The sequence below is a fragment of the Bos indicus genome, chromosome 11, assembly GCF_029378745.1.
Source record: "Bos indicus isolate NIAB-ARS_2022 breed Sahiwal x Tharparkar chromosome 11, NIAB-ARS_B.indTharparkar_mat_pri_1.0, whole genome shotgun sequence".
Lineage (NCBI taxonomy): Eukaryota > Metazoa > Chordata > Mammalia > Artiodactyla > Bovidae > Bos > Bos indicus.
The window spans coordinates 48,445,325-48,588,313 of NC_091770.1; the positions used below are offsets into that span (position 1 = coordinate 48,445,325).

Consider the following 142,989-nt stretch of genomic DNA (forward strand, 5'->3'; position numbering starts at 1 on the left):
GGGGAGTTACCGTAGGACTCGCAATCTTCGAGTTTTAATTATTATTTTTTTCTTCCTGTTATGTTGCCCTCTGTGCTTCCAAAGCTCGGCACAGATTTGGCAGTGAGAAGGTTTCCTGGTGTTTGGAAACTTCTCTTTTTTTAAGACTCCCTTCCCGGGACGGAACTCCGTCCCTCCCTCTTTTGTCTCTTTTTTTGTCTTTTATATTTTTTCCTACCTCCTTTCGAAGAGTTGGATTGCTTTTCTGGGTGCCTGATGTCCTCTGCCGGCATTCAGAAGTTGTTTTGTGGAATTTACTCAACGTTTAAATGCTCTTTTGATGAATTTGTGGGGGAGAAAGTGTTCTCCCCGTCCTACTCCTCCGCCATCTTGGCTCCTCCTCCCCAGAATTGATGCTTTTGAACTGTCATGTTGGGAGAAGACTCTTGAGAGTCCCTTGGACTGCAAGGAAACCCAACCAGTCCATCCTAAAGGAGATCAGTTGTGGGTGTTCATTGGAAGAACTGATGTTGAAGCTGAAACTCCAGTAGTTTGGCCACCTGATGCAAAGAGCTGACTCGTCTAAAAAGACTCTGATGCTGGGAAAGATTGAAGGCTGGAGAAGGGTACAGAGGATGAGATGGTTGGATGGCATCAATTTGGGTAAACTCTGGGAGTTGGTGATGGACAGGGAAACCTGGTGTGCTACAGTCTATGGCATGCTGCAGAGTTGAACACAAATGAGCAACTGAACTGATACCAGCTAATGACTGTTACATTCAAGTCTGCATGGCATCTAATGTCCTTTGATTTGGGAATCCAGTAGACTTGTTTTGGCCTGGGTTGGGGTGAATTTTGGGTGTGCTAGTTCTTCGTTGCTGCTGGAGGGTCTTCTCTAGTTGTGGATAGCAGCAGCTACTCTCTAGCTCCAGCTCCCAGGCCCAGTATGTGGTGCACAGGCTTAGTGGCTCAGCCGCATGTGGAATCTTCTGGACCAGGGATCAAACCCATGTCCTCTGAATTGGCAGGTGGATTTTTAATCACTCTACCACCAGGGAAGTCCCTCAAGTCTTTTTGAGCTCGATAAAACTGTTCTTGGGTTTGACCTTCTTTCTAAAATCTTTTGTAAAGCCCGTGGTTGGGCAGGTCAGCTAGACAGCATTCTTTAACAGGTAAGTCTCCTTCCTGGGCCAGGCTGGAGACTCCTTCAGCACCTCCCACCCTCCTTTGCGTACCTTTCATTTCAGCATCCCTTGCTCTAGCACACTGCCTTATCTCAAAGAAATAAGCCCATTTCTCTGGTATACTGCCACTCCACCACTAAGATCGAAATGACTCCATAAACCTTGCGTCACCCGTCCACACTAATGACTGCTGTCTCATAGCAGGTCCTGTTACCAGCAGTAAAACAGCTTTGCATCATGACCAGGTACACTTACATGATGATTTGATTACCAGCAACAGGCAATCATGTCAAGGAAACACTTCAGTCCTCTTTTCACAAGCCTTCATTCAGATCACTGGAAGCACAGCATACTTGAAGAAGGTGCCAGCACGCTCAGAGAAAGAGAGGACACACTTGTGTAAGCCCCAAGCCTACTGGGAGACGGGGGCGTGCAGAAAGAAGGCAAACGCACACGTGCATACCTTAGTTACAATATTTATTTACAGCTTTCATCTTCCCAGCTGTGCAGCCTAAAGCCCTGTGATTGTTCAGTTCTCAGATGCCTGAACTTGGGATACTACTGACCCAGTATCAATGTGATGAAACTGCACAAAATCTTCCTTTAGACTCTTTCTGTGAATTGGAGGAAGTGCCATCGTCATAGCATCAGCCAACAAAGGGTACAGTCCATGGCAGGGGAGGGCAAATGGCGCTGACGTCAGCTGACAAGACGCCTGCTGCAGGTGTGCTCAAACGAGCTGCACACCTCACAGTGTGTGCACAGAGGTGAGAACAGTGGCGCTGCTTCTGTTCACAGGGTAACCCTCACACAGGTGGCTCAGCCGAGGAAGTGAACCCAAATAAGCCAGTGTGTATCAACTATATTTCAAGGTTCGCCAAATCTGTACCCTGTTTTCTTCATATTACAGATATTAACATCTCAGGAATCCAGTGTCAGCACAGCTATGCTTGGTCACAGATGCTCCGGATTCACCCACTTTTTATTTTATTTGTCTTTGCTGGTATCGCTATCACTGTCACTCTCGCTGTCACTGGTCAGTGCAGTTAGGTCTCCCAGGGCTTCCCTGTAAGAAAAATAAATAGGAGGGTCACACTGAAACTCAGGCTTGGCTGGGGGTCTCTACAGCTGCACTACAGCAACACAGGACAAGATCCAGTAAGTCAACGGATAGGCCTCCCTGACTCGTATGACAAAAAGTATCATTAAATCAACACATCCTGACTTTGTGTAAAGAAAGGGAACTCAGGGGTAGAAAGCTACAGACACGTGAATGGGCAGATAGATGGGCTGCTCCATCTCTTAACTTTTCTTCATGGTGATGACACAGAGCCCAAGAGCCCACTTACTTCTGTTCTTGGCTGAGGGTGAAGTCAGCAGTTAACCTCTGGGTGAGGCCCTCACAAATAGGCAAGCTGAAGGAATTTGCCAGCTTAACAACCTCAACGGCCTGGGCAGGGCTGCTGGATGCTTTGGCACTATCCATAAACTCATTCAGCAACTCATTCCTGTAAAAGGCAAAATGTCAACATCTGCCAACTACACCCCTCACAGTACATACAGAATCTAGTATCTTACAAAGATCAGCAGCTTTGGAGACAGTTACATGAAGTTTAAAGGGCTAATGAGATAATGAACACTTAATTCAACACGCCTTCATCCTCAACATCTTCATCAAAGTTACCATCTTCAACATGATTCAGCATGCCTTCATGTGGACCTATCCACAGTGTATCAACAACATGTTGTGATCACTGAGCACAGAGTAAAAAACTGCACTTGCCGCAGGATGCCTTAGATGGTGGGAGTGGTTGTCTATTTGCTTGCCTAACAGAAAAGTGCCCAACTGCCACCACTGAGAGAAATTCCACACTGCCCCCCACCCCATAAGAGTGAAACCCACATGACTAATCTAGGATGTATGCAGGAAGGCCTGTTAACTTGAACTTACCTGGGGATCTTATTATGTTTCCTGAAAAGCCCCAGCATTTTCCTGTTCAAGATGAGATAGGAAAGAGATTAGGAACAGTAATAGAACAGATGGCAATCAAGTGACCAGAGCTATTCTCCCAGATGCAGACACTAAGTGTCCTCCTTCCACCTACAGTGGAAGCTCTTGGAGACGTACATCTGTAAGCTCTACCAGCTCCCAGCCTCGTCTCTACTTAAGAATCACTCCAGGTGCCTCAACCCTCTTCAACTTCATGTGTGGACATTACATACTGCACAGGCAAATGTGTTTTGTTATGAGCGTTGAGAATTGCTGGGGTTCACCCTCCTCTAGAGGATCACTTCAGCCCCCCCAGGGAGGGAATGTATCATGTGGGCAGAGGGAAGGGAGGGAGGCAGATACTGTACAATCTCTTCTCTCTTTTGTAATCCTGTGTGTGAGTCCAGTGTGTCTTAAGCTGATGTTATGAAGAGCAGGCTCAGATTAAGGCACGAGTCTCATGTAAGTGCTCACCAGCATCCTGCCACATGCAGGACGAAGGAGAAGCACATACACTCAGCTCCCATCATCAGCTGAGGTCCGTACCCCTGCGCCAATCATCACAGCCTGATTCACAACATGTGTCAACCTGCCCGAGTCTACGACTCCAAGCACCACGGGTCAGCAGCTGTGCAGCAGGTTGTGTGATTCACCACCAGTCAAGACCAGTTGAGGTAGCCAAGCCTCCACCAGCTTTTCCTAGAGAGAGCAAACACCCACACCCTGGACTGACAGTCTTATGTTCAACAAAAGGTCGTCTCTTGGAAACAACCATACACAACTACCCCCTCACTGGCCCTAAGAACTAACATTTACATCCAAAATAACATACAGTGGACCCACGCAACCATGACCACCCCAACCAAGTGCTCCTTTGTTGACTTCTCTGCTTTTGGAAAAATGAATATGCATAAGGTCTTCATTCACAATTAAACACTAGAAATGAGTATGAGAATGAACTGCCAACAGGAACACACAGAAATAGAATACAGTGGCACAAACCAATGATGGGTTCTAGTCAAGGCTACGTTTAGTCAATACTGGTAAATGTCACTTTTCTCAAGTTCCAGTATACAGCCCACATTTTAAGCCGGGGCTGTGGGTGTGGGGAAACCATCCATAAATGAGATATCAATGCCCAAAACACTTTCAAAATTAAGATTCTCTGGTCATTGTGTTCTATGTAGGTGACTGGAGATACAGAAAATGAAAATAAAGAGACTGAGCCCACTGAACCACACCCTTTCTTACACATGCACATTGATTCTTCTTCCCCAAGTTTGCTTTTTAGTTAGTATTTGGACGTTCTCATAGAAAACTCATTACAGGGCTTCCCTGGTGGCTCAGTGGTAAAGAATCTGCCTGCCAATGCAGGAGCCATGGGTTTGATCCCTGGTGTGCAAAGATTCCACATGCCATGGAACAACTAAGCCCGTGCATCACAACTACTGAACTTATGTGCGCGAGCCCAGAAGCCACAACTACTGAAGCCCTAGAGCCCACGCTCCACAACAAGAAGCCAGCACCATGAGAAGCCTGTGCACCACAACCAGAGAGGAGCCCCACTTTCTGCAACTAGAGAAAAGCGGGTGCAGCAGTGAAGACCCAGCAGAACCAAAAAATTAAAAAAAAACAAAACCAAACCAAAAAACACCTCATTGGGCAGAAACCCGTTTGTCTCCTGAGAAACCACACATCACACAGCCATATTAGAGATGCTTCGTTACATGTGTGGTGTTTCGTGTACTCACCAGGCTTCCTGGGTTCTCCCAGCCCTTAAGAAGAGGATGGCTATGTAGTTCAGAGAATTGGCTGGCCACTCTGAAGCAGTCTGTCTAGCATCTTGGCTTTCGTAAGTCGATTTGATGTCTGCAGCACAGTCAGCAAATGCCGCCTGCAGCTGAGAGGCCCCGAGAGTCAGCAGAACTGCCTCGCTAGTTTTATGACAATTTAAGAACAGGAGACTCCACAGGACCATTAAAATTTTTGAGCATTGCATCTTACCATTTGAACACATCGCATGTACAGCACATAGTAATACATATTAACAATGACAAAAAAAGGCAAAGCACCCGACATTGATGTGATAATTTGTTTAGCCATGTATTTCAAATCCAACCATGGGTTTTCTCTTTAGAGATAAAAAGGAAAGAAAAAGGAAGGAAGGGTATTCTAATTGGTTGGGTATGTTGAGATGTATCTTTTTTATCTTTTCAGCCACACCACACACATCCAGTATCTTAACTTGGCCCCCCCCTTATGGAAGTGCGGAGTCTTAACCACTGGACTGCCAGGGAAGTCAGATGTGTAGATTTAAATCTGGGTTTAGGTGGCAGAATTCTGCACAGTAGATGAAACCATGGGAATCACCCTCCCCAGGTGCTCAGTATTAGAGGATACGCTGGCTAGTGTATATCTAACAATGAAAGCAAAACAAGCCTACCTCTGGTGGGTGCTGATCCCTTGCCATGAGCATCAGAATCTCTTCTTTTAGGTCACTGCGAAAAGTATGACCATATTCTTTACTATCTTAAAACAAAAAGGAACAGAGTGAGACGTGATCACCACCATGTAAAACCAACATTCTCTGACCTTTGTCCACTGTCAGCAGTCATCCATATTGGGGCAGGGGGTGGGGGAAGGGAGAAGAAAATAAGAAAATTCATTGCCGACATGTATGCCAGGATTCTAGAAACTAGCATGATTCACCGTAGGAAAAGGACGAAAGAGTAGTGAAAGCCAGCGCCAGTAACTGGCTCCCGGGCAACTGTTAACAGCATGTGGGCCACACTCAAGCAGACTCCCGCTCCCCATGGTTTTATAGCACATGGGAATTGTCAATGGTCCTTGTACATTATCACCAGAGCAGTCTTGTAAGGCAGGACGGCAGGGCTATGGTCTCAGTGTCTCATGTCAACTTGAGGCAAACAGGAACGGATTTTACGATCACAGTCACCTAGTGGGTGAGCTACAGCATCTTCTGCAGTCAGTTTACACGCATAACACACACACACAGTCACGGCTGTTCCTTAGGAACCATACTGTCACCAATATCACTGTTAGCTACTGAAGCACAGAGATGCATCACAGTCCAGTGAATGAATGGCACAGGCTTTGCAGGTTGAGCTTTCGGGTGACCCATGTAACTAACACAAGTGCACAAAACTCAGCCTTTTCTGGTCACAAAGGAACCAACTGAAGTCCTTTCCACCCCACTGTTACTCATGCAATCCAACATGAAACACGAGCAGGTCACCCTGAAGGAGACCTCAACCACAGAGTTTAATTTAGTTAAAAAATGGAAGCTTTCTTCCCTAACCACATTAACACACTTGTGAATCAAAATATAAGACAAGAGTAAGGTGGGTCGGGACACACAAACTGAAACTGACCTTTCCAGATCTGAGGAATCATTTCTAGTCGATTGGCTACGTCCAATGCTTGGAGAAGATCTATTAATGTTTGGGAATGGGGAAAGAAGACCTGGTTAAGAAAAATACAAATACATTTTTAAGTATTACTCAGCAAAGACACCCACAAACATCTACAATGATAAATGTTAAGTCATGAATCACTTACTGAAGGTATCAGGTCCTTATACCACTTCAAGGTGACATCAATTTGTTCCATTAGACAAAGCAAACTAAAGAACTTGGAACTGTGATGGAGAAAGAAAACATGTTTAGTCTAAAATCCCTACCTAGTAGGGGAATGATTACATTACAGCACAGCCATATAATGACATATTACACAGAACTTAAAGACAATTTATAAGTTACAATTTCAAGTGACACAGGTCAGTGCATGCCCCAGGAGGTGCTGCTAACTGTGTTTTCTGGACTTTCCAGTTTGACACTTCCTTATCTTCAACTGGTCACTGATGCCACCTCCATACACTCTCAGCTGGTGGTGGAGAGGAGTGAGGACACTACTCAACAAGTGTTCAATGTGAGGAGAGGATTTGGACATGTGGAAGAGAACCACCACACACCTATGAACAGGCTGCCTTCTTACGTTCTTGTTTTTATCTGCCTAAAAGCAAACCCATGTAAGGAGTCTCTTTGGGCTCCAACATCTTTAAAAACAAAAGAGGCTAAGATGAAATCTTTAGGGATTCACTCTGCTATGAATTCAAAAATATAAAATAGGACGGTGTTGCTTCCTGGGTAGCTCAGCTGGTAAAGAATCTGCCTGTAATGCAGGAAACCCCATTTCGACTCCTGGATTGGCAAGATCCCCTTGAGAAGGGTTAGGCTACCTACTCTAGTATTCTTGGGATTCCCTGGTGGCTCAGAGGGTAAAGAATCTGCCTGCAATGCAGGAGACCTGGGTTCAATCCCTAGGTTGCACAGATCCCCTGGAGGAGGGCATGGCAACCCATTCCAGTATTTGGCCTGGAGAATCCTCATGGACAGAGGAGCCCTGTGGGCTACAGTCCGTGGGGTCGCAAAAAGTCTGAGAGGACTGAGAGAATAAGTACAGAACAGCAGAAGGAAAAGATACATGGATTTAAAGTTACAAATAGCTTAAAACATACACAGTGGACGCCTCAGTCTGACAAATCAGTTTTAACCACTGTTTGAAGCTACCAGGTATTGACAAATTAGTTTGACCACTGAATCTCACAAGTGTTCAAATAACTCGTATTGGTAAAGTCAGGATCATGCGACCTACAATAAGAGTGCCAAGTCTCCCACCTGCAGAACTGACTACTGGTTGCATACAGGTGTTCCGTTAATGCAAGGGATACATTTCCAATACACTTACTAATAAAAATTACGGCGAGGATCGGGGCCAATGAATTTCCGGTTGTCTCCAGTGTTTAAAAGGCCATGGACCTGGTAAGCAAGTTCTAGATCTCTGAGAGAAGAGCACTGAAAATGTAGAAGTAGTAAATAACCATCACTCAGTGATCCTTATCAGCCAAAGGTGGCTCACTATATGAAGCAGGAAAGTAGATACCTGGGGAAACACGTATACTGATTTAACGTTTTACTGACTGACAGCAAATGAATTATAAGAAATTGGGGGTGGGTTCAAATCACCAAGTTCAGTGAAATTTAAAACAAAATAATGTTCATCTAGTAATTAGTATTCACCCGTATTTAGTATTAGACAAAAACCCTCGGGATGCCATGCATAAGACAGATGGAGTGCTATCTCTAGCATCACTATACTGGCAAAAATCCCCATGAAATAACTCCAACACCCACCCAACAAGAAGTCATTCCCATCTATGAAATACTATACTGCCAACAACAAACAAGATACCATGGAAATGAGTGTGGACATGCATGTCTGAATACCCAGAGGAAAGAAGCTGGAAAGACACACACTAAGTTGTAAAGCAATTATCCTCAGGGAATAAGACTGCTAAATTCATTCTGAAACTGCTTGAACATTTTCCCTATGATTAGCATGATAAGCTGAAAAAACAAAATTAGACATAACCATCAATCTAATAAGTTACCAACAGGCAAATATGAAATACTCTGAAAGCTTATCTGAAGAAAGGTATGAAAAAAGACAACAAACACAATCAGCACAGGGTGGGAATGCTTTGATTTTGTAGAGATTTTAGAGGAATAAAAAATTAGGACTAATGACATGAAAACAAGTTAAGAGTAAGGAAGAGAAAGAATCACGGAGAGTCCTCCCAACCACCAATGATGGATTTAGGAAATGGATAAAAGAAAAAAAAAAGTTTTAAGCAAGAAATGGTACTTACAACCCTCATGGCTGACTGAAAAAACATATCTGAAAAATCAAAGTTCAGAAGAGCCTTGGTTACTATGCATAAAGTATGTTTTCAGGTCAGTAACATTAATTAAAAATCCTGCCAACAAAACTGGTAAGGTGTAGGACAAACCTAAATGAATGAAAACACAGGAGAAACAACACACAGCACAATCCACTGACACTCTGCTTTCTCAGAATAATCACCCAAAGATGACCGAACTAAATCAAACCCCATCCTCATCATAAGGCTCGATAACCTGGCAGTCAGGAAAAGAGGCTGTCTGTCTTACGGCAGCAATTTCTGCACGTACCGTCATCAGGGTCCTTTGGAGAAAACGTCTTTCCCGTTATTTCATCCATGATATCATAGATGATGAGGGAGGATCCTTTTGAAGGGCTTTCTGCAGAAAAAGAAGGCAACTGGGTTTTCTCAGGAGCCCACTTCCTGCACAACCATGGGGTAGGCAGAACTAGTCCTAGGGCCACCTTTCTCATTCCTCCACCCAAGCCGTGGAGCTGGCCAGGCATATCCCTGTGAGAGGAGTCAGCGCACCCTCTGCTGAGTGCCGCTCTCCCCAAGGCCTGGTCAGCTACAGCGCTCCCAACAGACTCAGCCCCTCCTTCCTAGTCTCCTCACAAGGCGGACGTGCACTGAAATGGAAGACAGACGGACACCCTCGCCAAGCCTGCCTACTTAGAAAACAAACACGTTTTTTGCTAATAAACATTTGTGCCCCTTTTAAATATAACCAGGATGAGAGCCAAGAAACAGAAAACTGGAGAATCAAAATGCATCTATGACGTTTCCAGTTAAACATTTCACATTATTTATTTCTATTCCCTTCCCCACCTATCCACCTGCAAGTGATAATATAGTTTCGGTGACAGCACAGATGTACTTTTGAAGTTCCTCAAGGATGTTTGCATTTGTTACAGTTCTAATTATTCTACTGTCCTAATAAACTATTTTATATGTATCATCTCTTCATTATTTTAGGCTTTTTCCTTTGGGTAAATTCCTAGCAATTATTATTACAGACAATCAATTTATATCCCTAAGACACACTGACACTCCTGCCCCTATGACCCTGGGTGTTACTTAGGAAGCATAAACACCAGTGACTTTAGTTAGCCAAGGTGATGTGTGATGTTGTAGTGGAATACGCTTTAAGGTGAGAATTACTTAGTTTTAGTACAATACCTACTCTTGCCTGGAAAATCCCATGGGCGGAGGCGCCTGGTGGGCTGCAGTCCATGGGCACTAAGAGTAGGACATGACTGAGCAACTTCACTTTCACTTTCATGCAATGGAGAAGGCAATGGCAACCCACTCCAGAGTTCTTGCCTGGAGAATCCCAGGGACGGGGGAGCCTGGTGGACTGCCGTCTATGGGGTCGCACAGAGTCAGACACGACTAAAGTGACTTAGCAGTAGCAGTACAATACCACCAAAGTTTAGTAAAATTTTAAATGACAAAATTACTGTGGAAACGGTTCACCTGTTTTCAAGATAAAGTCATTTAACTGCTCTTACTTCCCTATGTGTGAGAATGTGAATTTTGCAAAACTACCCTTCCAAAATAAAGATTTTCTGTTGTTTTCACACAAAAAGCCCATTACAGGAGAGAAAGACTGGAACTGTCATTTCTAAACCTAGGGTTGTTTCTCATGTTGGGGCAAATGGCTAAGAACCTACAGTGCTTACTACATGCCTCCCAAGCATGAACAGGACACTACACATAATTCATTTCATCATTACATCGTGATGGCTTCACTCAGGTAAGATAGCCAGTCCCTTCCCACACATCTGGTAAATGGTAGAGATGAAATTTCAACTCAGGTGTGCCTTGCTCCAAAATCCATTCAATAGAGCACAGCTGACCTAAAATTAGGTAACAAATGGAGCCTTGAAGTTCTCCTATGAGGCTTCAAAATGTCAAGGTTTACTGTGGAGCAGGACTATCCAACAGCTTCCTGCAAAGACGGAAATGTTCTATAATTGCATCACTGACGATGCAGTCAGCAGTCACAAGTGGCTACTGAGCACTAATGCTATGAAGGAATTTAATTAAATAGCCATGTGTGGCTAAGTAGCTACTGTATTGGACAGCACAGTTCTGGAGGGCAAAAGGAATTCCAAACTCAAGTACCTTCTGGCCAAAACCATACACTGCCCATTAGTACATTTAATGACCTTCCTCCACTCCGACTTAAGTTTTACATGACAAAAAGATGACACTACCCTCAACAGTAACTTTTTGCTCGGGCTGTAGACAATGCTATTCTGTGAACTATCCGATCTTAATTCATTAGCAGTGAAGTTAGCCTAATCTCTACATAAATAACATAATGATATACATACCATGTTGATAAAACAGCTGAATAATATGATGATATGTTGCAAGTGAGGGTTCTTACGTTACCAGGTACATAGAAAAAAGAAAAAAAAAAGAAATGTCAAACACAGCTATACAAAATATAGCTTACTGAGGTATAGTGAGTAAAAACATGAGCGGTGTTACATAAATAGAAGATGCATCCCGTTCCTCTGAACAAAGACATTTCCCAGCTGATATAATTAATGTAAAGGTGGAAAGGTGTCATAGAGATCAAATTCCTCTTAGAAAGTCCAGATACCTATCACTAAAACATTACAGTCAATACTCTTGTGAGTTTCATTTAAGAACACTAAAGGATACTGAAGTGAACTGATTCAATAACATAAATACTGAAAAATATACAACATACTAGCATACAATTGGGTTCAAATACTTAATTATGCCAGAAAATGTCACGAGATTTTAAAACCAGCCAACTGTAAGTGAACAATTCTCTCAGGAATCAAAAAATCCATTAAAAAGTATCTAAAATCCTAAGAGTATAATTTGCTATAAACAGAAAAAGATGATAAAGAAGAGCTCCCATTATATTAAATATACATAATTAAAAAGTGTGCTTAATGGTGGAAAGGAAATTCCTACCATATTATGTAAACAGCACAGAAAAGTTTAGTCTCTTTTTGGATCACCTGGACCTGAAGGCTCAGGTCAGCACTGCCTTCAGTCGGGGACATGAGGACACCCCTCACCTATCCCGATGGCTTTCATTTCCCGGAAGGTCTGTAAGGCTGGCAATTTTCCAAATGCATAAAATCTTCGGAGACATTTGAGAATAGTGTTAAAAGTCTGTAGATTGGGCTTCACGTTCTGTGCAACCATTTGTTTCAGCAGGTCCTAGTTGAATCAAAAGCAATATTATTTTTTTTAATGCCTGGTTAATTTGTCCAATAAACAGAACTAAAAGAATTGGGCTGTCTGCCAATGTTTAAAGCAGATTAATAAATAAGCCCCCCATTTAAGAATTATCTAGTGCCCCTAAGAGAAGGCCCTTTCAATGAGTCACCCTAACCCCCATGTGATGTCCGTGTCCAACTGTCTTTAGCGGCCTAATGGGTCTAAGACTGAAGCAAAAGAAGAGACTAGAACAGATTGGTTTTTTCCTTTCTACGTGAGCAGTATGGTATGGTATGCACTTCCCTGGTGGCTCAGTGGTAAGGAAACCAGCTGCCAATGAAGGACACGTGGATTTGATCCCTAGGTCGGGAAGATCCCCTGGAGAAGGAAACAGCAACCCACTCTAGTATTCTGCCCTGGAGAATCCCATGGGCAGAGGAGCATGGCGGGCCACAGTACATGAGGCCACAACGAGTTGGACACAACTGAGTGACTGGACAACAATGAATGGTATAGTGTGGTTTCTATTCCTGTTACTTCGTTCCTGTGATTTCAATTTTTAATAACTTTCCTAGTAATTTTTTCAATAAATGTTTTAATGAAAAAAAAACACACGATTATAAGGAAATAAATGAATATAATAAGCAAACTGGTCTTCCTGGACTCTAGCTGTATGCTTGGGTCACATGTCAGATACAGCTACTTAAACTAAGGGTTGCTAGAAGGGTGTGAACAGACCACTGCAAGTGGAGAGCCCAGTGCAGTGACCACCACAAACATGCTCAGTGAATGCTCTCTCCACCCCATGCACTCCGAGCAAAGGATGGTGGTTGGTGGTGGTGTAGTAGGTGAGTCATGTACAACTCTTGCAACCCCATGGACTGTAGCCCACCAGACTCCCCTGTTCATAGCATTTCCCAGGCAAGAATACTAGAGTGGGTTGCCATTTCCTTCTCCAGGAGATCTTCCCAACCCAGGGATTGAACTTGTGTCTCCTGCATTTCAGGAGTCCCAGCAAAGGATATTTTGGCTTATTAGTAGCCAAAGTGAGGGTTCCTCCTTACCAATATATTATTCCACTTTTCTTCAAATTTCGCATTCACCACCAATGCTGTTGCTTCAATCAATGAATTGAAGGTGTGCACATCAGCTATAAAAGAAGAAAACTACTTTAACAAAATTTGGGGTTGGTGATTAAAGGCCAAGTGGTCATGCACATGAGTCCCACAACTAGAAAACCACTCTTCTCTCTGGCTCTGGCCTCTCGCTTCAATCACCAACATCACAGGAGAAGATTAAGAATGAGCAAATCATTAAGGTAAAATCCTGTGATTTTATAGACTCCTGATATAATGATGCATAGGTAAGAATGCAGAGATGATGCAGAGGCAAAGAATCCACCAGCCAATGCAGGAGATGCAGGTTCAATCCCTGGGTTGGGAAGATCCCCTGGAGATGGAAATGGCAACCAATTTCAGTATTCTTGCCTGGGAAATCCCATGGACAGAGGAGCTTGGCAAGCTACGTCCACGGCAGAGCTGGGACACGACTGAGCACGCACACACGCCCAGCCAAGAGAAGGAAAGGAAGGACAGAGGTGAATTCTCCAAACACAACTCACCACGGAGTCTGTTGTTTAATAGTTCAGTGTACATGCTTAATGCCTGTGTATGAGCTCGGTGCTGGAAGAGGGAAAGGATGAAAATTAAACACCGTAAAAGTTGTCTTTTATAAATATTTGCATTATCTACTGTTCTCAGAAGTAAAAGGATAGACCAGAATGGATAGTGTTTTTCCTTTTTACATGAGCAGTATGGTATAATACAGTTTCTATTCCTGTTACTTCAACCCAGTGATTTCAATTTTTAAAAACTTTCCTAATACTTTTTTTTCAATAACTGTATCTTATTTTAATGAAAAAACAACTATGAGAATTACACTGTCACAATTGGGGGATGGGAGGATGAATCACTGGCATGAAGCGGGTAGAGGCAGTTCCCAAACATCCTTCAAGGCTCTGGAAACCCCCAATGACAACAAACTATGTGGCCCAGCTGTGAAGGGTTCTGAGGCTGAGAAACCCCGACTCAGTAGAAATTAAAGACCCAAACATAAAACTACCCAGAACAAATGTTACCTTCACCATTCCTCGAATCATTGTGCAGTAAGAATGTGCATTTTTCTCAGGCATCAGAGCAAAGATTCTCTCAGCGTGGTTTCTGGCTCTACATACAAGAGTAAACGTGAACCAGCAGGAACAGATAAAACCAGTAACAGCTACCACGTGGAGTACTTGCAATGTTCCAGGCATTTTCTGCATATAATTTCAAGTAATTCTTCCCACCCAGAGAAGGAGATCTGGTTACCATCATTTTAAAAATGGGAAAAACTGAGGCTCAAAGACCTTAAGTTGTCCAAAAATTTACTGGATAAGTGGCAGAACCAGGACTTGAAAGGTGTAATATGTACTCAGCATTGTAAACAGAAAGCAAACTACACAGCAGGGTACACAGTCAAGTTCCCCCACCCTCTTTCAACTGGATATAATTAACCAGAGGCAACCACAGACATGTGGTGCCCTGCAACCCACTGTCCTATTCGAGCTTATATCATCTGGCTCTTTCAGTCAGTCAATGTGCTATGTTATACAAATTATGCTGCACCTTCATTTTCTCTGTTACCACCACATCTTGGAAAATAGAGCCTGGATTTGGGCCCAGATGGTACTCTCAAGTCGCTGCTCTTAATCACTATAGGAAATTATTAGTATCTACTGAAGAAGTTTAATTTTTTATTCCATTCATTTTGATATTAATAGTAGCTTTCCTTTTCCAGACACCCTTACAAAATACCTTTCTTTTAGTTTTACTCAGTTAATTTGAATTCTGAATCATTACATAAATGGTATTTATCTTTTGTTCGGTAGTGAATATCTCTGTTAGCCAGCAGTCTTAATTTAGAACTACGCTCTGGCATATGTGTATTCTAACATACTTTTAAAAATTCTGAACCTTTTTAGAATTAGAGGTATACTGCAAGGTAGGACTACTAATGAAACTACCAGAAGAACCATACCAGGATGGTTACATGGAGTTAGGTGGGGGAAAAAAAAGAAATCAACACCAGTCCTGTACCTCTACCTGGTTGGAGGTAAAGATTTAATAAAAAATGGTCCAAACACATATGAAAACCAACGGTGACATTTACACTGCACACAGAGAACAAACTGCATTTTAGAATACTACAGGGTTGTATCTTCTTCAGGGGGTGATGAAGAACATTTCACAACCGTACGGATCCATAAAAGTTCTAATTATCCTGTAACATACCTCCAAGTAACTCCAAGCTGATGACCAGCCTTCTTCTTAGACTTCATGTTATCTCCCTCTTCAGCCTCTTCCTGAAATGAGCCGCCACCAACAGACATAAAACAGAATACAACGGAAAGCATTCTCAGAGTTATACTACTCAGAACCAGTTAAGGCAGAGGAAATTTCAGAAAAGCAAAGCAAATAAAGATTCGGTAGAAGGTAAGAAGGAGACCCACTGTTTATTAAGAAATATTAATTTCGAGAGTATGCTTATTCCTCTCTGCCTACGTATGCATGAATTTTCAAGAGGGCTGGGGCCAGGGGTTTTCCCCTCTGTCCCATACACAACATACTGTCACTCTGAGGAACAACAACAAAAGGGCCCATCCAAACACTTCTGGTCACTGGTTTCTGCATGTGGCAGGCAAGGTCAAAATACTTTTAAGGAGGGAACCAGGGTAAAACAATTGTTAAAACCCATCTCTTCCTCCACATCACCTTTTGTCCAGGCTACATACATACTGTGCTCTATCACACCTCAGCACAAATCTCTACCCTAACATAAGGCACAAGAACTCACTTTAAAATGAGAAAGAATTACTACCAAAAGAAACTTAAAAAAATCATTACCAACTCTTCTGTTTGTTCATGTTGTTGGAAATTATAATTAGTGGAGGGTTCTTGGTTTCCATAGTAACACAACAAATCCAAGAGACTGTTAGTTGTTTCCAGAGATACAGTGGTTCCTATGGGTGGGGGAAAAAAAGGGTGGGGGAGAGAAACTTTGAAACATCAAAGAACTAAAGTCTATTGGATTCCATTCTCCAAGGACGAGCTGCACCCCACATCAGCTTAAACATCTGGAGTGATGCAACCAGCACACAATCCCTGACAGTGCTGTCTGACAGAAGAGATAAAATACCAGAGTCAAGTTCGACCCTGGGCTCATTTATTCTCTGTACTCATATCCCCACAGAAACTCTCTCATAGTTCTACCTATCATCTCTGAAATGAATGCTCTGGAAATGACTGCCATGTAGTCCCCCAGGGCCCAGTTCCATCTTCACATACGCAACTGGAACTGTTCCGCTTGGATCCAGGCCCTCGCTGAAATACATGCCTAGAGATAGCAGCCTTTAAAAAATTACTGCTCCAAACATTATGTTCCCATCTTGACACTTATCAAGAGGGAGAAAAGGGAACAGGAAGAAGTATGAAATATAATTTAGTGCTTTAAAAAGAAAGTAGCTGCATTTTTTTTAAGAAAATAATACTGATAATACAAATGCCCATCAGGAAACTTAAAAGCCTTTAGAAAAGACAAAATGGCAGAGTGGAGGGGAAACAGGCAATGGAGTGTAACCCGATTGCCTCATAGCATCTCAAAGCTGTATGACCCTGAAAATTATTTGCAGTCAGTCAGTTTCCTCTATAAATGACTACAAGCACACCAACTCATAAGGTGTTATAGAATTAAATGCCTACAAAGTGCTTGGCACTTATTAGGAGTTGATATTAAAATGTTCTATACTTCCTCTCCTAGTATGTTGACTCATTCCGTTACTCTGAATGAGCTGAGTGTTACGGCTCTGACCCTGTCTTCAGTAAGGTTCACTGGACAGCTGCTTGCACCTATCCCAGTGTGTAAAACAGAGGAAGACAAGTTTTAACATAATGATGTTTATCAGATTCAACAAGCAGAGGGAAAAGCCTCCCTAAATGACAATCTGCATCAGCAATTCATTTGTACACCTGATGCTTTAACAGGCTACACACCAAAATTCTTAAAAGTTTTCTGAAAATGTTTCTTGCCATATTCAAGACTATACTGAGTGATTCAGTCCAGTTTCTATCTCTTGTATGTTCGGCTGATTTTTATCCTAAACCACTGACCAGCACACCAGATTCCGAAACTTAAGCAATGCTGCTACCTTCCATGCTGCTGCTGCTGCTGCGTCGCTTCAGTCGTGTCCAACTCTGTGCGACCCCATAGACGGCAGCCCATCAGGCTCCCCCGTCCCTGGGATTCTCCAGGCAAGAACACTGGAGTGGGTTGCCATTTCCTTCTCCAATGCATGAAAGTGAAAAGGGAAAGTGAAGTCGCTCAGTCATGTCCAACTCTTAGCAACCCCATGGACTGCGGCCTACCAGGCTCCTCTGTCCATGGGATTTTCCAGGCAAGAGTACTGGAGTGGGATGCCATTGCCTTCTCCACCTTCCATGCCACTATAGGTATATTCTCATCTCATGGTAGCTTACACGCCCTGCCACCTACATCCCTAGAGCTTCATCCACATCAAATTCAGAAAGGCACAGGATTTGAAAAGAGGATTAAAGGAATTGAGTTTTTCAAGGCTACAGTGCTAATTAGTGCCAGACCCTACCCAAGCTTCTGACCCTGCAGCTTAGTGTTCTTTCCTTTTTAAATATTTCTTTCTAGTCTGTTTTATGCCTCTCAAACATACTTAAAGAATATAAGAAATGTGACTACAGTATGAACAAACCTCATGTTAAAAACAGAAGCTAAGGAAGAATGGCTGTAAGACTTCTCTGCCTACACAAGAGGACAACACACCAGCAAGGACAACGCTATCCTACCCACGATTCCAAAATGACACTAAAGCAGAACTTGAAATATGACTTCTTACACTATAAAAAATATAAAAACAGCTACTAAGCAGAGGGAGTAGCACAGCACTTGTAACTCGTACTCACAACTATCTAGATCACGCGCACAACTGTGGCCTACTTCCACGCCCACATTCCTGGGGGAGCTTCACATGAACGTGGGGGCTTCCAATGAACTTAGTCACCTGCTTGCAAAAGCTGATCAAATATGTCCACAGAAGCTTTGACTTTTTTGAGCTTGATTCGTTCCTGCAGAGCAGCCTCACTTATTTCTTCAATCTGAGGTTCAAAGTACTCAGGCATTAAACACTAGAAAATAAGATGGTTAAAGTCAGTGCAAACAGGTCAATGGGAAAGCACAACAGAGTAAGACAGCACACCATAGTATTTGATTAACACACCATAATATTCATGCTTAATGCATTAGATACTACCTATCATTTTAACATGAATGTCTCTTTAAGGAATCTAACTTTACCTCTCTAGTCACCAAAACAAGATTACTTAGAGATCTCCTAAGTTGGGGCAGAGAATTTAAAAGCTCCTAATTATAAATATTTGGTCTGTATTTGAAGAATCCTATATTGAAGAACTAAAGCCTATTGGATTAAAAGTCTTCACTTTTCCCAGTGAATTTAGTTGAACTAAATTCCCTAATTTCAAGCTGAACTTACTATTCTTCCCTTGCTAAAACCATCCTTCATACTTTCCTCTCAATCTTGGTTGAAGGTTCCACAGTACACCTAGTTTGTAAAGATGGAAACCTTCCACCCCTGATAACTTCTTTTACTGTAAACATTAAGTATTACCAAGGTATGTTGATTTTACCTCACTCACCAAATTAGTCAAATACTTAGGGACCCAGGGAAGGCTTCAAGCAGAAGTGAACTAAACACAGAAGAGTAACTATTAGTCAGAAACATAGGGGGAGAGAGCAGGCCCAACAAATGGTCATTCCACTGCTGTCACTGTCTTAGTTCAGGATTTCAATCTTTATGGACACAATCACACTAACGTCCTAATTTGTCCCCAAGATCTGCCGCTTGAGAAGCATAGGGGTGTCTGGGTGGCTGGGTGTGTGCGCTTAGAAAGTAGGGAGATGTGAGAGGAAGCTTAGACACATTGAGTCTGAGTTACTATTTCCGCTACTTAGCTCAGAGGCAGAGCCCATGTTCAGCTGACCACTGTGGGACCCACTAAGTGCAATGCCTAACACCCAGCAGGCCCTCCACACTCGCCCCTCGCGACCACAGAACAGAGGGGGCTGGGAAAAAAGCGTCTGGAGTCCAAAGTAGAGACATTGAGGCCAACATACAAGAATGCCAAATGGAGTATAAGGGTTACTGAAGCAGGAAGATTATAGTCAGAAAAAAAAGAGTGACCAAGTATGGAATCCTGAGAAAAAGACACCAAGGTTTGAGGAGTGGATGGAAAACCAACTAAAGGAACCAGAAAGGGCAGTCAGAAGTGAAGATCTGAGAGCCCGGTGTTGCAGAAGCCAAATGAAGAAAACAAAACGAAGAGCAAATACATGTAGTTTTAAAAACGATAATAAAGGTTAGTACTGTGAGCAATGATAATCATAAATATTAAAAGACCCAAATATTATTTGGGTGAAATATATTATTTCACCCAAATACTGTAGGCATTCAAATGGCTACTTAAACGTTAGTTGTGACAGCTTAGTTTTTATTTACATAGTTATTATCTGAAAATTGCAATTACCTCTCCTTACCGGTATATGAGGTTCAGCTATGTCTTTCTGAAAATATTTGGGATATGAATTAATAATAAATTTTGCTGCATTCTCTCCGGACTTCTTTGCCAACAAAAATGAATGCTGTATAAAGAAAAAGAGTTAGACGTAAACTGATATTACATATACTTAAGATCAAAGTTACACCCTCAGCAAGAATTATTCTGCCCTCCCCCGCCCCACCCAAAGAACACTGTAATACACAGAATTCCAAGTTAAACTACCTAATTATTATTTATCCACCTCTGCTGAATGTGACAATTTCAGGTTGGATCCTACATACCGCTTGAGGTGTGTAAAAACAATACATTTAAACTGAATGAATTGCTCTATAGTGGGAAAGATCTCTAAGTACTAAAAATCCAAACCAAATACCTTCTCCATAGCCAATGTCTAAAAGTTTTTGATAAAAGTAGTAAAAGGATCAGAAAATCTACCCGTTTATCTATCAGCCTCTATGAATTTTTCAAAGGTGTCTACAAGTAAAATAAGTCCTATGTGTCATCCTGTTACCCCAACAAGGTAAAACATAATACTAGCCAAGTTACCTAAAAATACTCACAGATTCCACAGAGGATGTCGGTATGAGGTAAGGATCATCCTGAAATGCATAAGGTGCAGCTGTGGTATCCTGTGGAGAAGACACAGAAGTCTCTTTAGCCAGGCTTTTATTAAGAGGACCTTGTGGAAGTTTTAACTGCATGTATCACAGAAGCAGAAATATGTATGTTGGTAGACACTAACACCTACGCTGTACCCTAGGCTCTGTGAGACTTGGTTGTAGTTATGCACAATTTAAAGCAAACATTGGCTCAAATCCCCAGACTGGTTTTAACTAGGGGCTGCTATCAGCAGGGATATCACTGTTTTAAATGCAAAGTCAAGAGCCTCTGAATTAACCAGCCTGGGCACCAGTTTCCTGAACTAGGGTGTCCCTTCAATGCATGGCACTAACTACCCAAGAGGCTCCTTCAAATGGAGGATAATATTTACGGGGCCCTCTCAGGAAGTGGGAACAGCAGCAGCATCTCCAGTGTCCTGTTTCCCAAGGTTCCTTTAAGTTGTTTCAGGTAGAACTCTGAACAAGATTAACTCTCTGGCACCAGCAGTCTCTCTTAGAATGGCCCCCAAATTACTTCCTCTATTCCTCCCCTCTCCTTCACAGCCCCCTTCTCTGCACCTCTGGCAACTTCGTTTCACAGAAAAAACTCAAACCTACATCCCTAATCTCTTCTGACAGTCCCCTTGCCACCCTGAAGTATTCACCTGGACTCTCTGGGGGAGAGCTTCCCTGTGGTTCTTAATAGAAGAATGCTCTGACCTAGGGCCTGGAAGCAGTACGTTTTAGGGCTCTCACTTCCTGATACCACTTTCAAATCCTGCATTCCCTTTACATTCCTCTGAGGCTCACTTCATCTGGTTCACAGGTGATCTCTGGGTTTCACAGGTGGCGAAAGTGGTAAAGAACCTGCCTGCCAACGCAGGAGAAGTAAGAGACACGGGTTTGATCCTTGGGTTGAGAAGATCCCCTGGAGGAGGGTATGGCAATATTCTTGCCTGGGAAATTCTATGGACAGAGGAGTCTGGCGAGCTACAGTCCATAGGATCAGAGTTGGACACAACTGAAACCACTTAGCACGCATGCATCCACTCTCTACCAAGACGTGACGGGTATGAAGGACAACTCAGAGGAAGCAGTTCTAGGATGGCTTCCCTGAACCATTACTCCATGATTCCCAACCGCTGCCTGGCTCTGTCCTGTCCACCATTTTATCAAATACCTGTCTGGGCCTCTAGTTTTGGGTCACACACTGGACCTCTCTCAGTAGACTTTATTATTATTTGTTTCCCACATTATCCTCCCTCAGTGATTTCCAAGCCCTTAATGGTTTCTGAGAAACTCCTCCTTGACTCTGGCCATGTAGCTCAAATGCCTCACACCAAATCTACCCCCAACTGTACTTCTCTGACAGAGCTGCCTCCCCTCTTATTGTCTCCATTTCAGGGAAGGGTACCAAGCACGCTGCAATCCAAATCAAAGATCCTCTCCCGTTACTTCCATTCAACTAAGCTGTCATCATTTGTGGCTGACTCCAGTTTCTTAAATCCTCTACCTACTCCACGGTCCCTTTTCCCAGCCATCACTGCCTTAGTTCAGTGCCTGCCTTATTCACTCATTCAATATTTACTGAGCACCTCATATGTGCCAGGGAGCAACAAAACCCTATCCTCCACAGAACTCACAATCTAGTGGGGAATAAAATCTCCAGAAAACAAAGCAAATAAAACATATAGTAAATTTAAAGGTGATAACTGCTATGGAAAAGAAAGGGAGGGAGGACAAGCTGTCAGAGAAAATAAACGTACAATTTTATATGGTGTGGTCCAGGAAGACCTCAAGGAAAAGACTTAAAGAGATAAAGGCAGAAATTATGTGGCTATCTCAGAGAGATATAAACTAGGCAGAACAAATCAGATCAGATCAGATCAGATCAGTCACTCAGTCGTGTCCGACTCTTTGCGACCCCATGAATCGCAGCACGCCAGGCCTCCCTGTCGATCACCAACTCCCGGAGTTCACTCAGACTCATGTCCATCGAGTCAGTGATGCCATCCAGCCATCTCATCCTCTGTCATCCCCTTCTCCTCCTGCCCCCAATCCCTCCCAGCATCAGAGTCTTTTCCAATGAGTCAACTCTTCGCATGAGGTGGCCAAAGTACTGGAGTTTCAGCTTTAGCATCAAGCCTTCCAAAGAAATCCCAGGGCTGATCTCCTTCAGAATGGACTGGTTGGATCTCCTTGCAGTCCAAGGGACTCTTCTCCAACACCACAGTTCAAAATCATCAATTCTTTGGTGCTCAGCCTTCTTCACAGTCCAACTCTCACATCCATACACGACCACTGGAAAAACCATAGCCTTGACTAGACAGACCTCTGTTGGCAAAGTAATGTCTCTGCTTTTGAATATGCTATGTAGGTTGGTCATAACTTTCCTTCCAAGGAGTAAGCGTCTTTTAATTTCATGGCTGCAGTCACCATCTGCAGTGATTTTGGAGCCCAGAAAAATAAAGTCTGACACCATTTCCACTGTTTCCCCATCTATTTCCCATGAAGTGGTGGGACCAGATGCCATGATCTTCGTTTTCTGAATGTTGAGCTTTAAGCCAACTTTTTCACTCTCACTTTCATCAAGAGCCTTTTGAGTTCCTCTTCACTTTCTGCCATAAGGGTGGTGTCATCTGCATATCTGAGGTTATTGATATTTCTCCCGGCAATCTTGATTCCAGCTTGTGTTTCTTCCAGTCCAGCTTTTCTCATGATGTACTCTGCATATAAGTTAAATAAACAGGGTGACAACATACAGCCTTGACGAACTCCTTTTCCTATTTGGAACCAGTTTGTTGTTCCATGTCCAGTTCTAACTGTTGCTTCCTGACCTGCATACAAATTTCTCAAGAGGCAGATCAGGTGGTCTGGTATTCTCATCTCTTTTAGAATTTTCCACAGTTTATTGTGATCCACACAGTCAAAGGCTTTGGCATAGTCAATAAAGCAGAAATAGATGCTTTTCTGGAACTCTCTTGCTTTTTCCATGATCCACCGGATGTTGGCAATTTGATCTCTGGTTCCTTTGCCTTTTCTAAAACCAGCTTGAACATCAGGAAGTTCATGGTTCACATATTGCTGAAGCCTGGCTTGGAGAATTTTGAGCATTACTTTACTAGCGTGTGAAATGAGTGCAATTGTGCGGTAGTTTGAGCATTCTTTGGCATTGCCTTTCTTTGGGATTGGAATGAAAACTGACCTTTTCCAGTCCTGTGGCCACTGCTGAGTTTTCCAAATTTGCTGGCATATTGAATGCAGCACTTTCACAGCATCATCTTTCAGGATATGAAAGAGCTCAACTGGAATTCCATCACCTCCACTAGCTTTGTTCGTAGTGATGCTTTCTAAGGCCCACTTCACTTCACATTCCAGGATGTCTGGCTCTAGGTCAGTGATCACACCATCGTGATTATCTGGGTCGTGAAGATCTTTTTTGTACGGTTCTTCTGTGTATTCTTGCCATCTCTTCTTAATATCTTCTGCTTCTGTTAGGTCTATACCATTTCTGTCCTTTATCAAGCTCATCTTTGCGTGAAATGTTCTTTTGGTATCTCTGATTTTCTTGAAGAGATCCCTAGTCTTTCCCATTCTGTTGTTTTCCTCTATTTCTTTGCACTGATCACTGAAGGCTTTCTTATCTCTTCTTGCTATTCTTTGGAACTCTGCATTCAGATGTTTACATCTTTCCTTTTGTCCTTTGCTTTTCGCTTCTCTTCTTTTCACAGCTATTTGTAAGGCCTCCCCAGACAGCCATTTTGCTTTTTTGCATTTCTTTTCTATGGGAATGGTCTTGATCCCTGTCTCCTGTACAATGTCACGAACCTCATTCCATAGTTCCAAGGAGCCGTGGCTGCGTGGGCGCAGGAGGGCCTAGAGGAGCTATCCCACGTTGAAAGTCAGGAAGGGCGGTGGTGAGGAGATACCCCTTGTCCAAGGTAACGAGCAATGGCTGCGCTTTGCTGGAGCAGCCGTGAAGAGATACCCCACACCCAAGGTAAGAGAAACCCAAGTAAGATGGTAGGTGTTGCAAGAGGGCATCAGAGGGCAGACACACTGAAACCATACTCACAGAAAACTAGTCAGTCTAATCACACTAGGACCACAGCCTTGTCTAACTCAATGAAACTAAGCCATGCCCGTGGGGCCACCCAAGACGGGCGGGTCATGGTGGAGAGATTTGACAGAATGTGGTCCACTGGAGAAGGGAATGGCAAACCACTTCAGTATTCTTGCCTTGAGAACCCCATGAACAGTATGAAAAGGCAAAATGACAGGATACTGAAAGAGAAACTCCACAGGTCAGTAGGTACCCAATATGCTACTGGCGATCAGTGGAGAAATAACTCCAGAAAGAATGAAGGGATGGAGCCAAAGCAAAAAGAACACCCAGCTGTGGATGTGACTGGTGATAGAAGCAAGGTCTGATGCTGTAAAGAGCAATATTGCAGAGGAACCTGGAATGTCAGGTCCATGAATCAAGGCAAACTGGAAGTGGTCAAACAAGAGATGGCAAGAATGAATATCGACATTCTAGGAATCAGCGAACTGAAATGGACTGGAATGGGTGAATTTAACTCAGATGACCATTATATCTACTACTGTGGGCACGAATCCCTCAGAAGAAATGGAGTGGCCATCATGGTCAACAAAAGAGTCCGAAATGCAGTACTTGGATGCAATCTCAAAAACAACAGAATGATCTCTGTTCGTTTCCAAGGCAAACCATTCAATATCACAGTAATTCAAGTCTATGCCCCAACCAGTAACGCTGAAGAAGCTGAAGTTGAACGGTTCTATGAAGACCTACAAGACCTTTTAGAACTAACACCCCAAAAAGATGTCCTTTTCATTATAGGGGACTGGAATGCAAAAGTAGAAGTCAAGAAACACCTGGAGTAACAGGCAAATTTGGCCTTGGAATACGGAATGAAGCAGGGCAAAGACTGATAGAGTTTTGCCAAGAAAATGCACTGGTCATAACAAACACCCTCTTCCAACAACACAAGAGAAGACTCTATACATGGACATCGCCAGATGGTCAATACCGAAATCAGATTGATTATATTCTTTGCAACCAAAGATGGGGAAGCTCTATACAGTCAGCAAAAACAAGACCAGGAGCTGACTGTGGCTCAGACCATGAACTCCTTATTGCCAAATTCAGACTTAAATTGAAGAAAGTAGGGAAAACCACTAGACCATTCAGGTATGACCTAAATCAAATCCCTTATGATTATACAGAGGAAGTGAGGAAGCATTAAAGCCTCGAGGCAGACCTGTGCCTGATAAGAAACTGAGAATTAGCTAGGAGGCTGCCTGGTTAGAGGAAGGTACAAGAAAGATGGTAGGAAATGTGGTCAGAGCTGGGGTGGGGAGGGACTGCAGTTTTTGTTTCATTTGTAACAAATGAGAAGCCATTTGAGCTCTGAGTAGAAGAGTGATGTGAGTCAACCTTTTAGCAGGGTCCCTATGGCTGTTTAATGGGTTGAGGAAGTCAAGAGAACAGAGACTGCTGTAATTAATCCAACATAGTAAGAGATGATGGTGGCTTGGATGACCTGGTAAGCACCATTAAGGGTAGAATGTGTGGTTCCTGAATGAATGAATAATTGTCCCCTGGATTTTAAGAGCCCAAGCCCAAATCAGACAAGTGTGCATGTAATTCTACAACTTCTTTGACTTAAATGCACCTTGGGTCAATCTCACTGAAAAACTGACAACAATCTCTAAGGTCTATTTCCCCGAGTTTACATTTCAAGTGCCTATTTATGGATACGTGAACTGAAAATCTAAGTATCTTGCTACTATGGAGATGCAGTATTTTAAAACCAACGTCAGAAACTTCCAGGATGTATTTGGCCCGTAAGTTTAACACCCACAATTGAAGAACCGTTCTGGAAATCTGTGACAACCGCCTCAAGGAGGGTGAGAACCCACAGATATTGTGGTTTAAAAAAAAGAGAACTTGAAAGTTCTATTTCTGAGGCATTTACTATGGTTTCAGTTTATCTATCAAGACTACAGACCCTATTCTTGAATTGTGAAGGGAGGAATTTACTCACAAAATAATCAGATAGCTGGAGCAATAATAAAATAGCCAGCATTTACTGAGCATGTCCTTTGTGCCAGGTGATGTCCTAAGCCCTTTCACGTGTACTAACTTATTTCTTATCCAAAACCTCAATGTTTGGTGCTGTAAGTAAACACCCATTTTACAGATAAGGAAACAGATTATAAACCAGATGTATTTTTCTAAAGTAAGTTTGATATAACGTTCATTAATATAAGCCATTAAAAAAAAGAAAACATGTAGGAAATTTTACATGTCAAAACTAATTCCCTGACGTATCAAGAGAAAAGGTAACTTTGTGATAAAGATGAAACAGAACATTTGGCCCCAAGACCCAGATTCTTAATCACTGAATTTCTTTCAGTATGGTGGGTACACTGTTCTCAAAGTGGTTCTGTCACTTGCATTAGAGTATCACACCCAACCATTCCCTAGGAACATGTATTTCAACAAGCTCTTCAGGAGGTTAAAAATCACTGGCATAGTATAAAAACAATGAATCTGGAGGAAAAAAACCATGGCACCAAGTCAAGGTTTTAATATCCTAAGCAGCCCTGAGCTAATCACTTTAAAAGCTTTAGATTTCTCATTTGTCACATGAAGAGTCTGGACTAGATAGTGCTATGAAACTCTCTAGATCCACAACAGTTAAACTGTGAATAAAGAAGAAGTGTGAACATTAAGTTTATTATTAGCTGAATTAGATACAAAACCCTGAAATTCCTACTTACCCTGTGCACCGTGGATGCAAGTGCTTGAAGAACAGCCACTTTATCCCTAAGAATGAGAATCACAAGTTAACCCTCATCAGGGCTTCTCACACTTACAACGTTAACAAGTGACTCTACTCTCAGAATGGACTGGCCATTAACAAAGATCACGTCTTAAGTAAAGCCAGTTCTGATCTCTAGAATAATATCACTAGAATAGTAAGTTAGAAAATGAGAAAACTGTTCAGTTCTTTTTACCAAAGGTGCTTAGTACATGTTCCTACTATGCTTTGCTACCCTCCCTGGCCTGGTCTCTATAAACATCACCCCGGGCTAGCAATTTCCATCCTCAGCCTCATAAAACTTTCTTAACCCTGAATCTTTCATTCTATCCATTTTCCTCTGCATTCTTACTGCAGCTTTCTGTAATATTCCTGCCTTATTATCTAAATTGGTGACTCCCAATTCAGCTATATATGGGAATAGACATATGAAAAAAAGAAAACATCTACAAAACTTTACATGTCAAAACTAATTCCCTGATGTATACAATATCTACTGGATTTTCTAAAATAGCAGTTAATGTAATTTTAGCAAGAGAAAGACATTCTTTTCTCAGTATTCCCTAACTAAATCTTTCATTAGCATATTTAAGTCTTATCAAGTGAGTATACTCAACAAATGCAAGTGAAAACACTAAGAACATTCAAATCAGTCACCAGTTTCTTAAAGGTTATTTTAAAAATTATCTCAACGAATACATTATACTGAAAAAAATATCTGGCAGAAAACAACAAAATTCTGTAAGGCAATTATCCTTCAATTAAAAAAAAAAAAAAAAAAAAAACTATTCTATCTGATGTTATTTTGTGACCCCCTGCCCCCACTTAACCTCTACTGTAGGTTTAGTGGTTATATTTCCAGAACTTTAAAGGGTACTTTTACACACACACCACCATAAAACACAAAACAAAAACACATGTCATCATTCCGGGTATGTGTTCCGTAAGTTTGCACTATCCATGTTACTATGTGCAAATCTAATTAATTTCTTTAAATGTTATATTGTATGATAACAATTTTTTAACCATCTCCTTACTATGGGCATTGGGGCCATTTCACTTTATTATTCCCAAGTTGTAAAGAGCACTCTCATCCATGTCTCTTTGGGTGTATTTGCAAGTGATCCTCCAGAATGGCTAACCAATTGGTATTGCACGTTTTAAAACTGTGGTTCTGCCAAACTTCTCTCCAGTGTGTTGTTCCAGTTGACTGCCCTATCAACAAATGTATTTTGAGTATCCATTTTCCACATCTTCTTGCCAGTGTGGTAAATTTTAACATCCATTTCTTCATTGAGTCCAGTCACCTATGCACTGATCATAATTGGGCTCCATACCCTCCCTAAAGTAACTATACAATACAGATTGACGTGCTCAGAATACTCTATCCTGTTACAGTTGTATATTAAAACTCACTATAACCCTCTACAATTTGTTAAAGTCTTCTACAGCACTTGTGATCTGGGAAATCATAGCCTTAAAAGATGCTTCATGTTTCAAATAAGGCAAGACGAACTTATAGTCTTCATAGTTTCTTTTCAATCTAAAAGCACAAATTCCTGAGCCTGGAAAGCAGAGGCTCTCTATTAGAAAACCTCTATCAATCACTTTTTCTCTAAGGGGACAGACAGTAAATATTTTAGGCTTTATGGGCCATAAGGATTCTGTTACAACTACTCAGCTCTGCCTTTGGAGCATAAAAGTAGCTGCAGATAGTAAGTTAGTAAGTGACTGAGGCTGTGTTCTAAAAAAGAAAAAAAAAAATTAACTGACACCAAAATTTGTTATGAAATAGTCTTCTTTTAAACCTTTACTTAATGGGCTATAAATAAACAGGCCTCAATCTGTTAACTAAGGCTCTATATCAACTACCCTATTTCTCCTATTCTAAGAGCATTTTTTAGAGGCTGGTCTGCATGGTCTCCCACCACCACAGTTAGGTCATGATCACACCCCACCCCGCCTTACTGTTTTCCAGATTTGTGGGGCTTATACAGAAGAATTACGTGCAGGAACATGCATTTTAAACAAAATTCCCAGGTGATTCTGATGCCAATAAAATCATCTGACCCATTTTAAGGTACAGTTAAACTGCGTTTTCAATAAAGAAAAGTCAAAGTCACTCAGTTGTGTCCCACTCTTTAGGACTCCTTGGACTATATATGGTCCCTGGAATTCTCCAGGTCAGAATACTGGAGTGGGTAGCCTTTCCCATCTCCAGGGGATCTTCTCAATTCAGAGATAGAACCCAGGTCTCCTGCACTGTAGGTAGATTTTTTACCAGTTGAGCCACCAGGGAAGCAATAAAGTATAAAATATGCACTCTAACTAGACTGTAGGCCATCTGAACACACCCTCAATACACTTCCTCTCTTGTATTCCCCGTGGGACCGTTGTCAGAAGGGAAAGAGGCACAATGAGTTGGTAAAGCGCACTGGACATGAATGCCATTCGAGAAATGCCTCGTTCGTGCTTATGTATATTCCTATTCTGATCTTGGTTCTGATTCTCAGGCCCGAGTTTTACTCACTGGGTCGTATCTGACTCTTTGTGACCCCATGGACTGCAGGCTCCTCTGTCTATGGGATTTCCCAGGCAAGAATACTGGAGTGGGCTGCCATTTCCTTCTCGAGGGGATCTTCCCGACCTAGGGATAGAACCCACACCTCCTGCACTGGCAGCAGATTCTTTACCACTGAGCCACTAGGGAAGGTAAAAATGAACCTGAATATATCCATACAATGAAATACTATGTAATCACTCAGAATTAAAATCAGAGTACAGAACAGTATGTCTAACAAATCACGACTAAACTAAATGTCCACGTACAACTTATATATAAAAGGTTATACTGCAGAACTTTAAAATAATAGCTGCCATCTACTGAGATCTGATTATGTGGTAGTAACTGTTGAAATGCTCATGTAATCCTCTGAGGCAGGTGGTATATTACCTACATTCTACTATGGCAAAGAGAGATTAAGTAACTTGTCTTTGAATATGGTGATTGGTGGTAATTTTATTTCCTTTTTGCATGTTCAATTTATCCCAATCCCCTTTAGGCAATGGTCATTAATTTAACAGAGTTTTTTTTTTTTAATGAGTCTGAATCTTAAGTCATACTCAAAAAAGACCTAGTTTTTTGAAAGATCTTTCAACGCATTCAGTAATATCATTACTATATGAATTTTTGTAAGTTTTAATTCTTATGTATTCAACAAATGTTGAATATGTATAAGGCAATTTGTTCAAGGATCTAGCCGGTGGGTTAAAAAAGCTAAATTTTGCAGTCTGCACCATTTACCTACTAAACACCATAAGATAATTCTTTTTTTGGGTCTCCTAACAATGTAAAACCTCCTTAAGAAAGAAAAACAGAAATTATTCTAATAATGATACTCATGACTGACCATCACTACATAAATATTAACTCAAACTTAGTTCAGATAGGTCTTTTAAGTAAATCTCACTCCCCATTCACTCACTACTCTCTACCTCCAATTGCCATTCCTGTCACTGGCTTCTTACCTAACAATGTTTCTCATAAGCACTTAACCACTTTTTGAATGAATGCTGAATACTCACCAAGTTTTCTTTTTTGGAATGACTACTTCTTCAGTCCCTTAATGTGAAAAATAAAACAAAAGCAAATCAATTTCCAATACTACTACTATAAAGAAGTATAATGCATTAACATAAAAATGGAATTATTTCAATACATTTTTATATACCTGCTGTATCAGCTCCTTCATCCTTTGGGACAGCTGCACTTCCAGAATAAAATCTGCAATAAATAAATAAAAGCTCTAAAGCTAATACTCATTAATGAACTTTCCAGCTCACCCCCAACTATGTGCAACTGAGCCAAAATTTTCCAATTATCATGGATCAAACTGGATAATTCATGTCAAGGTATGCTGAGAAGACATGGCCTCAATAACAAGTTCAAAACCATTACAAAATAAGTACAAGATACAGATATAATATGGCCAACAATTTTCAAAATCAGGCAGTCTCATTAAATCAAATCATAGGAAAAAAAGGAAAAATTTAGTAGTACTTGAACATTTTAACAGCTGACCTGAAATATAAAGGACTTTCAACTCTGAAGATCTAAAACACTGGGGCTAAAAGAAATGATTTAATGGGCTCCTGATTATACATGGATGATGATGTAATGATCAAATGTTAATAAATAACATATTTAAAGCAAATTATGAAACTAAGATCACCATGGTTTTTCATTTCACTTGCTTCAACACTCAGGAATGTACCAAATACCTTTGTCCTAACATAAACTTGGAACTGTTATTATTTTTTTAACCCAAAATATAGAACCACTGACCCCTGAATGAGTTTTAAAATGTTATCACGTTAAAAAAATTAAGTCAACATATCACACAGATTACATACACTATCTTGTAAGTATTTTCCTCCTAAACAGCACTGATACCCTTCAGAAAATTGTCAAGATGTGATTAAAATAGAAAATTACTTCCTTTACTGGTTTTGGTCTCCAGTGTCCTCTTAAATCAACCCCTCTGCACTACCTGGTGGAGCCGTTTTCTCTTTTGTGAGCCGAGTTTAGGGAAGGCCTTAATATAAAATGTATACTGTAAATTACACAACTCACTTATTCCTCACTGTTTTTCCATGGCTGCTACTAGCTCCAGTCTACACATAAGGGAATTTGTCTACTATCACCTCGCAAAGGAAATGCAAACATCCAATCTAAAATTAGGTTATTTCCAACTTTCACAAGCAATTGCTGGCTTTTATACTTCCACAACGCTTTGTATTGAAAAATAACTACATAAATGATACACGTGCCAAGTTTTAACAATCACAGCGATTTCATTCAGATTGTGTTCACATCTTGTGGGCTTTCCTGTTTTTATGAACACTTGGAAAATTTCTTCCGTCAACCATCCCTACAACATCCAGTGGAACTCGTAAACGGCCTTTAATCTGGGAAAACCTGATTTCCCGCGTTCCTCCCAGGTGGGAGAGAACGCGTAGGGGCGGATAGTTTTCCTTTTTTAAAAAAACACATGGAATGGAGTGATTAATAGCCACACTTATTAGGATGCAGGATTCCCCAAGAGAAGAATCCTAATCTTCCTGTGAGTTCTAACCCCGGCGTAGACCAGCCAAATAAGAAATCTCCACCCCTAAAAAGCGCGTTTGGAGCCCTTGCTCAAAAACGTGCCGCACCGCGTGCTGGCTTGCCGGGTCGCCCGGCCACGAGCGCGCTCATTCCACTCCACCGCATCTAGTTCCCCAGCAATAAGGGGGAAAAGGGATACAAAGAGCCAAGGTGATCCCGGTTCTTTCTCATGGGTTATCCAAGCTTCTCTCACCTGCTACTAGGGGTCCGTCCACAGGGACCTGCCCGCCGAGCCGTCAGCGGTACGCAAAGCCCACAGCTGACCCTCAGCCACCTTGCGGACGCCACGGACGCCATATTTGGCGCCTTCGCATAGTATGCTGGGAAAGTACGCCCTCCACCTTAACGCGGGAGAGGTGGGCGGGGAATGGCTCGGCTATTGGCTGAGACGGAACAAGAAGAAATCAATCATAAAATAGGTTACAAGCTCATGGTTTGAAAGACTTTGCTTCAGAAGTTAAAGGCTCAGTAGGCCTCATTTCCCTCGAAGATCTTTCCTAAAAGGTTATTTTAATTTCTTATATATGTTCTATTATTTTCAAAATAAAGGGGCGCGCGAGAGTCGTGAAATTATTTTCTCCCTCCCCCCACCTCGAGCGGAAATGATATTGTCCCTGTAAATCTTACGGCGAGTCTTTCTCGCGCGCAAGCGCAGTTTAAAATCACATGGTGGCGGACCGGAGGTGGTGTGAAAACTACAACAGTGGTGACTGGGCCGTCTCTCTGGGTGTAGGAGCTCGGAGCTAACCTGGAGGATGTTGGGCTCAAAGAACATGCCCTGGCGGCGGCTGCAGGGCATTTCCTTCGGGATGTATTCGGCCGAAGAACTCAAGTAAGGAGTTGGTGGGAAGCATGCAAGAGCCTCTTGGGCTCGGGGCCGTAAACTACTGTTCCCAGCAGGTCTTGCGCCCAGTTTCTCCTCAGAGTCCATTGCTGTGTAGCGCATGGCCTGCTGGGACCTATAGTTCTGGGAACGTCTTGGGCTAGTGAGCACTGACTGCCTAGAGCCCGGTGTTGCTGGTTTGCACTTGGGTAGGTTAGGGGTTCGCAGATGGAAGCGTTATCGTCCGCCAGTCTCCTCGTTAAATCAGCCTGGTTTGTGGAGTTACTGTAATGTTTCTGACGTAGTTTATTAAGCGCATGATGAGTCTCCTCTTGTCTGTAAGATGATTATTCTTCAAGACTCAATTCATGGGACAGCTTCTTGGTTGGACCGTCTATATTCTCTGCCTAGTTATTAATACTGAATCAAGAAGACTCTCTTAAGTCCTCCTTTTCATCGCCGTAGCATTTGACAGAACTTTATTATTTTCAGGTTCTTCTATTTCTGTGACATGTATTGTTTCCTTCCTGACTCAGTTTATCAACCCACTAACATTTATTGATCATCCTGTTTTTGCCAGGCACTAAGCTAGGTGTTCATGAAAAGTGAAATGTTAGTCTCTCAGTCCTGTTCAACTTATTGCGACCATGTGAACTGTAGCCCACCAGGCTCTTCTGTCCATGGGGTTGTCCAGGCAAGAATACTGGAGTGGGTTGCCATTCCCTTCTCCTGAGGATCTTCCTGACCCAGGGTTCAAACCCAGGTCTCTTACATTGCAGGTAGATTCTTTACCGTCTGAGCCGCATTCCTGACACATTGGTGAACGATGTCCTTGCGTTCAGTGGCTTATACTCGAATTCATCTCAGGCTCTTTAGCTGATTCCTCTTTTCCTTAAATCTTGCTGTTCCTTCAGATTCTATTCTAATCAAATAGCTTTTCTTTTCCAAAATGTCCTCCCTAGACGATTTCACCACTTTCATGATCTGTATTCTCAAATTTAAATCTCCAACCCAAATTTCTTTCACTGATTTTTCAGACTTGTTTTTTTCAGCTGCAGTTGGACATCTTATTTGAATTTTACACCGAGATCTTAAACTCATATTCCAAAAACTCTTCCTATCCCTACAGGAAGGGAGAACTTGACCCTCCAAAATGGTATACCTTAATCTAGTGCAAAATGTTCACTATTTTGTGACAGGGCTGTAATTCTAGACCCATTTCTCCTGACATCTCATTTGCTTATTGGGTTCTTATTGTGTGTCATCTATGTATTTCTTTGTTCTCTACCCTCCTTTTCATCACACCGTATCTCTTGTTTGAATTGTCTTTTTCTTCCATCTCCCTGCCCTTACACCACTCCAGTCCATCTTCTACCTTGCTGTTAAAATAAATGCAATGATGCTGCTATTCCCCGTAATATCCTCCAAAGGCTTTCCGTTTCCCTCAGGTAAATGATACTTTTTTAGCTTAGCCCACAGGTTTACCCATGATCAGTCCAGTGATGATTTTAGGTATAACATCATCCCTTCTTTCACCCTAATAAACCACTTGCACATTCCATAAACTGCCATCAGGTTTCATCATCTGCACCTTTCTTCAAGCTGTTTCCTCCACATGCCTTATCCCCTCTGCCAGAGGGGTCTACTTCCCTGCTCTCACCCCACCACCCCTCCCTGGAGGCACCTGGAGAGCATCTCTTACACTGAAGGCGCAGCTCAACCTCCCTCATTTCTGAAATCTTTCCACACCTAGTACAGTTGTGTCATGGTTCCTTGGTTACTTTTTGTGCTTGTTTGTATTTTAGTCTCTCCACTGGCCTTTCTTTTATCCTCAACTCTTATTGACTGACTGGATGAATAACTCCTGGGCTACAACAGTATGCTGCTTCTGAAATTCAATTGTATCATCACTAGCCATAAATTGATACTATTTCATTCAAAAGCAATAGAATTGATTTTTTTACAAGTGAGTTGTAGAGTTTTCAGAGAACTGCATGAGTAAATTTATACCCATTACTAACATTTGATCTATTTGAGTCTAGGGTTGAGAAATTTCAGTAATTATGCCACCTTTTGTTGTGCTAGTTTCTAGTAGCTTCCTAGCTCACTTGGAGTAAAAGCCAAGTCCTTAAAATGGCCCGAAAAGGTCATTCTGGCCCCCTGGTTATTTTTCTGAACTTACCTCTGTACTCATCCTGGCCTCCTAGCTGTTCCTAGAGTGCCATAAGCACACATCTGTCTCAGGACCTTTGCACTCCCTGCTTCTTCCTCCTGTGAAAGTGACCTCCTGTGATGGCCGGCTCCTTCATCTTCAGGCCTTTGTTCAAGCATAAGCTTCTCAGTATGGATTCCCCCCAACCATTGGCCCACTCTATCATCCTCCCCCTTTTCTGCTTACTTTTCTTCATAGCATTTTCTTCCATCTAATAAACTATGTGCTTACTAATTTTGGTTTTTGTCTGCCTGCTTTCAGTAGGATGTAAAGCCCATGAGCGCAGGGACTCTTGTCTGTTTTCCCAGCATCTAAAAGTGTGTCTGCCACATTATTTGTTAAGTGCATGCATGGGTGGGCGGAGGAGCTATCCGTTCAGCTCTTGGTCCTCTCCATTTTTACTACAACCATTTGCGAGGGGGAGGCTCGCTATAGGAGAGGAAATTCCTGACTCTAGGAGGCAGCAAAGGTCATCCTGAAACCCACGTTTGTTAATCTTAAACTCTGTTCTCTCTGGTGGAATTCTTGCTGGTTGCCCTTGCTCTATATCCCATTCCTGCAATAATTAGAGTAATTTTCTGCTTTTCCCCGGCTAGAGAGAGGTGCTTTGTTCCTTACCGTAGAAAGACTGAGGATGAAGACAAAAACACACATTCAGTTTTGGATGTGAGGTCTTTGTATAGTCTTTAAAAGCACAGGACACAGTTCTTCTGCCATTTGGCACAGGTCTGTGCTAGACCCACCTGCCTACTCTTTTTCCATCATTATAGGCTCCAGGCAAGGGAAGTGAAGTACCAACTTATGGAACATGATAGAAAGAAGATCTAGTGGTAAAGGCTTTGCACCCAGACCTAATTAGTGTTTGCCTTATTCTAATTAGTTTGTGTTTGCCTGACACAGTAAATGTTTTTCTTATTTATAATTCCAGTTAAGTTTTAGAGCTCCAGGTAAAATGAGAGACGGAAATGTAGATGAATATTTCTCCAAGTCCAGTGAAGAATGATTTAGCCTAAAGGTAGTGGGAGAAAGTAGTAATAGTAGTGAGTTTAAATCATTAAAAAATTTTAAACTATGGAAACAGTATCATCAAGAAAGTGAAAAGATAGGACTCAAAGTATGTGCAAATCATATGTCTGATAGAATACATGTGTTCAGAATATATAAAGCAGTCTTGTAACTCAGTAATAAAAAAGCAAATAACCCAGTTAAAAAATAGGTAAAGGATTTGAATAAACGTTTCTCCAAAGAGGATATGCCAGTGGCCAATAGGTACATGAAGAGATGCTCACCATCATTAGTCATCGAAACCACAGTGAGGTACTACCTCATACCTGCTAAGATGACTGGAAACAGAAAGATCACAAAATATGCTGGCATGAATTTGGAGAAATTAGAGCCTTGGTGTGGAGAAGGAAATGGCAACCCACTCTAGTACTCTTGCCTGGAAAATTCCATGGATGGAGGAGCTTGGTAGGCTACAGTCCATGGGGTTGCAAAGAGTTGGACATGACTGAGTGACTTCACTTTCTTTCTTTCTATAGTTCCTTTTGGAGAAGGAAATGGCAACCCACTCCAGTGTTCTTGCCTGGAGAATCCCATGGACGGAGGGGCCTGGTGGGCTGCAGTCTTCGGGGTTGCAAAGAGTCGGATGTGACTAAGCAACTAACATACACACACACACACACACACCCCCCCCCCCAGAGCCTTGGTGTATTGCTGCTGGGAATGTAAAATGGTACAGCCACTTTGGAAAACAGTCTGGCAGGGTCTCAAAAAAGTTAAACATAGAGTTACCATGTAACTCAGCAGTTCCAATCCTTGGTATATATCCATGAGAAATAGACAAAATATATTCACACAGTAACTTGTATATAGAAGTTTCTGTCAACATTATTTATAATAGCTAAAGTGTAAAAGTAAGCCAATAAAAGTGGTATAGCCATACGATGGAATACTTTGTGTATGTGCTCAATCTCTCAGTCGTGTCCAGCTCCTTGTGGCCACATGGACTATAGCCCACCAGGCTCCTCTGCCCGTGGGTTCTCTAGGCAAGAATACTGGAGTGGGTTGCCATTTCCTACTCCAGGAAACCTTCCCGATCCAGGAATTGAACTCTAACATCTTATATCACCTGCACTGGCAGGCAAATTCTTTACCACGAACGCCACCTGGGAAGCCCAAAATGGAATATTATTTGGCTATTAAAACAAACAAACAAAAAAGTATAGATACAGGCTATGATGTGGATGAGCCTTAAAAATATGCAGGGACTTCCCTGGTGGTCCAGTGACCAAGACTCTGTGCTACCAGTGCAGGGGGCCTGGGTTCAGTCAGGGAATTAGATCCTGTGTGGTACAACTAAGAGTGGCACAGCCAAAATAAATATAAATGTAAATATTTTTAAAAGTGCATGCAAAGTATAATAAGCCAGCTATAAGAAACCACATATCACATGATTTCATTTATGTGAAATGGCTAGATGGGCAATTCTCTGGAGACAAAAAGTAAGTAAGTCACTGCCTAGGACTGGTGGAGGGAGGTTAGAGATGGATGGAGAGTGACTGCTAATGTGTATAGGATTTCTTTTAGAGTATGAAATGACTATCCCCTCCAGTATTCTTGCCTGGAAAATCCCCTGGACAGGGGAGCCGGGCAGGCTATAGTCCATAGGATTGCAAAGAGCCGGACACGACTGAGTGCTAACTTTTTTCCTTTTTTGAACTGCGTGGGCTTTGGCATTAAGTCTGGTCCACATCTCTCTCCTACCTTCAACACTGCCTCCGCCTTTCTGGGCTGTGTCACCTGGATTAAATCACCTTACCACTCTAAGCCTGTTTGTTCCTCTGAATAACGCACATTATAATGCCTGTCTCGGAGGGTTAAAGTCACACACATGCGTGCATGCTCGGTCATGTCAGACTCTTTTGTGACCCCATGGACTATAGCCCTCCATGTCTCCTCTGTCCATGGAATTTTCCAGGCAAGAATACTGGAAAATACTGGGTAGCTTGCTGCTTATAGAGCATTTGTCATGTAGTGAGTACTTAACTCCTTCGTGCAATGGCACCCCACTCCAGTACTCTTGCCTGAAAAATCCCATGGATGGAGGAGCCTGGTAGGCTGCAGTCCATGAGGTCGCTAAGAGTTGGACACGACTGAGCGACTTCACTTTGACTTTTCACTTTATGCATTGGAGAAGGAAATGGCAACCCACTCCAGTATTCTTGCCTGGAGAATCCCAGAGACGGGAGCCTGGTGGGCTGCCGTCTATGGGGTCACACAGAGTCGGACACGACTGAAGCGACTTAGCAGCAGCAGCAGCATGAAGCCTTCCAGTGTGCTCAGTTAGTTCAAGATTTGTACTAAATCTGGCTTTCAGAGACGTTACCACTCACTCTTCTTCATTCAGCCTCTGTCGTGTGCTAAGTGCTGAGCTGCAGTGAGGAGCAAGGCAGACACCAAATCTGCCCTTTGGATCTGTCACGCAGCTAAGGATCTGGATGTTAGAGCATGAATTTGTAAGTGCCGAAGAGGAAACATCAGAGAAGTTGGGTAACCTTAGTCTACCCTGGTGGTTTTTATCTCCTTAGGAAATTAAGCGTGAAGTCCATTACGAACCCTCGGTACCTGGACAGCCTGGGGAACCCCTCGGTAAATGGCCTGTATGATTTAGCTCTGGGCCCCGCTGACTCCAAAGAGGTGTGCTCCACCTGCGTGCAGGACTTCACCAACTGCTCTGGGCACTTGGGCCACATCGACCTCCCGCTCACCGTGTACAACCCTCTCCTCTTCGATGTAAGTCCTGACCCGGCCACGTGGGTCTTGGGGCTGCGGGTGGGATTTGTGAGTGCTGGCCCTTGCCCCGGGACAGGTGTCTCAGGAGGAGGTTAGCTCCAGACACTCTGAGTGAAAGTGCTCTTTACTTTGAGATTTAAAACCTGGAGGAGCCAAAGCCGGTATATTCGACTTAGCCTCTAGCCCTGCCTAGACGAACTTCAGTCTGATTCTTGTTGAGAATCGACAAAGCTGGGTTATCTTTATGCAAAGCTAGGGGGAGGGAACGGAGGAAGAGGAGCAAGGGGAGCAGTGTTCAGATCCAATCCCTTTTGTTTCAGAGGCTTTATGCCTTTCAGAAATGTGGGTGGGGTTTCCCTGGCAATAGAGCAAGAGTCCCTAACCCCCTAGATCTAATACCTGATGATCTGAAGTGGAACTGATGTGATAACAATAGAAATTAACTGCACAATGAATGTAATCCAGAAACCATCACCTCCCACCCCATCATCTGTGGAAAAATTGTCTTCCATGAAACCACTTCCTGGTGCCAAAAAGGTTGGGGACCACTGCCATAGACAACTTTGGAATTCTCTGGGCCTCTCTGAGGCCTTCAGGTGGATTTGTAGGCGCTTGCTTAGTGGCAGGAGGAACAGAGCGCCAGAAGGCCCAGCGCTGAGCTGAGAATGATGACCGTCCAGTCCTGCTTAGACACTTCCAGCTTCTTACATCAGTTAACTCAGCCTCCGGGATTCACTTTAAGCTACTCAGATGATTAGTGTACAGGGACATGATTTTTGTCTTAATTGTATTAGGGGAAGAGGAATGTCTTGTTAAATACTAAATGTTTTATATATTAAATATTTAAATAATTTTCAATATTTAAATAAGTATTAAATTTAGTATTTAAATAAAGTAAAGGTAGTTCCCTACCTCAGATCCAAAGTAAATTTCTAATGTTAATGGATTAAAATAAAACCGTAAGTGAAAAATACAGAAGAATATCTATCAAGTTCTTAAGGTGAAGAAGGACTTTCCAGGTACATTGAGTGAGATGGAATTCTCCCCCTACCCCATACCCCACCCCCAGCAACCCAGGGCTGCCCTGTCACTCGAGGTTAAAAAAGGGCCGCCTCTGAGGGGGCTGACGACCCCAGTTATGCCCGAGCACATGTGCTCTGGCACTGTAGCCTGCCATGGCCAGGCAAGGTGGGGGCTCAAAGGCAACAGGTCAAAGTGGAATTCTTAAAAGGGTAAACTGCTGGCATAGAAACAAAAACCGTAAGTATGTATGTTGAAAATCACTTTGACTGCTCTGTCACTTTCTAATATCCTGTCTCTTTTTATTCCCTCTCTTCAGAAACTCTACCTTTTGCTCCGGGGCTCCTGTTTAAACTGTCACATGCTGACCTGCCCCCGGGCTGTGGTTCACCTCTTACTGTGCCAGCTGAGAGTCCTGGAAGTTGGGGCCCTGCAAGCAGTGTATGAGCTGGAGAGAATTCTCTACAGGGTAGGTAACGTGACTATCCTGGTAATCAGACAAGCTAGAGCAGCAGGCGTAAGAGCTGTTTGTGTATGAATAGTCCCCTAAGAATAGTTACCAAGCACTTCCTGGTGGTCCAGGGGTAATGCAGGGTTCAGTCCCTGTTCTGGGAAGATTCCACGTGCTGTGAAATAACTAAGCCTGTGCGCCACAACTGCTGAACCCACACTCTAGAACCTGAGCTCTGCAACAGGAGAAGCCACTGCAGTGAGAAGCCCAGAGCACTGCAACTAGAGAGTAGCCCCCACTTGCTTAGATGCACAGCAGCTAAGACCCCGTGCAGCCAAAAAGAAAGGTCACCAGAATGCTGGAGATTTAAGTCTTGTGACTGAGTACAAAAAACTAGGCTTGAAAACATGAAGCTATAAGAATAATTAAAGAAATGTTTGTGAAAACAACATACAAATACAATTTTATCCGTCAGTGAGCTTTCCCCCCTGCCCCGCAAACCCAGGATCCAACCAGAGTTCATGCATTGTTTTGAATGGTTATATCTCTTTGGTCTGCTTTAATGTAAGATATTTTAATATAGGGAATTTCTTTCCTTGACACTGACTTTTTTGAAGACATAAGACTAGTTTGTCTTGTGAACTTCTCACATTCTGGATTTATCTGATTATTTCTTCATGAGATTCACATTTTGGTAAGATTATACCTACCTGATGTAGAATCCTTTGTATTGCATTATTTTAGGAGGCACCTGTTATCCAGTTGTTCTGCTACTGGTAATGCTGGGTTTGGTGATTTGGAATGGATGGTGACCACCAGATCTCTCTTGTAAAGAGATGTTCTCTTCGTGATGAATAATAACCTGGTGCTATTATAAATATATTATTCATGATTAATAATTAATAACCTGGTAAAAAGTGAAAGTGTTAGTCTCTCAGTCGTGTCCGACTCATTGCAGCCCCATGGACTGTGGCCCACCAGGCTCCTCTGTCCATGGATTCTCCAGGCAAGAATACTGGAGTGGGTTGCCATTTCCTTCTTTAGAGTATCTTCCCAACCCAGGATTGAACCCAAGTCTCCTGTGTTGGAGGCTGATTCTTTACAGTCCAAGTGACCAGGGACTACCTGGTGTTATTATAAATATCTTATTTAAAATTCATTTCTGGTTGATAGATCAAAATATTACTTTTGTATGAAATAACCTGGTTATTCATCAGGGTATGAATTCAATGAGACAAGGATCTCATCAATTCTAATACTTTATTTGTAGATTTTTTTCAGATTTTCGACGCACTCATATTACCTGTGAATAATAGTAAGTTTATTTATTTCAGCCTTTATATGTTTCATTTCTTGTTCAGACTTTATTAGGTGCCTAGGATCTACATGACTTTGTTCAAGGGGCAGCATGCATCCTTGTCTTGCTTCTTGTTACAAAGGGAAACCGTTCACCTTTCCTCTTCCCCTTCGCTTTCCTGAAAAATTCAGTCTTAATGACATTAGGTGGGCAGAGCAGGTAGGCTTCCACACAGATGCGACCTGGTTGTGGGTTGTAAGGGCCCAAACAAGGTGAGAAAAGCATCCAAAACAAGACCTTATCTGGGTGTGCACGTGGCTAAAAAACTAATCTCAGGTCAGATTTGTCCAAGAGAGAGCTTGTGTGTGAGAGAGAGAAGGGTTTTCTTAAACCTTTTACTCAGAGTAAATTTTACTCTTTTGGAATCCCAGGAGCCGCTAGTGGTAAAAAACCACACCTGCCAGTGCAGGAGGCATGAGATACGGGTTCCAGCCTGTGTCGGGATGATCCCTCGAGAAGGAAATGGCAACCCACTCCAGTATTCTTGCCTGGGAAATCCCATAGACCGAGGAGCCTGGCAGACTGTGGTCCATAGGATCACACAGAGTCGGACACGACTGAAACGACTTATCATGCAGGAATTTGTCCATTTTGTCTAAAGTGTCAGATCTGTTGTTGTAAAATTATTTGAGATGCCCACTACTTTAAAATATTTTGGGGTGAATTATACACACAGAAATTCATTAATTATACCCACAGTCTAACAAAGAGTTATAAAGTAACCATCACTGGTATGAGTGCCTTCAACATCAAACTACAGTCCGTATTTCCAGAAACTTCTTTTCTTTCTCCTCCTGGTGTGCTTATTTTTGACAGTTTGTCATTGTACTTGCTTCCCTGGTGGCTCAGTGGTAAAGAATCTGCCTGCCAATATAGGAGATGTGGTTTCAATCCCTGGATCAGGAAGATCTCTTGGAGAAGAAAATGGCAACCCACCCCAGCATTTTTGCCTGGGAAATCCCATGGACAGAGGAGGCTGGAGGGCTACAGTCCTTGGGGTCACGTAGAGTCTCACACAATTTAGCAACTAGGCAACAACAGTGTACTTAGCAAATTCTTTGCAGGAATAATTTGAGGTCTAGGATGCTGCCCCCTTTCCCCAGAGAGACTTCTTACTGCTTTTGCCCTTTGCTTGGTGACCTGGGACCATCAGAGTGCATAGTCAAGGCTGAAGGCTCCCTGGACTGCAGGCCATGGGAATCCAGGTGTTCTGTTCCAGGGCTCAGCTAGTTCCCAAGGACACAGTCCTTCAGGTCCCCAGCTTTCTGTGTTTGTGGGATGTGGCAGGAAGATACCTTGTTTGATTCCTGTCCTTTTACTAACTCTAGGCTTTGATTTCTGTCCTGTTCATCATTTGAGACCCTCAGAAGGAAAAGTTCAAAATTACTGGATTGTAAAATGTTTCTGAGGCCACGCTGGCATGTTGTACAGCTCCAGGGAGCATCCTAACTCTGTCAGCATCTTCCCCTGAGGGACATAGCTACGCTGAAGGCTGCCCCAGTGCTGGGCGATGTGGCAGCCCTGCTCAGAGCAGCCTTGGCCCCTGGGCTCTTTGACCTGGATCCCCATTTTCCCTTCATTATGGCCTGATTATCCTTCACAGTTCTGACAACTCTTTGGAACTTTACGTTTTTAAAAATACTTTATCCTGTTTTTGTTTTTGTTTTTTTAACTTTTTCATTTGGTCTTAATAATCTGTGTGCTGCTCTGTGCTTAGTCCCTCAGTCATGTCTGACTCTTTGTGACCCCATGAACTGTAGCCCGCCAGACTGCTCTGTCCATCGGGATTCTCCAGGCAAGAATACTGGAGTGGGTTGCAATGCCCTCCTCCAGGGGATCTTCCCAACCCAGGGATTGCACCCAGGTCTCCAGCATTGCAGGCAGATTCTTTACTGTCTGAGACACCAGGGAAGCCTTAATAATCTAGCCCACTACCATTGGAAGCTGAGTAGTCTCATTTATATGTATTTGTTTATTTATTTGGTCATGCTGGGTCTTCGGTGTGGCAGGTGGGAGCTTCAGTCTTCATCGTGACATGTGGACTCTTGGTTGTGGTATGTGGGATCTAGTTCCCTGACCAGGGATCTAACCTGGGCCCCCTGCATTGGGAACTTGGAGTCTTAGCCACAGGACTACTAGGGAAGTCCCAGGACATTCTCAGTTTTGATTTTTTTTTTTTTAAACCAGCAACGTGGCCAAACTGTTTTGAAAAGGCACCACCGCAGCCCTAAGGTTTCTCCTTTCTCTCCCCTCAGATAAAGCTTTCCCCCTCCCCTGGAGGGGCTGCCCCTGGTACTGCTTGTCATGCACATGCTTTATTTTGATCACATGGTTTTTCTCTTGTTTTTCAGTTTCTGGAAGAAAATGCTGATCCTACTGCCTGTGAAATTCAGGAAGAGCTAGAGCAATATACAATCAAAATCCTACAGAACAACCTCCCAGGATCCCAGGGTGCACAAGTGAGTTATCCCATCTCTGTGTTCCCTGAACACTTGGTTTTTAGCATAATTATCACAGTTCCTTCTGCACTGTCTTTGACTTATCCCTTGGCTCAGATGATAAAGAATCCCCCTGCCATGCAGGAGACCCAGGTTTGATCCTTGGGTCAGAAAGATCCCCTGGAGCAGGAAATGGCAACCCACTCCAGTATTCTTGCCTGGAGAATCCCATGGACAGAGAAGCCTGGCAGGCTACAGTCCATAGGGTTGCAAAGAGTCAAAAACACTTTTTTTTTTTTGGCTTCCCAAAGCAGACCTGGGTCAGCTTTAAATCCCAGCTCTGCCTCTCATGAAGGTCACATAACTGTCCCCAAGCCACTCTTTCCTCATCTTTGATGCCTGCCTGTAGAACTGAGGAGAAGTTTAGAAGAAATTAGGTGCTTTGGGTACAGTGTCCAGTGAGGTTCTGGCTTACGTCTCACTTGGAGAATGAGGCCCATGTCCTGTTCTTGTTTCTCTCTCCAGTGCTAAGTGACCACTGCCTCCCCATTCCCCCATAGCATCTGTGTAAGTGTTAATTTGTTCAGCCAGTGAATGGTGTAGGTAATCAACCTGCAGGGCTAATCTTGAGATCTGCTTCACCTAATGCCCAGGTTTCACACCAGAGATTATGACTTAAGTGGTCTGGGTTGGGGCCCCACGGAGGGGTACAAAAGCCCCCAGGGTAGGTCTCATTTGCAGAACTAGCTCCAAACCACTAGTTTTGCTTAACTGTGGATGTGCCTTGCCTCAAAGCCCTGAGGTTCATCCAGGGGAGATAGCAGCTGCTGTCTCAGGTTTAATTTAAAATTAAATTATTTAATTTAATTAAATAATTTAATTATTTATTTTATTAAATTATTTGAATTTATTCATCCTTGCTGTCTTCCAAGCTTACCACTGCCCTCATGATCTCTTCATCTTAGTAACAGCCTGGTAAGTTTCCCCTATTATGAATGAAGAAACTTAAAGAAGTCGCTTAGTGATTGGCAGTGTTTAGTTATGTTAGAGTTTTGTGGAGAATTTTAAGAAATGGGATGGCTTCCTCTGATTTTTCAATAATAAGTGAAAACTACAAAATGTATACCTACTAGATTCTCTTCAGGATGGCACTCAGGTTTTTTGACTTTTTTTAACAGGTGAAAAATGTCTGTGAGAGCAAGAGCAAACTCATCTCTGTCTTCTGGAAGGTACATATGACTGCTAAGAGATGTCCCCACTGCAAGTGAGTCCTAGGCACTTCCCTCTAATTTTTTTTATTTTATTTTATGGATATATAGTTGATTTACTATATCGTGTTAATTTCTGCTATATAGCAAAGTTATTTGGTTATATATATGTATTCTTTTTCATATTTTTTCATTATGGTTTATTGTAGGATATTGAATATCATTCTCTGTGCTGTTTATCCATCCTATACATAATAGTTTGCATCTGCTAATCCCAAATTCCCAGTTCTTCCCTCAGCTACCTGCCCTCTCCCTTGGCAACCACAGGTCTCTTCTCTAAATCTGTGAGTCTGTTTTTGTTTCCTAGATATGTTCATTTGTATCGTATCTTAGATTTTACATTGTTGGGTTTTTTTTCTCTCTCTCCTCACAACTGTCCTCATGTCTAGAACTGGGCGGTCAGTGGTCCGGAAGGAGCACAATAGCAAACTGACCATCACGTACCCGGCCATGGTGCACAGGAGAGCTGACCAGAAGGACAGTGAGCCCCAGGGTAAGCAGGCCCTGGGAGGCCCTCCGTGTGTGTTTCACGTGTGACCATCAGACGTGTGCCACGACTTGGGGATCCCTGGTCCTCTGTACCACATGCTTCTTGGCTGCGTGTCTGTGGTGGGCCAGCAGATGGTGGGTCTGGGGTCTTAGGACCGGCGGGCATCCTGGTGCGTGCTCAGTCCTTGCCACTGGTGCACGGTGCGAGGCAGTGCCCCACCGCCTGAACGAGGCACCTCTTGCCACAGGTGGCCAGTACTCTGAAAGATTTTTGAGGAAGAAGTTATTACTTGATAAATAGTTCAAACCATTTTGTTGTCAAACAAGTGTGGATATATTTTGAACTAACAAGTGTGGATATATTTTGAACTAAAATGTAGGTGAGGGACATTTTCCTTGGTGGTCCAGTGGTTAAGAATCTGCCTTCCAATGCAGAGGACGCTGGTTCCATTCCGGGTCCAGGAGATAAGATCCCGCATGCCTTGGGACAGCTCAGCCCATGGGCCACAACTCTAAAGCCCACGCACCACAACAAAGACCTAGCACAGCCAAAACAAAAAATACATATATTTAAAAATAAAAAATGTAGGTGAGTTTTAAAGAAAAACTGTGAGCATCTAAAGAACATTAGCGCCTCATGCAGGCTGCTCTAGCTGTCCTCTCAGATCCCTGGAATAGAGTGTCTCCCACTCAGCTCTGCCCTGCTCTTAGGGGTACCTGGGAAGAAATTTGAGAGACTTAGTACTCCTGCTTTTTCTTTTTGTAGTTTTAAGTTTGTTGAACAATGCTTTCCACAGTTTATTGTGATCCACACAGTCAAAGGCTTTGACATAGTCAATAAAGCAGAAATAGATGTTTTTCTGGAACTCTTTTGCTTTTTCGATGATCCAGTGGATGTTGGCAATTTGATCTCGGGTTCCTCTGCCTTCAAAGCCTTTGACTGTGTGGATCACAATAAACTATGGAAAATTCTGAAAGAGAAGGGAATACCAGACCACCTGACCTGCCTCTTGAGATACCTATATACAGGTCAGGAAGCAACAGTTATAACAACATGGAACAACAGACTGGTTCCAAATAGGAAAAGGAGTACATCAAGGCTATATATTGTCACCCTGCTTATTTAACTTATATGCGGAGTACATCATGAGAAACGCGGGGCTGGAAGAAGCACAAGCTGGAATCAAGATTGCCGGGAGAAATATCAATAACCTCAGATATGCAGATGACACCACCCTTATGGCAGAAAGTGAAGAGGAACTAAAGAGCTTCTTGATGAAAGTGAAAGAGGAGAGTGAAAAACTTGGCTTAAAGCTCAACATTCAGAAAACTAAGATCATGGCATCTAGTCCCATCACTTCATGGGAAATAGATGGGAAAACAGTGGAAGGGGACGACAGAGGATGAGATGGCTGGATGGCATCACCGACTCGATGGACATGAGTTTGAGTAAACTCAGGGAGTTGGTGATGGACAGAGAGGCCTGGCATGCTGCAATTCATTGGGTTGCAAAGAGTCGGACACGACTGAGTGACTGAACTGAACTGAACAATGCTTTCTGGTTTTTCTTCTGAAGTAGTGAAGATTAAATAAGATTTTCCATTTGAAATATTGAGCCCAGTACCTGCTATGTTGAATATGCTTTGTGGATATTGGCCATTCATTTTTTATTATAATGCAGTCAGTGTGCCAGGGCAGAAAAAGCATCATCTGTTTTGGACACCTTGTGCCTGTGTGCATGCCAAGTTGCCTCAGCTGTGCCCGACTGTTTTTGACCCCATGGACTGTAGCTTACCAGGCTCAGGCTCCTCTGTCCATGGGATTCTCCAGGCAAGAATACTGGAGTGGGTTGCCATGCCCTTTTCCAGGGGATCTTCCCGACCCAGGGATGGAACCCAAGTCTCTTGGATCTCCTGCATTAGCAGGTGTATTCTTTACCACTGATCCACCAGGGAAGCCCTTTCAACACATGAATCTTGAGAACATATAAACATTTAGACCATAGTATAGCAAACTTGTTTATTACTTTAAGATAAATCTTTTATTTTAGACTAATTTTTAGATGTGTAGAAGAATTGCAGACATGCTGCAGAAATTCCTATGTACTTTTTACTCAGTTTGCCCTGATGAAACATCTTAGATCACCATGGCGTGTTTATCAAAACTAAGCAATTAACATTGGTATACTACTGTTAACTGACCTGCAAACTTTATTTGAATGTCACCAGTTTATTCAGTGTGTGCTTGGTTACTAAGTCATGTCTGACTCTTTGTGACCCCATGGACTGTAACCTGCATTGGCAGGTGGATTCTTTACCTTCTGAGCCACTGGGAAGCCCAGTTTATCCAGTAATGTCCTCCTTATGTTGTTCCAGGATCCAGTCCAGGATACTACACTGCATTTAGAAAGTCTGTTTAATGCTTAACCATTAACAGGCACAAGGATGGATTTTCCTGCACTATACATAGCCCTTAAAACAATTTTTAAGGTTGGAAACTGCTACTCTAGACTTCAGGGCACTTCAGGGAATATTCATAGATTGAGAAGAAAGGTGGTCAGAATTCTAGAGGATGACTATTTGGGGCAAATATCTAACAGGCAGCCTTTAAGTGCCTTTGCCAAACCAATTCTTTGGAGTAATTGTCACTGCAACTATGAGAATATGATGGTGCCAACCAAAATCCTGTGCTTCAGAAACAAGTCAGCAGTGGTCTTGGATGGTTTTCGGATTGGATTGGTGGTATTTAGCAGGCGTTTACTTGTTGGGCACTCAGCCTTATGCCCAGGAACATCCTGTGGCTGAGCCCAGTGCCAAGCTGGGGACCTGACCTTGTGGCCTCCATTCTCAGGGAAGGCTGCGGGTGAGGCAGGTCAATTACTCCAGGGAGAGGTGATGCAGAGGCAGGTGAGCATTTGGACAAACGATCTGGCCATGTCCTTGGTATCTAATGGGGCCATGCAGTTGGGCCTGTGGCTCAGTGGTTCCCACATACTCCTGATCTCACTAGGAGTGCTGTTAGCTTGTGAAATTCACATGTGACCAGTGTGCTATTCAAGCCTCATTATGCCTGCTAGAGTTTTCAAGTGAGACCTCTTACAGCCAAGGTGCTTCGCCCACCATGAGCCAATCTTCCCCACTGTTTGACTTCCCAACTTTTTTTTTCTTTCATACAGGAGCTCTTGGAGCTAAACTAAATACATGTTGCAGCTGTTCTGAAGTCCTATTGAAAGAGATTTCATATTTTTTTTAAACAAGGTCACTGGATGGTATTTTTTCCTCAATATTCATTTTTATTCATTTATTTGGCTGTGCCAGGTCTTAGTTGTGGTGTGCAAACTCTTGGCTGTGGCATGTGGGATCTAGTTCCCTGACTAGGGATGGAACCCTGGCACCCTGCGTTGGGAGCACAGAGTCTTAGCCACTGGACCACCAGGGAAGTCTCTGAGGCAAATAGCATTTTTGCAGGCTCAAAAAGTACCTGGTTAGGAAGGGTGCAGTCCATGTGAGGAGGTGGCATTCTGCAAGTCTCTTCTGACTCAAACCCAGTGAGTGAATGACCTCCATCTGCCTCAATAGGGGTTAAACCGTGCTGGGGCCACTTCCTGCACTAGCAGCTCTGAGTCAGGAGCTGAAGAGAGCTACCAGATGCGGCTCATCTTCCTCAGTTCATCAAGGCAGATTAGTGAGAAAGAAGTTTCCAGAAATGCCCACAAAATTGTCCTTTAGGTTAATGAGGTCTTTTCTCCCCACTGAACACCCATAGCTTTCTATATCTGGCTTATTCCCAAAGGTCAGAGCCTTTCTCCATTGCATTCCCCTCACTTCCTTCAACTGCATTAACTGGTTGAAATGTTTTGCTTTTATAGGAATCAAAATTTTAAATGTGTTCACTCTTGACCTAACAATTCCGCTTTTATGATCTTATCCTAAGAATTATGCATGCCCACAGTATTAAGTAGTTTTGAATTGGAAATATCTTAAATGCCTGTTAGTAGAGACTAATTAAATAAATTATGGTACATCTTATTGTTTTCTAAGTTACAAATTTCTCTAAAAACTTTCCATGATGTATCTTCTGCAGTTGGTAAAGAAACCAAGTAGAGAATTAGAGGTGAATGAAGCTGGGTTTTACAAATATAGAAAAAAGCAGAAGAGTGGGGTTTTTTAAATATAAATTATCTTATAGTATTTTGAACATGTGTATTTAAGCCAGTGAAAACTTAGTATCTGCTGGGTCTTGCTGCTGCTGCTAAGTCACTTTGGTCGTGTCCAACTCTGTGCAACCCCAGAGACGGCAGCCCGCCAGGCTCCCCCGTCCCTGGGATTCTCCAGGCAAGAACACTGGAGTGGGTTGCTATTTCCTTCTCCCAAGCGTGAAAGTGAAAAGTGAAAGTGAAGTCGCTCAGTCCTATCCAACTCTTAGTGACCCCTTAGATGCTGTTAATTGTTAGGAACACAGACAAGACACAGTTTCTATCCTGATAAGTGCATTAAAAAAATATTGAGTGATTTTGTGGGGAGAGGTGGGGTGCTGAGAGCCACAAGGCTTGTGGGATCTTAGTTCCCTGACCCAGGGGTCAAAGCCAGGCTCTCGGCCGTGAGAGCACTGAGTCCTAATCACTAGACTGGCATGAAATTCCCAAGCAGTATATAATTTTGATGAATGTGTTCCAAAAGAGGTTGATAGTTTTGACAGGAGGGGATACTCACCACTATACAAAGGCTGAAGTTGATAGTTTTGAACCTAGAGGTCACATTACTCACTTTCTTAATCATCTAAATGCTTGGGGCCACACCTACTGAATGTGACTTACTCTGGGGGTGGCTGATTAAAGAGTATCCCAGAGTGATCTTGGTTAATCTGAGAAATCAAGATCTATCTACTTATCACCAGCATGATAGTTATAAGAAGAAACTGAATATACATTCACTCATAAAAATGTTCATCTTCATTTATCCATAATTCTCCTGCTGTGAACTTTTCTGGTAAAAGCCATGTACATAAAGCTATTTATCACAGTGTGACTTAAAATAATAAAAAAAATTGAGGTCAGCTCAGATGTCCAACTATTAGAATGTGGTTAAGTCACTTATAAAACATCCTCTCAGGAATACCATGCTGCAATTAAAAATGATGGCGAGGGACTTCCATAGTGGTCCAGTGGTTAAGAGTCTGCCTCGCAGTGCAGGGGATGTGGGTTCAATCCCTGCTTGGGGCACTAAGATCCCATGTGCCATAAAGCAAGTAAGCCTGCACAGTGCAACAGAAGATCCTGTGTGCCGCCTCTGAGTGACCCGATACAGTCAGATAAATAAATAAAATAAAAATGATGGTGAGATACAAGCTATAAGGCAACATGGAGAGATGCTCGTAAGATAACACGAAATGAGCAAGTGGTACAGGGTGAATCCGCACCTAACACTTTATAAACCAAAGGACCAGAAAAGAATATGTAAAAGTGGTCATGGTGACAACATGATATAATTGTGGGTGATTTTTTTTTCCCCCTTTGGTTCTACCTTTTAGGTTTCATACAATAGCTGTTTGGTTTTCATTAGTTTAGAAATTAGGTTGTCCTAGAGATTGACTTAAAAAAAATTTTTTATTTATTTTAATTTGTTTCTTTGGCTGCCTCAGATCTTAGTTGAAGCATGTGGGATCTTGTTCTCCTACCCAGGGTCAAACCCAGGCCCTCTGTATTGGGAGTGTGGGGCCTTAGCCACTGGACCGCTAGGGAAGTCTGTAGAGATTGATTTTTTGGTCAGATTGCAGGCTTGGAGGAGTGGGGAAAGGAATTGCTAAATCCCATTATGGAAAGAGTGTCTCTAATTGACTTACTGTGCTCGCTTACCCTCTTCCACTCCAGGAATTGAGGAAGCTCAGATGGGAAAACGAGGATACCTGACACCCTCCAGTGCGCAAGAACATCTCATAGCTCTTTGGAAAAATGAAGGTGCTGTGCCAGGCTGAAGAAACAGCCCATTGACTTCCTGGACTCCTTCACCCTGCCTTTTTATGTTTTCAAAATTGTGATTCTTGTAGCTGTCTCCTGAAACTGAACCATAGATTTGGGGCAGGCTTCAGGGTACCTTGTCATTGATATTTATAGTGTGGGAAATGTCTTTATTCCTTGAACCATGAACTTGGTGATTACTGTAACTGAGCCTGATCATTAAATGACAGCTGTGGGTGGGCATTGCTTAGTACAGTTTGACATGTGTCTTGAAGGCGCAGTGTAACTCACCTTATTTTTTTAATGTATTTTATTTGCTTATTTATTTTCATTATTGTTTTTTAATATTGCATTTTTATTTGTTTATTTTTTTCACTGCACCATGTGGCATGTGGGATTTTGGTTCCCTGACCAGGGATGGAACCTGCACCCCTTGCAGTGAAAGTGCAGAGTCTTAACCACTGGGTCACCAGGCAATTTCCTTCATTAGTTTTTATGAAGACACATGTGATCTTACTCTCCCTATTGTCCTATATTCTGGGTTTTTTGTAAAAATTTTTGTGGTCACCCTTCCATGCTCTTAATGTATAGGTTTAAATGATCTTTTGATTTATTTCAAACACAGGGTTCTTTCTGAATTACCTTTTTTTGGGACTGGAAGATGTTGGCATGGAGTCCAGGTTCAACCCCAGTATGTTCTTTCTGGATTTCTTGGTGGTACCACCCTCAAGGTAATACCCTTTCATTGGCTTTATTTCACCTGAAAAAGGTTTATGGAATAATTGAATAATGACCTCTGGGAGAGAAAGGAAGGGTCAAAGGTTCTGAAAAATAGAGCAGCAGTTCCACTCCCAGGTGGCAGGTGGTGGGACTATTTTCCTCTTCATTTTTCCTGAGTGCAGGAGGAATGTGGGTTTCTTTTGGAGCTTGGGGCGTGTGAATAGGGATGGGTAAGCGGCTGAGGGAAATGTGCACTGATTCCACATGTCCTCCTGCAGGTATCGCCCTGTCAACCGCCTTGGGGACCAGATGTTCACCAACGGGCAGACGGTGAACTTGCAGGCTGTCATGAAGGACGTGGTTCTGATCCGAAAGCTTCTGGCACTGATGGCCCAAGAACAGGAGCTGCCAAGTGAGGTGGCAGCACCCACTACAGAAGAGGTCAGGATCTGATGCCTTAGTTCTAGCTTCCTATGCTGTGGGTGCAGAATGCTATGGGAATGCTATGGGTCCTGGGAGATACTGGTTGGCAATTCTGCATGGTTGTGTGTGAGCCATGGGTTTGGGAGGACCGGGCAATGTCTGGGGGAAAGTGTGGGTCTGAGCATGACCCCAATGACCATGCCCAGTGACCATGATTGAGTTGCTTTGGTTTCTTGTTCTTATCTCCACAATAAAATGAGTGATCTGTGGGGAGGTTTTATCCGTGGTTGTGGTCTGGGCTACCTGCTGTCACTGGCAGTTCTGGGAAGAACAGTCTGTGGTCCTCAGGCTCTAAACCTGTCCCTACTGGGCTATGGTACCAGAGACCCATGCCACCTAGCTCTGATTTTGGCTCTTGAAGATCTCTAGCATCAGGGTCAGGAAGGCAGTGTTGGCATTTGGAAGAGTTCCCCGCAATAGGAGTGTCAGATTTGGGGCTTAATTTTCTCCCCAATAAATGGTGGAGCTGAATTCCATTTTCCTGTTACAGCAAACGTTTCCTGAATCCCTTTTAGTGTGCTAGGTCTGCGGTGGGTATAAGGATGAGTCAGGCACTCAGGAAGTTTGTTGAGATTGCTGACATCTTTCTCAGCTTTAAGATTCTTTCTAGATGCAAATAGGAAGGACTGTCTCAGCCTTGAGTAGACCAGACAGGCTCCCAGGCTCCCTTCCCTGGGTGGGACCGGCCTGTCACCAGGTGGCGCCACAGTCTGTCAGGGACACCCGTGCTTGGTTACTCAGCCTTTTTGCTTGGGTTTCTTTGGTTTTGCTTAAGTTTTCTGATCTGCCTGTGTAAATGTGCTTTAAAAAAAAATGCTCAATATATTAGAGATATCTGCCATCTGCAGGTCCTGGTCTACTTTCAAAGAGATGGCCATAGGATTGCCACCTCCAGTGACCAAAGCTAAAGATTTCATGTTGATGTCTCTTGAAAGTAGGGTAGCCTTTGTCCAAGAAAAAAGCTAAATCTTGGCAGAAATGAGCAGCATCCTCTCAGATTCCTGAGGTCATTGCTGCCTGAAGTCACAGTGCCCTCTTTTCCATCTGATCAATAGCAAGAGTTCTTTCTTCCCATATTTGCTCCACGGCGGCCCTCTCATGAATCATGAATGCCTGGGTGTGCTGAGGTCATTGCTGCCTGAAGTCACAGTGCCCTCTTTTCCATCTGATCAATAGCAAGAGTTCTTTCTTCCCATACTTGCTCCACGGCGGCCCTCTCATGAATCATGAATGCCTGGGTGTGAATAGGCATGCGCCATTCCAGGCACTGAGGATGTGCCAGTGAGACTGGTCTCACCCATTTCACAAGTAGGCGTGTGGCCCTACTTGTCAGCTGATGCCTTCACAAGTGAGTTAGTCTGACAGGGGTGCTGTCATCACACAGGGGACCCTGGGAGGCTCCTTCAGCCAGAATAGAAACCGCACCTGTCTTCTCTATAACTGAGAAGTCTTCTGTTCCTCAGGATTGAGGACAGGCCCACTTTATCACCAGTGCTTTCCATGACATTCTCACTTACTGGATCCCCCTTCCATCAGCGCTGACCGGTTTCTTCTCTCTTCTAACCCACTGGGTCGAGGGACCATTTGTCTCTCTCCTGTGTCATACGTACCCAGCCCAAGGGGGCCAGTCCAGGTGACCAGACAGTCGGTCAATAGGTGATGCTCTAGGGCAGCTTACCGCCTCATATGTTGTCGATGCACACGGACAACATCGATTTATGAGCACTTGGGCCACAAATCTGTCAAGTTCAAAAGACATAAAGGCCAACTTCAGAGTTCGTCATTTGTCAGAGCTCAAGTGAAAAAGAAAAGTGGAACCAGGCCTGACCTTCTTGAGGGCTTTCCATCACGCCCGTTTTTCTTGGTTGTGTCTTGGCAGGAAAAAGACTCCTGGATGGCTATGGACCGATCTTTTTTGAGTCAGCTTCCAGGCCAGTCCCTCACAGACAGACTTTACAACATTTGGATTCGCCTTCAGAGCCACGTTAATATTGTGTTTGATAGCGAGATGGACAAATTAATGATGGAAAAGTACCCCGGCATTAGACAGGTGAGCAGTTGGATCCCTATTGCTAGCCGAAGGGGTTAAATAATAAACGTGTTTGTCTTAAGGAAGAAAATAGTAACCATACTTGTTTTTTTCCCTTGACAATGACTTTTTATTTTAACCAATTGGCACTACTGTAGTTTTGGTTTACTTTTTATTTTATTATTTTTTAGTGTAAAATATGAAAGATTTATTTCAACTGTATAAAATGAAAGAGGAGTAAAAGAAGATATTAATAAAAGATGGTCCTCACTGAAGAAGTGATTGAAACTAAAATTGCAGACCAAAAAACCCAAACGTAATAAAGATGTGCATAGTATTGGGTTGGCCAAAAAGTTTGGGTTTATCCATCCTTTTTCGCCAACCCGTTACCATTATACAGGCTTGTGAATAATAGAAGTGTCATCTTTCATGCTCATGCTCAGTCGCTAAGTTGTGCTCACAATTAAATAAGGCATATATATGTTCTAGAGCTTCCCTGGTGGCTCAGTGGTAAAGAACCCACATGCCAATGCAGGAGATGCGGGTTCAACCCTTGGGTTGGAAAGATCTCCTGGAGGAGAAAATGGCAACCCACTCCAGAATTCTTGGCTGGAGAATCCCATGGACAGAGGAGGCTGGTGGGCTACAGTCCATTGGGTCACAAAAGAGTTGGACATGACTTAGCAACTAAAAAACAGCAACATATATTTTCTAACAACTTAATATTTTTAAGTCTTGATTTTTAAATTTTTTTAATGATTTCTGTGGACTTTTCCCCCATAAAGATCCTGGAGAAGAAGGATGGTTTGTTCCGAAAGCACATGATGGGGAAGCGCGTAGACTACGCAGCCCGCTCGGTCATCTGCCCGGACATGTACATCAGTACCAACGAAATTGGAATTCCCATGGTGTGTGCTGTTAGGTGGCAGATGGGAGTGGCGAGGAGGGCTAGGGAGAAGGCGTGGGATCACGGTGGCTTGGGTGAAGACAGCATCTGCCTCTCCCCGTATTGAGTCCTTAGAAGGGGACCCTGAGGCCGTGGCGTGGCGTGGCGTTGCTCTCACTCCCCGCCAGGTCTCCAGACACCCTCCACCCACAAGAAAGACCCCTGCTCCTGGGCTACCAGGGCACAGCTCCTGCCTCTCCTCCTCCTGCCCGTCTTGGTCTAGTCATTAAACCTTCCTAGTCAGATGGTATACATGACAGAGATGAGGAGGGAGCGGGGCTTTCTGTCCCGTGTACTTGCCTGGCATCAGGAGTCAGGGCCGCGGAGGAAGGGAGAGAGCCCCAGGGAGCAGGCGTCACTCCCAGATCCTCAGGGGTAGGCGGTTTGCCCCGTCCACCCGTTAGTGTTCCCTTAGGGAGCCAGTTTTCTTTTCTCACTTCCCCACCACTTGAGGCTGCGGTACTCATTAGCAACAGCCCCTTCATTGTCTTCCTCCTTAATGGGCCTTGAGGTCAGTAATAGAAGATGGTTTAATTCACCCCATGGAGAGGCTCATTTCCTCACACACTGCCCTGCTGCCACTCTCAGGGGAGGACTGGCAGGGAGCAGAGAGCACAGCTCAAGTGTTCTTATGGCCTCCTGAGTGCTGCCTCCTTGTCCCCCAGGCACACGTGGGCTTCCTAGGCAAGGGCTCTCGTGTGAGGGGACGAGAGTCAGAGAACACCCATTCCTGGGCCCTGGGGGTCTCTGCATCCGGGAGCTGGATCAGGGGCAGGGAAAAGCACTGGGAAGCCCAGCGGTGACATTCCTGAGTCTGAGGCCCTGGGAGGAGAGGCCCGTGACCTTTTCATTGCTTTCTTTGGACAGAGGAGGACAGGGAGCTCTGTTGGCTTTCGCCTCGTGGTGCCTTCAGGGTCCCCAGCTTCGGGAGAGACCTTTAGTGTTGCTCCTCTTTCCACCTTCAGCAGTCTTCTTTTTCTTGGATCTGGGTTCATTTGGTACTGGAGGGACTCTGAAGTTCCCCCTCTGCCCACCTCCAGGCCTGCCCCAAGCCTAGGGCCACAGTGGCCTATTGCTCACAGGATGGTTTTCAGGAGCAGAGCGTGTGAAACTGCCTCTTGATCCCTTGTGCCCACCCTTCCCATTGAGCACTGTGGACAGGTTGTTACAGAAGCAGAAGAGGTGAAGGTTGGGGGATAAGCTAGAGACCCAGTCATGAACCAGACAAGACTAGTGTGTCCCTGTGAAGCTTATATTCCAGTGGTGGAGACACATAAACAGATAACACAAGTAAAGGTATTCCTCGACTTATGATGGTGTGGTGGTAAGCTGAAAATGCCGTATGTCAAAAGTGCATTTAATGGACCTAACCTACTGAACAGCATAGCTTAGTCTAACCCGCGTTAAACCTGCTCAGAACACTTATGTTAGCCTACGTTGGCAAAATCATCCAGTGCAAAGCTTATTTTGTAGTAGTGTTGAATGTCTCACGGAAGTTATTGAACACTATCCTGAAAATGAGCAACAGGATGGCTCTAAGTGTATGGGATATTTATGATCCCAGGGCTGACAGCCAGCAGCTGAGGCTCACTGCCCCTGCCCACCTTCACAAGAAGATCACACCATGTTTCACAAGCCCAGAAAAACACCAGAATTCAAAATGGGGAGTATGATTTCTACCAAATACATGTTGCTTTCACACTGTTACAAAGTCCCAAAAAATCCTAAGTTGGGCACAGTCTGTACATAAATACTCTGTCAGGTAGTGGTCAGTTTGTTGGCAGGGGTGGAGAGGGCCAGAGGGCGGGGAGCACTGGGCAGGGTGGCGGGGGTTGGGGCGGGGGTGCCATTCACACAGCGAGCTGGCCAGTGTTCAGCAAGTTCCTTTCCATGGGACTTCTCAAGAGTCTCTAACGTAGTTATATTCCTTTTGAAGCACCAGAGGGTTTTAATATTCAGTAGCTCAGAACTCGCCTAACCAGGGCACTCATTTTTCTTGGAATGTGGTGCAGGCCTGGTGTGTCAAATGGATCACTGCTATTTTCTCATGTATCAGAGGACCAAATCAGGTTTATCTCAGGCCAAGTAAAGAGATTAAGATGCCGTGTCTGGGCTCAGGCCACCATCAATTAGTGATGACTGCTGGGGGGTGAGGGGAGGGGAATTATTAGTGGAGGAGGGTGATACTTGAGAGCAGGTATTCGCCAATTGTCTAAAGCTCGTGTTCCAGGCTATATTACATTTGGGACCTTGAATTTATTGGCAAACTAGTAAACGATGAAATTTTAAAATAGGTTAAAAAAAATTCTGCATAAATTACTATTCTGAGATAACTTTTTTGGGGCAGATTACTCTGGTAGAAAAGGAGACCTGCTCTCTTCCTTGGAGGAAGCAAGTCTGGAAAAATGATTGTGAAAAAGACAGGGAGATGTTGCTTTTTTGGCTGAAGGACCTTCTTGGCTCAGGGAGCACATCCGCATTTTAGGGGAAATGCGTTGAGTCACACTGGGGGTGTGGGCCTGTTGAGTCACACTGGGGGTCCTTCTGACCTTTCTCTGCCCACCCTGAACTTTCATATCCCTTCCTTGTTTCCAGGTGTTTGCCACAAAGCTGACCTACCCTCAACCAGTCACCCCCTGGAACGTTCAGGAACTGAGGCAGGCGGTCATCAACGGCCCCAACGTGCACCCTGGAGCCTCTATGGTCATCAACGAGGATGGCAGTCGCACAGCCCTGAGCGCCTCGGACCTCACGCAGCGGGAGGCCGTGGCCAAACAGCTCCTGACACCAGCTACGGGGGCCCCTAAGCCCCAGGGGACAAAAATTGTGAGTAACGGGCATATTTGGTCGGGCTTAGGCTGCTCCTTTTGGGCTCCCCCGTGACTTCAGCTGTGGTGCCAGTGCAGGAGGGCTGTGAGAACTGTTCCTGCTCCCCCCACCCGACCCCTACCCCCCGCACCCCACAGGGGGCTGACCCCACCTGTGGGTGTTCCCTAGGGCCTCAGCACCATGAATAAAACTTCATTTGATCATCCCATGCAGGCAGCACAATTCCGGTTACATATTAGGGACGGAGAAATGCCCTTTCATTATAACTCCACTGTGATCTGCTGCCCTTAAACAGGGCTGCTCAAAGGTGGTCCTCAGCAGCAGCATTCCTGGAGCCATTTCCCAAACGCGGGAAATGCACGTTTGTCTCCCTTTTCCCCCATTCACTGCCCCGAATTAGACTCTCTGGAAATGGAACCCAGGAATCTGTGTGTTAACAAGGTCTATGGAGGGTTCCTCTGCACGCTGAGAGCATGCCCTGGGAAGGAAACGTTCTGTGTCTGTGAAAAACTGACTGATGTCAGCTGATGCTTCACTTTCTGGAGATTACTAGTTCTCACCTGTAGCACTATGTTAAGGGATCCCCAGGCTTTCTCTGAGCTCTCACGGAAAGAGTACAAGATCGATTATCAATGTCTGATGAGGGCATAAGATGGGTGGGTGATATCCCTTCTGTCTGTGTCAGGTAACAACCATTCCAGCTGGGAGGGGTATAGCAAACAACCCTCAACCAGGCAAGAGTGGCAGAAATTGTTGGAGTGAAACGGATTTGGGATTAATATATGGTGACTGCCCGAGTCAGGGAGTGATGGAGTGCATCGTCCTCACCCATCTACGTGTTTGTTGGGTTTCCCCTTGCCCTCTGACATGCCTAGACCCACTAGGTTTTCTTTTTGGTGGGTTCGAGCTCTACAGAGGACTATTGAAGCTTGAAGGAGCTTTGGTTGGAGGACAGAGAGGGAGAGGAAGCCTTGTCTTGGTGAGCACTGGTCCCCACTGCTCTTCACCGAGGCCTGTCCTCTTGCTTTCTCCCCATCTCACCATTGTCCCGAGGTCCAGCGGTTAACAGGCCTTGCGTCTTCTGCTTTGGCAGCCAGGGGCAGACAGGTCCAGCCACCTGTTTCTTCTTTTCTTATGCGTTAAGTGACGTTTGTGTTCAGGTTCGCAAACTTATCCTGCCTTTTTTTTTTTTTTTTTAATAATTTTATTTGGTTTTGAGTGTGTTGGTCTCTGTTGCTACATGGGCTTTTCTCTAGTTGCGGCAAGTGTGGGCTGCTCTCCAGTTGTGGTACACAGCTTCTTACTGCGGTGGCTTCTCTTGTTGCAGAGCACTGGCTCTAGAGCACAGGCTCAGTAGTTGTGGCCTTTAGACTTAGTTGCTCTGTGGCATGTGGAATCTTCTGGACAGGGAATGAACCCTCATCTCCTGATTCACAGGTGGATTCTTTACCACTGAGCCACCAGGGAAGCCCCTATTCTGCCATTCTTAAGAGCCCCATGTTTTGCTTGGAGCTATGTGAAAGATGCAAGAGAAATAAAGGTATATGTTTCTTAACTTAAGGTGAAACAAGACAACCACAAGATAACTTTCATACTATTAAGTCAAGCGTGTGAGACAGTAGGACACTTTGAGAGAAAAATTGAGAGAGGAGAGCAGGGTGGGGTCAGGTGGTGGCAGGGCCCACTGCAAGCTCTGTGTTGCCCTGGGGTGGACAGCCTGGTGGGAATGAGTCCATAAGTGTGTCACCGCTGTTGAGTGGTATGGCAGACATAAGGGGGCAGTGGCGGAGGGTGGTGACGGAACCCACGTGATGCTGAGAAGAAAGGAGGTGGGGTGGGCATGCAGGGCAAGTTTGAAGTCACCAGAAGATGATTGAGGACCAGCCTGGGGGTTGCAGGGGACCCCAGGGTGAAAGGAGGGTACGTTTCCAGGGAGAGGATGGGGTTGGGGGTAGGCTGGGTGTCAGGGCTGTAGAAGAGAGAAAATGAGAAGGAATGTGGTTTCCAGTGCAGGAGATGAAATGCTCTGGAAGGAGGTGCGTCTGGGCCCCTCTGAACTGAGGTGATGGTGGAGAACCTAAGGGCCTATCTCACGTAAAAGGTAGAAGTGTGGGACCTCATTTAGGGTTAAGAAATGTAATTATCAGGACTTCCCTGGTGGTCCAGTGGTTAAGACTCCACGTTTCCACTGTAGAGGGCACAGGTTTGATCCCTGGTTGGGAAACTTAAGATCTGACAAGTCACATGGTGTGGCCAAAAAAAAAAAGAAATTGTCAGAGAGTTAAGCTCTTTGAGCACAAAGTAGGACAGACAGAAAGTGGGGGGACCTATGGGAGCATGAGGCAGGTGGGGAGGATGCTGAGGGAGGGTGGGCAGCCGGGCTTGCTCTCAATGCCAGCATCCGTCCCCCACCTCTAGTCAAGACCAGCCCCAGAGTACCTTTGCATCTTCCCGAGGCACATAGGAGGTGTTTGTGGAATTAAATATGAAGTTTAAGGAGAGGGAGAAAGGAAGATGCGTCAGATTTGCCCAGATGGAGACCACCTGTGACCCAGGAGAGCCGTTTGAACAAAGTGGGAGGAGTTGGGCCCCAGAACCTTTGTCATCTCCAACTAGAACAAAAGTAGAAGGCTGGTGGGGCTCCTGACGTTACTGGGATGTGATGATGAGGCACAGGGACACTTCCTTCACGTGGCCGCTCTACATCTGTGGGGTTGGAAGTTGGCTTCAGAGAGGGCAGGTTGGCTTCACTGCACTTGCTGGGCAGCTTACGAGAGGGGATGGAGATGAGTTCTGAGCTGCAGGGAAATAAGGGAGGTTGGCCTTATCTGTCTCCTGGCTGAAGTTCACATCAGCATACTGTCTCTGCTTTCTCCCCTAGCCCCAGCATCCCGTCCAGATTTCCCCTTTAGTCCTTGAACTTGGTGTGCGTGCTGGGAACACTTTGTCCTCCCCAGACTCCCCAGCCATCGCTGCTCTGTACCTCAGCAAGGCCCTCATTCCTCAGGGGAGGAGCCTGCACACGTTTTCAGCCAACGTGCGTGTGTGTGCTCAGTCGCCCATTTGTGTCTTGACTCTTTGCGACCCCCTGGACTGCAGCTGCCAGGCTCTTCTCTCTGTTCATGAAATTTTGTAAGCAAGAATACTGGAGTGGGTTGCCATGCCCTCCTCCAGGGGATCTTCCCAATCCAAGGATTGAACCCACGTCTCCTGCATTGGCAGGTGGATTCTTTACCACTGAGCCACCTAGGAACCTGAGAGTAAACATCTTAGGCTTTGTCAGCCACGTGGTCTGTGTTGCAGCAGCTCAGCCCCACTTCTGTAGCATGAACTGTGGAAGCCACCAGGGCAATACAAAGCCATTGGATTGGGCCGTGTTCCCAGAAAACTCTAGTTATAGAAACAGGTGGTGTGCAGTTTGCCACTTTCACACTTGCGTGGGATCCCCCTCCCTGTGTGTCTCACCTCACCTCCCACCCTCATTGCCTTGTGGGGTCACTCCATGGGCCCCCACCTATTCCACTTCAAGTCCTAAACCCCTAAGGACAAGGGCGGGGTATTAGACCCTCCACTCTCCCCAGCACCCTGTGGACTGGACGGGTCCACGTTGAGGTGCGGGAGGCTCCATGGACCGAGCTGAGGATGTGGCTCCCCCAGGGCAAAGATAGGAAGGGACCTTTTGAAACAGAAGTATTCCTTGTATCAGGATCTTGGGCTTCCCAGGTGGCTCTAGTGGTAAAGAACCCGCCTGCCAATGTAGGAAATGTAAGAGATGCGGGTTCGATTCCTGGATCAGAAAGATCCCCTGGTGGGAGGGCATGGCAACCCACTCCAGTATTCTTGCCTTGAGAATCCCATGAACAGAGGAGCCTGGTGGGCTACAGTACATGGGGTCACAAAGAGTCAGACAGGACAGTAGTGACTGAGTGTGCATACACATATCAGGACTTGGGAACTAAGAATGATTTTTTTTAGTTTCCAAAACCTCAGTGATGTTATATGTCATGTTTATACACATAGTCAAGTATGTGTGCATTCACAGCCTACTTGTAATTTGTAAAGTAGTTTTCTTGCTGAACACCTTCCATATAGATGAGAACTAGGCCAAAGGGCTGGGTTACGTGACTGGGAGGGAGAGACCCAGGTCAGGACAGACTGCAGGTTCGATGAGAAGTGGGAGGAGTGAAGTCTCTGCCCCTTCCCCTGGCCCTCGTAAATGGAGGAGGAAGTGGCCGGATTGGCCAAGCCTCATTTCCCGGCCCAGCAATCAGCCCCAAGAGCAGCTCTTTGGCTCTGGGTCTGCTTCTGAGAACTCTGACCCGGGCACTGGAGCATGCTAATTTTCACTGTGGTATTTATTTAGAGACAAGAGAAAGGAAGGGCCTCTGGTTTGGGTTGGCAAGGGGAGCACCCTGTGCTCCAGGGCTTCTGTTTGGATTGGCCGGAGCCTGCCAGATGGGCCTGCGAGCCTTCCCAGCTGTGGGGTTTGCTTATGCCGGAGGATGTCTCGAATTTGTGAGACTCCAATCCAAGGCCCGGCCTGGCCTTTGGGGCCTGAGCCACAGGTCTGGGCAGTTCCTCCCTTGAGAAGCTAAAGAAATAGACCTTCAAAGTCAGCTCAGGCTCCATGACGTGCCCTGGGAAGACACTCATGGGAATCCTCAGAATCCAGGTCTCCTTGGAAACATGGATGTGGGGGCAAGAGAAGGATGGGTTTGGATTCCTCAGGGAGCAGAAAGACCAAGTTCCTGCTCACTGCTTTGAGGACTGCCTTTTAGAATTTGAGGGGTTTGTTCCCTGCTTCCCTGAGTTGGAGGAAGCTTTCAGCCCAGCTGAGCAGAAATAAGGGGAGGCCAGTGGGTGCATCTCTTGTTAACCTTTAGCCTCTTTCTGTAACCAGCTCTCTGACCCAGCTTTATAATGTGTTTCCTCCAACCTATTACCTGCTGAGTAATTTGGGGAAGACTTGGGGTGGGAGGAGCGCTCACTGAGTCTCCATAATTCCTCTGGGCTGTTGAGGGCAGCATGCGGAATGATTGGGATAGCAGTTTCCTCATACATTTGTTGGTTTTTTGTTTGTTTTATATTTTTGGCCACACTGAGTAGTTTGTGGGATCTTAGTTCCCCAATCAGGGACTGAACACAGGCTCTTGGCAGTAAGAGCGCAGATTTTTAACCACTGGACCCCAGGGAATTCCCGTGTATTTGTTTTTTAAAATAGCATCTCTGTGCATCATTTAGGAAGCCCAGGAATGAATTAAGCTGAAGCTCCAATACTTTGGCCACCTGATACGAAGAGCCAACTCAATGGAAAAGACCCTGATGCTGGGAAAGATTGAGGGCAGGAGAAGGGGATGACAGAGGATGAGATGATTGGATGGCGTCACCAACTCAATGGACATGAGTTTGAGCAAACTCTGGGAGGTGGTGAAGGGCAGGGAAGGCTGGCATGCCACGGTCCATGGGGTCTCAAAAGGGTTGCACACAACTTAGCGACTGAACAACAACAAAGATGAAAGGCCTTATACTAAAATCAGCTTTGTGGGAGGAGGTGTCCTGTCAGGAGGACATGACCAATGGCATATTGATATTGCTAAAGAGCAAGAAAGTGTGAACAGTGGTTATCTTTGAAGAGTAAAATTACTTGTGGTTTTCATTCTCTTCTATATTTTCTATATTCCCCCCCACAGTAAGCATATCACTTGTGCAGTTTTTCATGCTTCCTTTAGAAATAGTTGAAGATCTTTAAAAAAAATTTTTATAAAAGTGGCACACGCTCGTTGTAACATGAATAGCAGTTAAGACATGTAAAGGTCCAGGTGGTGATCTTTCTCTTCTTCCATGTCCCCCTGCCCTGAGGATCCCACAGAGCAGCTCAGTAAGGATCTAAATACCTTTGTCCTCGTGTGTATAAACACATAGAGTTGGATTGGATTTAAAATCACCTCATCCTGTCACCTTAGATGGCCTTCTCTGGGGGCTCAGATGATAAAAAAATCTGCCTGCAATGCAGGATACCTGGGTTTGATCCCTAGGCTAGGAAGATCCTGGAGAAGGGAATGGCTGCCCACTCCGGTATTCTTGCCTGGAGAATTCCATGAACAGAGAAGCCTGTGTGCTACTGTCCATGGGTCACAAAGAGTCAGACATGACTGAGCAACTGACACTAATACATCACCTTAGATGGCACCTGGATGGTTTTTCTTTTACTGAAATACATTATTGTCATTTTTTCAAGACTGGTATACATTTAAATCATCCTTTTTTAAAGGATCCCTGGCAGTCCCTGTTGACTCAGCTTCCACTTCTGGGGACCTGGGTTCAATCCCTGGTTGGGAAATTAAGATCCTGCATGCTCCATGGCCTGAGCGCCCCCTCACCAAATCCTTTTTCATCATTACATAATATTCCATAGTACATACTATGATTTATCTACCAATGCCCCTTCTTTGGGGCAGCCAGGTTTTTCCCTGTTTTTGCCACTGTTAACACCGGTGCATAAACATCATTCATAGAACCTTGCATTGGCACCTTTTTCATTCTGAAAGCCCAAAGGAAATGAGTTTTTAATGTTCTAAAATGTGCTGTGAAACTGCTTTCCCAAAAGACCATGGCAATTTAAACTTGTTATTAATTTTTAAGTGCCATAAAATATTTTCCAGGAGCATTTAACTGGGAATCAAGAACCCTGAGTTTCAGTCCTGGCTCTGCAGGATGAGGTTGGGCAAGTATTTCTGAAATGTGGAATTCACATTTGGACTAACGTACTCAGATGTGGCTGACTACATACTCAGAAGTCTGCCAAATCCTTTCAAGCCCAGGAATTTTATGGCTATGTGTAGACCTGCTGTCTTAAGATGTGTCCATTTCTTTTTTCAGGTTAATTCTCTGGGGAATTCAAACTCCAGAAAGGTTGTGCATGTCTGAAGAAGACAGATATTACTGGACAGGGGCCTGTAGCATCATTGACTTATCCCTCCCCTGGAGGAGGAAATGGCAACCCACTCCAATATTCTCGCCTAGAGAATTCTGTGAACAGAGGAGACAGGCGGGCTACAGTCCATGGGGTCACGAAGAGTTGGACATGGCTTAGCAACTAAACAACAGCAATAGTCTGAGCCCAGAACTAGGACAGGACTCTGCTAGGTTAGCAGCTATTTCTCAGAAAACCTTAAGGCGTCTGTCTCGTAAACCAAAGAACCCTAACCATGCCAGTTTGAACCCTAACATGCCTGGTTCTTGAATTTGGATTCGGTAGTAGGGGCCTGTTTCCTCTGCAAAGTGGCATTTTGGGATTCCCGGGTGGCTCAGTAGTAAAGAATCCGCCGGCCATTGCCAAGAGACCTGGGTTTGGTCCCTGGGAAGATCCCCCGCAGAAGGAAATGCAACCCACTCCAGTATCCTTGCCTAGAAAATCCAATGGACAGAGGAGTCTGGAGGGCTGCAGTCTATGGGGTCACAAAAGGGTTGGACACGACATAGTAACTGAGCACGCACACACACTCTGAGTCCCAGAGGGGCTTAGTAGTTATTTCTCATAGATTTCTAGGGTTTCACTCTGGACTGAAAGTTCCCCTTTTATTGAGTAAAACATGAGAGAGACAGAAGCCCAGGGCGAGGTGAGCCCTTGGCATTATAGCAGTGATGCCAGAGTGGCCACTGCTCAGCCCGTCCTCTGCTCTGCCCGCAGGTGTGCCGGCATGTGAAGAACGGGGACATTCTCCTCCTGAACCGGCAGCCCACCCTGCACAGGCCCTCCATCCAGGCGCATCGCGCCCGCGTCCTCCCCGAGGAGAAAGTCCTGCGGCTCCACTATGCCAACTGCAAGGCCTACAACGCCGACTTCGATGGAGATGAGATGAACGCCCACTTTCCCCAGAGTGAACTGGGCCGGGCCGAGGCCTACGTCCTGGCCTGCACCGATCAGCAGTACCTTGTTCCCAAGGTAGGTCTGACCTTGAGGCTGTTCCATGATCTTCACCGGCTTCCAACTTGGCAGTTCAGGTCAGGGCCCCAGGCAGCTCTTGGAGTCAGCATGGTCTGTTAAGCAGGAGCATTTGGAGCAGAGGGTCTTAGATTCTTCCGGGTGGGGTCTTCAGCCCCCTAGTTGCTTAGAGATAGGAGGTTTCTCTCTTGTTGCCTCTTAAGATGTCAGGAGAGAAGTTGTAACAGTCATCCCAGGAAGCCGAGTTCAGTACCTGCATCTTAGGTCTTGTCTTCCAGCCTGTTTGGATTCTACAATATATCAGCCTCTGGCAAACCTTAGCACCCCACCTATGAGGATCCCCATCGTCCTCAGATGACTTTGATCCTTTAAGATAAGGGTTTTAAGAGACAACTTAACCCCCAGGGTTTGATCCCTGGGTCAGGAAGATCCCCTGGAGAAGGAAATGGCAACTCAGTCCAGTATTCTTGCCTGGAAAAGTCCATGAACAGAGGATCCTAGCGGGCTCTAGTCCATGGGGTCACAAAGAGTCAGACACAACTGAGTGACTAACATAATCCTGAGGGTCCAGATGAAATTCCCTGCAGCCCATGAGGAATCTCTACTGTGAATCCCTTCTTTTATAAACCGTTTGTGTCATAGCGATTCACAAATTACACACCATTCATTTGGGTTGTAATGTGGGGGTAGTAATAAAACAATAAAGAACCATGGCTCCCATTTACCAAGCACTTTTTCAAGGCTAGACACCATACGTAGCACCTTGGAGGCCTCTCCTTTTCTCCTCCCCACAGTCCTTGGAGTAGGTGCTATTAATAGCCATAATCACATGTGAAGAAATGGTGTAACATGTCCAAGGACACAGAGCTGGAATGGAAGAGGGTGGGGAGGAGGGGCCAGGAGCTCCCAGATCTTTGTGGCTTTTCTTCCTTTCCCTGGCGTGGGCCCTGCCACCCTTCCACAGAAGAGACAGAGACATCTGCACCCAGTAAGCATAGAGGCTGCTTAGAGATTGTCCCCTATCAGTTAGTGACCTCTCCTCCTGGGAATTTCTCTTCCCCTATCCCACCTGGAGAACCAGGCAGGTGACCAGAATCCCAGCATTCCAGCCTCTTTTCCTACCAGACACACCAGTGTGGCTTCCTGTAGATCCAGTTAGTTGAACATAACTTTCTTTCCCTTTTCTGCCCACCTTGGCTGGCTATTGATTAGTGAAGGGGCTGACCGTAAGCAGGAGGGGTTAAGGGGCCCACTCAGGTCCCCAAGAAATTAGAAGAAATAGTTTGATTAATTTTTACTAACGGGTTTCCTGATGGTCCAGTGGTTAAGACTCCGAGCTTCTACTGCAGGAGGTATGGGTTTGATCTCTGGTTGGGGAACTAAGATCCTGTATGCCTTGTGGTGCAGCCAAAAAGAAAAACATTAAACAAAAATTTTTTACATTAATAGTTTAGAAGAAATAATTATAAGGGAATTGACTAATTTGAAAATTGGCCTTTTATGTTTTCATGTAAATTACGTCAGTTGTAGCTGTGATGGTGGTGGCAATAAAAGCTACTTTGTCCTGAGCACTCCGTGTGCCTCAGGTACCACTCTGAGCAGTCTGCAACATTCTGGCTTAGTCCTCACCACAGCCTTAGGCGGCAGGTGCAGTTTTCAGGTGAGGAAACACAGGTGAGTGACTTGTCAGCCAGTGAAGAAGCTGGGACTCGAACCTAGCACCTTTGACCCCGCCAAGCTTGTGTGCTCAGCCTCCTGTGTTCTTAGTCCCCCTTGACAGGTGAGGCTGGGCCTGGGTGAGGGTCTGTGGAAAGAAGTGACTAACAGGACTGTGCCAGTTGTCTAGCCTGCTAGAGAGAATGTCACATTTTATCACGGTGGACACTACCAGTAAACAGCAGATGGTTCATTTTTTTTGCTGGCAGAGTGACCTCTGGACATTAGCCTCATGAAGAGTTGGGGTGCTCTGAAGTGCTTAGGCCAGTGAACTTGAGTATTCACTAGACCAATGTAGACTTGATTTTCATTGAATAAGATGGAATAGGTGACTTCATTGCTCATTGCGTACACTGTGTCCTGCAAAGGGCTGGCCTATTTAATTTCAGATGTGCCTCATCACATGCTCACCTGCCTGTGAGTATAGGGTCAGAGATAGAACAAAAATAAAGTCTCATCAATAAATTAATTTCTTAAAAAGTAAAAAATGGGACTTCTCTGGTGTTCCGGTGATTAAGACTCTGAACTTCCCCTGCAGGGGGCAAGGGTTTTATGCCGGGGACCAGCCCCGGCTGAACCAGGGTATTCGAAGGAGAGACGGCGTAGGCGAAGATCAGGAAACAATTGCTTAATTAAACGTTAATTAAGGATATAAAGAGTAATAGAATGAGGATAGCTCAGTAAAATTCAGTGAAGAAAAGAGGCTGAAATAAGGATAGCTCAGTAGGAAAATTCACTGAAGAAAAGAGACTGAATAAAATTCCAAAGCAGGGAATTAATGTCACCTACGAAGGCCGCAGGCGTCCTCCCGTTCTCCCGAAGGAGAGGAGACACTAAGGCCTCCCCGGTCGGATCTTAGAAGCCCAGGCAAAATTAGTAGGCTTGACAAGCTTCCCTGCCTCAGAGGAAAAATTCAGCTAGAAGGTGAAAGAAAGAACGACATGGGGACACCAAATTCCGGTGAACAAAAGGAGATACTTTATTTTCCAAAGCAGTTTTATACCTTAAGTTGTGCATAGAGGATAATGGGGGAAGGGGTAGAGGCATGCAAAGACAGCAGTTCCTGATCCTTATCGAAGTCAGGCTTTCAAACTTATCATATGCAAAAGTTTAGGTGATTTACATCATCTTCTGGCCAGGAAGCCTGTTAACATTTTAAGAAACTTATTTTTCTCTAAAGGTGATTATTTTAAAGTCAGGCGCCAGCCTCCAAAAAGCATTGGAGAAAGTTGCATTCCTATAGGGCAAAGGTGAGGTGGGCTCAATCAAGAAAAGAATTAACTCAAGGGTCCAAGATTACAAACATTGAGGCGACTGCTTACATTTCTATACACCCATTATATCAATCAATACACCGCCAAGGACACAGTAGGTAAGGGATATGGAGACTTAGCAGCAAACATTGGCCCAACAAGTGAAAAACCCTTCACCAATACAATTTCTAATCAATCTTTTAACTACTCAAAGGAATCTGTGTTTAGACAGTTTAGAACATCTCCTGCCTCTCACAGTTGGGAGGCTCTGAACAATCACATGTTGCCGGAAAAAACCTATTCAGGCAGGCTAGAGGACTTCCAAAGGAGTTTGTAGGTTGAAACACTGTCACACCCAAGAATTATTAACTGGAGCTGTAAGCTAACTCTTTTTTCAGAGAGAGGTAGTGGGGGACAGCCCCCCGTAAAGTCAGAGGTGTAGGTGACAGCACAAAGCAGAAAGTAGGCAGACTCTGGTTTTGGGGGTAGATTGCTCGAGAATTTCCAGGGAGACTCCTGAGGCTTGATCCCGCCTTTGCGTATGCCGAGCCTCCTTCCTCATGACCTTTGTCATGGGCGGAGTTCCTCACGCTGGCTACCGGCAGTGATAGAATTCCAGTTGAGCTATTCCAGATCCTGAAAAGTGCTGCACTCAATATGCAATATGCACTCAATATGCAATATGCCGGCTCCCGGCAGTTTTATCCCTGGTCTGGGAACTAAGATCCCACATGCCACCTGTGCAGTTAAAAAAAAAAAGAAAAGAAAAATCAGGAAAAAAAAGGTAAGAAACAAAAACAAGACAATTCTCGGAGATGACCTGAGAATTCACTTTACTTTCAGACACCTTCTTTTGTCAGCGGTAAAGAGCTTTTGATTCTTGATAAATGTTGTGTAAGCCCTTAGTGTAAGTGCCAAGAGGAGAAATCCTATTTTTGGTGATAGTTATAAAAATGAAGGGCTTTCCAGGTGGCGCTAGTGGTAAAGAACACACCTGCCAATACAGGAGACGTAAAAGATGTGCGATTGATCCCTGTGTAGGGAAGATCCCCTCAAGGAGGGCGTGGCAACTCACTCCAGTATTCTTGCCTGGGAAATCCCAAGGACAGAGAAGCCTAGTGGGCTATAGTCCCTAGGACCACAAAGAGTTGGACACGACTGAAGTAACTTAACACACACACACACCTACACGCATAAAAATGAAGCATGTACTTTGATGGCAAAGTCCTGAGATGGCGAGAGTCAGTTTTCTTAATCCAGGAAAGCCATTTTTTGTTAATTTTTCTTGATGTATTTTATTTCCCTATTGTTTTCTTTTCTCTTTGTTCATTGTCCCATTTCTTCTCTATTTTTTAGGTTTCTTTTCCTTGACTAACCATAGTCCCCAATTTAAGTACATTTTATTGTTAGTTTTATGTATTTAATAGAGTTGCTTGTTGTCTTCTTAAAATAGATGAAGGGAACTTGATCTATTTCCTTTCCAAGAAAACAGTTACACTTTTTCATTTATATGTTTCTTTGTGGATTCTTCCTTTTTTCCCTTCTGTTTGTTTTATCTATTAAGGGCCACTGCTTCATGGAAAGTTTTTTTAACAAGGCTTGAGACGTACTTTCCTGACTTTGACTTACTCAGCTAGAAAATTCAAGTCACAGAATACCCTAATTCTCTAAGAATCCTGACCAAAGACATCTATTGTAATGTCGTTTTGCTGTGATGTTAAGTGGAATAGGATAGCTGACAATTATGTGGGTTTTTGATCAAGAGATAGTCTTTCTGATCCTAAGCAGATTTAGAAAATTCAGCATTATAAGTAGACCCTTAGTAAATTGCTTTAATCAGCACTCCTCCCTAGAATTCATGCTTATTGCATTGAAAGCAGTTTAGCCATATAGGTAATTTTCTAGTCATGGAAAACTCTAGACAGAAAGAGAAGGCACTGACTAGATCCTGTAACTTGTAATTATGTTCTTTAAAGGAAAAAAAAAAAGGCAAAATCTATATCTGCCCCCAAAGACTGTTATTGCTTAGTAGCTCAGTCATTTCTGACTCTTTGGGACCTCATGGGCTGTAGCCTGCTAGGCCCCTCTGTCCATGGGATTTTCCAGGCAAGAATACTGGAGTGGGTTGCAATCTCCTTGCCTAAGGATCCTTCCGACCCAGGGATCAATGCATGTCTCCTGCATTGCAGGCAGATTCTTTAACCACTGAGTCACCAGGGAAGCCCCCAAAGAGCTGTGGGATGAGTCAAATGCTTAATACTCTTTTCAATTTTTCCCCTAAGCAAAATGAGACCTTGCCTTTGGAACAAGTTGCAGAGTATAATTTTTTGTCTGTGTTCATAACTCAAGGCCTTCATAAGAAGGGCTGCGTGCCCCATATGATCTCGCCCTCTGTCTGCAACACCTATCTGGCTCCTCGGTAATAATTATCTCTGAGTTTACATAAAGCCCATTGCCACGGTATTTAGACTGTTTGACAAGCATCCTTTTTAGCCTTTAAATTAGTGCGTGTGGCTAAATTCCTGGCACTTCTCCATGGCTGCACTTTAGAGTTCCTTAGTTATGCAATACAGCCATAATATTGGACAGTATTTAACAAATAAGCAAATGATAACAATCTTTAGATCCAAGATTTTTCTCTAGTTCCTATAAACAGGGAAAAGTCAGTAAAAACGCCTTCTTAATAAATGTCAGTGGGCAAGTCTATTTTTACCTTAGTGTGCCTTATGTTGCCATGACTGCAGACCTGGCAGATAGGGTTCAGGAGACTGGGGATCAGAAAAGATGAATGTATCCATCCAAACTGGGGCTGTTATAAAAGCCCTTGGCTTTGGGTTTTTTTGGGGTTTTTTTGGCCCTATTGCAGTTCTTGTGGGGTCTTAGTTCCCTGACAAGGGACTGAACTTGGGACCATGGCAATGGAAGGGCCGAGTCCTAGCCACTGGACCACCAGGGAACTCTCTAAAAGCCCATGTTTTGGCATCTGGTGGATAACACCCTACCATGAATACACGCAAGATCGTGAAAACACACTGACATCAAGCACCCTTTCCTTCTGCAGTCACGTACGTCAAAGCCCCACCTCCACCCATGACTCACTCAAGGAACCTCTCCCCAAACCCCCACGTCTCTGCGTTGGCTGAGTCCAGGTCAGTCCGCAGGCCAAACTGACGTACTGTCCATGCCCCCAGAGAGACCATTCCTGACTGTCCCCTCCTATCCCAAATCTATGTGATGACCCATCCCATTCTTTTCCTCCACAGGCGTTTAAAATTCTTTGTAATAATGTATCTCTCCAGTCATTTGTTCACCGTCTAGCTCTTCCTCATTGTGAGGGATCTGTGTGTTTTAGCCACTAAAACAGACTGAAGGTTGGTCTCATCCAGTGCCTCGGCATACAGTAGGCTCTCCATAAATATTTGTTGAATGGGTGACTGATTTAGAGGAGAACCAGGCCAGAAATGTGTGAAAAACACCAAAGCATAAAACCAAAATATAAAAACAAGAACACAGCCAACAGCAGCCAGACTGAATTTATGCGTAAATGCCAGAAATATGCCGAAGTTAACGAGAAGCAGATGGGATTAGGGAGAGAAGGCCAGGGGGCCTGCAGGAGTTTGAAGCACTTTTGGTATAGAACAGTGGGCAAAAGGCGAAGGTGGGAGCCGGTCAGGAAGCCCTGGTCACGTGCTCTGGGAGGCAGTTTGCTCTCAAGATGGGAGGCCCAAGCACTGGCTAGGTGGCCATGACTGGACAACATGGGGATGTAAGGAGGGCTGTTGCTAGTGGGTGGCTCCCAAGCACAGGACTAAGAATTAGAATGTGCCTTCTGTTTTTTCTTTTTTTAAATTTGTCCTTCTCTTACCTGTTTTGGTTTGTAGGATGGCCAGCCATTGGCGGGGCTGATCCAAGATCACATGGTTTCAGGAGCAAACATGACCATTCGAGGCTGCTTTTTCAACCGGGAGCAGTATATGGAGCTGGTGTTCCGAGGACTCACAGACAAAGTGGGGCGTGTGAAGCTCTTTCCTCCTGCCATCCTGAAGCCCTTTCCTCTGTGGACAGGAAAGCAGGTAATTAGGGGCAAACAAATGGTGGATATTTATTAAAAAAAAAAAGGAAACTGGCCACTCAGTAAAAAGGTTTTGTTCCCAGGAGAGTCCAGGCCAGAAACAGAAATGACAAATCAAACAATATCTCTTTGATAGAGTTTCGGGTGTGGATGGTTTCAAAGGAGGGTCTACAACTACATATTTTCTGTCCTTTGCTTCTAACTGAAACTTCTAACTTAACACTGACCTCATCGTCTAGATATGGTGGTAATAGGCAGTGGTGCTGATGGTAGCAGTAGTTATGTTTGTTGGGAGTGCTTCAAATATGTTAGATTACTTAACCCTCACAACCACCCTGTGATGCAGACACTATCATTATCACCATTTATCACCATTATCACCAGATGAGGATAACGAGGTTTGGAGAAGTTGTTACTTAGGAGGTAGAGTTGAGATTCAAACTCAGGACTTTCTGACACCCAGAGCATCATATTATACTTAATCAATTATGTGATCTTGGTTCAGTGGGCCTCAGTTCATTATTTACAAAGCAAAAGTGTTCAGGTTGATGAGCTCTAGGTCTCACCCGCCTCTGCAGTTCTTTAAATCCATGGACCTGGTATTTGACTGGTTTTCTTATTAAGCCAACTTGTATTTCTGGGATAAACCTTACTTGGTTATGAGATAGTATTTGCTAAATTTTTGTTCAGAAGTTTTTGCATCAGTGTACATGAGGAATTTTGATGGATGGTTTTCTTTTCTTGTCATGCATTTACCTGGTTTTGCTATTGGGGTTAACATTGGCTTCATAGAAACATTGGCTTCTTCAGTTTTCTGTAAGAGTTTGTACAATACGGATATTATTTTTTCCTTAAGTGTTTGGTAGAATTCACCAATATAGTCATCTGGACCTAGAATTTTCTCTTTCAGTTCAGTTCAGTTGCTCAGTCGTGTCCGACTTTTTGCAACCCCATGAACCACAGCACACCAGGTCTCCCTGTCTATCACTAACTCCTGGAGTCCACCCAAACCCATGTCCATTGAGTCGGTGATGCCATCCAACAATCTCATCCTCTGTCGTCCTCTTCTCCTCCCGTCCTCAATCTTGCCCAGCATCAGGGTCTTTTCCAATGAGTCAGCTCTTTGCATCAGGTGGCCAAAATATTGCAGTTTTAGCTTCAACATTAGTCCTTCCAATGAACACCCAGGACTGATCTCCTTTAGGATGGACTGGTTCTCCTTGCAGTCCAAGGGACTCTGAAGAGTCTTCTCCAACACCACAGTTCAAAAGCATCAATTCTTCGGTGCTCAGCTTTCTTCACAGTCCAACTCTCCTATGCATACATGACCACTGGAAAAACCATAGCCTTGACTAGATGGACCTTTGTTGGCAAAGTAATGTCTCTGCTTTTGAATATGCTGTCTAGGTTGGTCATAACTTTCCTTCCAAGGAGTAAGTGTCATTTAATTTCATGGCTGCAGTCACCATCTGCAGTGATTTTGGAGCCCAGAAAAATAGTCAGCCACTGTTTCCTCTGTTTCCCCATCTATTTGCCATGAAGTGATGGGACCAGAGTTTTCTGAATGTTGAGCTTTAAGCCAACTTTTTCACTCTCCTCTTTCACTTTCATCAAGAGGCTCTTTAGTTCCTCTTCACTTTCTGCCATAAGGGTGGTGTTATCTGCATATCTGAGGTTATTGATATTTCTCCTGGCATCTTGATTCCAGCTGGTGCTTCTTCCAGCCAGCGTTTCTCATGATGTTTTCTCTTTAGGAAGGCTTTTAACTAAAATTTTTAACTAAAATTTCTGTTTTTCTAATTACATGTAGGGCTGTTTAGTTCATCTCTTCTTGGATGAGCTTTACTGCTTTGTTTTTTTCTAGGAATTTGTCCTTTTCATCTAAATTGTTGGATTTATAGGCATGAAATTATTCATCATACTCTTTTATGTTCCTTTACTGTCTGTGGAACCTGAAAGTGGTCCCCTCTCTCATTCCTGATAGTGATAATTTATGTCTTCTCTCTTTTTCCTGATCAGTTTGCTCTGAGTTTTATTCTCAAAGAACCAGCTTTTATTGACTTTCTCTATTTTTCTGTTTCTGTTCCATTTATTTCACTTTCATCTTTTTTATTTCCTTTCTTCTGCTTACTTTGGGTTTGATTTGCCTTTCTTTTTCTAGTTACTTAAGGTTGGAACTGAAGTCAGTAATTTGAGACTTTTTTCCTGTTTTAATATTGGCATTTTATATATAAAATTTCCACTGAATATATTGTATTTTTATTCACTTCAAAAGACTTGCTCAATGCCTTTTTTATTTCTGTTTTTAACCTCTGAGATACATAGAAGTCTTTGATTTAGTTTCCAAATATTTAAGAATTTTCCAGATATGTATACTATTGATTGCAATTTTAATTCCACAGTGGCCAGAAAACATACCTTGAATAACTTGAATCCTTTTCAAATTACTGAGATTTGTTTTGTGGCTTCAAAGATAGTCTGTATTGGGAAATGATCTGTGTGTCCTTAAAAATCACAAGTATTCTGCTGTGTTGGATGAAGTGCTCTATAAATGTCAGTTAGGTTCAAGTCTGAAGAACAGTGGATGGAAGTTCATGACCTTGTACAGGAGGTGGTGATCAAAACCATCCCCAAGAAAAAGAAATGCAAAAAGGCAAAATGCCTGTCTGAGGACGCCTTACTAGTAGCTGAGAAAAGAAGAGAAGCAAAAGGCAAAGGAGAAAAGGAAAGATACACCCATCTGAATGCAGAGTTCCAAAGAATAGCAAGGAGAGATAAAAAAGCCTTCTTAAGTGAACAATAAAAGAAATAGAGGAAAACAATAGAATGGGAGAAACTAGAGATCTCTTCAAGAAAATTAGAGATACCAAGGGAACATTTCCTGCAAAGGTGGGCACAATTAAGGACAGAAATGGTATGGACCTAACAGAAGCAGAAGATATTAAGAAGAGGTGGCAAGAAGACACAGAACTACAAAAAAGATCTTATTGATCCAGGCAACCGTGATGGTGTGATCACTCACCTAGACCCAGACATACTGGAGTGTGAAGTCAAGTGAACCTTAGGACGCATCACTACGAACAAAGGTAGTGCGAACAAAGGTAGTGGAGGTGATGGAATTCCAGCTGAGCTATTTCAGATCCTAAAAGATGACACTGTGAAAGTGCCGCACTCAATATGCCAGCAAATACAAGAAACTCAGCAGTGGCCACAGGACTGGAAAAGATCAGTTTTCATTCCAATCCCAAAGAAGAGAAATGCCAAAAAATGTTCAAACTACTGCACAATTGCACTCATTTCACATGCTAGCAAAGTAATGCTCAAAATTCCCAAAGCCTGGCTTCAGTAGTACGTGAACCGTGAACTTCCAGATGTTCAAGCTGGATTTAGAAAAGGCAGAGGATCCAGAGATCAAATTGCCAACATCCATTGAATCATAGAAAAAACAAGGGAGTTCCAGAAAAACATCTGCTTTATTCACTATCCAAAGCCTTTGTGTGAATCACAAAAAATCTGAAAATTCTTAAAAGAGATGGGAATACCAGTCCACTTTACCTGCCTCATGAGAACCTGTATGAAGGTCAAGAAGCAACAGTTAGAACTGGACATGGAACAATGGACTGGTTCCAAATTGGGAAAGGAGATGTCAAGGCTGTATATAGTCACCCTGCTTACTTAACTTACATGCAGAGTACATCATGCAAAATGCCAGGCTGGATGAAGCACAAGATGGAATCAAGATTGCTGGGAGAAATATCAATAACCTCAGATATGCAGATGACACCACCCTTATTTCAGAAAGGGAAGAGGAACTAAAGAGCCTCTTGATGAAGGTGAAAGAGGAGAGTGAAAAAGCTGGCTTAAAACTCAACATTCAAAAAATGAAGATCATGGCATCCGGTCCCATCACTTCATGGCAACTAAAGAGGAAACATTGGAAACAGTGAGAGACTTTATTTTCTTGGGCTCAAAATCACTGCAGGTTGTGACTGCAGCCATAAAATTAAAAGATGGTTTCTGTTTGGAAGAAAAGCTATGACCACCCTAGACAGCATATTAAAAAGCAGAGACATTACTTTGCCAACAAAGGTCCGTCTAGTCAAAGCTACAGTTTTTCCAGTAGTCACGTATGGATGTGAGAGTTGGACGATAAAGAAATCTGAGAGCCAAAGAATTGATGCTTTTGAACTGTGGTATTGGAGAACTCTTGAGAGTCCCTTGGACTGCAAGGAGATCAAACCAGTCAATCCTAAAGGATATCAACCCTGAATATTAATTAGAAGGACCGATGCTGAAGCTGAAGCATTAATGTTTTGGCCACCTGATGTGAAGACCTGACTCATTGGAGAGGACCCTGATGCTGGGAAAGACTGAGGGCAGGAGAAGGGGACAACAGAGGATAAAGATGGTCAATTACTGACTCAGTGGACCTGAATTTGAGCAAGATCCCAGAGTCGATGATGGACAGGGAAGCCTGACGTGCTGCAGTCCATGGGGTCACAGAGTTGGACAAGACTGAGTGACTGAACAACAGCAAAACAAGGTTCAAGTCTACTATATCCTTGCTGTTCTCTGTCCTTCATTTCCTAATGTCCATTGTATTGAAACCACTGTTTCATATTCGTGTCTGCTTTTGTTATTGTTATTTCTGGTGGATGTGAAATCAGGTCACCATGGCTCTATCCTGACCAGAAACAGAAGTTGATTTAACAGAATAGTAGGGGAATTTTGCAGTTTAAGATTAAAATCTGTAATTATGGATAGTCTGGTTCAGGAATTGGTAAGCTTTTGTTATAAAAGCCAGATAGAAAATATTTTAGGCTTTGTTGGCCATACGATCTGTAAATTACAGCTGCTCAGTTCTGCCATGATAATGTGAAAGCAGACATAGACAGGGCTTTGGAATGAGCCTGACTGTGATTCATTTCAGCTTCTTTTTTACAAAAACAGATGGTGGGCCACGTTTGGTCTATAGGCTGTAGTTTGCTACCCCTAATTTAGTTGGATATATGTGTTTGTCCAGGCTTCCCTGGTGGCTCAGTGGTAAAGAAATCCACCCGCCAATGTAGGAGATGTGGGTTTGACCCCTGGGTTGGGAAGATCCCCTGGAGGAGGGCATGGCAACCCACTTCAGTATTCTTGCCTGGAGAATCCCATGGACAGAGGAGCCTGGCCGGCTATAGTCCATGGGGTCATGAAAAAGTTGTACACAGCTTAGTGACTAAACTTAGTGACTAAACATCAACAACATTTATTTGTCCACTTATTATTCCTGTTTATAATTTTTTATTGTTTCTTTTTTATGTATGTTTGTTTTGTAAGCCATCTCAACTTATCTTAGAAATAAAGGGATTTTAAGTGTTAAGTAAACTAAGATCATGGCATCCAGTCCCATCACTTCATGGCAAATAGATGGGCAAACAGTGGAAACAGTAGCTGACTTTATTTTTCTGGGCTGCAAAATCACTACAGATGGTGATTGCAGCCATGAAATTAAAAGACGCCTACTCCTTGGAAGGAAAGCTATGACCAACCTAGACAGCATATTGAAGAGCAGAGACATTACTTTGCCAACAAAGATCCGTCTAGTCAAGGCTGTGGTTTTTCCAGTGGTCATGTATGGATGTGAGAGTTGGACTGTAAAGAAAGCTGAGTGCCGAAGAATTGATGCTTTTGAACTGTGGTGTTGGAGCAGACTCTTGAGAGTCCCTTGGACTGCAAGGAGATACAACCAGTCAGTCCATCCTAAAGGAGATCAGTCCTGGGTGTTCATTGGTAGGACTGATGTTGAAGCTGAAACTGTAATACTTTGGCCACCTGATGTGAAGAGCTGACTCATTTGAAAAGACCCTAATGCTGGGCAAGATTGAGGATGGGAGGAGAAGGGGACGACAGAGGATGAGATTGTTGGATGGCATCACCGACTCATTGGACATGGGTTTGGATAAACTCTGGGAGTTGGTGATGGACAGGGAGGCCTGGCGTTCATGGGGTCGCAAAGAGTAGGACACGACTGAGTGACTGAACTGAACTGAACCATCCAGAATTTATTAGAATTTTGTTTAAACGTAAGCAGTGTGTTCAAAATAGAACCAAATAGTAGACAAAGACTACATAACTAGAGCTACAGATACGTTCATCCACCTCAGTCTGAGAATCCAGCCAAAGGAAATCATCTGAAATGTAGTATTGATAAAAGCTACTTGAAAAAAGCAGTCCATGACATGATGGTTTATAGTGGTGGAATATTAGAAAAACCTAGATACTCAGCACTGGGGCTGTGTAAATTGTGGGACGTTTATTAAGATATTGCTCTGTGCTGTGCTTAGTCACTCAGTCGTGTCCGACTCTTTGCAACCCCATGGACTGTAGCTCGCCAGGTTCCTCTGTCCATGGGGATTCTTCAGGCAAGAATACAGGCGTGGGTTGCCATGCCCTCTTCCAGGGGATCTTCCAAATGCAGGGATTGAACACAGGTTTCCCACATGCAGGCGGATTCTTTACTGTCTGAGCCACCAGGGAAGCTTTGTGTAGTTTAAAATAGTGGCTTTAAAGCATTGTGTGACAGTCTGGAAAATTTTCAACGTAATGTTGAAAGAAGAAATAGACTACACAGTTCTATGCATAATAACAGAACCATGTTAAAAATGTATATGAGCAAAAATTTGATACAAAAAAGATCAAAATGATAGAATAATTTGGTTTGTGTTAGGAATAATTTAACATTCCTGGGCTCTGCTTACTGTATAACCAAGTAAAATTAGAAAATAGGCCCAGATTTTATTTATGTCACAGTTGAGATTTTTCCGGGTTTCTTGAAAGGTTGGTACAGGCTGTTGTTTCTGTACAAGTAGGTGAAAGAAGGGAACAGTTATTGCACTGCATAAGAATTTGTTAGTGACCCAGTCTAATTCTACAGAGGAAAGCCATGTTTTGGATCAGGAGATAAGGAACTTAGCTTGGGAAATTTATTTGTACTGCCTTAAAAAGTTAAGTCTTAGACTGTTTTTCCAGGACATTTCATACAGCCTCTTGAGTGGTTTTCTTATATTATGTGACTAAACCATTATATACTTGTTCACTTTACCATTAATGGATGTTTGGGTTATCTTCAGTCAACTTCATTTGGCTGTTACAAATAGAGCTGCTATGAACATTTTTGTATATGTCTCTTATTGAACATATGTATGCATTTTCATGGGTAAATACCAGGGAATCAAACTGCTGAGTCATAAAATCTACCTTCACCTATAATAGATAATTGAGTAAACAGTTTTCCAAAGTGATTGTAGCAGTTTACACCTCCATCAGCAGGGCAGGAGAGTTATGGTTGCTCCTTATTCTCAGCAGTACTTGCCTGCCAATGCAAGAGAAGTAAGAGACGTTGGTTCGATCCATGGGTTGGGAAGATCCCCTGGAGGAGGACATGGCAACCCACTCTAGTGTTCTTGCCTGGAGAATCCCATGGACAGAGGAGCCTGGTGGGCTACAGTCCATAGCGTCACACAGAGTCAGACCCAACTGAAGCGACTTAGCATGCCCAGTAACGAATGAGTTTGAGCACCTCTTTATATCCTTATGGCCATGGGATCTCACCTTTTGTGAAGTTCCTGTTCAAGGCTTTTGCCTTTTTTCAATCCTATGCCATTCTCTTATTAATAGATAAGAGTTTTAGAAGTCTATCCTTGTGTAGGTCCATTACCAGGTTATAGATATTACAAATACCTTCTACTTGATGGCTAGCCTTTTTGCCCTTTCACTTAATGCTGTTTTCTAATGATCAGAAGTTCTTTATTTTATGTAATATAATTCACCAGGCTTTGCCTTTTATGGCTGCTGCTGCTGCTAAGTCGCTTCAGTCGTGTCCGACTCTGTGCAACCCCATAGCTGGCAGCCCAACAGGCTCCCCCGTCCCTGGGATTCTCCAGGCAAGAACACTGGAGTGGGTTGCCATTTCCTTCTCCAGCCTTTTATGGCTAGTCCTGTATAAAAATTATTTGCCTGCCTCAAGGTTATTAAGATATTTCCCTGTATCTCTGTTAGCAGTTTTATTGTTTTACCATTCATGTTTAGGTCTACTTCTGCCCAGAGTTGGTTTTTGTGGGTGTGTTGATGTGAGGTAGGGGTCAGGATTCATTTTTTTCCTGTAGGACTATCCCGTTGATGTGACGTAATTGATAAGAAGATGTTTGCTTTTCCTCTGCTCTTTAGTATCTCTTGTGTCCTAAATCAACTAATTGCATACATGTAGGTCTACTGGCTTCATTTCAGTTCCTTTGGTTGTTTGATTCCATTGCACCGATACTACACTCTTAATTATTGTAGCTTTATAATAAGTTTTGATTTTTGATAGAGACTATACTATACTACATTGTTTTTCATGACTGTCTTGAATATTCTTGGCCCCATGAATTTCCATATAAATTTCAAAGCCATCTTGTACATTTCTGCCAAAAAATAGCTACAAAGAGTTTTGTTGGAATTACATTGCAGCTACAGATCACTTTAGGGAGAATGGACATATTTCCAGTACTGAATATTCCATTCTTTCAGTGACATAGAAGTCTTGTTTATCTTTCGTTAGATTCATTCCTAGATATTGCTATTATAGATGATTTTATTTATTGAATTTCCTATTTGTTTATGGTTAGTATATAAAAATACAAGTAATTTTGTGTATTGTCCTTGTACTCCACAACCTTGCTGATTTCATTTATTAACTATAGAAGTGTAATGTAAGTTTTTATTTAAAGAGATAGTAATATCAAAGGAAAAAGGAAAAATTTCTTCTGTCTCCAATTCCATTGTTCATCTTCTCTGTGCATACTCTCACAGAGAAGAAATAAAAATGAAATCATGTACCTACTCAGGGGAACCATGAACCATGATTAAATTTGATAGTCAATTTTGAGTTTGTATTTAAGAATGCTTCTTTATCCATGTTATTCTGTTGCCTGAGACATGAATTTTCCTTATCCGTAGGTATGTGAACCTCAGTTTTAACTGAGCTGTAAGATGGCTTACTTTAAATGAGCTGTCAGATCCTCCAAAGGGAATGCCATTATTTCCATTATTTTAAGAAATCCCATTATTTCAGGCCATTTGAACCACCCTAACATACTTCAGATATAGCAAGAAGTTTATTTAACTCTTTTCATGTGCTGGGGTGATACAATGTTTCTTGTAATTGCTTTGTGACATACTTAGTTCACTTAATGATCTGTGGGCTTCTCAGATGTCACAGTGATCAAAGAATCTGCCTGCCAATGCAGGAGATGTGGGTTCGACCCCTGGATCCGGAAGATCCCCTGCAGTAAGAAATGGCAACCCCTCTAGTATTCTTGCCTGGAAAATTCTATGGACAGAGGATCCTGGCAGGCTATAGTCCTTGGGGTCACAAAGAGTCAGACATGACTGAGTAGGCATGTTATGATAATAGTCTATTGTAGGGTTCATTCTCTGCACATGTGGATTGACTTCACTCTTCTTAACCCATTCTGTGTTGTACCCGGTAATATGGATATTCTCTAGTTGATTTAACTGTCCCTCTAATGGCAAATATTTAATGAGTGTTCAGTTATTTTCCTGTTTGGCCATGCCATGCAACTTGTGGGATCTTAGTTCCCTGAGAATATTGTGGATGGTCTATTATTCCTAGCATAGTTTATGACCAGAAAGTAAAGTATACACTTCTACAATATCAGTGCAGGAGGAGACCCAGAATCTTGTCTGCCACCCTTGTTTGTTTGTTTTTTTAATTGAAATATAATTCATACCATAAACTTTACCATTTTTAGTAAGTGTGTAATTCAGTGCTTATTTTTAGTATATTCTCTGTGGTGCAACCATTTCTACTGTCTAATTCAAAAATATTTCCATAATCCCCAAAAGAAACTCTGTTCCTGTTAGCATTCAGCCTTAATTCCACCCTCCCCCATCCCCTGGCAGTCACTTTCTGTCCCTATTGATTTTCCTGTTTGAGACATTTCATAAAAATGTCTTGTCTCTTTTAGTTAACATAATAGTTTCAAGATTCATCCATGTTGTAGCATAAACAGTACCTCATTTCTTTTCATAGCTGAATAATATTCAATTGTATGGATATTCCACATGTTATTCACTTGTCAGTTGATAAATGGATAATTTGGCTTGTTTCCACTTTTTGGCTGTTACAAATAAGGCTGTAATGAATATTCATGCATAACTGGTGCATGAAACTGATGCACTCATTTATATGAACATGTACTTTCAATTCTCTTGAATATATAGCTAAGAGAGAAGTCACTGAGTCATATGGGAATTCTGTGTTTAACTTTTTTGAGGAACTACCAAACTGTTTTCCAAGGCAGCTTACAATTTTACATCCCCACCAACAGGACATGAGGGTTCCAATTTCTCCATATTCACCAACATTTATTTTTCTTTTGTTTTTAAAATAACCATCTTAGGGGAGTTCTTTGGCAGTGCAATGATTAGGACTTGGCACTTTCACTGCCAGGGCTTGAGTTTGAACCCTGGTCAGGGATCTAAGATCTTATAAGCAAGTGGCACAGCCAAATAATAATAATAATAAAATAAAATAACCATCTTGTGAAGTAGTCTTTCATTATGGTTTTCATTTGCCTTTCCCTAATGATTAGTATAAGTTAAATAAGCAGGTGACAATATACAGCCTTGACGAACTCCTTTTCCTATTTGGAACCAGTCTGTTGTTCCATGTCCAATTCTAACTGTTGATTCCTGACCTGCATACAGGTTTCTCAAGAGGCAGGTCAGGTGGGCTGGTATTCCCATCTCTTTCAGAATTTTCCACAGTTTATTGTGACCCACACAGTCAAAGGCTTTGGCATAGTCGATAAAGCAGAAATAGATGTTTTTCTGGAACTCTCTTGCTTTTTCCATGATCCAGCAGATGTTGGCAATTTGATCACCCTTATGCCAGAAAGTGAAGAGGAACTAAAAAGCCTCTTGATGAAAGTGAAAGTGGAGAGTGAAAAAGTTGGCTTAAAGCTCAACATTCAGAAAACAAAGATCATGGCATCTGGTCCCATCACTTCATGGGAAATAGATGGGGAAACAGTGTCAGACTTTATTTTTCTGGGCTCCAAAATCACTGCAGATGGTGATTGCAGCCATGAAATTAAAAGACGCTTACTCCTTGGAAGGAAAGTTATAACCAACCCAGACAGCATATTAAAAAGCAGAGACATTACTTTGCCAACAAAGGTCCGTCTAGTGAAGGCTATGGTTTTTCCAGTGATCATGTATGGATGTGAGAGTTGGACTGTGAAGAAGGCTGAGCGCTGAAGAATTGATGCTTTTGAACTGTGGTGTTGGAGAAGACTGTTGAGAGTCCTTGGACTGCAAGGAGATCCAGCCAGTTCATCCTAAAGGAGTTCAGTCCTGGGTGTTCATTGGAAGGACTGATGCTGAAGCTGAAACTCCAATACTTTGGCCACCTCATGTGAAGAGTTGACTCATTGGAAAAGATCCTGATGCTGGGAGGGATTGGGGGGCAGGAGGAGAAGGGGATGACAGAGGATGAGATGGCTGGATGGCATCACTGACTCGATGGATGTGAGTTTGAGTAAACTCTGGGAGTTGGTGATGGACAGGGAGGCCTGGCGTGCTGCGATTCATGGGGTCGCAAAGAGTCAGACATGACTGAGTGACTGAACTGAACTGAACTGAGCTGAATGATTAATAATATTGAGCAGCTTTTCATGTGCTTACTGGCCATTTGTAATATCTTCTTTGGAGATATGTCTATTTATGCCCTTTGCCCACTTATTCATTGGGTTATTTGTCTTTTTATTGTTAAATTCTAACATTTCTTTGTATATTCTGGCTACCAGATCTGTCTCACATATATGATAACACAGGTATTTTCTCCCATTGTATGGGTTCTTTTTTTCTTTCTTGACAGTGTCCTCTGACACATAATTTTTAAAAATTTTTATGAAATCCTATTTATCAACTTTTTTTTTGTTCCTTGTACTTTTGGTGTTATATCTTAGAAACGTTTGCCAATTCCAAGGTCACACAGATTTACAGCTGTGTTTCCAACTAAGAGTTTTATGGTTTTCTCCCTGACATTTATGTCTTTGATACATTTTCAGTTAATTTTTCTGTGTATTATGAGATAGGGGTCCACCTTTATTCTTTTGTTGGTAGATATGCAGTTGTCTCAGCATCATTTGTTAATAAAACTATTCTTTTCCCATTGAATGTTCTTAGCACTCTTGTTAAAAATCAATTAGCCACTGAGGTATGGGTTTACTTTTAGACTCTTATTTCTCTTCCATTGGTCAGTATGTCTGTCTATGCCAGTGAGTGCTGTGTGCTGTTGCTTCAGTTGTGTCCGACTCTTTGTGGCCCCATGGACTGTAGCCCACCAGGCTCCTCTGTCCTTGGGATTCTCCAGGCAAGAATACTATTTGCCATGCCCTCCTCCAGGGGATCTTCCCAACCCGGAGATCGAGCCCATGTCTTATGTCTCCTGCATTGCAGGTGGGTTCTTTACCACTCATGCCACCTGGGAAGCCATGTCTTGATTACTGTAGCTTTGTAATAAATTTTAAATCTGGATATATGAGTCCTTCAGCTTTGTCTACTTTCTCAAGATTGTTTTGACCATTTGGGGTCCCTTGCATTCCCATTTGAAATTTAGGGTCAACTTGTCAGTTATGCAAGTTGGAATTTTAATAGGGATTGCATTGAATATGTAGATCAATTTGGAAAGTGTTGCCACCTTAACAATATTAAGTCGTCCAATCCATGATGTCTTTTCATTTACTTAGATCTTCTTTAACTTCTTTCAATAGTATGTTATTGTTTTCCACTTAAAAGTCTTAGACTTCTTTGGTTGAATTAATTCCTGAGTATTTTATTCTTTGTGATTCTATTGTACATGGAGTTGTTTTTCTAATTTCATTTTCAGATTGTTCATTGTTAATGTATAGAAATATGATTGATTTTTGAATATTGATCTTGTATCTTCTGGTTTTGCTCAAGTCATTTACTAGCGCTAACAAGTTCTTCTGAATTCTTTCAGGTTTTCTCTGTATAAGGTTATGCCATCTGCATTCAGAGGTTGTTTTCTTTCTTACTCTCCAATCTGAAAGCCTTTTCTTCTTTCCATGCCTAATTGCCCTGACTTAAACCTCTAGAACATTATTGAGTAGAGTGGCAAGAGCATGCATTCTTTCCTTGTTCCTGATCTTAGAAAGCATCATCTTTGCTCGCTGAAAATGGCAGTGGTGGTTTTTACATCAGTGCCTCCCCTTTATCAGGTGGATGATGTTGCCGCCTATTCCTAATCTGTTGACCGTTTGTGTTGTGAAAGGGTATTGAGATTGTCAGATACTTTTCCTGCTCCCTTGATTTTGCAGATGAAGTGGCAGGTCCATCTCCCTTCCTTACATGTATATGGCTGCATGTGTTACCCTTCTCCCAGACTTTCCATCCTGACTGTGCCCAGCTGGCAGTTCCCACTGCGCATGTGGCACTGTGGTTTAAGTGCAGCTCGTAGTCAGCATCCCAGGAGAGTCGCCCTCCTACCTTTCTCCTTACCCTCTGTCCTGGCAGTGCCAGCCTTGTGAAGACTGAGGGCCAAGACCTTCCTGGTCATTTTCCTCGGAGATATCAAGGAGTATTGTCTGCTTTCTGTAACAGTGTTGTTGTCAGCTGTTCCCCAGCTCCTGGTGCACATGCATAAAAAGACAGCTGCTCTCGTAACCGCCCTGACCCCATTTGTACATACAGATCCTTCTTTATGGGCCTGGTACAGGCATACAAAGAGCTGTTGATGCCACCGGATGGCTCCCAATGCCCTCCAGCCCTGCCCTGCCTACCCACCCCCTCACCACCCCAGGACCTCTCCAACCGGTCTGCCTGCCTCAAGCCTATTGCTTCCTTGGGAATGCATGCTCTTGGCTTCTCCAGAACTGACCCGTGGTCATCCCAGGTCATCCCAGCTCCCATGTGGGCTGCTTGTGAGGTTGCCTCCCTTGACCTCCTGTTAGTAGCTGCATAGGTGGTGCAGTGGTAAAGAATCTGCCTGCCCATGCGGGAGACCCAAGAGATATGGGTTTGATCCCTGGGTTGGGAAGATTCCCTGGAGGAGGAAAGGGCAACCTGCTCCAGTATTCTTGCCTGGAAATTTTCCATAGACAGAGGAGCCTGGCAGCCTATAGTACATGGGGTTGCAAAGAGTCGAACATGACTTTTTGAGCATGTACACACTTAGAGTGAATGAGAGCTTCCCAGGTGGCTCGATGGTAAAAAAATCTGCCTGCCAGTGCAGGAGACACAGGAGAAGTGGGTTAGATCCCTAGGTCAGGAAGGTCCCTTGGAGAAGGAAAGAACAACCCACTCCAGTATTCTTGGCTAGGAAATCCCATGGACAGAGGAGACTGGCAGGCTACAGTCCATGGGGTTGTTGTAAAAGAGTTGTACACGACTCAGCAACAACTCAGAACAACAGATTGAATGGATGGCCATACTAATTTAAGCAGGAGAAGGACTCGGCAGCCTTTCAAGTGGCCAAAATTAATTCTAGTCAAATCGATTTCGGGGATCAGCTCTGTTACAGTGAATCGTGTGGAAGCCCATTGGGTGGCTGAGCTGTCATCTCACCAGCATGCCCTGTGGTGGGCCTCACACAGAGACTCCATCCTGCGTGCTCCCCACTCACGTTGCCTTAATGACTGCTTCTAAAGTGCCAAGTCTTCTTGTCAGTGTCACTTGGGAGGCTTATTTTCTGCATCATTGATATAGCCTCGAAGTCCAGGCCAGGAATGTGTTGGGTTGACCAAAAAGTTCATTCGGGTTTCTCTGTAACAGGCTATGGGAAAACCCGAAGGAACTTTTTGGCCAGGTCAGTATGTGGAACGGGATCCTGCTAAAAGTGGAATCTGAGCATGTCACTCCTGTGATCAAAACCTTCCAAATACCTATCCTTCACACTCGAATGAAAAGCCTCCTGCCCGAAATGAATGATCTGACCTCCTCTGAGCTCTGAGCTCTGAGCTCCCTGGTGGTAAGGCCCTGCCTGTCCTATTCAAAATCCCAGGTATTCTTTCTCCCCCTGCTATACCCTAGCTGTTCCTTCCCTGCTTTATTTTCCTCCAGAATGTGGATCCGCTTGGGACTGGAGCCTCTGTTGAGGGTGGCAACTGTTTTATTCACCACTCCCCCCAGCGCCTGGTTCATAGTAAGCACTCAACATATAATTGCTGAATGAATGAACAGATCGTAACTGTATTCTACACATTCACAATGCTAAGGCTAAGAGAGCATAACCATTTGCCCCACAACTCATGACCAGTATGGTGGAGTGGACACTGGGACACCCCCAGAGTCTCAAAGCTTCAGCTGCAGCTCGCTTCTCAGTCAGATACTTGGGCCTCCTCTGTGAAGCTCTTTTGAGGGAAAGCTCTGAATTCTTAGTCTTCACATCCTTTCCTCCTTGGCGCCAGAAAGTCAACGCTATTCTGCAGGAGGATCTTAACTGATTGTATGAGACAGTTGTCACGTGCTTTGATGTGGTCTGAAAATGGGAGAAGGATGCTTCCGATGAGCGTTCCTGGACCTTTGCCCCGGTCCTGGGGCTGACATGTCAGGGCTGCCTTTGCCTCCCTCAATCCTGCTGTCCTTCTTTTCTTTTTTTTTTTTAAACCACATACAAATTTAAATCTTTCTCTGCTGTGAGCCCACAGCCATTTATTTTCCTTTTCTTCCCTTGGTCTATTCAGGAACTTAATTTTCAGGTCAGGGGGTTATGCACTCTAAGAAGTGAGGTTCTTAGTGGTGTGTGTTTGTTTCTAATCCTGTTGTTGTTCACTTGCTCAGTCATATCCGACTCTGTGACCCCTGGACTGCAGCACACCAGGCTTCCCTGTCCTTCACTGTCTCCCAGAGTTTGCTCAAACTCATGTCCATTGAGTCAGTGATGCTATCCAACTATCTCATCCTCTGTCACCCTCTTTTCCTGCCCTCAATCTTTCCATGCATCAGGGTCGTTTCCAATGAGCTGGGTCTTCATATCAGGTGGCCAAAGTTTTGGAGCTTCAGCATCAGTCCTTCCAATGAATTCAGGGTTGATTTCCTTTAGGACTGACTGGTTTGATCCTTTTGGTGTCCAAGGGACTCTCAAGAGTCTTCTCCAGCACCACAGTTTGAAAGCTTCATTTCTTCAGTGCTTAGCCTTCTTTATGGTCCAGCTCTCACATGCTGTACATTATACATAAATCACATAAGCAGAAAAGTAAAATCTGAGATCAGGTTGTCCCACAGACAAGAAACTGTCCCTTTGTTGGTGGTGGTGGTGGTGGTTTTTTTTTTTTTTTTCTGCTTTACCTACAGCTCATCAGAATGGAGTTGTCTGCCTTTTAGGATTAAGAAAGACAAGTGGACCTAAAAGGAAACATCTCAGCTTTTCTTCCTTCCATCAGCTTTGTCTTCTTTTTCTTTCCAGGTCGTGTCCACATTGCTCATCAACATAATCCCAGAGGACCATATCCCCCTGAACTTGTCAGGAAAGGCGAAGATCGGTGGAAAGGCCTGGGTGAAGGAGTCTCCTCGGCTCGTTCCCGGCTTTAACCCCGACTCCATGTGCGAGTCCCAGGTATGGCTGCCCAGCTGTGTGCATTGGAGATTTCCAGTCCCAGGTTTAGGCGGCTTGATTTAAAACCAAGACAGAGAAGTGGAGGCACATGTATAGAAAGAGGAGTTGTGCCTTGAAGGAAAGAGTTGTACCGAGCTGTGTAGAGTCAACCACTAGCATTCCTTTTCAGATTTATATTTTTTATTTTTATTTATTTGGCTGTAGGCTGTACTAGGTCTTAGTTGTGGCAAGTGGGATCTTTAGTTGCAGCATGTGAACTCTTAGTTGCGGCATCCGGGATCTAGTTCCTTGACCTAGGCATTGAACCTGAGATCCCTGCATTGGGAGCTCAGACTCTTAGCCACCAGACCACCAGGGAAATCCCCGACCATTAGCACTTGGCTCTTATGTAAAGCCCATAACCAGCTTGGGAAGGCTCTTCCAGCAGAAGGCCTCAAACTTGACTCTGCAAAGCTTGGAAAGGCAGACCCTGAGACCTGTGAGTGGCTGGCTATCATCACCCTGTGCTGAGGTTTCACACCTCCCAGCTCCATGCCTAGGAACCAGGCCTCAGCAGCAGCTCCAGGACAACCCTGGGGACACAGCGCTGTTGCAGGAGAGTGAGACTGTGACCCCACATTGAAGATTTTCAGGGCCTCATGTGCTCTTTCTGGGGAAGTATCTCCAGGGCCCCTGCTCACAAGGGCTTTGTTGCAGGGTCTAACACACATGCCATTCATAATAGAACCCAAGCTGCCCCTTTTCTTTCCCTTCGTAGATCATACGCTTAATGTGTGCAGCACTTTTCTTTAAATTAGAAATCCTTTAAACTAGAAATTTAAATTTAGTTTTAAATTTAAATTCAAACTAGAAATTCTTTAAATTAGCTTCTAATGCTTGAAACAAGCTTTAAGAAAGTACAAATTCAGTGCTTAAAGCGTATTAGAAAGGTTCTGTGTTTCTTACTCCCAAGGTTCCAGGGAGGAAGTACCTAGGCCAAGGTCACAGTTATGAAATTTAGACTCAAAATGCACTCCTTTCCAGTCACAAAGTTTTTATCAAGGATACATGACCCCAAGTCAGAATGGATGGGTGATGGGAGTGGGGCACGTAGGAACACACTGAACTGTCTGTAGTTGGGGAGGGGGTGTAGTCCCCGAAAAAGAATTTTGTTTAATGTTCTTTTTTTTATGCTATTTATTTTTGGCTGTGCTGGGTCTTCGTTGCTACGTGGGCTTTTTTCTCTAGTTGCGGAGAGCCTGGAGGCTACGCTCCAGCTGTGGTGCACAGGCTTCTCACTGCAGTGGCTCCTTTTTTTGGGCAGCACAGGCCTCAGCAGTTGTGGCTCCTGGGCTTTAGAGTACAGGCTCAGTACTTATGGCTCACAGACTTAGTTGCTCCAAGGCATGTGGGATATTCCCAGATCAGGGATTGAACCCACGTCTCCTGCATTGGCGGATGAATTCTTTACCACTGAGCTACCAGGGAAGCCCTGAATGTTGTTCTCTGTGTGCTCACCTGCTTTATCCCCTTCTTTGCATCAAGAATTTGAGGCAGTTGAGGGTTATAAGGTTAGTAAGACATGGAGTGAGGGAGGCTCCCCCCACCCAGTGCCAGTGGCCATCCGTCCGCAGGTGATCATCAGAGCAGGGGAACTGCTGTGCGGGGTGCTGGACAAGGCGCACTACGGAAGCTCCGCCTACGGCCTGGTCCACTGCTGCTACGAGATCTACGGTGGGGAGACCAGCGGCAGGGTTCTCACCTGCCTGGCCCGCCTCTTCACCGCCTACCTGCAGCTCTACAGAGGCTTCACCTTGGGTGAGTGAGGCAGGTGGCTCTGGGGCCCCACCCTGCTCAGTCCGCTTCTGCAGCCAGCCCACCTGCCAGGGTGTCTCCCGGTTCCAGGGGAACAGCCGGGCTCCCTTCACGAGGGCATCTTCATGGGGCCTCCGGTGACACTGCACAGCCTGCTGCTTCTCCGTGTTTCCGCACCCCCCGACACACACCCATACCACCCTAGTCTCTTCATTTCTTCACACAGCACAGAGTGACGCCCTTCCCCATCTGCATTTCCATTCTGTCCCTTTATCAACACCTTTCCTTATGGTCTCCAGTGTCCTAGACTGATTTTTCTTCACACTCATACCTCCATTCTCTCCTGCAAGTGCCCTTCCAGAATCTTTCTGGCACTCTGTGCCCCACCTGGAGTCTTCCCTGTTGTCAGAACAGCCCACACCACCCGACACAGCGGGTTCTGTTGGAAACACCACGTTGGGGCTGACCTGTCAAGTGATTGTAAGACAGAAAGAGGAACTCTCTCCCTGGAAATGACAGCCCACTGTTTTAGGAAGTTGACTCTGATAAAGAAAACAAGGGGGCCGATATTTTCCGTGCCACGAGCTCATTCAGAGCAGTGTGTCTCTCGGTATTCACCGTGGAGTCCAAGCCCTTCTGCAGTTTCCCATGCATGAGGAATGGGTGTCAGGCCTTGCACTAAGCAGGACTCCCAGCAAGCATGGGAATCATCCCGCTGATGAGACTGAGTTCACGGACTGGCTCACATGCAGACAGGGAGCCAGTGGGTCTGCTGGAGTTTGCTCACTGGCCTGCAAGAAGGCCATCATAATTATAAAATTTATATTGTGGAAAAGTCAAAATAATCACAGACATGAAAATAATTAAAAATCACCCAGCATTCAACTGCCAGAGATAACACCAATATTGACTTGATATGTGTCTTTCTAGACTTTCCAAGTATAAACACTTTCTGGGAAAAAGGGGTTCCTACAGTAATACCTAGTGTTTTGTGATCTGTTCCCCTCCACCATTTACAGATAATGTTTTATAAATGTCCTTCTGTAAGCAAATATAAACTGACTTCCTCAGGTCCGTGGCTATAAACTATTCTGCTTTTGTAGATGTACCATGGTTAATTTTACCAGTTCCTATTATTAGGTTCCTGGTTCTCACAGTATTTCTCAGATGAGCTTCCTTGAACAAATGCCTTTAAAAATGGAAAGTAGATGGACTTCCTTGGTGGCACAGTGGATGAGAATCCATCTGCCATTGCCGGAGACATGGGTTCGCTCCCTGGTCCAGGAAGATCCCACAGGCTGCAGAGCAAGTAAGCCTGTGTGCCACGACTACTGAAGCCTGCACGCCTAAAGCCTGTGCTGCACAAGAGGAGCCATCACAGTGAGAAGTCCACGTACGGCAACAAAGAGTAACCCCCACTCGCCACAACTAGAGAAGCCCGAGCAAAGCAATAAAGACCCAGCGCAGCCAAAAGTAAAAAAAAAAAAAAGTGGAGGAAGAATCCACACCCAGACCATGATGAGGACCAAATCTAACAAGCAGCTCTGCTCAGCACATGATCCGAGGAGAAACTGGCCAAAGTGCAAAGACTGTCTGGTGCCGAGACTGAGAGGGAGCAGGGCCAAGCTGGGTGTCAAGCTTGGAGGGAAGTCCAGCCTAGAGGAAGTGCCTTCAGCCCTCGCAGCCAGAGGTCACTGAAGGCACAGCAAGATGGCCTGGAGCCGACCCTGTGGAAGGGCCCATTGTCATGGTGTGGCTTGCTCACAGAGAGACAGATTCTTTTTCCTCCTCAAGTTCTTTAGAGGCACTCAGGCTTCCAGGACATTGTATGTGGGAGTCCCAGACATCTTAGCCCAGCTTTGCAACACTGCAGCCTTGAATTCCTTTCCTCCTGAGACCTTGGCTGAGGGACTGTTGAGGTCAGTAGCTCTCAAATGTAGACAGAAAATAGTTCATTGAAAAATGAACTGGGAAGACTTCCTGCCTAAGATGGGGAATTCCTTAGCCCTTTGAAGCCAGAGGACAGGCTTCATTGAAGTGGCCCAGGGACTCTTCCTTCCAGAGCAACAGAGAGGACCCCGCAATGGTTGTCCCTGTCAGCCAGGCTTGGATGTGTCTGTGCTTGCCCACGGATTCTCAAAGCTATACATTGTGGTCCCTGCTGACATGTGATTTCTGGAAGTCAAAACGGGATGTCTGCCCCCTCCTCTTCTGTTTTCCTCAACCCCAGTTTTTCACCCAGAATGTCATCTTCACCTCTGTCCCATTCATCCAACATGTTTTTATTGAATGGAGGGCCTGTATCTGGTGGCCAAGTTTGGGACTTGGGCCTGGGTTGGCTTTCTACCTCCGTACCCATGGGCTCAAGTTTGAGCCTTAGCTTTGTCATTTGTAAGATGGTAAGCACTTAAGAGATGGTAGCAGTCTCTTTGAGGTGATGGGACTGTCCCCATCGTTATTCAGGTGCTTCCTGGGTGCCTGTTACCGTGCCCCATGCCCTGACCTCACCAAGTTCACAACCTGGTGAGAAGTCAGGCCTGGTTGCATCCAAACTGGTCTGTTTCACTTCACAGGAGTAGAAGACATTTTGGTCAAGCCGAAGGCGGATGTCAGGAGACATGGGATCATTGAAGACTCCACCCACTGTGGGCCCCGGGTGAGGAGGGCCTGGGGGCTACCGCCGGCAGCAGAGTCGGTCGGGCTCCAGCAAATGGGGCCCACACCTTCCTCCCTTGCCTGCAGCCTCCAATGTTTCCTCTTTTAATCCTAGGCCGTCAGGGCTGCGTTAAACCTGCCAGAGGCAGTGTCATGTGATGAAGTCCAAGGGAAGTGGCAGGATGCCCATCTGAGTAAAGATCAGAGGGATTTTAACATGATTGACTTGAAGTTCAAGGAGGAAGTGAACCATTACAGCAATGAAATTAACAAGGTTAGTCCAGCGGCATGTGCTCTTACCACCACCATTTGAATGCTGTTTTTTTTGGTTTTTTTTTCTAATTACATTTTGAGTCTCACTCTGGGCCTCTTGGAGCAATTTGACTGTTGAACAGCTGACTAGGTGAGACTCCAGATGGGGCGAGTAGAATTGATCACTTTGAAGAGCCAAGGGATTTGTACCCTCAGTTAGGGTCTGGAGAGGTCTTCCTTTGATTAATGCTGAGCATGAAGGCATTGCATTATTCTTTCTTTCTTTTATTTATTTATTTTTTCCCACACTACCTGGCTTGCGGGATCTTAGTTCCCCAACCAGGGACTGAACCCAGGTCCTCGGCAATGAAAGTGCCTAGTCCTAAGCACTGGACCGCCAGGGAATTCTGCACTAGTTGTCGTTTTAAATGTTTGTGTTTTAGGGTAACGGCCTTAAAGGGGACTGAAGAAAGTCTTTTCCAGGGGCCTCTGCAGGGTGGAGGGGCACAGTAAAGGATCAGCACCTCCAGTGCTGCGTGTGTAGGACAGCTGGGGTGAAGGCCCGTGTTTGAATCCTGGCTCTTCCATGGACTTGCTCTGAGATCTCCGGCCTTGTGTGATGTGAGCGGTCTGAGTGAGGTGTCCTCCCCTGGGGCAGGGATGGGAAGAGACCTGCCTCACGGATTTGCTGGCAGGATTCAGGAACTCATCTGCACAGTGTCCTGGGTGAGGTCTGACCGCCCTGCCAGTCCCCCAAAGCCCCGCAGCTGAGAAAGGAGAGGGGGCCCTATTCTTGTCCCAGAGCTGGGGCTCCCAGTCCTACAGCTTGAAGGAACCCACTGGCCCTCACCCCGGCCTCCTGGGCCTTGACACCCAACCTGAGGAGGAGAAAGGGAGGGAAGACCAAGCCTAGCCAAAGTCATGTTTGCTGACTCAGTTCTGATTGGCTGTCAGCAGACCTTTTTGGTACAGTTCTGTCCTTGCAAGGCGAGGTTTCTTCCAGCCTTCCAGCACTGCTCGAGAACGGGGAGGCTCAGCTTCCAGGGCTCACTGGGGATGCTGTGGGTGGGGCGTCATCTCAAGCGTCTCAGGATTACTTTATTTCTTTTCCTCTGTCTCTTCACGTCCACCTTGTCTCTCCTGTGTGAGGGTGGGTGTCTGCATCCCTAGGCAGAGACTTAGATAAACTCAGAGCCACCCCCCACCTCTCCACAGCATCTCCCCAATCCACCTGGGGGCTTTGACTACTCTTTTGCCCCGGGAGCTGAGGCGAAGCGCCTGCTTGGCGCTTGGGCAGCATGTTGGCAGATATAAGTATGACACGGGCACTGGTCATCATGGCTGCTTGTCCGGCGCCAGGGCATGCTCTGATGGGTAAGTTCCCAAGAGCACCACCTTAGGTTTTATTTTTAATCGGCTGCATTTCAGCATCACGAACTAAAGATGCTGGCCCCTCTGCATCTGCCTTCCGGCTTCCCAGCAGAGGTGTCGAGAGCGTGGCAGCCTGGGCCATTCTTTAGACCTCTTTCCAGGGCTTCCAGCCAAAGGCTTAATGCCGACAAGACTTCTCCTTAACCTCAAATGGGATCTGGCACTGCTCTCCAGATTCATAGTCTAAGTGGGCTCCCGCATGTACCTTCTGAACCTAAGATTCCTAAGGAGGAGTCACTGACCGATGTGTGTGTTCCATCCGCAGGCATGCATGCCCTTCGGCCTACACAGACAGTTCCCAGAGAACAATCTGCAGATGATGGTACAGTCTGGAGCCAAAGGTTCGACAGTGAACACCATGCAGGTGTGAGCAAAGGCAGGCTGGCTGCTTGGCAGAAGGCTGGGGTGGTTGTAGGAGGCACTTTTCAGATTTGTTTCTGTTTTTGAAAGAATCCATGTTCCACGTAAAGCATGGCAAATACTGCACAATACAGAAGTATATGTAGAAATCAGTACAGGAGCTAATCACTGTTAACACGCCAGTGTTGTAGACACACGGAGGTAAATATCCAGATAGTGTATCGTGTGTGTACATGTTAAGTCTCTTCAGTCGTGTCTGATTCTTCACGACTCCATGGACTGTAACCCACAAGGCTTCTCTGTCCATGGGATTCTCCAGGCAAGAATATTGGAGTGGGTTGCCATTTCCTTCTCCATAGTGTTTCATATAAATACCTATTATAAATTTAGATACTGTATGGTTATATATTTTCATGTTGCAGTGCTATCACAATGATTTCACAAATCTTAGCAACTTTTTTAAAAATTTGATGACCTTGAGAGAGTCTTAAGGACCATCTCATTGTTTGGTGAGTACAGAACAGTAGGAATGGGCTTACAAGGCTCGAGGCCACCAGGAAGCCCTTTTGACTAAGTAGAATCCAGACACACTGTCCCCAAGAGCATCACTAGGCAGTTTCACTCTCTTTTAACCTGAGAATGTTCAGGATCACAATAAACTATATTTTCTGCTCGTCTCAGTTTCCCTGTTAGGGAGGTCCCTTTCAGGTATAACACGAGATTCTTCTGAAACATGGCTGCTTTTGCAAAGCACTATCTATTTCAACTGACCCCAAATGTGAAGATTCTAATCAGTCAGTGAAAGGAAGATACAGGTATTTTCCTGAAACATCAGCTTTCCTGGTTTATTAAGAAATGTAGGTTGACCTCCAGGAACTCCATTTCCATGCAGTTTTTCTTGAAGAGCAGGTGCTCCATCCCCTGCTGGGACAGAGCATCACTTAAGGCGTGTGTAGGTCTTCAGTCCCATCTGGGTTTCCCTTCTCCCAGATTTCGTGCCTGCTGGGCCAGATCGAATTGGAAGGTCGGAGACCCCCGCTCATGGCATCTGGCAAGTCGTTGCCCTGCTTCGAGCCTTATGAATTCACCCCCAGGGCTGGCGGCTTCGTGACTGGCAGGTTCCTCACTGGCATCAAGCCTCCGGTATGTCTTTTTTGGTTTTTCCTTTTGGCTTTCCTCCTCATTTCTGTGCTCAGAAGTAGAAAGCCTATGACCTTCACCAACAGCTTTAAGCAAAGATAGTCAAGAAATAAATGCCTCTACATCCTTGCTTACCTTGTAGATGGCGGGGGCCCCTGAGAACCATAAGAGCCACGTCACGTTCACCTTCAGAATGCCAGAGCCCAGTGTGGTACCTGGCACATCGTGGGTGCTCGGGCAGGATTGCTGATGAGTGGGAAGACGAGTAAGATCAGTCCCAGCTCGACCTCTTCCTGCCTCGTGCCTTCTCTCAGCCGGTTCTTCCCTGCCTCTGAGGGCAGCTGGGGAAGGGGAAGCCCTCCCCAGAGTGCTCTCCATTGCCAAAAGGAGCATCACAGAGATTTATTTTACAAAGCTCCCCAAGAGAGCCTCACGGCTCTTCCTTGACCCTGGAGAAACTGACCAGTTGTGGCAAATGCCTAGTTTTTCCTCCATCAGCGATAGAACTCTCCCCTAAGAGAAAGGTTTTCTCCTCACACTTTGAGAAATGGTTTTTTGATTAGTGCTTTCTGTTGCCTAGTCCAGTGCATCTCTGCAAAGACTCCTCTTGTGGTCAGACAACAAGTCTAGGTTGTGAAGAGAACTGACCTTTTGTGTCAAGGCCATCGGCTATGCCCAGGGCTTCTCTCTTGGTCTCACACAGACTCTCCAGTGGTTGTCCATGGCCTCTGGCAAAGGGTAGTGGAGAGCTGATGTAGACCAGAGAGTTCTGAACGCTGGTTGCGACCCCTAAGTGAATCATGAAACCATGGTAAAAGATAGCAACTGGCTTTATGTGATGGAATAGAGTAGGGTGATAAAGAAGGCATCCGAGTGAGGGCTGGGGTCATTTCATAAAGTTCCATAGTTTTAGCTTGAATCATGTATCTTTATCCACACACGTGTGTGGATGTATGTACATGTTTGCCGATTGTTGTTACAAACACATGTCTCATTGTGGAAGTTTGGAAAACACTATGTGATGAGGCAGAAGTGCCATTTCTGTTTGAAACGTGGAGTGTGGCGCTGAGGATGGACTCCTGAGCATGAGAACTGGCCCTGGTCCTCCACTTGTCCCTCTGCTCTCGGGCAGGATAAGACAGAGGTCACCCCAGGGGAGCGCAGATGTCTCTGGCATCATCAGAGCCATCGGAGCTGCTGGGGACATTGGCCTGAGCCGCCCTCCAGGAAGCAGCTGTCCTCACTGTGCCACCCCTGGGCCTTCCTGCTTCTCCCACAGGAGTTCTTCTTCCACTGCATGGCCGGCCGAGAGGGTCTGGTGGACACTGCTGTGAAGACCAGCCGTTCCGGATACCTCCAGAGGTAAAAAGCACCTGCCCTGCCACCTTCAGGTGGCTCAGCGTCCCGGGTCCACTCAAGCTCTGTCTCTTTTTCACATTTTCATTGCCAATTCGCTTAAGATCCCTTTGGGGGGAAAAAAAAAACTTCTGAAAAGTAATCCATGGGTGTTCTGAGACAGAAAATAGCCAGTTCTAGAGGATTGGTCTAGCGTGAACTCAGAGGTTTACAGGAAGGGCCCAGGTGTCAGCAGCTGTGCCCTTTCCCTGGGCAGGGCAGGCAGCCACGGCTGGAGGTTGGAGCAAGGGTCGCACAGGGGCACGGGAGCCAGCCTGTCCCGGGGCTTGCTTGGCTGTAGAACAGCAGTCCACCTTTCTGCCTCTGCCTTCCACCTGCCCTGTCAAATGCTGCTCCAGGAGGCACTGAGCCAAGGGTCTCTGTACAGGTGCATCATCAAACACCTGGAGGGGCTGGTTGTCCAATACGACCTGACAGTCCGCGACAGTGATGGCAGCGTGGTGCAGTTCCTGTACGGGGAGGACGGCCTGGACATCCCCAAGACACAGTTCCTGCAGCCTAAGCAGTTCCCCTTCCTCACCAGCAACTATGAGGTAGTGTGCCGCCTTCCGAAGCCTGGGGGTGGCGGGGTAGGGCCTGTGTGGTGGACCTCCCACCCTGAGCTTTGCCACCCAATCAGAGTGACCGCTGAAAACTCGAGTAGGGAGAATTTAAAAGCAACGCCCTGGAACGCCTGACATGGCAGATGCTTCGAACACCTGCACTGTTGGGGGCATTTACGGTCCTAAACTTGAGTGCACTGTGGCTGCTGTCTGCCTGCCTCCTCACTGCTGCCTGGGCACACAGGCACCCCTCTGCCCATTTTACAGCCAAGACAACCGAGTATCAGAGTTTAAGTGACGAGCTGGTGAGGAGCAGGGCTCATGTCTACACCCAGGCCCTCTGACTCACAAGCCCATGGTTTTCATTCCATGCCTTACTGGCCCAAGAGGGATCATCAGCATTGGCTGAGCAGTCCCCCAGGTTTTGCAGATTGGGAAACTGAAACTAACATGGCCTGTTCAAGGTCATGAGCAGGTGGTCAGATTGAAAGTTAAGGGCCAGCTCCTTTCCACCCTGGTGCCTGTCCCCTCCTCCTTTCTTCCCAGAAATACCCATGTTCTGGAAGGACTCTGAGTGTCAGGGTTTCTGCCCCATGACCTCAGCTCCTGAGATTGCCAGCTCCCGACTCTGGTTGGCACCGAGTGAGCCCCTGGTTAGCAGCAGGTACTCAGCCCCCCAAGGGGCATCGTGAGGGCTCCACACGGGCCACCTCCTGTGAGCTTGTGTGAGTTGTGTGCCATGGCCTTTGTGTTACACCCTCACCTCTTCTTTCTTGCTTGTGTGGTCTGTTTGTCTAGGTAATAATGAAATCAAAGCATCTCCATGAAGTTTTATCCAGAGCGGATCCCCAGAAAGCTCTCCGTCATTTCAGAGCCATCAAAAAATGGCACAGCAAGCATTCCAACACCCTCCTGAGGAAAGGCGCCTTCTTGAATTACTCCCAGAAAATTCAGGCAGCTGTGAAAGCCTTGAACCTTGAGGGCACAAACCAGAACGGCCGCAGCCCCGAGACTTACCAGGTGATGCTGGAGGAGGTGGGGGATCAGTGGGGTTGAGGGGATGAGGGGTTGTTTTCCTGGTGGAAGGTCCAGCCATGAAATCTAGCTTCATTCACTGTTGGCCAGGAAAAATGGCACTCAAATATCAATTTAAGGAGGGGAAATCTGTACAAAGAGGCCTCCCCAGTGGCTTAGAGGTAAAGTATCCACCTGTAGTGCAGGAGACTCAGGTTCAATCCCTGGGTCAGGAATATCCCCTGGAGGAAGGCATGGCAACCCACTCCAGTATTCTTGCCTGGAGAATCCCAATGGACAGAGGAGCCTGGAAGGCTATACCCCATGGGGTCACAAAGAGTCAGACATGACTGAAGCGACTGAGCACGCATTCATGCATCTTTACTAAGGTGTGGGCAGAGTTCCAGGCAGCTAACTAGGGCTGGTAAGTTGGGTTCCCCAGCCTCCCCGAGGACGTGAACAGTCATCAGGAGTGGAGAAGGTGGCCGTGGGCAGAGACCACGTGACAGGAGCCCTCAGTTGAGAGACTGGGGCTCAGAGACCCCTTAGGGTTGGGACTGGATGTCCAGCCTTCCTCTCCTCCCTCTTTCCCCTCTTCTTCTGCCATGTCCCACCTTCTAAGCATAGCTGAGCCAGGAGGCAGGGGAACACTTTGAAGCAGTTGCTATGGGACAGCTTCAGGGCATCGGGCATGTGAAAGCCTGGACAGGGGACAGACAGGGATCAGCACGATCACCTGGCTCATGGTGACTGTGTCCTCATGGGCCTGAGACAGCCCTGGTTTGCCTCTCATCCCAGGATGATTATTAATAATGTTGCATTTTATTCTACAAGAATTGCATTTTGGAGAGTAGCTTATATGGTCGCCCTGCTTGTGCTTGAAGGGCCATAACGAATGGCTCCTAGAGTCGTGGTCACGCAGTACGCCCTGGGATGGATTCGGTTCTCTGTCCTTCCAATGTCAAGATGACTTTCCTATGCTGTCAGATTTCTGTCTCTTTCCCATGCTGTCATTTGAAGCAAGGGCCTTTGATCCTCCTCATCCTACTGGACACCCCAGGAAGAAAAGCCCATTCCTGGTGTTGTCCCACATAGCTGAGTCCTGTCCTTCCTTCCAGATGCTGAGGATGTGGGCTGAGTTAGACGAACAAAGCCGGAGGAAGTACCAGAAGAAGGCGGCTCCTTGTCCCGACCCCAGTCTGTCTGTCTGGCGCCCAGACATCTACTTCGCATCCGTGTCAGAAACATTTGAAAAGAAGATGGACGACTACAGCTGCGAGTGGGCAGCTCAGGCAGAGCGGAGTTACGAGAAATCGGGGCTTTCTCTCGACAGGTAATAACATTGACCTTTTGCACCTGCAGAGGGAGACTCTGCTTCTCTCAGGCCCTTCCCTGTCCACTCCGGCAGCCTCCTGGGTCTGAGACTCCAGTAGGAGGAAGGGAAGTGAAACAGAGGGCACCTTGCAAGCCCTGAGGGCTGTGGGACAGATGAGATCTTAGGCAGGAGTGCGTCCCCCACCTGAGCCAAGATGGAGGAGACTGCTCTGTGGGGAAGGAGACTCAACATAGTGACCGTTCTTTTGAGTGTGGGATGGTAGGCATGGCTCAGTGAGAGGCAGGGAATCTGGTCAGCAGCTGCCAACCCTGGGACCTGGCACAGGTCATCCTTTGCCCTTTGACACCACATCTTAGCCTTTTGTAAGGGGCTGGGTCTGATGATTCCACTGACCCTTTGAGCTTCAAGTTTCAAAGCTTCGAGGAGGAAGGACCACATGGAGTCCCCAGCTTGGACTTGTTCACAGAAAAATAAAACAGGGAAAAGAAATTAATTAATATGAAAAATAAAACTTTTGTCAGCTGTAAATTTAATATGGTGTAATGTGATATTGTTGCTCAAAGCTAATATAAATAACTATCATGATTAAAAGTAGAATGTTAAGGAATTAATGAACAGTTCCTTGATCATTGCTGTCTTTGACTGCATTTGAAGTAGAGTTTGGGCTTCCCATTCCCAGGTGATGCAGTGGTAAAGAACCTGCCTGCCAATGCATTAGACACAGATTCGACCCCTGGATCAGGAAGATCCCCTGGAAAAGGAAATGGCAGCCGACTCCAGTATTCTTGCCTAGAAAATTCCTTGAACAGAAGAGCCTGGGAGGCTACAGTCCATGGGGTTGCAAAGAGTCAGATACGACTTAGTGACTAGTGACTTACCAAGACAAGTGGGAAGCCAGGCATGGACTAGCACTGAGGCAGAGTGAGTTGAAAGGTGATATGTACCCCCAAGGAATGTCTGCTGGGGCACTGGTCTCAGAGCAGTCATCAGGGGGTCCTTCCCTCTCAATTCTCTTAGCCTGGCCTGCAGAGCTGGAGGCCTGAGATCACCTGCTGTAGCTTGGCTGCATGTCCTGCACCTGATGAAACCCTGCCAGATATACAGGGAGTCTGAGGGTCCAGGGAGTGGGACTGCGACAGGGGGAGGAGCAAAGACAGATTCTTGGGTGGAGGACCTGGAGTGGAGGGACAGCTGTCACTTTTTACGCCTTAAACTGATTGCTCCAGCCAGGCCTCAGAGGTATGAAGATGGAGTACTAAATCACAGCAGGTTGTGGTTTAGCTGCCAGCTGGGTTTTCCCTGAAAAAGCAAGGCCCTGATTCCCTTTCACCTTCCTCCCTGCCGCTCAGGATGCTGCCATTTACTTTCAGAAGGACCACGTGGGTCCTCCCTCCAACTGTGCTGCATCAGGAGTGGCGCAGGCTTAGCCCCCGGGAGCATCACTTGGGTTCGGTGGGCCGAGATGGGGAGGCAAGTGTGCTTCCGTGACTCTCACAGAGGCTCTGTTAGCAAGCCCCAAGCTCTGGGGGCAACCCCAACGTATTCGAAGGTTTTTTCTGTCAGGAATACTGATATGCACTCAAACCTCACTGGTTTGAAGTAGTTGGGAGAGAATACACATCAGGTTAGCGAAAAGTCTGATTTTTATTAATAAAAAGAACTTGCGTAGAAATGTAGTTTTATTACTTTCCTCTGTACTCACACATAAGGTCCATTTAGTCTTGATTTACTGAGTCAATTCCTTGTCCTGTGTGCTGGGGTCACACAGTGTTTCTGTAGCTGTTCTAAAAATAGGAAAAAGGGTTATTAGTAAGTTACAAAGGTTACAAAATCATATAGCACGCATAGTTCCAAAGTGGCCCATAGCCACTCGCACTAATTAAGAAGATAAGTGCCCTATTCCCGCCTCCCCGACCAGATCCCCTTGCTTGTTCCGTGAACCTCTCCCTAGTTTCTACAGAGGGAGGTTTCAGCCCTCTCCAAGCTGTCATAGCCAGTGGGGAATAAAGAATTAGCCAAGGGAAATGTGAACAGTGAGTTCACAGGTTCCATGGCATTCTCTGGGTAGACGTGAGCAGTCTGAACGTGGACACCCAGCGCTTCAGCCACCCAGCTGGGCTTTGTGCTGCGTCATTTAGGACATTTCAGGGTCATTGGCAGGAACTGAAGGCTTAGAAGGACCATTTGCCTGGTAAAACAAGCCCAGAAGGAGGACGAGGCATCAGGTGCATGCACCCTGCTCACAGGGTCTGTCGTCAGCTCGTGACAGGCAGGTGGTGTCTGTGTCTCTGACCCCTGATGTCCCCCCACCCTGTTTCCAGTTTGAGGACTCTGCTGCAGCTCAAGTGGCAGCGCTCTCTATGCGACCCGGGTGAGGCCGTGGGCCTGCTGGCCGCCCAGAGCATCGGGGAGCCCTCCACACAGATGACGCTCAACACCTTCCACTTTGCCGGCAGAGGCGAGATGAATGTCACCCTGGGCATTCCGAGGTGGGCTTCAAGGGTACACAGGCAGGGTCTGTCCAAGCCTGCTCCTGGGAAGGAGGGGATTTCATTAGAGTGTGAAAGTGTGTGTGTGTGTGTATGAGTGAGAGTGTGTGTGTATGAATGTGTGTGTGAGTGTGTATGAATGTGAATGTATGTATGAATGTATGAGTGTGTGGGTGAGGGTGTGTGTGAGTATGAATATGAGAGTGTGGGTGTGTGTGTATATGAAGTTTTGAGAGTATGTGTTTGTGAAAGAGACAGGGTCATCAAAGCGGGGGTCAGGGTTGGAATTTCCGGAGCCCAACTGGTTTCTGCACTTGGATCCATGCCCAGGCTTCTCAGCATCTCCATTTAGCTCTCCACCAACTCCTGGATCCCAGTTTCCTGGAATGCTTGTGAAACTGCAGGCTCCCGGGGTCAGGCCATCTGGTTGCCTGGCTCTGGGGGTACCACTCACCTAGAACAGAATCCAGAGGGACCCTGGCTCTTCAGGTCAAAGTGTGCACCCTGCAGGATGATGGCTGCTGGGTGAGAGGAGAGAACGGAGATCACGCTCACCTGCCCGGCCTGGCTGCTTTCTAGCTGAGTGACTCAGGCTCCTCAGCTTTCTCAGCCTTGGGGTTTGTGGGGAGGAGGAGGGCAGGGGCCGCAGGGCAGTCTGGCCAGGCTGGCTCACTGAGCCGTGGCTGAGGCCTGGCTGTGGTCCTTGTGCCTAGTAGGAGCGCTGCAGACACTGGTTCCCTTCCTTGCATCTCTCGTTTGTTCGGTAAGCCCTTAGTAAGCACTGTAAGTGAGGCATAGGTGACAGGGAGCAAGAAGACACAGCCCTGTCCTTGAGGAGCCCATGCTTCAGTGGAGGAAGCTGACTGCAGAGTCCCTTGCTGTCACATACAGGGCCAGAGCAGGGACACCCTGATCAGCTTATTTCCTCCTCAAGATCCTAAGGTCCCTTGCAGATCCTGAAAGAACTCCAGCATGTTAATGAGAAAGACTTTGCAAAATAGAGACTCCAGGTGCTGCTTTGGCTCAGATGTGCCCTTGTTCCATGACAGGTTGCGGGAGATCCTCATGGTGGCCAGTTCCAACATCAAGACGCCGATGATGAGTGTACCTGTGTTCAATACCAAGAAAGCACTGAAGAAAGTGAAAAGCCTGAAGAAGCAACTCACCAGAGTGTGTCTCGGGGAGGTAATGATCTCCCTCAGACCCGGCTGCAGGCGTTTTCCTGTGTCTCCTCCATCCATCCTCCCATCCAGGAAGAAGGGCCTTTGTCAGCTCTTCTGACTCTGGGCTCAGACTTCACCAGTGAGAGAGGCAGGCTTCCTCTGCCAGGTGCTGAGCAGGGGTGGGTCAGGAAGCTTTAAAAGTAACCACTGGTTCTGCAGCACTCTTATGTGCCTTACAAATAAAGATACTTTCTTGATTAACTTACCAGCTCTACTGGAGCCCTCCCCCTGCAGCCTCAGGCCCTTCTCAGGAGGTGTGACCTACAGGGCGGGGGTCCCTCTCCCTACCCTGAGAGGGATCTACATTAGTAGCGCTCATTTTAAACTTTGGCTCATGGTCCCAGCCCCTGTGCCTGCAAACTCAGTGTTCCCACTTATAATGCTCAGTCCCAGGCATGGGGCACACCGGGTCCTGTCTGTCTGCTTCTAGGTGTTGGAGAAAATTGATGTCCAGGAGTCCTTCCGTATAGGGGAGAAACAGAACAAGTTCCGGGTATACCAGCTGCGGTTTCAGTTCCTGCCGCATGCGTACTACCAGCAGGAGAAGTGCACGAGGCCCGAGGACATCTTACACTTCATGGAAACCAGGTCAGGACTCAGGCCATTTGACTTTGGCACGTTCTTATTGTATGACTTTGTCATCAACCTCGAGGGCTCCTGGCCAGAGAACTCCCAGGGCCTGAGGGCTCTTTCCCAGATGATTCGCTCAAGGCAAGTGTTTAGGAAAACAGGAGGTCCTGCGGCCTCATCTGGCTTGTGGGTGTGACTCCATTGCCCTGCCTGCCTCCTACTCTCTGGCCCATGAGTTTCATCTACTCATATTTGGAGGATTTAAGGTGTAGGAGTACATGGACCATAAAGAGAACAGAACTTTATCAGAGGGATGGTGCTGTGATGTCAGACCAGCATGTGGTGTTCATTTCTGACATGACGTGGTTCTTAATACATTTATATTCTGTCAGGAAGGAGCCCTGTGCTAACAACATGCTGCTCTTAAACATAGTTCTATAATTGGGATTAACCTCCAGCTTTTTAAAATAATTTTATTTATTTATTTTGGCTGTGCTGGGTCTTGTCATGGCGCAGCCTTTTGTCTAGTTGCCCCAAATGGGGGTTACTCTCTAGATGTAGTGCAGAGGCTTCTTATTGTGGTGGCTTGGCTTGTTTTGGAGCATGGGCTGTAGGGCACTCGGGCTTCAGTAGCTGCAGTGCATGGGCTCAGTTGTTGTGGCTCCTGGACTCTAGAGCACAGGCTCTCAGTAGTTGTGGCACATGGGCTTAGTTGCTCCGAGACATATGGTATCTTCCTGGATCAGGGATCAAACCACGTCTCCTGTCTTGGCAGGCAGATTCTTTACCACTGACCCACCAGGGAGGTTCTACCTCCAACTTTTTATGGAAAAGATCTGGTTCCTTTCTGGTAGGGAGATTGAGCATCCATTTTTCTCTCAAGTTCAAGTCACTGTTAGACACTGGATAGCATGGGCCACAGTGCTGAGTGCCCAGGATTTGGAAGGGGTTTCATATCAGGGCTGGTGCAAGCCAACAAGAGCCAATAAAGCACTGCTGACTTGCCACCCGACCCTGGATGGTGGAGCGCAGACTCAAATGGCTGCGGGGTCGGCAGGTAAGAAGGCCGGTGAGGCATTTGGGAGCCCCTGGCCAGCTGGAGAGCATGTCATCTGCCTCGAGAGGGCAGGAATGTGGGCCAGGGTGGCCAGACCTTCTGATTCAAAAAAAGTAATAACAAAACTACCTCTCTTTTTTTTCCTGTCTTTGGTTGTTTTGTGTGTGTGTGTGTGTGTGTGTGTGTGCTTGCTCAGTCGTTTCAGTCATGTCTGACTCTTGGCGACGCTATGGACTGTAGCCCACCAGGATCCTCTGTCCATGGGGATTCTCCAGGCAAGAATACTGGAGTGGGTTGCCATGCCCTCCTCCAGGGGATCTTCCCAACCCAGGGATCGAACTCACGACTCATTATGTCTCCTGCATTGCAGGTGGATTCTTTACCACTAGTGCCACCTGGGAAGCCCTTGTTTGCTTTTACTTTTATAAATTAGTCTCTAATTTGTAAGCATTTACAGCTAATTCATATCTTTGTAAAAGCCCGTTGAGGCTCAACTAGACATGTTAACAGGACTTGGCCACGGACCCCTGGCCCCTGTCTTCAGTCTGGAACAGCCCTCAGGTCTTCCAATGCTACTCTGAATCAAAGAACCAAGGGCAGGGTGGAGGCAGGATGTCCATCCACACAGTGATTCCACAAATATTTGCTGAGTGCCGCCCACTCGCAGGGCAGTCCTGGGGTAGTGTGGCCAGGAGGGAGCGACTGTCTTGCCCAGGCCCTCTTCTTCCCTCTCACCTGAAGACCTGGGCTGGCTGCAGCCTGGCCCCACTAAGCAGGTGGCGTATAGGATGGCCAGGGTTGTTTAGATGACCTTGGATGTGAGCTCAGCCCTTTGGATGGGGGAGCCTGCCGGGCTCTGGGGAGCATGTGCGTCACCCCTCGCCAGGGTGGAGGAGGCTCATTCTGTCAGGAGTGCTCTCGGGGTGCTGGGTCATGTCGCAGGAGACCGGACGCCAGCTCAATAATTAACTGGGAGGAACACCTCTCCCAGCGTGCCACGTGTTTGTGCTGGCCAGGCAGCCCTTGTCTGAGAAACGGGAATTAGGATCATGTGGCCTCTTGAGAATTACCGAGAGCGGGCTGATCGGCCCTATTTCCATGCATCTCAGGTGTAGGCAGGAAAGTCGCATGAGGTGTGCACCATGCTGTGCCCAGAGTTCTTTCTCTTTATATTCACTTGGGGGATTGAAAATCCATCACTGTTTAAAAATTTCTTCTTGTTAGGGAGAACCCTGACTTCTCTTCTCAGTGGTGAAATTAGTCGGCTCCTTAGTCAGCTCCTACTTGGCATTTGGCTAGAGTACTTAAAGAGCTGTGATAAAGCTATGGGCCCTCGCCCTTGGTGAAGCTACTCTGTGGCTTGGGCAGGCAGGGTTCAAGCGAGAGAGCAGCATCGGGGGGTGAGTGGTTGGGCTGCCTTTGCCAGGCCTGCGCTGTGCAGGCCCCATGCAGACCATGTGGGGATGGGAATGTGCCTTCAGAAGGGTGACCACTCCCCCACACACACCCCCAGAAGCTTTTTCTTTTTTCTTTCTCCTTCTCCCCTTTCTCATCTCTCTCCACCTCTTTTCTGTCTCTCTTCCCTTTTCCCCTCCCTTTCTTCCCTTCTTTTGAATCATGAAACTTTACTTTCTTGACTGCACTGCGTGGCTTATAGGATCTTAGTTCCCCAACTGCGGGGATCGAACCTGCAGGCCCTGCAGTGGAAGCATGGAGTCTCAACTACTGGACTGCCAGGGATTCCCTCATGAGACTCTTTTTCCATAAATGGGAGAGAAAAAAGATAGAAACACATGAGGTGCTTCCCTAATGGAGACAAATAAGCCATGAAGCTCTCCTAAGTATTCCTCCTGGCACCCATCCCTTTGGGTGTGTGTGGAAATGATTCAGAAGGCAGGCTGGGGCTGTGAGGTGGGAAGAATACTGAGCTCAGAGGCAGGAGGTGCGTTCCGACGCCCGGTCCCCAGCTGTCACACCAGGTTGGCTTCTGTGAGACTGACCCTGCACATGGCAGGTGGTGGGGCTGTTGGCAGGCACCTTCGGAAACAGCCGAGAGTCATGTTCCCTTTGGTAATTAATTCATGTGGGAGGGAGGTTTCTCCGCTGCTGCCCCCGTCCGGCTCCACCTCAGTTGTCACATTCTGACAGATGGCACGACCTTCACAGAGTGATCACTGTGGGCCTGTGGTGACTGACTGCGCCCTGACTCTGGGCATGTGGCGGGAGTGGTCCCCACAGTTGCAGATGAGGTCAAGGCCCTCGTCTGTCTCTGTCTAGACTCTGGCAGAGCAGAGACCTGAACCTGTCCTTTCAGAAGCATCTCTTCCTCCCTCTCTTCCCAGTTGATTTTATATCTTTCTAAAGTCAAGCTGGGCATCTCCCTATCTGGCCCTCTTGTTCCTGTTCCTCCTGCCTGTTGACCAGGCTTTTTCCTGGATCAGTGGGTAAGGAGCCTTCCAAAGGCAGAAACCTCAGCCAAAACCATGTACAGCTTTAAAAACTTGGGTCGGGGGTGGGGGTTGGAAATTGGGAGGCAGAGTAGCAGTCTGTTGCTTTTACTGAACAAAATAGTAAACACGTGACCGGCTCACTCCTCCAGTTAAGGTGCTGAGTGCCTGTCGTTTCATCCTGGCTTTGCCCCCTGGGCTGGCACGTGGCCGGCACCTCACAGATGCTCAGAGAACACAGGCTGGCTGGCTGGGCAGATGAGGAACTGATAGTTTGTATAATTAAAAGCAGTCCATTTGGTGTGCTGTTATAGCCTGACTCAGAAGACCAGCAAGAGGATATATGAAGACAGGAGCAGGGGACAGGAGACAAGGTGGGCGACGAATAGATAACCCAGGAGGAGGGGCCGGGGAAGGCCTGCTGGGCTCTTTCTGCCTCGCGTTAGTCCTTTTAACTTCCTTTGGTTCTAACCTGTCAATGGGCTTCCCTGCTGGCTCAATGGTAAAGACTTTAGCTGCCAATCGAACCCATGGGTCGGGAAGATCCTCTGGTGAAGGAAATGGCAACCCACTCCAGTATTCTTGCCTGGCTATCGACAGAGGAGCCTGGTGCGCTACAGTCCATGGGGTCTCAAACGAGTTGGGCAGGACTGAGCAACTAAACAACCACCACCACAGTCTGTCGACGTGCTTTACTCCCACAAAGTACGTTATCACTGCCTTGGAGACTCTGATAAGCTCTTCCACATCTTAGCTCTCTCATCAAATTGTCAGGGCTCCCACACCAAGGAGACAGAAGTTGTCAGCCCCAAGCACTTTCTGGAGATGCGGTAGGTGGGCTGGGGGCAGCCCTGGCCCCAGCCTGGGTGCCCCTCCTACTGAAGGCTCTGCTGTACTGGTTAGCTGGCCCCACACGGCACCAACAACTGTCACTTATTGAGCAGCCAGCCTGCCAGGCCCCATGACAGATTTTGGTGGACGTGGGGGTGTTTCTGATCCCTAAAGCAAGATTGCATGACACCCACACTTTCCAGACAAGAGAAGTAAAGTTCAGGAGATCATCGGTGGTGATTGAGGCCATGCCCCCTGGGAATGGCCCAGGAGACCATTGGTGGTGATCCAGGCTGTGCCGCCTGTGAATGGTGGAGCACACTTTCAGCCCTGCCTTTCTGATGTACCGTATGTGCCCCCTCAGCCCAAAAATAGCAAGAGGGGAAAAAAGTGAGCCGACTGGAGAGGCAAGGTCTCTGTCTCCTGAATCAGTCCCCAGCATCACCTCAAGTGGGCGAAGTCCTTAGAGCACCTTATCCCCGCAGTGAAGGAAGAGTGGAGATGCTGGTACTGAACGGGGCTGCGGGGCTTTCTTCTAATTTTAGATTCTTTAAAATTCTGATGGAAGCCATCAGGAAGAAGAACAGCAAAGCATCAGCTTTCAGAAATGTGAACACGCGGAGAGCCACCCAGCGGGATCTAGACAATGCTGGCGAGTCCGAGAGGAATCGGGTGAGCAAGTCCCCTGGGGGCCCCTTGGGGACCATGACAGGGAGGTCCAAGGCTGGGGCCCCCTTAGGGTGGTGACTCACTGAGTGTGCTCTCCTGGGATGGCTCTGTGACTGTTTTCAGTGCTCCTTGCACTCCTTCCTAGGGTTGGCCCCTCTCTCTGCTTACCTTGGCTTGTGTGTGTGTGTGTGTGGCCACATAGCATGTGGGGTCTTAGTTCCCTGACCAGGGATTGAACCTGTGCACCCTGCGTTGGGAGCATGGAGTCAGTCTTAACCACTGGACCACCAGGGCAGTCCCTTACCTGAGGATTTATCTGCTGCTCTGAGAGCCGAGAAGCAGTGTTTCCTTCTTGGGTGTGGAGGGCCACGACAGGGACCTGCCACTGGCAGCCACCCAGGGCGGCCTGCCTCGCCCTGGGTGCGGGCCCCAGCTCATCCGTCTGTCTGCTCTCAGGGCCCCCTCTCCTCTGTAGGTAATTTTTTTTTATCCTGAGGATAGACTCAAAGTAATGATACCTACTAGACTTTTGGAAGTTTTTTTATCTGTTTTCACTGGCTCTGGCTTTGGCTTACCTAGGCCAGATAAACTGAGACTCACAGAGTACTGGGCAGGGACCAGAGAGGCATTCTGAAGCAGGGAAGTTGGGCTTCAGTGATGGAAAAGGAAGGAGCCAGAGGGAAGCCATTGGAGGCAAAATAATCCAGAAATGATGATACCTTATCTGGGTCAGGAAGATCCCTTGGAGAAGGGAATGGCAACCCACTCCAGTATTCTTGCCTGTAAAATTCCATGGACAGAAGAGTCTGGCAGGCTACAGTCCATGGGGTTGCAAAGAGTCGGACACAACTGAACGACTAAGACATACATATATACATCTGCCCAGAGATGCAGAGGCAGTGTGGAGCCAGCTCCCTGGGTCTTGTCTGGGCCAACAGTTGGCTGTTCTCTGCTTGGATGGGGGTGCAATGAAGACTGGTCCCATCCTTTTCCAGCTCCGTGATTTCAGCTATGACACCTCCTCTCTCTGGGTTTGTCTCCTCATCCCTAAAATGAGGATCTGGCCTAGACAGAATTCCAGGTCTCCTGCCCTGGAGTCTACCAATTGGAATGTCTTTGGAAGGCTGCCCAGTCTTAATTCACCCAGGAGGAGATCATAAAGAACTAGGTGCCAGGGTCAGGAAAAATGAATAAATATTTAGTTTCTAAAATGCCAAGGTAATTCTTTTCATCTCCACCCAAAGCATAAATACTTGGAACAATATTAGCACCATCTTCTTTTAATGACTTGGAAAGCCTTGGTACTTTTTTTTTTTTCTTCTTCTTAATACAAGGTTTTATGAGTGGTATGTGTAAAGATTTAGGCTGAAGAGAAGGAAGTATGGAATCCAGGGGTGGGTAGGTGGGTGGAAGGGATGTAGATGGAATTGGGAAGGTGGTAGGTACTGTGTGATGAATAGGTGGGTGAGAGGCAGGTGAGTGGCTGGGTGGCTAAGTAAGGAGACAGGCGGGTGGATGGGTGACCAGTACGGTGCATGGATAGATGGCTTCACCAGGCACGTGGTATTGGAGCTCATCTTTCTCTTCCTTTTCCTGGAACCCCAGGGAGAGCAGGAGGGCGACGAGGAAGAGGAGGGGCACATTGTGGACGCTGAAGCTGAGGAGGGAGATGCTGACGCCTCAGATGCCAAACGCAAGGAAAAACAAGAGGAGGAGGTGAGGGGCCTTTGGCCGAGGTGACACCTCTGTCACACCTGAGGGCTGCCCTCCCTGGGTGTGTAAGGACATGCCTCTGCATCATGCTGGAACCATGGGGAACCTTGAAGCAAAACCAGTCTGCCAAACACAACCATTCGATGGAGAAGGTGGTGTTCGTGGGGTGACGAATAGACAGGAGCCGGCCCAGGGCTGCCCTTAAGGACTGGCTGTCCCTGTACCTGAATCAAATTGGGGGACCCCAAGGCCTTCGGGAGGGAAAGTCAGGCCACCTTCTGTCTTTACAGAAAATGAGTCCTTCCCCTTCCCTCTTTCAGTCCTTTACCACCACGATTGCTGCTGGTATGGAGGGGCCAGTAGGGCTCCCAGGTGAGAGAGCTAGAGGTGGGGCACACAGCTCCGAGGAGGGGGCCCTGGGACTGAGGGGCTGGTGTCCCCAGGGGGCAAACAGGGCAGAGGCCAGGCTGATAGAGCCGGTGGGGCTGGGGTCAGCCAGCAGATGAGAGCTCTTCTGGGGGTGGGGGGTGGCACTTGTTCTGCAAGGTCAAGTTCAGGTTGCTGGTCGGGCCCAAGTGACGTGGCCTGCATTCCAACCCTGCCAGGTCGACTATGACAGCGAGGAGGAGGAGGAGAAGGAGGAAGAGGAGAAGGAGGAAGAGGACATTCAGGAGGAAGGGACCGGCCTCAAAGAAGGCGTTCAGCAGGAGCAGGAGGAAGGCGGCTGGGCCCCCGAGGAGAGCTCGCTCCCCGGTGCCCCCCTGACGCAGCCACAGAAGCGAGCCCGAAGCCGGGAGCCCCAGGGGGCCGAGGCGGTGGAGCGCCGGGCACAGGCGGTGCGTGAGTGCCATCCGTTCATAGAGGACTACCAGTATGACACACAGGGCAGCCTGTGGTGCCAGGTCAGTACCTGTGAGGGGGTCACCAACCCCAGATCACAGCCCCCTCTTGGGCCCGCTCACTCTGACTTTCCAGTAACAGCCTGTAGGGGTTTGAGGCATCAGGCCCTGAAGGTACTTTCATGTGGGAACTTCAGGCCTCAGTACAACCCGTGTGTTGATGCACATCACAGAGGCCGGCAGACACTGTGTTCCTCACACCACCTTTCTGCCTGGTACCACTTCCAGGATTGCAGTGTCCCTGGAAGGCTCACTGGTCTGGATGCCTAGACATCTACACATACACTGGCTTTAGTCCTTTCCTTTGATCCAGTTCAGTGATTCGTAAATGGTAGCACAGATATGAGTCATTGACCAGAAGTACACGTACAGAGGGATGTGTGTTACACTTTGTGGTCATTGAAAGGATATCAAGGGTGATGTTGAGTGGAGCTCATGTTGAGTGGAGGTGAGTTTCACCAATGACATCTGTGAAAATGGATGGCGCTCTGCTGTTTTCACCTCAGTCTGTGGGACCGGACATGGCTGCCGTGTGGTCATTAAGTCAGCCCACGTTCACATGCCAAGTCCACCGCCTGGCTTGCCCCAGTGGGGCTTGGAGGGGTCTCTCAGGGACCCTGAGTGGTGTGGGGCTGGGGCAGCCCTGTCTCCTGGCTCAGCTCCCCTTCCTCTTGCAGGTGACGCTGAAGCTCCCTCTCATGAAAGTCAACTTTGACATGAGCTCCCTGGTAGCGTCCTTGGCCCAAGGAGCCGTCATCTATGCAACCAAGGGTATCACAAGGTGCCTCCTGAATGAGACCATCAACAGTAAGAATGAGAAGGAGCTTGTCTTAAACACAGAAGGCATCAACCTCCCGGAGCTGTTCAAGTACGCCGAGGTGCGTGTCTCCTCAAGGTCGCGTGCTGATGGGTCCTCACACCAGCTCAGGCTCCAGCCGCTCTGTCCTGGCCCTTCCTGGGCTATTCACGCTTCTAACCCACGGTTCCCAAACCAAGTCTGCAGCCTAGGCCACCTCTTGGGGATCTCCAGTGCACATGAGCCTGGTTAAGATTCGCAGAACGAAACTTGCTTAACTTTACTGAACCCAGAGTTTCCCAAATTAATTTGCATGTAGTTTCTTTTCTTGGAAATTGAAACCTCCGAACATAGACTTGTAAGAAATAGTTATACTGAGTGCTGGCTGGGGAGCTGCTTGGTTTATCTGGTGAAGGGGGACCTGGGCCCCACCCAGCAAAGTCCTATGTATCCTGTTCCCCCTGCTTCCCAAGCACACCCATCCTTTCCTCTGAGCTCTCTGTTGCTGCTCCCCAGTTCACTTCATCTCCCAGAACCTTCTGAGATGCTCTCAATCCCAGGCACAAGTCTTCCCCACTGCATTCCAGAGTTGCTGGGACCAGCCCGCTCTTCCCTTGTCTGCACTAAGCTGGCAGGGTCCTCCAGCCTCACACACATCCTCCCACACTGCCCTGCACACGCCCCACCTCTGCCCAGAGCCTTTCACCAGCTGCTTCCCCAGAGGACAGAGCTGGAAGGGCTCAGGCCTCCCTAGCGTCAGCTACTGACAGGGCACACTCAAGTCATGCCCGTGGGATTTGTCTTAACAAGGCCAGGTGACCCGCCGGGGTCTGTGCTGTCTCCTGTGGGGGTGACATGCCCTAGCACACAGCCACTGTGAGCCCCTCCCCGGGATGGCTGAATTGGAGCTTCAGGTCCCTGGAGAGGCCTGGCAGACCCCATGCCCGGCGAAGGAAATCGAATCTCTGCCAGGGAACTTGCCTCACCTACCAGCAGAGCCAGGTCTCTCTGTTACATAAACAAACACCTTTGTTCCTGACTCTGAAAGTGGATAGCGAATCATCTCCCGGCCCTGGCTGATGGTGAGAGAGACCCTGGGCCCAGCCAGCATGCTGTCAGCCGCTCCGCCCACACCATTCCTTAGGCTAGTCCTGGGCCACCTCACGCCCACTTTGTCATCAGCTGCAGCCAAGGCGGCAGCGAGGCCCTGGGGTGGGACATGTCCGCGGGAGGGAGCAGAAGGCAAGGCCCTCCACAACATCCTCTCCCGCCTCCCCCAGGTCCTAGATCTGCGCCGTCTCTATTCCAATGACATCCATGCCATGGCCAGCACATACGGCATCGAGGCCGCACTGCGCGTGATTGAAAAGGAGATCAAGGACGTGTTTGCCGTATACGGTGAGAGGGGATGCGGGTGGCAGGCAGGAGGCCCCGGGTGCCGGTCTAGACCGTCAAGGAGCTGAAATATGGGTGCAGCGAGGGTGGAGCCCACGGGACCCTCAGGCCCCATGAAGAAGGGTCCCTGTGTGTCGGTCCTGTCAGTCCCATCCCCAGGGCCTCCCCACCCGCCACGTGTTTCTGATCTTGGCCTCAGAGGGAAAAGGGAGAGTCTCTTCCTCGCCTCGCCTTCAGGATTTCAGTTCCCAAAGGCACGCAGTGCTGTAGCGGCTCATGTCCTGCAGGGCTGCTCCCCATGCTGCTAGAGGCAGTTGTGATGCCCGGGGACACAGGGCTGCCCACTGAGGTCGGGTCAGAGAGCTGAGTGAGTAGGTAATGGAGCCGGGTCGGGGGGAGCCCTGGAGTTAGGTGACGCTGCTCCCCCCTCTCCCCATCGCCTCTTCACTACTGAACCCCCATCCTGCTCTTGCCACCCCTGTGACAGGCATCGCCGTTGACCCCCGCCACCTCTCGCTGGTGGCTGACTACATGTGCTTCGAGGGTGTTTATAAGCCACTGAACCGCTTTGGGATCCGGTCAAACTCCTCGCCACTGCAGCAGATGACGTTTGAGACCAGCTTCCAGTTTCTGAAGCAGGCCACCCTCATGGGTCAGTCGTGGGCACGTCCTTGGCCTTCCCCACCCCTGCCTGAATCTGTTCTGGGCAGACAAGGCTCATCCCTCAGGCACCCTTCCACAGCCTCGCACGTTGGGGAGAGCTTGGGCTGTCGGTACAGGAAGCGCTGGTGGGTGGGCACCGGACTGGAAGGCCACCTCTGCCTTTTGGAGGAGAGGGGAGGGTCTTCCTCTCTTCAAAATGCAGAAGCAATGTGGCCTCGTTCCCACCAGGCCCCAAGCTTCAGGACCACCCTCGTGGCTCTGGAGGTGCCCTAACCACCAAGCCTCTTGCTGAGTGCCCCCAACACCTGTCTCTTCCCCTCCCATCACCCCCAGCTATACCTTACAAGCACTCTTGTGTCTCCCAGGATCCCATGACGAACTGAGGTCCCCATCAGCCTGCCTCGTGGTCGGGAAGGTCGTCAAGGGTGGGACCGGCCTCTTCGAGCTCAAGCAGCCACTAAGATAGTGCCCCCTGCGCACCAGCCCGCCCGTCACAGGAGAGAACCGGGAGACCAGAGTCCTGGGCAGTTCACAGTGATGGCGCAGGGCCTGGCAGTGACTTTGGGGGTCCAAAGAGCAGCTGGCCTTTGAGCTGGACTGAGATCACCTGGGAAATGGATGAGTTGCTCATCCTCACCCCTTCCCATCTCAGGATGTGAATGAAGTCCTTACCAGATACCCCCCAGACCCCCTAACCCCGGCTCAAAGTGGCCGGACCTCCCCCTGTGCTGCAGGATGCCTCGGAGGTGGAACCGCCAGACACCCCCAGGGTAGGGAGGTGAGGTCTCAGTGCTGTGAGCAGCCAGTGACTGCAGGCAGGCTTCCTGGGGGCTCAAAACGGGCAGAACACTGCTGCCCCTTGGCCTGCTTCTGCTGGCTGCACCAGCCGCTGGGGACAGAGTTCCGTAAGAGTCATTCCTGAGGTGCTCTCTCTGGACCAAGCACAGGATGGTAGAGACCTCTCCCTACCCACTTTCTATGCTTGGGGCATGTGGCTTCGCACTCCAGATCAGCCCTGCGCCTGGGGCAGGCCTCTCCGGGGCCCCAGCAGCTCACCCCCACCTGAAACCCTGAATCCCCAGCCGGGCTGCACTGTTGGAGTGAGTTGCCTGGCTGTCTTTCCCTAGCTCTGCTCTCAATCCAGCACTGAGGCCTGTGTCTCTCTATAGGCTCTGCCCGATCCGGGCCTCCCTTGACCTCTGGTACCAGCAGCATGGGGCCCTGGCATGGACAGAAAAGTCAGAGGACTTGGACCCAGGCTTTGTAGAACCAGAGGCTGTTTCTATTTTTGTCTAATGTTATTCCAACTCAGGCTGAGTAATAAACATCACTGGAACCAGCCATCGGGAGGAGAAACATAGAAAAGACTTCAGGCTTTTGGTTTTGTTCTTGGCTCTTTGGTTTATGGTTTCTGTGTTGTGATTTGAGAGCCCACAACTGGAACTACTCAGCGCAGTCACAGCTCAGGTTCCTCTTCCTGTTTTTTTGGCAGAGGGTGTGGAAGGAGAGCTCAGCCTTGGCAGCCTCCCCGTCTGACCCCAGCCAGTCCCTGCCGTGTCCCCCATCCACAACCAGCTTCTATCCCTGAGGCCAGGGGAGCAGAAGCCGGTGGGAAGAAGCGATGGCTGGGCTGGGAGGGGAGGCCTTGTCTGAGAAAAGTGACCACACTACTCCCTCCAGACACATGATGACCAGACTCAGCCTGTGTGTCCTGCACTGGCACCTGGGGAAAGCTGGCAGAAACAGGACTCACCTGGGATTTCCCTGACGATACTGTGGTCAGGATGATACGCTTCCACTGCAGGGGCCACGGGTTCATTCTCTGGTTGGGGAACTAAGATCCTGCATACCCCACATGTGTGTGTGCTCAGTCGTGTCTGACTCTTTGCAACCCTGTGGACTGTAGCCCACCAAGTTCCTCTGTCCATGGGACTTCCCAGGCAAGAATACTGGAGTGGGTTGCCATTTCCTTCTCCAGGGGAGCTTCCTAATTCAGGGATCGAACCCGAGTCTCTTGCTTTGGCAGGCAGATTCTTTACTACTGAGCAACAAGCATTAGTCTAATATGAGCAGGGTTGAGAATCGCCAACTTATTAGAATAAGCCCTGGGTTGTGCCAGGTCACAGACAGCATCCCCTCTAATTGGTGAGTTGACTTCTTCCACGTGAGTCAGACAACTGATTTCCCCACAAAGATCTTAAGGTCTGCATACTTGCCCTCAGGAAGCAGGTGAGTATGTGTGTGTGTGTATGAGATGAAGCTTTCATGGTGCCAAGAACACAGTGTGGTTCAAAGGACACCTTGATAGGCTCTACCTGGAGCCTCAGCAAAGAGGTGGTGACGCTTCTGGCCAGAAAGCAAGAGGTTTGTAGCTGCCTCCCAGCCCAGCACATCAGGTCACCTGCTTGCTCAACTTACAAGTTCCTAGCAGCAGGGCTCCTGCAGGGGCAAGAGGAGGGGACATGACCAGGAAATGTTTCTAGAAGCAGCTCTGAGAAGTTCCTATTTAAAAAGCTAAGCTTGAATTACTGAAAGAATCGTGCCTTGAGTTCTTTAAGCAGCTCCTTGCTCCTCCCTGGAGAGGTAGTCAAGAGCTCTGTTGAGTTCATACAGCTCTGGTTTGCTCGCAGCCCCAGGGAGAGGCCAGAACCTGGTACCCGGGAACAGGGCTGAACACCTCAGCTCACCTGGGCTGGGCTTGGTTGTCCCTGGAGCTGCTCAGCGCTTAAGCAGTTGCCCCTCTTTCCCTCTCCCCTCATCCTGCACTCACCCAATCTTTTTTTTTTTTTTTGATGTACTATCTTTCCATGGGTATCTTTTTTTTTTTTTTTTAAGAAAGAGGTGGCAAGCTTCCCCAGTGACTCAGCAGTAAAGAATCTGCCTACTGATGCAGGAGACTTAGGTTCAATCCCCGAGTCAGGGAGATCCCCTGGAGGAAGAAATGGCAACCCACTCCAGTATTCCTGCCTGGAGAATTCCAAGGACAGAGGAGCCTGGCAAGCTACAGTCCAAAGGGTTACAAAGAGTCGGACACAACCAAAGCAGCTGAACACAACAAGTTGTTTGTTTTTCTGACTGCATGCCGGCATGCAGGATCTTAGCTCCCTATTCAGGGATCAAACCCATGCCCCTTGCAGTGAAAGCTCAGTGTCCTAACCACTGGACTGCCAGGGAATTTCTGCATACATGCAATCTTGATGCTCACTGCACCAGGCTCCCAAAGATACGGGAAGTACACAGGCCCTGCTTTGACTGAGCTCAGGGTCTAGGGCCCCAAACTGACAAGCACATGTGAAATTCAGCCTGTGTGACCCAGCCAGAGGCTGAGGAAGTCACGAGGCATTGCATGAACATGCACCCTGCCTCCCCCCTGCTACTTGGGGTGAGGCCCTCACCCACGCAGCTGGCTTTGGGGAGAAGCCAGAGTGGGAAAGAGAAGTGAGGAGGCAATCGGGTGCCCAGAAGCCAGAAGGGAGGGGAATGAGAATCAGCAGTCCAGTCATCACTACCCTTCTCATGCACCCACTCCCAGCCCAGCTCCCCCACTTTCTCCCTCGATGGTGCAGCCCCCCAGGCCTTTCTTTGCAAGTGGTAAGTCAACCCTGTTCAGAGGTCAGGCATCCACTGACCACTGCTTTCCACACTGGCTGCCCAGCACTATTATCTCAGGGAGCCAAGCCAGCCAGAAACCACAGGCCTCGGGTCTTCTTCTCTGATCCATGGTTCTTGCCTGGAAACATGAACTTGAAGTGCTGGTATATTGAACCAGTCAAACCTCAAGAATGGAGCTGAGCAGCATGGCTGCATTTCAGGCAAGAAACTGAGCTATGAAATCGGACTCCTCCTGGAATCTTGGGACCTCAGCTGGCCTCTTTGTGCTTTAGTTTCCTTATCTGTAAAACAGTGATTAAAATTAAATCTGTTTATAAAAGCTCATGTGGCTATAAATGTTTACCTATATAGCAAGTGGTTTTCTAAGTGGGAGTGAGGGACAGTTTTGCCCCCTGGACATTCGGCCATGTCATCTGTGGTCATCACAGCTGGAGAGCAGGGGGTGCTACTGTTACCTAGTGGGTTGGGGCCTGAGATGCTGCTACATCGCCTACAATCCAAGGACAGTAAAGAATTACCCCTCCACATTCTGCTTGCTGGCGGGCTTTCCTGGTGACTCAGTAAAGAAGCCCCCCTGCCAATGCAGGAGACTCAGGTTCAATCCCTGAGTGGGGAAGATCCTCTGGAGGAGGAAATGGCAACTCACTCCAGTATTCTTGCCAGGAGAATCCCATGGACAGAGGAGCCTGGCGGGCTACAGGCCATGGGATCCCAAAAGTCAATGAGGTCGCAAAGGTCCATGGGGTCACTACTGAGCCCATGAGCACATTCCCCTGGGTGGCCATGCAGAGGCACGGACATGCCTGGAGTTACCGTAAAAGATGTGAACCAGCCAGAGTTCATCAGAGCCCTGGCAGCCTTCCTCACAAAGTCCAGGAAGCTGAAAGGTGGATGCTGTCAGGCTGGCCAAGCATAAGGAGCTCATTCACCGTGGTTCTACACACGAGCTGCTTCCACAGCACGGCACCTGTACTTCCCAGGTGGTGCTGAGGTGGTTCCATGACCAACATTGCTAGAGAAATGCTGCCTGACCACTTCAACCCCGAGAGCAGGTCTCGCCAGGTCCTAGCCCTGGAGGGCCTGAAGATGGTGGGAAAGGACCAAGACGGGAGCTGCAAATGGACATGTCTAGGACAGAGAGATCTGAACAGAATAGCCAGACAGGTGGCTTGCGTGAGTGCAGAGTGGCTTCAGTTGTGTCTGACTCTCTGTGACCCTATGAACTGTGTAGCCCACCAGGTTCCTCTCTGTCCATGGAATTCGCCAGAGAAGAATACTGGAGTGGGTTGCCGTGCCCTCCTCCAGGGAATCTTCCTGACCCAGGGTCTCTTGCATCTCCTGCTTTGGCAGGTGGGTTCTTTACCACTAGCACCACCTGGGAAGCCAGGTGGCAGCCACAAACAAGAAGCATTACAATAGGGACTTCCCTGGCTGTCAGTGGCTGCTGCTGCTGCTGCTGCTAGGCCGCTTCAGTCGTGTCCGACTCTGTGCGACCCCATAGACAGCAGCCCACCAGGCTCCCCCATCCCTGGGATTCTCTGGGCAAGAACACTGGAGTGGGTTGCCATTTCCTTCTCCAATGCATGAAAGTGAAAGTGAAGTCGCACGGTCGTGTCTGACTCTTAGCGACCCCATGGACTGCAGCCTACCAGGCTCCTCCGTCCATGGGATTTTCTAGGCAAGAGTACTGGAATGGGGTGCCATTGCCTTCTCCGGGACTTCGCTTTCCAATGCAGGCAGTGTGGGTTGGATCCCTGGTCAGGGAGCCTCCAGGCCAAAAAAAACCAAAACATAAAACCAAAGCAATATTGTAACAAATTCAAGAAAATAAAAATAGTCCACATTAAAAAAAAAAAGCTTAAAAAGAAACATTGCAACAATTGATACTGGGTTAATAAACTGCTTGATTCATAAAAGGAAAAACTGCACTTCCGGGGTGGTCCAGTGGTTAAAAACCCACCTGCCAATGGAGGGGACATGGGTTCGGTTTCTGGTCCAGGAAGATTCCACATGCTGCCGGGCAACTAAGCCTGTGCCGGAAGTAGAGCCCGTGTGCTGCAACTACTGAAGAGCTGAGAAACCCTGCCTCCTACACATGTAAGGGGGTGGGGGTGTCAGGGGGTAACATTGTTTCTTTTACAAAATGGAATCATTTAAATTTTAGCCACTCTGAGAGCCAAACAACAGCATCTCATTGTTACTTTAGTTTGCAATTCCCTTGTTATAATTCTGAGCATTTTTTCACAGGTGTGTTGGCTAGTCTGATTTGCATTGTGAGACTGTCTATTTGTATCATTTGCCCATTTCCTATTGGTTGGTTTCCATTGACCTTTACTGTCAATTTTAAAGGACTCTGATTTCTTACAGCTATATTAATAGATAAACTTTTGTCAGCTGCATTACTTCCCCCACACCCCAAATTAAATGAAGGAGATAAAGAAAAAGTGAAAGTGTTGGTAGACTCTTTGCCACCCAGTGGACTGTAGCCCGCCAGGCTCCTCTTCTGTCCATGGAATTTTCCAGGCAAGAATACCTGAGTGGTAGCCATTCTCTTCTCCAGCATATCTTCCCAACCCAAGAATTGGGTCTCATATACTGCAGACAGATTGTTTACCATCTGAGCCACCAGGGAAGCCCGAATGAAATTATACAGACCAAGAACTCACCACCATGTGGTTAAGGAGATTCACTGCTGGCTGCATAGAGCTGTGCTCACTTCTTGTCTCTAGTTAGGACAGCTGGTCATCTTCTGAGGTACAGAGATTGACAAAGCAAGTTCTCCCTTGTGAGGGACTAACAGGAAATCTCCACATGTGATAGCATTTCCATGATGCTGGAGAAACCATGGTAACCGCAGAAAGTTTCTGAGGTCAGGAGCAGAGCGTAGAGAGCCCTGCACTCCTGAGTGGCTGCTCTTAGCTGGGTTCCAGGTACAGACACCACTCTCCCCTGCATCTCACCCAGGGTGGTGAGGGATGAGGCTATGCTGCTCCTTTCATGGCAGCGCTGCACAGTCAACACACAGAAGCTCGAGGATGCGAGCCAGGCTGCCGGCTCGAGAGTCCGGGCTCCCGGGCTCCACACTGTGCCCGCCCCCTCCGCTGGGGCACTGGGGAAAGGGTCTCACATCGGAGGAGCTGGTAAATGTGAGGATACCACATGCCTCCCCAGGCCAAGGAGCACCCCTCCTGAGTATGCCTCCTGGGCGTGTAGAAGGGACAGCCAGGTCTGGAGAGGGGCTCCTGTGCTTTGCCTGGCTGGGGAACTGGCAGCTCACAAGATGAAACTGGAATGAATAAATGGCCAGCAGCCACCTTAAGGAACTAAGAACCCCAATCTATGGCCCAAATCAAAGCGGAGGTAAATTTTTTTAGTATTTATTTTATTCATGTATTTGTCTGTGCTGGGCCTTAGCTGCAGCATGTAGGATCTTCCATCTGTTGCTCCTTGTTGCTCAGTTGCTAAGTTGTGCCCAACTCTGCCACCCCATGAACTGCAGCATGCTAGCCTTCCCTGTCCTTCACCATCTCCCAGAGTTTGCTCAAACTCATGTCCATTGAGTTAGTGATGCCATCCAACCATCTCATCCTCTGTCTTCCTCTTCTCCTCCTGCCTTCAATCTTTCCCAGCATCAGGGTTTTTTCCAGTGAGTCAGCTCGTCACATCAGGTGGCCAAAGTATTGGAGCTTCAGCTTCAGCATCAGTCCTTCCAATGAATATTCAGGACTGATTTCCTTTAGCATTGACTGGTTTGATCTCCATGCAGTCCAAGTGACTCTTAAGGGTCTTTTCCAGCACCGAAGTTCAAAAGCATCCAGTTGCACCATGCAGGATCTTTAGTTGTGGCATGTGGGATCTAGTTCCCTGACTAGGGATCAAACACGGGTCCCTGCATTGGGAACTCAGAGTCTTAGACACTGGACCACCAGGGAAGTCCTTGGAGGTAAATTTTGAAGAGTTGGAGAAATATATCATGTGTGTTACTGGAAAGAATCTCAAAACCTGGGCGCGAGCCCTTGGCTGCAGAGGAGAGCAGTGCCAGGTAGCAAGGATTCCTGCGGTATTATCTGGTGTGATCCCCTCAGTCCAGTGGCACTCATCCTATCCACCCCATTTCATGGCTGAGGAAATAGATCTAGAGAAAGTGAGAGCAATGCTCTGGGTTCAGCACAAATTCCAGGGAAGATGCCCAGGTCTGGCATCCTTCTTGGAGCTGAGCCTCTGCACATACATCTCCTGGCAGTTGGACCATAAAGAAGGCTGAGCACCAAAGAATTGATGCTTTTGAACTGTGGTGCTGGAGAAGACTATTGAGAGTGAAAATGTAGGCTTTAAAACTCAACATTCAGAAAACTAAGATCATGGCATCCAGTGCATCACTTCATGGCAAATAGATGAGGAAACAATGGAAACAGTGAGAGATTTTATTTTGGGGAGCCCCAAAATCACTGCAGATGGTGAGTGCAGTCATGAAATTAAAAGACATTTACTCCTTGGAAGAAAAGCTCTGACCAACCTAGAAAGCATATTAAAAAGCAGAGACATCACTCTGCCAACAAAGGTCCATCTAGTCAAAGACATGGTTTTCCAGTAGTCATATATGAATGTGAGAGTTGGACTATAAAGAAAGCTGAGCACGAAAGAATTGATGTTTTTGAACTGTAGTGTTGGAGAAAACTCTTGAGAGTCCCTTGGACTGCAAGGAGATCCAACCAGTCCATCCTAAAGGAAATCAATCTGAATATTCATTGGAAGGACTGATGCTGAAGCTGAAAGTCCGATACTTTGGCCACCTGATGGGAAGAACTGACTCATTTGAAAAGATTCTGATGCTAGGAAAGACTGAAGGCAGGAGGAGAAAGGGATGACAGAGGATGAGATGGTTGGATGACATCACCAACTTGATGGACGTGAGTTTGAGCAAGCTCCAGGATTTGGTGATGGACAGGGAATCCTGGTGTGCTGCAGTCCATGAGGTTTCAAGGAGTCGGACATGACTGACTGACTGAACTCACTAACTGAGGATGAGTCTTAGGTTCTATTGAACAGATGGGTTTGGGATCTCCTTTGAAAATAGAAAAGGGAGCCCTGGGAAATGAGACCCAGGTCTGTTAGGGACTGAGTTGGGAGCTGGGGTCGGGGGGAAAGGTCCAGAGAAGTCTGATGGATGAGTCTTCGGGAAGCTGGACGGCAGGGTTCACTGTGGGTCACGGGCAGGACAAGGGTGATGAAGCCTTCAAAGAAAAATATCACAACCTGGCTGGGCATCTAAGGCCAAGGGCTGGCCATTCCCAGTGCCCACGGACCTCTGCCCCTACTCTCTGAGCCTCCCAACCTGCTTTCCAGCCTTGTCAGAAGGCCTGAGCTGGCAAGCACCCTGGGGCCTGGCTGCTGCACCCAACATGGTGCTGTGTTAGGTGCCTCTCCCAAGACCAGTTCCTCACCCAGCAGTCTGCAGCCAGGGGACCAGCTGACCCGGCGTAAAAGCTGCCCCAGCTTTACACAATGCCCTGGGCTCTCCCAGATCAGGGGTATTTTCCCTCCCCCAGCAGCTTGACTCACTTGGACTCCTCCGCATCTGGTCACAGCTCAGGCCCTGGGCAGCCAAGGACCATCTGGTCAGTCCAGCCCAGACTCTGTGCTCTAATAATACATATCCGACGGAGGAAGGAAAGAAACAAGAAAGGGAGGGGAGAGGAAAAGGGCGATGCAGGGAGCTCATGTGTCATGTCTTCAAAATAAGTACATTTTCTCCTCCGTTTTGCAGAGCCGTGGTTCTCAAAGTACGGTCCCTGGGTCAGCAGCCTAAGGGTCACCCAAGCATTTGTAGAAACACGAATCCTTGGACCAGATCATAACCTTCCTGAGTCATAGACTCTGGGGTGGGGCCCCTGCTCTGTTTTTACAGCCCTCTGGGGGATTCTTGGTCAGGCTCTAATTTGCAAATCACTGCCCCAGAAATGTCAGGAGGAAGTGTTCTTACGGCACTGTCCTTTTTTAAAAAGCTAGTTCAGCCCTAGGGCTCTTCTGGCCTTCAGGAAATAGTCTCAGCCTTCCCAGACAGTTGCCCCCGCACTGCCCGTGTTTGACCCATGGGACGGGGCAGCGCTTGGAGAGCAGCCTTTGCGGGGCAGTGGGTCTCCAGCAGGCTGCAGCACCTCTGTGTCCCTCACATCCATTAATTCATTTGAGCCACCTGACAAATTAAAAGACGCTTACTCCTTGGAAGGAAAGTTAGGACCAACCTAGACAGCGTATTAAAAGCAGAGACATTACTTTGCCAACAAAGGTCCGTCTAGTCAAGGCTACGATTTTTCCAGTAGTCATGTATGGATGTGAGAGTTGGACTATAAAGAAAGCTGAGCGCTGAAGAATTGATACTTTTGAACTGTGGTGTTGGAGAAGACTCTTGAGAGTCCCTTGGACTGCAAGGAGATCCAACCAGTCCATTCTAAAGGACATCAGTCCTGAATATTCACTGGAAGGACTGATGATGTTGAGGCTGAAACTCCGATACTTTGGCCACCTGATGAGAAGAACTGACTCGTTTGAAAAGACCCTGATGCTGGGAAAGATTGAAGGTGGGAGGAGAAGGGGATGACAGAGGATGATACCACTGACTCAATGGACATGAGTTTGAATAAACTCCGGGAGTTGGTGATGGACAGGGAGGCCTGGCATGCTGCAGTCCATAAGGTTGCTAAGAGTCAGACCCAACTGAGTGACTGAACTGAACTGACAATCTGTGAGGGCAAATACAGCACCTCAGTTTAATAGACAGAAAAAGAGGCTCAGAGGGGTTCCCAACTCCTTGAGGGGCAAGATCTATGCCTGACAAGCAGTTTAAATAACCAGATGGAGAGAATTCCTGCACTTGAGTGGTGGGTCTGACCTCCTACAGCCCCACCTCTCCCCTCAGTAGGTGTGTGCCTGCATGCTAAGTCACTTCAGTTGTGTCCAACTCTTCATGACCCTATGGATTGTCACCTGCCAGGCTCCTCTGTCCATAGGATTATTTTGGCAAGAATACTGGAGTGGGTTGCCATTCCCTTCTCCAGAGGATCTTCCAGATCCAGGGATCGAACCTGAGTCTACTGGATCTCCTGCTTTGAAAGCAGATTCTTTACTGCTGAGCCACCGGCGAAGCCCCTCAGTAGGTGAGGGGTGCCTAACTAGGACATCCTGGGGAAGGGGAGCAGTGAGGAACGGGGAGGCCTTGGGCCTCCTCCTACAGTGCTGGTGGGCAGAATTTTCCTCTGGACCTCAACAAAGCCCACCAGTACCTCTTACCCGTGCAAAGTCCTCTATGTTAAAAATTCCTCCAGACAAAGCAGTTCCACTTCTGGGTATATACACAAAAAATTGAAATCAGGGGCTTGGAAAGGTATTTGCACACCCATGCTCATAGCAGCATTAGTCACAAGAGCCAAAAGGTGGAAATAACCCAGATATCTATCAATGGATGAATATGGTACAAAATGGGGTATATACATGCAATGGGATATTATTGAGCCATTAAAATACATAGTGACCTGAATCTAATCCCTGGGTTGGGAAGATCTCCTGGAGAAGGGAAACGCTACCCACTCCAGTATCCTGGCCTGGAGAATTCCATGGACTGTATAGTCCATGGGGTCGAAAAGAGTCGGACACATCCGAGCAACTTTCACTTTCTTTCTAAATACATGGTTCAAGGAATTCCCTGGCAGTCCAGTGGTTAAGACGCCATGCTTCTACTACAGGGAGTAAGGGTTTGATCCCTGGTCTAGGGAACTAAGGTCCTGCATGCTGCACAGTGTAGCCAAAAAAAAAAAAAAAAAAAGCTTCCCCCGTCACCTACCGCCCAAAACATGCTTGGGGCTTCCCTGGTGGCTCAGACAGTAAAGGATCTGTCTGCAGTACAGGAGACCAGAATTCAATCCCTGGGATGGGAAGATCCCCTGGAGAAGCGAATGGTAATCCACTCTAGCATTCTTGTCTGGAGAATCCCATGAACAGTGGAGCCTAGGGGGTTACAGTCCATGGGATCACAAAGAGTCAGACGTGACTGAATGACTACCACTTTCCCTTTTTCAAAAACATGGTACAACTGGAAAGATATTATGCCAAGTGAAAAAAGCCAGACATATTCAAGGACAAATACTAAATGATTCCTTTTCTACAGAATAAGGTAGTGAACTTCATAGAGACAAAAGGAAGAAGGGTGATTGCCAGGGCCGGGTGGGAGGAGTAATGGGGAGTTAGCATTTAATGGGTACGGAGTTTCAGTTTTGCAAGATGAATTTCAGTTTTGCAAGTCCGAGGTGGACGGTACTGATGATTGTCCAACAATGTGAATGTACTTAATGCCCCTGAAACTGTACACTTAAAGATGGTTAAAATGGTCAATTTCATGTCATATCTATTTCACCACAATAAAAATTGCTATCCATTAATGAGTCCCACTGCCCCCACCCCTAAATCCCCTGGGAATTGGAATCAATTTCAGGGAAACAAAGCATATAGATCATTTGGCAAATACCCTACACAGCCACATGACTCCACTGTGACAAGGGAGAGAAAGTTCTGGACATTGGGCTCGACTTCCTGGGCTCCCATACTCCGACGCTGTGACCTGATTTCAAACTTGCAGTCTCTACTTTTATGAAATGAACAGATACTGTCTCAGGGTTCTGGTGAGGGCCAGAAAGGAGGTGATCTGAAAGCTCGCAGCACATAACCAGTGCTCAGTCAACAGTAGTTATGTATGGCGTTTCCTCATCCTGCAGCAGGGCAAGCTCCTGTTTTATTCTTCAAAGCCCAGCCAGCTCAAATCCCAGCTTTTCTGTGAAGCCTGCGGTAGCCTGCAGGATCGCACACCAAACCACCTCATCCTCTGTGTCTGGCACAGTCATGCAACTTGAAAGAGTCAGATGGTGCTTTTTTCTTAAGAGTTTATTTTTTTAAGTATTTATTTATTTGGCTGCCTTGGGCCTTAGTTGTGGCACATAGGATCCTCGATCTTTGTTGCAATGTGTGTGTGTGTTAGTTGCTCAGTTGTGTCCGACTCTTTTCGACTCCATGGACTGTATGTGGAATTTTTAGCTGTGGCATGAGAACTCTTAGTTGCGGCATGTGGGATCTTAGTTCCTTGACCAGGGATCCAACCCAAGCCCCTTGCCCTGAGAGCATGGATTCTTAGCCACTGGATCACCCCAGGTGGTGCTTTGCCAAGATATCTCTCCTTTCACTCTGGTCACTTGACTCCTGGGAGCAAAGCCCTAGCACCTGACAGTGGACATGCTGAATGAGTAAGAAACAAGCCTTTGTCATTGAAGCCTCTGAGATTTGGAGATTGCTTGTTTCCTCGGTGTAACCCAGCTCAGGGCTACTCCAAGTGTGGTTTTGCTTTTGCAGCATTGGAATCCCCTGGGGGCTGGTTAGAGATGCAAATAATCAGGCCCCACCCTTGACCTACTGAAACAGATTCTGCATAAAGCGCTAAGCATGGCTTCTCTCCCAGAAAGGTGCTCAGTGGCTGTTATTTCCTCCCCAGTCCTCTGAGGTTTCTACGGAAGACTCTGCTAATAGCCTACTTAAGAGTTGCTTTCCCCTTCTCCCTACTGAGAACTCAGGTTTCTGTTGTTGTTCAGTTGCTAAGTCTTGTCCAACTCTGCAAATCCATGGACTGCAACACACCAGGCTTTTCTGTCCTTCACCATCTGCTGGAGCTTGTTCAAACTCATGTCCATTGAGTCATTGATGCCATCCAACCATCTCATCCTCTGTCGCCCCCTTCTCCTGCCCCAAGTCTTTCCCAGCATCAGGTCTTTTTCAGTGCAGCTCTTTGCATCAGGTGGCCAAAATATTGGAGCTTCAGCTTCAGCGTCAGTCTGTCCAATGTATGTTCAGGATTGATTTCCTTTAGGATTGACTTGTTTGATCTTGCTGTCCAAGGAACTCTCAAGAGTCTTCTCTAGCACTGAAGGACTGGCAATATGCTCAGGTGAAAACACTCAGTTTCCCAGACTCCCTTGCAGCTAAGGGTAGTCATGTGACCTGGTCCTAGTCATGTGATCTGGTTCATTTCTGATCCAGAGGAATTCAGAGTAGGGCTTCAGAGAATTCTTATCAAAGGCGACAGGCCCAGGTGGCAGGTTTCTCTGGCTTTGGGCCTTGTCCTTCCCCTTCCTTCCTGTCTTTTACTTCGATGCGGTGGCAGATTGTTACCCAGTGGCTCCCAGGACTCATACATTCCTGTGTTCACACCCTCAGGCAGCCCTCACCCACATTGGATCTGGGCTGGCCTGAGCCTAACTCTGACCAGTACAATGTGGTTGCAGTGAGGTTCAGGGACTTCTGCTTTCAACCTGGGGCTTGCCTACAGGAGATCTTTTGACAGGAGATCACATTCCTGTCAAAGGGAGGGACAGCCATCCAACCCATCATCCACATCTGAAACCTGGGAGTCACCTCACCTCCTTTTCATCTGCAACTAATTGGTCACCAGGACTGTCCCCACCCATGGTCCAAGTCCATACCAGACTTGATCCATGGGGCAGCCATCTACTGACCTCCTGTCTTCCTCCCTGCCTGGTCTCCCCATCCCACATCAAGCCTACATGTAGATGGATGTCATAGTGATCCTTCTAGGGAATTCCCTGATGGCCCAGTGGTTAGAACTCTACACTTTCATTGCCAGGGACCCAGGGGCAATCCCTGGTCAAGGAACTAAGATCCTGAAAGCCATGAATTGCTACCAAAAAAAAAAAAAAAACAAAAAACAAAAACAGAAGATTGATCTTTCTAAATACAGATCTGAAGATCATTCCCCAATGCTTTAGGGTAAGTCCCAGGGACGCAGCATGACCTACACATCTATATGTGACACAGCTACTGCCTCACTCTCCAGCCCCATCTCTGTCCATTCCCTTCTCTAAATACCATGGATGGGACATGCCATGCTGCTCCCTGTTTCTCACACCAGCTTTGCCTATTGATAGCTCCATGTCTTTGCTTCAGCAACGACAAATGTCATCCTTCATGTTGACTCAGTACCATGGTCTGTTCAGGCTGGTTTAAACAACAGAAATTTACTTTCATGATCTTGGAGGCTGGAAGTTCAAGATCAAGGTAGTTTTCATTCTGTTTTTTTTTTTTAATGTCTTTATCTTTTGTTCTACCTTGTTCCAAGGAGATTAGCTTGCCTATTTGGAGGCCTGGGGTCTTCTGCTGTTGTTTAAAAGTTGCTCTGTAGGAGTTGTTCCATATTTTGGTGAGTTTTTGATATACTGGTAGAGGAGGCAGGCGATCTCCCCATCTTACTTCTCTGCACCTTCTTCTGCTCTTAAAGCATCTTGGTAGGTTTCATTCTGATGCTTCTTGTCTTGGCTTGTAGGTGGCTGCCATCTGGCTATGTGCTCACATGATATGTGAGCATGGGGAGAGAGGCAGTGAGTTCTCTGGCATCTCTTCTTTTAAGGACACTAATTCTATAAGATCAGGACCCCACTCTCATGACTTCATTTGACCATAGTTACTTCTGGAGGGGCCCCATCTCTAATTACAGCCACCCTGGAGGTTAGGGCTTCAATGTATGAATTTGGGAGGGAAACAGACATTCAATCCATAACATACATTCAATTAGTCGTGACAGGGAATTCTCTGGTGATCCAGTGCTTAGGATTTCACGCTTTCATTACCAAGGGCACAAATTCAATCCTGGTTGGGGAATTAAGATCCCACAAGCTTTGTGGGAAGACAAAAGAGAGAGAGAGAGAGAGAGAGAAATTAGGAGTGGCTGCCTAGAGAACTATGTCAAAAAGAATTCTGAGGTCCTTCCCAGGTTCTGTGGTAAAAAGAGCTATGGTTGATTAGTCACGTCTACCTATGGTTGATTATTCATGTCTACCTGGGGCTTCCCTGGTGGCTCAGATGGTAAAGAATCTGCCTATAATACAGGAGACCCATCTTTGATCCCTGGTTCAGGAAGATTCCCATGGAGGAGGGCATGACAACCCATTCCAGTGTTCTTGTCTGGAAAATCCCCATGGACAGATAAGCCTGGTGGGCTACAGTTCACGGGGTCACAAAGAGTCGAACATGACTGAGCGACTAATACTTTCACTTTCATCTGGGGCTTAGAAAGAAGGAACTGTGGTGGCTCGTGTACTGTGTATTTTTCTTGTCTGTTTTATGTGTTTATCTTTTCCACTCTCTCTTCTGCCCCAAGCACAATGCCTGACACATTCTAGGCTCTCAATACATTTTTTGATGAATGAATCAAGTGAGTAGTTGTCTCAAAGCACATTTCTCATCCATGATCTCACACAGCAGAATGAGAGGTCAGTCCAAACAATTAAAGATACTTAGAAATCTCCTTGAAGGTGTTCACCCCTCTCTCTGTCTCTCACTCCATGCTGGAGTTGCTGCATTTGACCTAGAGGCTGCATGGATGCCTGGACCAGAGTCTATCCGGATTACAGGTGGCTCTTGCTGCCACTGTCTCCTAGAGCAGCTGAGGCCTTCACCCTTCCTGCTGTCCCCTGACACCCCTGCATCCCCACTCATCCTAGAGCCGCCAACCCCATCCTCTGGCTACCAATCACTTCAAATGAGTCAAACATATGCTGTGGCCTCTAAGTCTGGTAGAACAAGGGGGAGAGGATTGACTAACCTTCTGATGGGAGTTGGGGGCACATGCTAACCATTGCTGTGATACAGGAAATTGAGAGCAGGTGAGGGTGTATGTGATGGAGGGAGGGTGTCACATTTAAAGGGAAAATGTACTCAAGTCTCCAGTATACCACAGGGCTTTCCAGGTGACTCAGTGGTAAAGAATCCACCTGCCAATGCAGGAGATTCGGGTTCAATCCCCAGGTCAGGAAGATCCCCTGGAGGAGGACATGGAAACCCAGTCCAGTATTCTTGCCTGGAAAATCCCACGGACAGAGAAGCCTGGTGGGCTTCAGTCCATGGGGTCACAGAGTTGAACATGACTGAGCAACTAAGCATGCACTGAAGTCTCCAGTATACCTGTTAGCAATACCGCTCACGTAATTGTGAGCATGTGTCTGGGTGTGTGTGTGTGTTATGGGGCTGCCTCTCCCCCGCCTGTCACCCCTGTGCCCATGCTCAGCCATGCTGCCTCTGCCAGCCTGGCTGTGTGCCATGTGCCTGAGCCCCTTCAGGGCTGTGGATAGACACCCTGCCCTGGCCTCACTCCTGGTCTGCCTGCTAAGACTTCTCCCCACATGGCACTAGTTCTCAGGCAGTGCCATGCTTAGCCCTGTGACATGTGCTCCTGCCCATGAGGAGCTCGTGGCCAGTGTCAGCAGCTGGACCACCTTGGGCTGTGTGTTGGGAAGGCCAGAGACCATGCCCCTATCTGGTTGGGTGGCAAGGACAGGTAAGCAGGCACAGTGGTGTGTGGGTGTGTTTCAGGCCAGTGAACCCTGCTGTTTGCCTGCAGTCATGGTGGGGGCATGGGGCTGGGAAGGGGAGACCAGATTTGGGGGGTGGTTATTGGAGCCACATGCTAATGTGCTAAGTCACTTCAGTTGTGTCCGACTCTTTGTGACCCTGTGTACTTACTATAGCCTGCCAGGCTCCTCTGTCCATGGGATTCTCCAGGCAAGAATTCTGGAGTGGGTTGCCATGCCCTCCTTCAGTGGATCTTCCTGACCCAGGGATTGAATCCCGGTCTCCTCAGATTCTTTATTGTCTGAGCCACCGGGGAAGCCCCAGGCAGCAAAGAGCAGGCGCCTGCTCTCTGGGTCATGCGACCTCAAGAACAAAGCAGGATTTCTTGCACCCCATTCACTCGGAGTTCTCTCTCCTTACCATGGCCACGGTCTCATGAAGTTACTACTGGGAGAGAAGGAAGCTGAGCCCCGTTCTGCTACGTGCTAAGGTGGAGGTCCAGAGCCCAGCTCTCAACCAGGGTCTGGCATCCAGCGAGTTTCCCAAGGCTAGATAAAGCCAGCGATCATCTCCCAAGCCCTTCCCAGGTTATCTCAGAAGATCCACAAGGAGGGCGCTGGCCTTTCCACTTCCTCAGCATCTTCTTCCAGGTCCTGCTAGTCCAGCCAAGAAGGCAGTGGAGCCCCTGGGGTGGAGTCACAGAGAGAAGGTGAGGCGCCCATGCTCTGGGGGAACAGCCTTGCCACTGAGTACCCGACCCCTCCAGTGGTGTGTTGAGAAATGGTCAGGACTCTGTTCAAAGCCTGCTTGTGGACAAACCTGAGTCCTGTGACAAGAACCCAGGGTGACTCACTCTTTATGAGGCTCCTGACTTCCCAGGAAAGTTGTTTCGTGTTTAATGCTTTGTAAGAATGGAATTGGGGAATTTACTGGTGGTCCAGTGGTTAGGACAAGGTGCTTCTACTGAAGCAGGGTGAGGGTTCAATACATGGTCAGGGAACTAAGATCCCACAAGCCACATGGCTTGGCCAAAAAATAAATAAGTAAAAAGTAAATGGACTCTTTTCACAGCCATTTTCTGCCCATCATGTGTCTTCTACTGTGGGCTCCCAGAATGGGGCCAGGGCTGTACAGCTCCTATCAGCAACCCTGGGCCCCCTGCATCCCTTACTAACAGAGCCCCACTTTCAACCAGGCTGCAATATACTCTGCTTGCTCTAAGCCAAAAGTAATTCCAGTCCCTTTGCTCTTGACCCTGGTTGATGACAGGTAAGTAACTTCTGGGAAAATACATTCTTCACTTATATAGGGAAAGGGCCATTCTTATCATTCCTTTCCTGCTGTGTGTGGTCCTGCAAGGGTATAGAGCTGAGGCAAACATCCTGCCTGGAAGACCACATCACCACAGAGGGCCACCTCCGGTTGACATGATGGAGACTGTTGTTGTCACTGAGCAGGACCCTGTGGGGGCTTTCTGGGACAGACCTCTCCCTATATCCTCTACTTTAGCTCCTCTCTGTAGTTCCTAGATAATAGTATCTGATGCACACTTGCAGAGTTGTTTTACAGATGCTAAGACCCCAATCAAATGAAAGAAATTAACTACTGGATGACTAAAAGCATATAGCCCCCAGACCTACTGGTGCCTAAAGATGAATAAAGTTAATCCCTGTGACACCACCGTGTTCCCTCACCATCAGCCAATCAGAGAACTGTGACGAGCTGATCACATACCCTGGGACGCTCTCCCTCGCCTGTCCTTTAAAATGCTTTGCTGAAATCCTTTAGGGAGTTCAGGGACTCTGAGCGTGAGCCATGTGGTCTCTTTGCTTGGCACCTTACAAGAAACATTGCACTTTGCCCCATGCTGGTATCAGTAGATTGGCTTTACTCCATGTGGGTAAGCAGACCCAAGTTTGGTTCAGTAACATTGTGACCAACTTCAATCCTGCTTTGCATTTATTTAATTTATTTTTGTCTGTGCTGGGTCTTTGTTGCTGTGTACAGGCTTTCTCTACTTGCAGTGAGCAGGGGTTAGTCTCTAGTTGCAATGTGTAGGCTTCCCATTGCAGTGACTTCTCTTGTTATGGTGCTTCAGTAGTTGTGGTACACGGGCTGGGCTGCCCTGTGGCATGTGGAATCTTCCCAGACCGGGGATCGAACCTTGACCTCCACATTGGCAGGCAGACTCTCAGTGACTGAACCAACAGGGAAGTCCTCTGCATAGTATTTTAAAGTTCATCTGTTGTCATCACTCTTACATTTTACAAAAAGGACCATGCCTTTCACTAATTTCCTAATTTTAAGAAAATCTTCTTAAAATTTTGTATGTATGTACAGTATGTATCTTACATACAGTTCTTATATGTAAGTTGAGGAAATGAGAATGGATCAGTGAGGTCAAGGGAAGTTCACTATCACCTGGACCAGTGGATAAGAGAAGGCAAAGGCACCCCACTCCAGTACTCTTGCCTGGGAAATCCCATGGATGGAGGAGCCTGGTAGGCTACAGTCCATGGGGTCGCTAAGAGTCGGACAGGACTGAGCGACTTCACTTTCACTTTTCACTTTCATGCATTGGAGAAGGAAATGGCAACCCACTCCAGTGTTCTTGCCTGGAGAATCCCAGAGACGGGGGAGCCTGGTGGGCTGCCGTCTATGGGGTTGCACAGAGTCGGACACGACTGAAGTGACTTAGCAGCAGCAGCAGCAGCTATTCAAATGGAATTTGAAAATTTATGTGAACAAATGAGAATCCCATAGACAGAGGAGCCTGACAGTCCTACAGTCCATAGGGTCCCAAAGAGTCAAACTAAAATGACTTAGCATGCATGTGAAAAAATTCAGTTTTCTACAAGTGTCCTGGTAAATATTGCTGGAATAAACATATTCTGGTTTCAAGGTTTTGTAAGTCAACATTTCAAGGTTTTGTAGGATTCTTAAACCTATGATTGCAAACTTTCCCTATTTTGGGAGAGATCTTGTCCCTCTCCATTAAGAAGTGAACCAGCAGAAACTGAATTTTATAATGAAATTATACCCCCAAAAGTATAGTTTTAATTTCTATTGTATAGTACTGCTGTTGCTGCTGCTGCTAAGTCACTTCAGTCGTGTCTGACTCTGTGCGACCCCATAGACAGCAGCCCACCAGGCTCCCCGGTCCCTGGGATTCTCCAGGGAAGAACACTGGAGTGGGTTGCCATTTCCTTCTCTAATGCATGAAAGTGAAAAGTGAAAGTGAAGTCACTCAGTTGTGTCCAACTCCTAGTGACCCCATGGACTGCAGCCTACCAGGCTCCATCAGATCGGATCGGATCGGATCAGATCACTCGCTCAGTTGTGTCCAACTCTTTGCGACCCCATGAATCGCAGCACGCCAGGCCTCCCTGTCCATCACCAACTCCCGGAGTTCACTGAGACTCACGTCCATCGAATCAGTGATGCCATCCAGCCATCTCATCCTCTGTCATCCCCTTCTCCTCCTGCCCCCAAACCCTCCCAGAATCAGAGTCTTTTCCAATGAGTCAACTCTTCGCATGAGGTGGTCAAAGTACCAGGCTCCATAGGCATGTAAATATTTGCTTTTTCTTTATCTCACAAGATATAATGGCTGGCTCAGGGCCTGTTTTCCTTAATCATCTGTGTCATTGACTCCCATTCTGTCAAAGTTCTTCATTAACCTCAGTCTTGCAGTGTTGAACTTGGATTAAACTTGTCTAGCCAGGGCTGAATTGAAGAATATGTGGCTCATATAGTTTCCTCTTTCCACAAATTGCTGAACCAACTTGGTACTCCTGTTTTGTAGGCCTTTGTTAGGCAATGTAATTAACCATCCTTATCATTAAACCCCAGTCATTGGGTTTTCTGTCACTAGCAGCAATTGCATTCCTGAATAGCAGAGAATTTTCAGGAAGGATTCCAAGGAGGTATTTCCCTTCTAGGATTCCTCATCACAGCTACTCACACCCAAAGCAGGAAGACACTGTTGACTCTTTCTTCACTGACCCCAACCCTCCCAACCTGTCAACCTACCTCCCAAGTATATTTTGAACTAGTCCATCTTTTTCTGTTCTTTGCCACTAGTGGAGTCGAAGCAAATGTGTCATCTCTTGCCTCTGCTCTGTCATCTCAGTAGCCTCCCAAGTGGTTCCCCTGCTCCCATACTCACCTTCTTTCAAGTAGCTGCTGCTGCTGCTAAGTCGATTCAGTCGTGTCCGACTCTGTGTGACCCCATAGACGGTAGCCTGCCAGGCTCCCCCATCCCTGGGATTCTCCAGGCAAGAACACTGGAGTGGGTTGCCATTTCCTTCTCCAATGCATGAAAGTGAAAAGTGAAAGTGAAGTCACTCAGTCGTGTCCGACTCAGCGACCCCATGGACTGCAGCCCACCAGGCTCCTCCATCCATGGGATTTTCCAGGCAAGAGTACTGGAGTGGGGTGCTATCGCCTTCTCTGTCTTTAAAGCAGAGTGAACTTAAAAAAAAAAAATATATATATATATATATATATGTATAGATAGATCTGATCCTGACAGTCTCATCCTTAAAGAAGCCCATAACTTCTCCTTGGACACAGGAGATCTTAGATCCACAATAGGGTATATTAACTTTGTATTGGTTGCCTAACAAATAACCACAAACTTTATTTAAAAGAACACCCAAGTATAATACAGTTTCCTTGAATCTGGGCTTGACTGAATTGGGCTGTTGCTCAAGGTCCCACAAGGCTGCAGTCAAGGTGTCCACTGTCTGTGAGTGCTCATCCAAGGATGCATCATGGAGTGTCTTCCCACTCACATTTCATTGGCCAAAGCTATTTACATGATAACACCTAACTTCAAAGAAGGCAAGAAAATGCAACCCTGCTATTGATATCAAGCAGGACCCTGGGGGTTCCGGGGCACAAAGGCCTTTTCTGTGTCCCCCATTTATTATTTTGTTGTTGTTGTTCAGTCCCTCAGTCCTGTCCAACTCTTTGTGACCCCACGGACTGCAGCACACCAGGATTTCCTGTCCTTCACCATCTCCTGGAGTTTGCTCAGATTCAGGTCCATTGTGTCAATGGTGTCATCAAATCATCAAACCATCTCAACCTCTGTCTTCCCCTTCTTCTCCTGCCATCAATCTTTCCCAGCATCAGGGTCTTTTCTAATGAGTCAGCTCTTCACATCAGGTGGCCAAAGGATTGGCGCTTCAGCTTCAGCATCACTCCTTCCATGAATATTCCAGGTTGATTTCCTTTAGGATTGACTGGTTTCATCTCCTTGCTGTCCAAGGGACTCTCAAGAGTCTTCACCAGTACCACAGTTTGAAAGTTTGTTTTTTTCAGTTCAGTCTCTCAGTTGTGTCTGACTCTTTGTGACTCTGTGGACTGTAGCATGTCAGGCTTCCATGTCCATCACCAACTCCTGGAGCTTGCTCAAACTCATGTTCATCGAGTTGGTGATGCCATCTAACCTTCTCATCCTCCAGCATCCCCTTCTCCTCCTGCCTTCAATCTTTCCCAGCATCAGGGTCTTTTCAAATGAGTCAGTTCTTTGCTCAGGTGGCCAAAGTACTGGAGTTTCAGCTTTAGCATCAGTCTTTCCAATGAATATTTAGGACTGATTTCCTTTAGGATTGAATGGTTTGATCTCCTTGAAGTCCAAGGGACTCTCAAGAGTCTTCTCCAACACCACAGTTCAAAAGCATAAATTCTTCAGCGCTCAGCTTTCTTTATGGTCCAACTCTCATATCCATACATGATTACTGGAAAAACCAGTAATCAGAGTCAGCAAAGTAATGTCTCTGCTTTTTAATGTGCTATCTAGCTTGGTCATAGCTTTTCTTCCAAGGAGCAAGCCTCTTTTAGTTTCATGGCTGCAGTCATCATCTGCAGTGATTTTGGAGCCCCCCAAAATTAAGTCTCTCACTATTTCCATTGTTTCCCCATCTATTTGCCATGAAGTGATGGGATTGGATGCCATGATCTTAGTTTTTTGAATGTTGAGTTTTAAGCCAGATTTTTCACTCTCCTCTTTCACTTTCATCAAGAAGCTCTTTAGTTCCTCTTTGCTTTCTGCAAAAAGGGTGGTGTCATCTGCATATCTGAGGTTATTGATATTTCTCCCAGCAATCTTGATTCTGGTTTGTTCTTCATCCAGCCTGGCATTTGTTTTTTAATATTTATTAATTTATTTCGCTGTGCCAGGTCTTAGCTGCATCACCTGGGATTTTTGATCTTTGTTACCGCATGCAGGCTCTTAAGTTGAGGCAATGAACACTTAGTTGTGCCATGCGGGATCTAGTTCCCTGAGTAGGGATCAAACCCTGGCCCCCTGCATTGGGTGCATGGAGTTTTAGTCATTGGACCACCAGGAAAGTCCCTGTTCTCCATTTCTTTGATTATAGGAAATAGACTTCCTTCAGTCTCCATGACCTTCCCTGAGTTCCTACAGCAGGTTCAAATAGCTGCTAATTAGGGAAGGAAGGGGTTGCAGAGACAGGATTGAAAGTGAAAGTGTTAGTTGCTCAGTTGTGTCCAACTCTTTGTGACCTCATGGACTGTAGCCCACCAGGTTCTCTTCTGTCAATGCGGATTCTCCTGGCAAGAATATTGGAGTTGCTTGCCATTTTCTTCTCCAGGGGCTCTTCCCAACCCAGGGATCGAACCTGGGTCTCCTGCATTGCAGGCAGATTCCAGAGACAGAGACAGGGAAGTAACAGCCAAAAGAAACAATAGTGCTGGCTTGGGACAAGGTTCTGGTTTCCCATCAGGGGATACACACAATATCTTTGAACTGTTTTGCAGATACTGAAACCCCCACCAGGTGGGAGAAGTTAAAGGTTAATGACAGTAGACTGCCCACAAGCACAGAGACACCAGAAAAGTTGGAGGCAGAAGGTGGAGGATGCTGACTCCCACTTATCTCACACCAACCAATCAGAAGAATGTCCACAAGCTGATCATGCCCTCTTTGAACCGTTACTTCTCACTAGCTCCTCCAAGTTGGATCACACAGTTTTAAGAGCATTAGCCCACAGTGGCCCTGTTTGCCTAGCAAAGCAATAATGCTATTCTTTTCTACTTCACCCAAAACTCTGCCTCCGAGATTTAGTTCAGTCCTGGGGTTCAGAGGCCAGATTCAGCTTCACTACATGGGTGAGAGGAGGAGAGATGGCGTCTTTGTGCACAGTGTTAATGCCTATCCCAGCTACTATGAGGGACGTTATGATCTGCTACTGGAAACCAATACACTTTACCTAAGGTTCTTGGACTGTCTGTCTATCCACCTGGTGACTCTATAAAGAAAGAAAATGAAGCTAGTTTGGCATGACTTAAATTTAACACTGGCTCTGAGACCTCCTGTTGGTGCAGTGGTTAAGAACCTGCCTTCTAACGCAGGGGACACAGGTCAATCCCTGGTCGGGGAACTAAGATTCCACATGCCACAGGGCAACTAAGCCTGAGAACCACAACTAGAGAAACCTGAGGTTGGCAGTCACTGATCCTGTGTTCTGCAACTGGAGAGCCCTGCATGTCACAACTAAGACCCGGCGCAGCCAAAAAAACTCCAAAACAAAATAACAACAACAGAAAAACACTGGCTCTAATGACTGGTATATTCTCTATTAAAAAAAAATAGTTTTATTTCTTTCTTTCTATTTTTGTCTGTGCTAGATCTTTGTTGCCGCACCGACTTTTCTCTAATTGTGCAGAGCAGGGGCTACTTCTAGTTGCGGGGCACATGATTCTCTTGTTGCGGAGCACGGGCTCTAGGGCACGCAGGCTTCAGTAATTGTGGCTCCCAGGCTCTAGAGCACAGGCTCAGTAGCTGTGGTACACGGGCTTAGTTGTTCCGTGGCATGTGGGATCTTCCTGGATCAGGGACTGAACCCATGTCTCCTGCATTGGCAAGTTAATTCTTTACCACTGAGGCTCTAGGGAAGCTCTCTCTTTTTTTGTTTTTTCAAACCTTAAAAATATTCTAATTTAATTTCCTTTTTTTTGACATAAATTATTGAATCCTGTTTAATTTTCTATCTTTATCCTAAATCTGTTATTTTGAATATCATAGATCTAGGATTGCTAATGCCTGGTGATGACACAAGACCACTAATGAATGAGCATAACGCTCTTACAAAAAGGTGATGCACAACGTCACCAGGCTGGGGACATAGGAGGCTCCTGAATTTCCCTCCTCTCATGGATCCACCGAAAGTACAGCACCACATGGAGCAATTCCCTGAACAGGGATCCAGAAACTTTCAAATCGTCTTCTAAAGTATGGTGCATTCTACATTCCCCCCAGCAACGAGTGAGAGCTTCGGCTACCCTACATCCTCATCAGCATTTAGTCTTGTTTTGTTTAGTGTACTGGCCATTCTAATAGATGAGTAGTGGCAATATTCAAGTTCCTTTTGTTTCCAATTTGTATTGTA

The 142,989-nt window shown here is 46.1% G+C and overlaps 2 protein-coding genes and 2 non-coding genes across 6 annotated transcripts; 1 reads left to right on the forward strand and 3 right to left on the reverse strand.

Moving 5' to 3' along the window:
* Nucleotides 1–1,623: 1,623 nt before the first annotated feature.
* PTCD3 (pentatricopeptide repeat domain 3) lies at nt 1,624–32,763 on the reverse strand. 3 transcript variants are annotated; one of them, XM_019970311.2, is made up of 24 exons: nt 32,629–32,763; nt 31,000–31,052; nt 30,854–30,890; nt 27,228–27,273; nt 20,382–20,450; nt 19,799–19,903; nt 18,249–18,372; nt 16,066–16,181; nt 15,454–15,524; nt 14,262–14,349; nt 13,746–13,806; nt 13,189–13,274; nt 11,980–12,124; nt 11,254–11,304; nt 9,204–9,293; nt 8,882–8,910; nt 7,921–8,027; nt 6,733–6,811; nt 6,546–6,636; nt 5,597–5,682; nt 4,905–5,053; nt 3,115–3,156; nt 2,513–2,671; nt 1,624–2,229 (listed from the first exon to the last, which is right to left on the reverse strand). In XM_019970311.2, the coding sequence occupies exons 1-24, from the start codon at nt 32,730–32,732 to the stop codon at nt 2,151–2,153; spliced, it is 2,067 nt and encodes a 688-aa protein (XP_019825870.1). In that variant the 5' UTR covers nt 32,733–32,763; the 3' UTR covers nt 1,624–2,150. The 3 variants fall into 3 exon arrangements, 2 of the variants coding, with proteins under 2 accessions (XP_019825870.1, XP_070654914.1); XR_011569281.1 differs by lacking the exon at nt 1,624–2,229 and having other exon boundaries at nt 2,515–2,671; nt 4,905–5,087; XM_070798813.1 differs by lacking the exons at nt 1,624–2,229; nt 2,513–2,671; nt 3,115–3,156 and having other exon boundaries at nt 4,904–5,087.
* On the reverse strand, nt 3,588–3,723 carry LOC139186010 (small nucleolar RNA SNORD94). Its single transcript, XR_011569587.1, has one exon. It is a non-coding gene; the product is annotated as a small nucleolar RNA SNORD94 (small nucleolar RNA).
* A 289-nt stretch (nt 32,764–33,052) lies between the features above and the next one.
* On the forward strand, nt 33,053–118,923 carry POLR1A (RNA polymerase I subunit A). The gene is made up of 34 exons (XM_019970312.2): nt 33,053–33,267; nt 39,061–39,265; nt 40,605–40,754; nt 44,445–44,552; nt 45,710–45,795; nt 46,189–46,292; nt 52,158–52,244; nt 52,870–52,975; nt 53,243–53,405; nt 55,327–55,497; nt 56,262–56,384; nt 59,018–59,248; nt 66,942–67,196; nt 74,047–74,238; nt 90,715–90,864; nt 92,478–92,661; nt 95,232–95,314; nt 95,429–95,587; nt 97,262–97,360; nt 98,347–98,499; nt 99,776–99,858; nt 100,280–100,445; nt 101,253–101,474; nt 102,587–102,801; nt 105,126–105,293; nt 106,343–106,478; nt 106,947–107,104; nt 111,967–112,093; nt 113,696–113,806; nt 114,409–114,705; nt 115,380–115,580; nt 116,779–116,896; nt 117,381–117,545; nt 117,922–118,923. The coding sequence occupies exons 1-34, from the start codon at nt 33,191–33,193 to the stop codon at nt 118,020–118,022; spliced, it is 5,154 nt and encodes a 1,717-aa protein (XP_019825871.2). The 5' UTR covers nt 33,053–33,190; the 3' UTR covers nt 118,023–118,923.
* On the reverse strand, nt 40,348–40,474 carry LOC139186009 (small nucleolar RNA SNORA76). Its single transcript, XR_011569586.1, has one exon. It is a non-coding gene; the product is annotated as a small nucleolar RNA SNORA76 (small nucleolar RNA).
* Nucleotides 118,924–142,989: the final 24,066 nt, after the last annotated feature.

Bases quoted from the DNA above. Each gene is read 5' to 3' on its own strand.
- PTCD3 (XM_019970311.2), bottom strand. From the start codon at position 32,732: ATGGCGTCCGTGGCGTCCGCAAGGTGGCTGAGGGTCAGCTGTGGGCTT. The intron at 27,274-30,853 runs GTGAGTATTCAG...TCTCATTCTTAG, and splicing joins ATTCCAAAAAAGAAAACTTG to GGATAAAGTGGCTGTTCTTC. The intron at 13,807-14,261 runs GTAACATTTGTT...TCCCTCTTCCAG, and splicing joins TGATTCGAGGAATGGTGAAG to CACCGAGCTCATACACAGGC.
- POLR1A (XM_019970312.2), top strand. From the start codon at position 33,191: ATGTTGGGCTCAAAGAACATGCCCTGGCGGCGGCTGCAGGGCATTTCC. The intron at 45,796-46,188 runs GTGAGTCCTAGG...CCTCATGTCTAG, and splicing joins AAGAGATGTCCCCACTGCAA to AACTGGGCGGTCAGTGGTCC. The intron at 55,498-56,261 runs GTGAGCAGTTGG...TCCCCCATAAAG, and splicing joins AGTACCCCGGCATTAGACAG to ATCCTGGAGAAGAAGGATGG.